The sequence below is a fragment of a genome, unplaced genomic scaffold (assembly GCF_019419815.1).
Source record: "Pyrus x bretschneideri cultivar Hongxiangsu unplaced genomic scaffold, Pyrus_bretschneideri_v1 Contig6, whole genome shotgun sequence".
Classification (NCBI taxonomy): domain Eukaryota; kingdom Viridiplantae; phylum Streptophyta; class Magnoliopsida; order Rosales; family Rosaceae; genus Pyrus; species Pyrus x bretschneideri.
In genome coordinates, this window is record NW_025999798.1 from 6,940,088 (window position 1) to 7,061,983 (window position 121,896).

The 121,896-nt window shown below is 37.6% G+C and overlaps 14 protein-coding genes, 2 long non-coding RNA genes, 5 other non-coding genes and 3 pseudogenes across 26 annotated transcripts in view; 6 read left to right on the forward strand and 18 right to left on the reverse strand.

Moving 5' to 3' along the window:
* The window catches only part of LOC103961290 (probable prefoldin subunit 3), a 3,063-nt gene extending 452 nt beyond the window's left edge, over positions 1-2,611 (reverse strand). The window contains exons 1-5 of the mRNA XM_048571457.1: positions 2,369-2,611; positions 2,095-2,152; positions 1,482-1,553; positions 393-512; positions 212-313 (exon numbers count right to left, since the gene is read on the reverse strand). Coding sequence (XP_048427414.1) covers positions 212-313; positions 393-512; positions 1,482-1,553; positions 2,095-2,152; positions 2,369-2,514 — 498 coding nt within the window. The 5' untranslated portion in view covers positions 2,515-2,611. The remainder of the gene's footprint in view (positions 1-211; positions 314-392; positions 513-1,481; positions 1,554-2,094; positions 2,153-2,368) is intronic.
* Positions 2,612-13,867: 11,256 nt separating this feature from the next.
* Positions 13,868-14,898, reverse strand: LOC103928897 (transcription factor bHLH147-like). Its single transcript, XM_009338004.3, has one exon. The coding sequence runs from the start codon at positions 14,687-14,689 to the stop codon at positions 14,033-14,035; it is 657 nt and encodes a 218-aa protein (XP_009336279.2). The 5' UTR covers positions 14,690-14,898; the 3' UTR covers positions 13,868-14,032.
* A 3,442-nt stretch (positions 14,899-18,340) lies between these two features.
* Positions 18,341-21,212, reverse strand: LOC103961293 (protein SINE3). Its single transcript, XM_009373838.3, has 4 exons — positions 21,096-21,212; positions 20,850-21,011; positions 20,139-20,585; positions 18,341-18,643 (listed from the first exon to the last, which is right to left on the reverse strand). Exons 1-3 carry the CDS (start codon positions 21,168-21,170, stop codon positions 20,142-20,144), a joined length of 681 nt encoding a protein of 226 aa, XP_009372113.2. The 5' UTR covers positions 21,171-21,212; the 3' UTR covers positions 18,341-18,643; positions 20,139-20,141.
* Positions 21,213-25,947: 4,735 nt separating this feature from the next.
* On the forward strand, positions 25,948-29,151 carry LOC103961294 (DNA replication complex GINS protein SLD5). Its single transcript, XM_009373839.3, has 6 exons — positions 25,948-26,457; positions 27,271-27,393; positions 27,601-27,677; positions 27,776-27,882; positions 28,526-28,625; positions 28,720-29,151. The coding sequence occupies exons 1-6, from the start codon at positions 26,293-26,295 to the stop codon at positions 28,832-28,834; spliced, it is 687 nt and encodes a 228-aa protein (XP_009372114.1). The 5' UTR covers positions 25,948-26,292; the 3' UTR covers positions 28,835-29,151.
* Positions 29,152-30,612: 1,461 nt separating this feature from the next.
* Positions 30,613-31,427, reverse strand: LOC103928899 (calcium-binding protein CP1-like). Its single transcript, XM_048571586.1, has one exon. It carries the CDS (start codon positions 31,369-31,371, stop codon positions 30,868-30,870), a length of 504 nt encoding a protein of 167 aa, XP_048427543.1. The 5' UTR covers positions 31,372-31,427; the 3' UTR covers positions 30,613-30,867.
* Positions 31,428-33,651: 2,224 nt separating this feature from the next.
* Positions 33,652-33,723, forward strand: LOC125471705. Its single transcript, XR_007253790.1, has one exon. It is a non-coding gene; the product is annotated as a small nucleolar RNA R66 (small nucleolar RNA).
* A 65-nt stretch (positions 33,724-33,788) lies between these two features.
* Positions 33,789-33,865, forward strand: LOC125471712. The gene has a single exon (XR_007253797.1). It is a non-coding gene; the product is annotated as a small nucleolar RNA snoR118 (small nucleolar RNA).
* A 6,589-nt stretch (positions 33,866-40,454) lies between these two features.
* LOC125471690 lies at positions 40,455-40,650 on the reverse strand. The gene has a single exon (XR_007253781.1). It is a non-coding gene; the product is annotated as a U2 spliceosomal RNA (small nuclear RNA).
* Positions 40,651-41,602: 952 nt separating this feature from the next.
* LOC125471693 lies at positions 41,603-41,798 on the reverse strand. Its single transcript, XR_007253784.1, has one exon. It is a non-coding gene; the product is annotated as a U2 spliceosomal RNA (small nuclear RNA).
* Positions 41,799-42,754: 956 nt separating this feature from the next.
* Positions 42,755-42,927, reverse strand: LOC125471697 (annotated as a pseudogene).
* Positions 42,928-44,140: 1,213 nt separating this feature from the next.
* LOC125471695 lies at positions 44,141-44,336 on the reverse strand. Its single transcript, XR_007253786.1, has one exon. It is a non-coding gene; the product is annotated as a U2 spliceosomal RNA (small nuclear RNA).
* On the forward strand, positions 44,205-45,363 carry LOC125471537. The gene is made up of 2 exons (XR_007253664.1): positions 44,205-44,670; positions 44,760-45,363. It is a non-coding gene; the product is annotated as an uncharacterized LOC125471537 (long non-coding RNA).
* A 1,546-nt stretch (positions 45,364-46,909) lies between these two features.
* LOC125471699 lies at positions 46,910-47,025 on the reverse strand (annotated as a pseudogene).
* A 1,994-nt stretch (positions 47,026-49,019) lies between these two features.
* Positions 49,020-52,880, reverse strand: LOC103928901 (probable protein phosphatase 2C 42). Of its 3 annotated transcripts, XR_007253663.1 has the most exons (5): positions 52,071-52,879; positions 51,269-51,639; positions 50,174-50,410; positions 50,010-50,080; positions 49,591-49,723 (listed from the first exon to the last, which is right to left on the reverse strand). XR_007253663.1 is itself a non-coding variant. In XM_048572052.1 (4 exons), exons 1-4 carry the CDS (start codon positions 52,405-52,407, stop codon positions 49,511-49,513), a joined length of 1,173 nt encoding a protein of 390 aa, XP_048428009.1. In that variant the 5' UTR covers positions 52,408-52,880; the 3' UTR covers positions 49,020-49,510. The 3 variants fall into 3 exon arrangements, 2 of the variants coding, with proteins under 2 accessions (XP_048428009.1, XP_009336282.1); XM_048572052.1 differs by lacking the exon at positions 50,010-50,080 and having other exon boundaries at positions 49,020-49,738; positions 52,071-52,880; XM_009338007.3 differs by lacking the exon at positions 50,010-50,080 and having other exon boundaries at positions 49,020-49,723; positions 52,071-52,866.
* A 6,323-nt stretch (positions 52,881-59,203) lies between these two features.
* LOC103928902 (GDSL esterase/lipase At4g16230-like) lies at positions 59,204-61,312 on the reverse strand. Its single transcript, XM_009338008.3, is given in 7 exon segments — positions 59,204-59,724; positions 59,960-60,215; positions 60,300-60,545; positions 60,642-60,657; positions 60,659-60,770; positions 60,854-60,942; positions 60,944-61,312. Coding segments are annotated over 7 exon segments (1,101 nt in total). The 5' UTR covers positions 61,102-61,312; the 3' UTR covers positions 59,204-59,500.
* Positions 61,313-63,347: 2,035 nt separating this feature from the next.
* On the reverse strand, positions 63,348-67,489 carry LOC103928946 (annotated as a pseudogene).
* A 2,909-nt stretch (positions 67,490-70,398) lies between these two features.
* On the reverse strand, positions 70,399-72,405 carry LOC103961298 (peroxidase 29-like). The gene is made up of 3 exons (XM_048572054.1): positions 71,779-72,405; positions 71,095-71,455; positions 70,399-70,944 (listed from the first exon to the last, which is right to left on the reverse strand). The coding sequence occupies exons 1-3, from the start codon at positions 71,992-71,994 to the stop codon at positions 70,538-70,540; spliced, it is 984 nt and encodes a 327-aa protein (XP_048428011.1). The 5' UTR covers positions 71,995-72,405; the 3' UTR covers positions 70,399-70,537.
* Positions 72,406-79,695: 7,290 nt separating this feature from the next.
* LOC103961315 (probable pectinesterase 67) lies at positions 79,696-82,494 on the forward strand. Its single transcript, XM_009373858.3, has 5 exons — positions 79,696-80,600; positions 80,720-80,882; positions 81,064-81,270; positions 81,410-81,660; positions 81,768-82,494. Exons 1-5 carry the CDS (start codon positions 80,338-80,340, stop codon positions 81,919-81,921), a joined length of 1,038 nt encoding a protein of 345 aa, XP_009372133.3. The 5' UTR covers positions 79,696-80,337; the 3' UTR covers positions 81,922-82,494.
* Positions 80,410-81,919, reverse strand: LOC125471538. Its single transcript, XR_007253665.1, has 3 exons — positions 81,778-81,919; positions 80,737-81,656; positions 80,410-80,548 (listed from the first exon to the last, which is right to left on the reverse strand). It is a non-coding gene; the product is annotated as an uncharacterized LOC125471538 (long non-coding RNA).
* Positions 82,393-83,888, reverse strand: LOC103961316 (glycine-rich cell wall structural protein-like). Of its 2 annotated transcripts, XM_048572051.1 has the most exons (2): positions 83,283-83,886; positions 82,393-83,252 (listed from the first exon to the last, which is right to left on the reverse strand). In XM_048572051.1, exons 1-2 carry the CDS (start codon positions 83,698-83,700, stop codon positions 82,522-82,524), a joined length of 1,149 nt encoding a protein of 382 aa, XP_048428008.1. In that variant the 5' UTR covers positions 83,701-83,886; the 3' UTR covers positions 82,393-82,521. The 2 variants fall into 2 exon arrangements, with proteins under 2 accessions (XP_048428008.1, XP_048428007.1); XM_048572050.1 differs by having other exon boundaries at positions 82,393-83,888.
* Positions 83,889-85,909: 2,021 nt separating this feature from the next.
* On the forward strand, positions 85,910-87,295 carry LOC103961299 (huntingtin-interacting protein K). Its single transcript, XM_009373845.3, has 2 exons — positions 85,910-86,360; positions 86,988-87,295. Exons 1-2 carry the CDS (start codon positions 86,176-86,178, stop codon positions 87,133-87,135), a joined length of 333 nt encoding a protein of 110 aa, XP_009372120.1. The 5' UTR covers positions 85,910-86,175; the 3' UTR covers positions 87,136-87,295.
* A 960-nt stretch (positions 87,296-88,255) lies between these two features.
* Positions 88,256-94,195, reverse strand: LOC103961300 (RGS domain-containing serine/threonine-protein kinase A). 2 transcript variants are annotated; one of them, XM_048572049.1, is made up of 13 exons: positions 93,215-94,194; positions 92,455-92,869; positions 91,722-92,379; positions 91,299-91,339; positions 90,715-90,783; positions 90,473-90,573; positions 90,237-90,315; positions 89,940-90,038; positions 89,756-89,824; positions 89,598-89,647; positions 89,403-89,484; positions 89,215-89,309; positions 88,256-88,775 (listed from the first exon to the last, which is right to left on the reverse strand). In XM_048572049.1, the coding sequence occupies exons 1-13, from the start codon at positions 93,664-93,666 to the stop codon at positions 88,649-88,651; spliced, it is 2,337 nt and encodes a 778-aa protein (XP_048428006.1). In that variant the 5' UTR covers positions 93,667-94,194; the 3' UTR covers positions 88,256-88,648. The 2 variants fall into 2 exon arrangements, 1 of the variants encoding a protein (XP_048428006.1); XR_007253662.1 differs by having other exon boundaries at positions 88,750-88,775; positions 89,215-89,320; positions 93,215-94,195.
* A 4,203-nt stretch (positions 94,196-98,398) lies between these two features.
* LOC103928909 (phytochrome B-like) lies at positions 98,399-105,616 on the reverse strand. 2 transcript variants are annotated; one of them, XM_009338024.3, is made up of 4 exons: positions 103,266-105,616; positions 101,442-102,249; positions 99,652-99,945; positions 98,399-99,171 (listed from the first exon to the last, which is right to left on the reverse strand). In XM_009338024.3, the coding sequence occupies exons 1-4, from the start codon at positions 105,304-105,306 to the stop codon at positions 98,952-98,954; spliced, it is 3,363 nt and encodes a 1,120-aa protein (XP_009336299.1). In that variant the 5' UTR covers positions 105,307-105,616; the 3' UTR covers positions 98,399-98,951. The 2 variants fall into 2 exon arrangements, with proteins under 2 accessions (XP_009336299.1, XP_048428004.1); XM_048572047.1 differs by having other exon boundaries at positions 99,652-99,957.
* Positions 105,617-107,164: 1,548 nt separating this feature from the next.
* On the reverse strand, positions 107,165-112,279 carry LOC103961317 (ATP-citrate synthase beta chain protein 1-like). Its single transcript, XM_018650917.2, has 17 exons — positions 112,123-112,279; positions 111,445-111,573; positions 111,244-111,346; positions 110,974-111,039; positions 110,763-110,886; positions 110,539-110,673; positions 110,206-110,266; positions 110,035-110,111; positions 109,770-109,925; positions 109,547-109,675; positions 109,303-109,435; positions 109,080-109,207; positions 108,849-108,954; positions 108,664-108,740; positions 108,494-108,564; positions 108,091-108,375; positions 107,165-107,606 (listed from the first exon to the last, which is right to left on the reverse strand). The coding sequence occupies exons 2-17, from the start codon at positions 111,542-111,544 to the stop codon at positions 107,531-107,533; spliced, it is 1,827 nt and encodes a 608-aa protein (XP_018506433.2). The 5' UTR covers positions 111,545-111,573; positions 112,123-112,279; the 3' UTR covers positions 107,165-107,530.
* Positions 112,280-121,896: the final 9,617 nt, after the last annotated feature.

Genomic DNA, 121,896 nt, shown 5'->3' on the forward strand with positions numbered 1-121,896 from the left:
ACATCTAAGCATTACAAGAAGTAATTGCTTTCATCAGCCACTACCGCTGTTATAGACTTTAGATTTTTTTCCTTCACATTTGTTCTTTTGGTAATTATAGACCTTAGACTTTAGCAAGTTTCATACTCTTTAATGCCTATAATTAAACAATGTATAGTATCCACACATAAAAAGCACAGAATCCATGAACTTATTCTTTCAAATTCAGTACCTGGGTTATTGTCACTTGATCTCTCAAGAATTGTAGATCAGCAAGAAGAACTTCTAAACTGGCTCTAGCATTGTCTAAATTCTTTTGGAGAAGAGCAGTAGCCTGCATCAAAATATTACAGAACTGATGCTAGTGTTCTAAACTCGAAAGCAATAAACAGCTAATATAAGAAGTGGCTTACCTCTTCACAAGAATACTCCAACATGACATTCGCACCCAGCCATAAACAGACTGAATCAGTATCGTCAATGCTAGCTCGTGAATATATCCCTTCAGATACCTCAAAATCTGTAATAAGTTCCTGCATCCCGAATACAGTGTGAAGAAAAAATGATCTAATTAATTGACGGGAACTTTAATAAAAAACTCCTGGTACTGTTCACTTTAACGAAAAACCACATTTTTACACTAAAAAATCAATCATGGTACTATTCACTTTACCCTTTATTTTGTCATTATCGTTAAAACTCAAAGTTTTCAAGCCCTTTTCATTAGTTTTCCTTCAATTGAAAGCTGAAATTTTGATATATGAGCAAATGGTGTGTACTCTACATTTGTGATCAATTGGCATCATCCACGGTATTCTGTAATCTGTAATTTTAGATCTAATTATCTTGTATTTCAGTAAGACTCACAGAATCTGCCATATTCAGATACTGCTTTAACTGCTGGTTACATAAAGTATGGAAATATCATTCCTCTCCTAACCCCCAGAACCCACCCACCACTCAAAACACACTCACACACAAACTCTCTAAAGCACTTTTACTAAGTCTAAACACAACTCCAATCCTAAAAGATGTAAGAAAAACCTACAAAGTTCTCAATTACATAGCATAGTTTGTAGTTAATTAAACAAGAATACCTCTTTGAAGGCCTAAAGGGACGGTACAAAATTCACAGTAAGGAAGGCAAAAATATTTAAGCCATTTAGTCCTAAACAGGAATTGCAGGGTAGATCCTCACTAAGAAAGAAAGAAATGAGAAACAAGCGGGGATGGAAGAAGATAAGTTATAGGAGATGTAAAAAAGATAAAGAATCAATCATACACCAATAATTTAATTTTTACCATCACTAAGCTCATGTATGAGAGTAAAATTCAAACCATGAATTGAGTAAAACTGCATGTGTTACAAGAAAACATGCTTCGCAAATGGGACATCACTAGGGAAAATCATGCTGCTAAACAGGTCCATCAAATACAAATAGAGATAGAACAAGTATAGTATTACACATACTGCAAAGGGTGGAGAATCACAAAAAACGAACCTCACCAGTACCCTTCTTGGCTTGCAAAGTGGCAACAACGTCTAAGCACTTCTCAATATCAGGGATCTTTGCCTAATAATCAAAATGAAGGAATCCAAAATTAATACATGGGAAAAAAAAAACATTGGAGAAACAGTATAAGTTGATATAAAACACATCAATCCGATTTTTCAGATACTGAAGTCACAGGTCAGGTACAATCATGAGTGAAGCAATACCATAACATGTATTTTTATAAACAGAACCTGAAAAATCACTACAATCATTTTCTCTCACGAGTGGGTCAAGTTAACTATAAAAACTTGGATTTTTTTTTTTTTTTTAATTTTTTTTTACGGGCAAAGTCCAATATAGCTGTAGATTTGACTCAAGGTTTAAAGGCAAACTCCAACGTGCCACTGTGCCAAGTAGCATCAAATTTCATAAGTACCGGCGAAAGCTATAAATGGGGTAAAAACTATGTCAGATGCAATGGTGTTCAGTCTGTCGACACACTGTCTAATAATCACTTGTAGTTGGGTGCTTTTCGAAACAACACACGAGCCTCGTAGACTAATCGAATAACAAAGAACACAATGCTATGATCTAAAGAAAAGGGCTTTGCCGAGAAAACCTGAAGATCTCTCTGCTGAGCTTGAAGCTTCATTTCAACCAATTTGTACTGCTGAAGTCTGCAAGCAACAATCACACAGGGAAAGAAAAAAAAAAACATTAACAAGCATCCATTTTAACAGTTTTTATTCCTTGAAGCAAAAAAGTACTGGAAAAATAGCTCTTTTCATATATTTCAATCCAAATTTAAAACGTACGAATCAAAAATCCGATCACAGAATTAAAATTACTTTAAAGGGTCAATAGATAAAGGAGTGAATCGAAATGGGCAGAACCTTTCTTGGAGAAAGGCGAGGGCAGAGTTGACGTCGAGGCCTAACTGAGTGAGATAGGTCTGCACGTCCTCTACGAACTGCGCTCCTGGTATTCCTCTCCGCTCTGTCACCGCCGCAGACGACGATGATGACGATTCCGTAGCCATTCCCTCTCTCTCTCACAATCTCAGGACAATTGCAATTTCAGACGGAGAAACAACTTGTAGTTGTGGATGCTTCCACAGTTTTGACTGAGCTGAGAAGCAGGGATGGAGGAGGTAGACCGAAAAACGACGTCACTTTTGGTTTAGAGTGTTATTGGACTGCAATCTTTGAGTCAAGTGTGGGCCGGTGGGATTAGTAAACAAAAAGTCCATAATTCAAGCTTTCAAAAGCCCGTTATTAGGGTTCAATAGATATTGGGCCAACTTGAGAGGATTTTGCATGTGGGGCTCTATCCAATCATCTTACTAATTGCGTGTTGTAGCACCCAAAAGATATTCCATTTCTAAACCCATTTGGAAAATTTCAGTTATTAAAATGACCATTTTTCAGATTCTGTTGATATGTTGATGTTGTCAATATTTGATCCATAACGAGGATTTGTCATTTCCCCTAATTTTCAAACTTCTTTTTGTGGGCAACTTTTGACTTTCCTCCGATATCAAAACTCTAAATAAAATGCATAGTCCTCAGAGCTAATCCGAATTATGAGAAAAAATGACGATAATTTATGACAAAGGAACTTTTAAAGGAGGGATTTTTTTTTTCTTTACCTTGTTCATAGTGTGTGGATGATTGACTTGAGTTTTGTCACGATAGAGGCCATTGTAGGGTGGGATAATTTATGCTAGATCGAGTGAAAGGGTAATTTTATTTTCCATGTTGCGTTGGGATACAACTCATGCCAGCTTAAAACTACCTTTGACCATTGATAATATATAGGTTAAGAGTTCCATTTCGTCAAATGTGACATAAACTTCAAGGCGAAAAAATCTACTTGAAGCGTTCCAAGTGAAGAAAAATGGAGATGAAATGCATGAGCTCCACAGGCTTAATACTACAGATTTTTGTAAAGCATCCAAGACAAGATAGATTATTCCCATCTTTTATCAAATTCAGTGAATACACACACACACACACACACACACACACACACACACATATATATATGTGGTTTGAATGAATTGGGGATAACAAGAATACGACACTAGTCTTAGAATCGTATGGTGGGTTTCGTTTATATATGTGGTCATGATAGAACAATAACATTCTTTGCTTGTGAAACTGTCTTACAATCGAGCTTTGTATCTGGATATTACTTTCTAATTTCTTCAAAGCTTGGAAGTAAGTCAAAGTTGGCTCAACCCGAAGACTACGTAACAATATCATATATATTGGTCAACGGCAGCTAGGGCACTTGGATAACGCATTAGAGGAATTTTTATGGTGTTTCAGAGTATTCAATGATTAAAAGGATTGAAGTAATATACTCTGAAGCACCATAAAATTGTTCTCGAATTTTTATGGTGTTTTGGAGTATTCAATGATTAAAACATTTGAAGTATATACTCTGAAACACCATATAATTGTTTGCACAGTATTCATTTATTGGCTATCGTTGCATGCAATGTTATGGGATTGGTTTATGCAACATAGATGCATCAAAACAAAACCTAAATTGGAAAAGAAAAAAAAAAGAAGATACTAATGATATGTATATATAGCCCTTGAAGAGTTGAGATGGTTAAATTATCTCCTCATTAAAGTCTTTTACAACGGTTTATATGAGTTTAAACTAAACAATATATTTTGTAATTTAAACAGTCAGACTCAACCCCTGTAGAGCTCAGATTCTCCAACTTACCATGCGAACTTGGTTACAATTTGTAGCAATTAATTAAACTCAAAATTTCCAGTCCAGATTTTTTTCAGCTGAAGATTAATTTAATAAGATGAGAGTTTAAAAGTGAGAAAATTTGGCATCGTTTCTTGAGCGTCCTCTCATCTCTTTGACAAGGTAGCTGCTGTGTCACTGTATCACACACTTGTTTGGTCCCCGCAAGAAGATAATGAATATAATTATCTATGTGCATGACAACTAAACCGATTAATTACGACAACATTACTCCAATTATTGTTGATGTTATGTTTGACCACAATTAGACCATGCGAAAGAAACATGCATGTTTCTTTTATCGAATTTTGAAAAGAACTCGTAAAAAAACAATTCTTTTTTACTTCTACCCATAACATGAAACTAATAAGATATCTAGTAAAATCCCAGCCGGCCAAATGACACAGAGAACTATAGCCTGTAGAGAGTACGGGCATCAGAGCCCTCGAGAGAGAAAGGGAGATACATCTCGCATGGTGAGGGAGAGAAAACGGTGTTGTTTAGCGTGATCTTATTTACAACCGCACAATTAACGTCAATGGATGAGATTAGTTGGTCTGCAGGCTCCGTACAAAAAGATCTGGAGGGGATCCTAGTCCAAAACTACAAAGATATATAGAAAATTTTCAGCAGGCCAAATGCACACACAAAGAACCAGAGACTATAGAGAGAGTATGGGCAATCATAGCCCTTGAATGAGCGGAGATCTTTTTTAGGGCTCAGATATTCGAATTAAATTATGCATTGCTATCGGCATCGATCATTTTCATCTCTCTTTTTTTCAAATAGATGTTTGGTAAGTAAAATAAAGAGCACATATCACCAACTAAATCTCGACAAAATTAAGTACAAGCCCTTCGGCCCCTAACGTGAACGAATGCTTTCAATGAAAACAGCATACCTTCTTTCTTCTAAGACAGATCAGTGAAACACACATTAAAAGGGAAATATTTTCCCCTTATACAAAATTACAGTTAAACTTTTAACCTATATATATATATATATATATATATCTTATGTGTCAAGTTTTAAATCGTTAGACTTGATATAATGGCTTAGATAGAATAAAATGCAAATAAATGCACAAAGCCTAAATATGGAGACTCGATATTTCGTACATATATATATATATATATATATATATATATATACATGCTTTAAAGTTTGAAATATTTTGGCAGAAAAATGTGACTTAATTATACATGCATATGGTACCTGCAGAAATGTCTAGCTTGGTCCCCTATCCATTTAAGTGAATCACCCACCCATCTTTCTTGTATCCGAATTCTGAAGGTAAAAAACAATTTGGCAGATCTGTGCATGCATGCATCCATTTACGAAAAGCAAATGAAATTTCCTCATCAAAACGTACGTGCTTCGCATGGCTGCTGCTGCTACTGCAAGCTAGATGAAAACCCTCATCATACTCCTTTTTATCCTTACTTTCTTTTCTTTAAAACTAAATTGCTCTGTTAGCAATTTTTCTTTGGGTTTAGTTTATTAACTATACTGTGATAATTCATAAACTAATAAAAGTCTAAAACCACACATTAGTTAGCTAATGTCGGAAGATTAATAGTACAGTGATTAATTATTAGCTTTTGAGATGTTAAGCCAAATTGGCATCTTCATGCTCAATATCGATCAAATCATAAGCCATGCATGATCAGTTTTTAGTTTCTAGCACATTGTATTAATTGAGCGGAATGCATATAAACCCTTGAAAGCTTGTGAAAAACCTTGTCACGCACTAAAGAAAAAGACTTGTCTAATCCAATCAATTAGTAACTATATATGACACAAACAATATATAAAAGGTGACCCAAATTAATATGGCTCTGCACCAGAGAAAAGAAGAGTACAGCCAGCTTCTCAACTTGGGAAGCAACTTATGTATGATATGGAAATCCCGTTATCGTGGCGTTTCGTGTCAACGTTATATATAGAAAAAATTAAATATATCTTTATATTATTATCACGAGAAACTATGATGACAATGTACATGTATTATTTAAATCTTTCTCCTCAACTTGAGCTTATTTTCAAGGTCGATATTATTAATGTGGCCAATCCTAATTGCATCTCCAATGGTATAGGCAATCAAAGTAGGCAAACTTGTATTATAAAGGTTAACGTGACATGTTGCCCACTCAATTGCTTCATGGAAAAAGTTTGTCACTCCAATAGTTTAGACAAACCAAATAGGCAAAATTATATTTATTATTTTCTTTCATCTATAATATTTAATTTTACCTCTTAGTTTTGTGACATAGAAGATTTTACTCTAAAAGGAGATGTGAGGCCCCATTGGCCTGCTCATGGTATTGTAGTTAACATTGCCTACGTACTTTGGAAGAATAGGCAAAATCTGCAATGGTTGCTGCTTGTTACACACATTTTCTCACCTCATATACAACCCTCAAGTTTTGTAGCCGTTAGATTAAACAATTAAAGTAAAATCAATAATTACGATTAACAAAGGGTGTGTACAATATAAAAAGACTGTTAAAATCACTATCCATTTGCAAACTTAATTGCCTATACCATTAGAGGTAGTTTTTGCGTATGTAGCTCATCAAAATAAATTTGTCTACTCGATTGTCGACCCTATTAGAAGTGCTCTAGTGTACAAGAAATTGCCCTCCATACTCCATATACAATAATTGGAGTTACTATTCAGGATATTTTTAGTAATTAATCATCACCCTATGGGTTTAATAAAAGGAAAATTAACGAAAAGTCCAAAAAAACTTTAGTTTTAATGAAAAATGACAAATAAAGGTATAGTGAATGGTACCAAAAAAAAGTAAAAATATAGTTTTTTGTTAAAAATGAACAGTACCAGGAGTATTTCGTTAAAGCTCTCTTTAATAAATTCATCATTTCTAGCTAGGAACGTTCTTCTCTTGTTTTATTCCTTTAATAATTCCGAAATCAATTGGCGATCCCAATAATCCAGATTGAATCCTATAAATTGAAGAAAAATATCCCTAATTCCTGGTGCATGTCACCATAAATAGGGTCTTCTCTATAAAATAAAAATGTGAGCTCAAACTGTAACAGAATCATACAATACATTAGAACAAATTATGGTATGAAACTTAAACAATGCTATGTATTTTCATTTTTCACTTGTTATTATATGCGGATCGATGTATTTAAACTTTAAGAGTCACCATAATCATCTAAAAACGAAAACAAAAAAATACAAGTGAGGAGGGAAAGGGGACATGAAACCTAACCCTTAAAGAATTCATTTGATGATCATTTTATTTTTATTTTAAATTTTGTATTAAAGTGGAGGAAGTACATCTAGAAGTAAGGAAATGTACAAGATGGAAAGAAAAAACTGTATTAAACTTATTGGTTTCACTTTCAAGATTTTTTTTCATTCATTCCTCTTTGTTTGTTTCGTTGTCTTTCGCACCACCCTTCTTCATTTTTCATTTCCAGCATATGTTTTTTCCCCAATATCTCAATGACAAAAGATAAAAATTAAAAACAAAGTAATTTATCAAATAAATCCTAAATTTTACTGTCAAAGTTCATGTTCAGAAATAGATTGATTAGAGACACATTGTCACAATTTAAACGTCTTATATATTGGAAGAAAAATTTCAAGTTTATATATAGGATGGTTGGCCATTGGCCCCCCGAGTTTCCTACCTTCAAAAACCAATGGACACTGGTTAGAGAAGTTGTCGCCATCCAGGACGACGAACCTGATTTGCTTCACTATAACCCCAGTTGGGATTATCATATGAATCAACTCTCTCTCTCTCTCTCTCTCTCTCTCTCTCTCTCTCTCTCTCTCTCTCTCTCTCTCTCTCTCTCTCTAGGTAGGTAATGCTGACCATATGGAATTGCCATCTTCTCCACGACTTTTTCTTTTTCTCTTTTACTTTATTTGTTCTTGGAGTTTAATGGACAAACCCACGACCCCTCCATGTGGTCTAAACAACTTTAATAGTCTAGACTATACGATTTTCAAACGCATGTCCTTTTCTCTTCCCTTGGCTTTTCTTGTACTCACATGGCGCAAGACCCATATTTATGAAAAGGGTAATGCGATTAAATTTGTAAATCAAATTTTGTAAACTAAATATATGAAAGTTGATGATTGAATTATTATTAATGTGTTTATTTCTTATTGGTGACACATAATTTAGTTTGCAAATTTAACCTCTCTAGCATTAATCATTGGTTGGTTGCTTACTTACATGGTCGAAGACATTTAAAGGTGATTCAATGCAATACCGATCTATGTTGTTGGTCTATGCCTTGACAGATCACATGCGACTAACGATTTTCCTCATGTGTGCCACTATATATATCTCTTCTTAGAATATCTTTGCCACAGTACCAACAATACCACTCCTCCTCCGTCTGTTGCTTCATTGAGCTGAGAATTAGATGCAATTTTCTCATTAGAACTTAATTAGGGTTGCATATTTGAAGGTAACTGCTGCTTCTGTATGACAAATAGGGTTTCGTCTTCATGATCATGTGTGAATAGCTCTCCACCGTCGATGGAACTTCAACCAATATATATAAGTATATACAAATCACAATCACATCAGAGCGATTATCGCAAACATAATGCCCTTTTGATATTTATACCACTCATACATAAATTGCTCGTCTACAAATCTAATCACTATGACACTATATATATGGTCCCGTCTCAACCTTTCGGAGAATTATGCATTGGTAATGTGAAGTGTGAAAGAAGGAAACTCTCTCACTGGTGATATATATGGTTAAACTCAATTGAAAGCAACTAAAATAACATCATTTTGAGCTTTGATTCCATATTAAAAAAAAAAGTTAGCAAAAGAATATATAAAATTAGTGGAAGATATAAACAATGTTATTTGTTTCAGTAACCTAGCTGGATGCCTGGAACAAAGATTTATATACCTAACTTGGTTTACAACGCTAGCTGGCCAAAGAACATCATATCTATCCAACTCCAAATAATAAACAAATTAATCAAGTGCGTGCAATATAGTACTGCAAATGCAACTTATTCTGTTATATCCTTTCAAAAGCAATTGACTTTACTGTTCTAAAGCAGACTCATTCAATTCACTATTTCATGGTAAAATTCAATATATATATATATATATATATATATATATATATATATAAAGCAGAAACATGCATGCTTGGGCAATACTACTGATGTAACTGCTAAGAGAAGCACATGCTTGCGACTAATGAAATGATGCTTTTGTGGAGCCGGCAACCTCCAATAGATTTATGATTAGGTTTCATGGAGTTTGGGCAAAGTAAACATGTATGGACGTTAATTTCGTGTTCTTATCTTTGAGTGGGTCGGGGCTAATTAATATGCATGCTAACAACTCCGCCATCTCTGCAAACAGATCTTTTGTTTTGTATAGTAATCGGGGAGATATAAAGATGACTGAATGAGAATCAAAGTTGAGTTTACGAGTAAATGCTTTTAACGAGTTGAGCAACAAAATCCCTTACATCTTGATCGTAAGATTAGATATGAATAGATGTGGTGCATCTTGTAAATTTTTATAAACCAGGTGTTTCCATCATTTATTTTTCTCTATCAACAGTTAAGAATGTAATTCCAAAATTACACTAATATTATAACACGTAATTTATGTATTAATAATACATACGCTAAAATACACATTATCGTCCATTCATAATATAATCCCTAAATTAGTAACACTATGATCTTCTCCATAATAGGATTACGAGACATGCTTGGTGATAATTATATGAAACCAAATATGTTCTCAAATGCATGAGTAGACATGGTTTTAGTGATAATTTTATGATACCCGCAATATTGTAACCGGTCTTTTTATTAATAACTAGCCTCTTAGTACATGCTTACGTGTATGCTAATTGATTTTTTTTTTTTTTTGTCAAATATAGTAATATTAATTTCATCAAGTAACCACCCACATCGTGGGTGCTTTGTTTGAAATTTTCAAAATGATCTAGTTTTACTATTTTACCCTTGTTAATTAAATTGTTTTGTTGTGGAATTCTTAATTAGGGAGGGGCATTTTTTGGCATTTTGAATGTTTCACCTTTTTAGTCTTCTCACTTTATATAGATACATAGATACATAGATACATAGATATAGATATACTCTAAATATAATTCTTGTCATTCATTACTACGGTCTGGTGATATTTATCTTCACTTGGAAATGAGAGGTCTTAAGTTTGAATCTCATGGATGACGAATTTGATACCAAATTAGGTTGCCCATTGTGTGGCTTAACCGAATTCCCCCTCCTCTTTAGTATAAAAAATATCGATGTATTAAAAAATATATATATAAACCTCATATCAATCATATTATAATACTTGAATTAGTAAGACTCCGATGACTTCACAAGGAATACAAAACATTGTGTTAGTGATAATCATATGAAACCAAATGTTGTCAAATGCATGAGTAGATTGGTGCATTTGGTGTGGTGGGTGGGAAAACCTTTAAACTTAACAACAAAGGCAATTTGCTGTTGAATGTCGGACTGATTACAGATGCTTCCTTAGCTCTCAATAAACACCATGATAATTTTAAGGTTATTCATCATCAATATGAAATCATACCACTCGTGGAATATATTAAGTAAGTGGAGAGAGTAATTGGGCGATGTATTATTGCTAATGGATTTATAGGGTGATATTATTGAAAATTGCACTTGCGCCCCCAAAAGGGAGAGAAGACCAATGCAATTATAAATATTTTTCTTAAGTATCTACATGTATTGAAGGTCTACATCTTTGAAGCCACTAGATCAAATCTAATGGTCCGCGATTATCAGTTTTAAGCTATTAAATCAAAAGCCAACGGTCAATTATGTAACAACCAGTGCCTCAAATATAATATAAGATCTCTTACTACTTTTAAGTCGTTGGATCAAATTCAACATCCAATTATGTAACGACACTCGGTTTCTAGGTACATCTAATTGTACGTTCCTGACATAAGATTGTTTCTTTGGAGACATGGGTTCGAACTCTGTCGACTCTCTAATCTAACATTTAATCTAACAAATCTATTATTTGACAAACAAAAATTGTACGTTCTTGACATAAGATTGTTTCTTTGGAAGATATGTGGTGTAAAACTTTTGAGTATACAAGGCTACGAATTAAATGTACTTTTTTTCGTAGATGAATATGTAATTGATATTGTCGACACTTTAACCTAACAGCAATTCAAAATTGATATTTATATGGCTACGAGTGCGCTTAAATATACTCTTTTGACAAATGAATATGTAATTGATATTATCGATACTTTAACCTAATAGCGATTCATAATTTGATATTTATCAGCTTCGAGAGATGTCGATATTAGTTTTGCTTTGACTTACGAGGTTACCGATGTATTATCAACGTTCAAAAGCCAAGACATGTCAACAACTGTCTTCAAAAGGACTAATAGGGAGAAGGGGGATTAAATAATGCACATGGCTTGCATGTGTAGTCTGGTGTTTGTATGCCAAATGAAATCAATGCCACCATGTGCTCTTTCTCCTCTGCGCTTCTCTTCTCTCTCTCTCTCTCTCTCTCTCTCTCTCTCACACACACACGCTTCGTTTTCGTTTTCAAACCCCTGAGTCTCTGAGTCGTATGCATATATTGACAGTATGAGCAATTGTTGTGGTGCATGTGGTCCTTTTTGAACGATATTATTACAAGGGAGCTAGTTATCCTGCCCCAGTCAATCCAATTCAATCATCAAAAACCCTAATCCAATCCCACTGATAGCGATGAAACATAAACACCCGTGTGTGTGTTGAAGACCCCTTCATCTCTCTCTCTGTGGAGGGACACGTGGAGAAGGATTGTGACACTGCTAGCCAGCAAAGTGAGTGATGAAAGAAGTATGATTCTCTCCCATCCGATCTTTTCGTCTCTTACTTCCCTTTTCTATCTTTGTATAAAGAAATCAACATCAGATGTTGACCTTGCTTAACCGTAACTGTAAAAATATAAGAGAATTGAAAAACAGAGTGATTTAGAGTGAAAAGAATCATACCCCGTGATAAAATGAGAGTTTTTGTCCAAAAACGTATTAACCAAAATATGTTACTCCTGTGAAGAGGGGCAGGTGAGCACAGAAGGGGGCACAGATAGAACCAGCAATCGCCCCAAATCGGGACTAGTGTGCTCTTGTCCGGTAGGGACGACAAACGCACATGCATATATATATATATATATATATGTTGTAATTTAACCCACCACCTCCTTCCCAATAATTCTATGTTGCTCCGGATCATCGCATGCCAATAAACTGTTAGATTTTAGTTTTAAAAAATTAGAATATTTAATACTCTGAAACATCATAAAAATCCCGTCATTCTTCAATTAGTCTTCTCTCATATTATTTGTATTGACACTTTCGGCAGCTTTCTTTCTTTCTACCCCCATTCTTTTTACTTATCTACCCCCTACAGTCCCACTATAGTAAGCATTTTGCTCGCTGAGAGATACGTGTATGACCAAAACCCCATACGATATTGGATTCCATTATTCATTTTCCTAACATGTTTAAATTGCCCCTTCCCTCTTCCCTTCTTCCTTCACAACATTCAAAAAGGTCTTGTCATTTCTAAGTGGTTACAATGTGTGTGTCCCCAAACTTGCAAGTGATCGGTCATGTCAAAACTAACCCAATAGCTCCATAGAGTTCTATCCTTGCTACTTAAATGTTGTTGCAGCTTTCACGTTAAAACCAATTGACAACGAGTAGATGATTACATTATAACATGATATAAAAACAGATGATAAATGTGACAAACACAACGATATAACATGCGCACGTTACCCAATAAGAACCATCCACCTGTTGGTACTGCGTGAAAGAATAATGGGTATTTAAGACACAAATGAGACATCATAGCTCACATACTTTATAATACTACAGGCATTGTCAACGTATATATAAATTTTCTACATGAGGATGCATTTTTGTGCGTCTAAATAGTGTTTATTGCAATTGCTTAAAAGAGTCTCACCACGGATTGCCAATTAAATTTGAATTGAATTCTCAAATTCTTGTACATACCGCTGAACTAAGAGAAAATTAGTTATCCTCCATATCTTCAATAAAAAGATAGTAACACAATATTTGCTCTATTTTATAGTTCAGAATTAGGCACCAGTTATTTTGTACAATTTGAAGATTAAGATTATCATTTTCACAAAATTTTAGAGCTCATTTAAAAATATTTTTAAAACGACAGAAAATAATTTTAATGAAAATATTTTTGAAACAAATTTTTAATAAAAAAAGCAAGTGAATAGTGAAAGAACACTTGAAAAGCTTAGGTGCTTCTTTCAAAATGCACTTCGGATGCTTTTGAAATCTAAAAACATTTTTTTTAAAACACTTGTAAACAAACCCTTCTTCTCTTGACAGCTACATTAAGAACAAAATTGGTACCTAAAACTAAGAGAGTGAAAATCGGGTTGTAGGATAAACCCAAATAAACACGTACCTAAATTATCCAATAATAATAATACCTATAAAAATGATTATAATTTGGTTATTCAATTGAAGATTTCTTCCATTTTTTTCGTAGTGGTGTGGGTGGAAATAGAATTACTGGAAAATGAAAAAGAGAAGAGCTAGACATTATGTTTTTAACAGGGTAAATGACAATTACTTGCACTGAGAGCCAAAAAAGAAAAAAAAAAAAAAGAGGGGAAAAAAAAAAAGAAAAAAAAAAGAAGATTGATCGACATAGGAACCCATGGCAACATGCCAGCCCCGTTCAATCAAGTGGAGCCGGAAGTTGAACCGGAGAGCAGCTGAGTGAGCCGGCTCATGGCTCGGACCTGCATCTCCAGAGCCGCGATGTAATCAGTCGCTTCTTCTAGAATCACCGGCAACGGCTGTTTCCGGCAACCGGGAACCAAACGGCCGAGAACCCGTACTTTCTTCTGCACGGCCGGCAAGCCCCTCCCTTTCAGCCGCTGAACACTGAACTTGGTCTTCCTGGGACGGGTCGACCCGGTCCCCGACGCAGCGGCGGATCTCTGCCGTTTATGCTGGCGGAACTTGATTTTAAGGCGGCTGGTGAGAATGGCGCGGCTCCAGCGGGTCTTACCCTTAGCTGCGACGGCGAGTACTCTGTCGGCAGTCTCGCGAACGGCTCGGCCGCGTGGTGGAGTAGAAGTGGAAGCGGAGGAGTTGGCGGCAGGGGCGGAGGAGTCGGGTGCGGGGTTAATGGAGACTTGGTTGAGGGCGTGGAGGAGCTTGGAGGAGTAGAGGTGCTGCTGTGCCTCGGACTTCCACTTGGTGTGGCTGTTGGCGGGTTCTTGGTGGTGGAGGTGGTCTTGTTTGGATTGGATTTTCTTCTTCTTTTTCCTTCTAGAAGGATCCCGGGCTCGTTCGGGGGTGGCTACGGCATTCGAAATCAGAGTCGACGCCATGGATTTTGATTCTCCCCTTAAATTGAGAGTGTGAGGATTCGGAATCAAACGGAGGAATTGGAATGGTATTTGAAAGGGGATTTCGGTTTTCTGTTCCAACAGAGGAATGAGAAGGAGAGAGAGAACGGAACGGAACGGAACGGAGGTGGTTGGGGGTGGAAGGGATGGAGAGAGAGAGAGAAGGTGGGGACTATTAAGAAGAGGAGGAACGGTGGGAAGAGGCTTATAAAGGAATCAGAAGACAGCACGCGTGATTTCCTAAAACGCACTCACTAGTTATTGTTGGGAAATGTCGTTTCTCAGATTTATTCTTCCTTTTTCTTTTTCCGAATACCATTTTTACTACCGATATATACTCTAATCTACCATTAAGAAGGAGGTACCACAATGCTAAAGAAGCAGCGAATTAAACAGAAAAATCTTATATATCAAGATAATCGATCACTTGCGAAATACGATAAAATGTTCTTATAACTTTTCTATTCAAAATTCATTTTCTTGCATGATATAAAGTCTAACTAACTAAAGTATTCTTATGAATTTTTTTTAACGAACTGTTTCCTCAATACCATATGGGTAATAGTGAAATAGGATTGTGTAATTATTTAATTTTACTTCTCTACATGTGAAAAGAAATATGACTAGATAGACGGTTTAAGTTAATAATAAAAAACATGATAAATGTTTGAATTTTGTATTCAAGCGCAACGAAATTTCTCTTATACATAAAAGTGCGTATCTTTATCTCAATTTGTCTACATGTGGTTTTATGAAGCTAAGTTTGATTAAACCACACATTTAGTTCCAAATCAATCATAAATGACGAGCTAATTAAGATGGAAACAAAAGAACTCAAAAACTGTAAAAATTTCGTATCAATTAGTTTTAAGTTGAATACTGTAAGTTTATCATAAACCAACAAATTTGATCTTGTTATGCATTGCTATCAACCTTGCCCCTTCTTTGCTTAGGTCCACGTTTGTTCCTTTAAACCTATTAGGCTATAAACATGCCCTAAATTTCACTGAAAGTTGTATGGCATACCTAAATGACCTCCCCTTGACAAAAGTTTTGCCATTGTCCCTTTTGTGATCAAGCCCCTTACCTAAATTTAACATCTAATCTAGAAGAATACAAGTCACACAACTATGCTAACTTGAATACTTTAATTAATTAATTATCTTCCTAATTAGTAGCTAAGCTAAGCCAACACACAAAATCCAAAACCCAAGGAACATTTAAATTCAAGAAAACGTGAGAAGTAATACCAAAAATTCAAAAAAGAATTAAGAGAAAACAAAGTTTAATTTAGTGAGAAGTAACACCTGCCAATGAAAAGGAAGGCCACCGAATAAAATAATTTAAAATTTGATTGAAGAGGAAACTTAACCCAACAAACACCATCCAATACATTAATGATACACATGATGGAAGTATAGATTAAGGATTAAAGATTGAAGATTAAGATTAAGGGGGCATATAAATGTAACAATTTTATTGGATGGGATGGTGGTGGTGTTGGCTTCCACTAATTGACCAGGTCCGGGGGTCCCACATAAAATGTTTTGTTTTCATTCCCTGCAATGATTTTTTGAATGGTGGTGATCCAGAAAAGAAATGATAAACAAAGGGGAAATCCATGTGCAATGTGGGTTGCGTTCTCTGGCACTTTTGGTATCCTTCCCAGGCCTTCGTATTTGTACCGAGAAATGCTAAAGGAGTCTCTCAAAACGAAATTATTTATGAATTTTTTGTTATTTTATAATTTAATGTTAATTTTTGTATTAATATTATACAGTATTATAAAAAAAAAACATGAAGTATCAGAGAATTTATAAAAAAAACATGCAGTTATGCTCCAACTCCAACTCCAACTCCGCATTTCCTCCCGACAGGGCTTCTTCCTTTTATTAATGTTTTTATTTTGTTAAGAAAACAAGATATTTTTCATACTATAATCGCAATTTGCGACATAATTATCGTTTTATATTCTTAAAGTAAAAGAAAACCCTCTCTTTTGTTTTTGGTTGGCTTCCATAACCCATAGAACTGTTGTAGCGCTGGTCAAATTATACATTGCTCACCGAAAATTATAATAGCATTGCTTTCCTGATCGATATTTGATATCTCAGTTTACCTCTTACAGTCAATTCCCTTAAAAACTTCGTCAAAATCACTAACATGGCATCCAAGTGAAAAAAAAATTAGAGAGTTGTGTCTTTGATTTTGACGGAATTGTTGGCAGAATTGATGCTGAATGACAAATTGAGACACAAAACATTTGGCCAAAGAAGCGTTGTGAATTTCATAGTGCAATGTGAAATTTATGCATAACTATGGGGACTAGTTAAGTTTAATGAATACCTTATACTAAGAGAATCCTCACATAAGGGTAATAAAATAGCTAATTGAACAACCATTTACTCCAAACTTTCTCTATCTAAATCCATTTTATTTTCCTCCCTTACCGTAACTTGTGGTAACTTCTAACACATGCATAACATATTTCATGAATGATACAATACAAGCATCGAAACACAACTGGACAATCCTATTTCGCTTGACTCTACTTTGATTTCATCCTATTAAATCTTAAACTCTAAAATTAAAATATAGCAAAAATGTTGAAAATAAAAAAAATAATGAATTTTCCTAATTTAACCCTATGATTCCTATCCAAGGAACATTTCATCGGGCACAAGTCGGAGGAACACCACCGTCGACATAATTCCAATGCCAGATCTAGCAACAATTATTTGGTCCAAAACCAAAAATAAACAATTTTTTTTTTAAACGACAAATAGTGCCAACAACCTGACAATGGGATAAACGAAGGCCCAGATGCGCATATCACTTATGGTTTTGGGATTAGTTTAGCTTATGTCTTAAAGTTTTGTTAATCATGAACCTAATCCTAATTCTCATCATAAATCATGGTGGGCATGTGTTATTGTATACTAAGAAACCTTAAAATATGCTTTTGAAAGTCTAAAAAAACCCACCACAAGGTGGCATTATGATGCACCAGAGGGATTGCCTCCCCTGTGACAGACACAATCAAACAATTGAGGCACAAAAAAGTGAGAGGGGATGGAAAAAGCACCGGAAAAACCCAAAAAATTAAAGATAGGTACATATGAATGTTGAAGGTTGGAAGGGTGAATAATATGGGTTCAAATCAAGGGTTCCGGAAATGAATCCTGACCAATGGTTGTGGTGGTTTGGTGTGAAGTATGATTATAAATATCTCACTAGATTATCACTAAATATCTATCTTTTTAGATCTCTAATCTCTATAGTAAATACTGTATGAACCTAGTCGGCAAAAACTTCTCTTTTTGCATCTCTCAAGATGTGGCTTATCACGTGTTGTGGGATGTAGAGAGAGAAGTAGAGGTCGTTAAAGAGTTTCTTCCCACTATCTCTACATCTCCTAGAATGTGACTGATCACATGATGAGAGATACAAATAGACAGAAGTAAAAGCCCGTTACATGTAAGTTATTCTCTTATGTAACTAAATTCTAAGGAAACAAAAGAAAACTTGTGATATGTTAATTGGACACCTACATATGCCCTACTATGTGATTAAACTAGGTTTTTGGCACTAAGATAAATTTGTTTATGGGAAGATTGAACATAACCAAACCAATGATTTCAACACAGAATCTTCATCCATGGCTCCTAGTGTTTTTCCCTCTAATTATGCTAATCACTACTTTAAACAACAACAAACTCTCCTTCCTTTGGGAATTATACCCAAATCAGAATCTTTGATTTTAAGTAGAGCTAGCTCTCTCCTTCTTGCACTGTCACTAAACTACAAATTATTTTCAAGATTTAAAAACAAGACATTTACCTGCGGACCATTCGTCGGCGCGATTTGATTGGTTCCCTCCAGCAAGTTGCTCTCACAGTAGAAGTTTATCCCGTTCCTCATCTGTTCTCCGGAGTCCTTGTTACATTAAAATAAAAGCAATTAGGCCTCTGCTGTCAATTTAGGAGGATTAAAGACAAAAGATTTAACTAGAAGGAAATCATTAATAACTAGAAGGACGACAAGCGTTTGAAAAACCAACTTATAGCTGTCGTCTAAAAATTCACCTCCCCTCCATTAATCTATTCCCTAAGATTGTTTAGTGCTGTAAATTAGAACAAATCTTTGACCCTAAGGTTTGACTGGTTTTTCTTCCCCATGTTCCAATTGAAATTCAACTTACCATCATAGTTTAGTTTTAACAGATTTTTTAAGATGGTATGATCGCATTGCTTATGTCATCACAGACCTAGCTTGGCTAATGAATGATGATTTCAACCGTTCAAGAATGTGTTCTACCAGATTCACCAAGTGGATATGTCTTTTTTTTAATCTAATATATTACTAAGATTCAGCTATAGTAAATCAGCAATCAACACATCCGCCACCTCTCTTTTTTTCCAAATATGTCTATATAGGTAGAGAGCAAACAAAACGATAAACAGCAAATTAAGCAGACAAAATGATGAGCACCATGAAACCCCAATCCTAACAGAATGACAAATTAAGCAAACTAGTTGGTGGATAAACCGGAGGGCTCAAGCAACCGGTTTTCGCATTACCAATAATTACAGAAGATGATTCAAATGTTTAGTATATTGGAATTTCATAGTTGGGGCACACATAACTGCTAGACGACGGACAGAAGTCACAGAACCATTTAACTAAAATCCTTGATCATACTCACTTGGTTAAATTTAAATCAATTAGTTATGTGTCGTCAAAAGTACGGTGTCAAAACTAGTTCTGTGTCATAAAGTATGGTACCCAAACTAGTTTTCAGAATGACTTGCCAGACAAGGAAAACCAGATGCTCATATCAGGAGTTCTTTTACTTGCATTAACCTAAACAACTTAACATTAGGGCATCAAAGTCCTCTTCAATGCATTGATAAGATTGCACAAGTGTGGAGCATGTGTACATATGGACCAAAATCTGGGCTCAACCCAGTACACAAAATTGGACATGTTAACTTATTTCTGTGGGCCAAAAGAAAAGAAAAAACAATTGTACAACAGAAGGGCTCAAGAATGTCCTTGTAAAAATGAGTAGAAAGGGTACAATCCAGTTTCTAGTAAATCTCCAATGACAAGTCACAAACTAATGAAAATTGGCATGCTGAAAGACTAAAAGTCACGAACACAAAATTACTAATATTGGAATGGGGATACTAGAATATCACATTTGGGGCTCGTTTGGTGACGAGGATTGGATAGGAGTGGACAACTATCCATACTAAAGCCATGAGCATATATGTGTACACAACTAATATTTCAGATATTGATAAAACTATCCATTGTGAACTGTGCATGCCCACAACCATGAGCACAATGCCAAGAACAAGAGGATTAAATCAGCTCAAATTGGAAGAATAAAAGCTAAACCGCTACGCCCCAAGACAAGAGGTCTTACTGCTCAAGTTGGCAGAGGTCCACGAAAAGTGTTTCGGCGTCCAGAGCCGAACACCCAGACAGCCAATGCAATGATCCAGAGCACAAAACACGCCATTGTTATGTAAATTTTTGTCGACAGAAGTTCAGTTACCCAGTCCCTCTCTGCAGGTGAAGTGTGGAGCTCCTCTAAGACAATGTCAACCAGCGCATCCAGAATCTTCTTAGATTTAGTATCCACCTCGGAATTCAAGACCTGAGTCCGCGCTTGCCTGAGAAATCTCTCCACAATGTCAGCCTCCATAGAAACAAAGTTCGAGCCATCAAATTCGCTTGATTTACCACTACTTAGAGAGACATTGCCCAGTCCATCCTTATTGACACTGGCCTCCGGAGACAGTGAGACATTGGATGGAAGCAATGTCTCTGATGGCATCGACAGAGCTGGATCCGGCACCAGCATCATACTCTGAACGATAAAATATGCAATTAAAATCCTCACAATCACAATTACACAGTCAATTTCAAACCAACAGAAATATTCAGATATTTCATTTCATTCGGACATTTTCTCAGTAACCAAACAGGCACATTAAGATCGATTCAAATCCAATCGACCTGAGCTAAGACGTATAACAAATCAAGAGAAATAAAACCGATAAATCAAAAACGAAAATCGAACTGAAATTTAAAACGAAAATTTTCAAAAAGTGGGACTGAAATTGGAGCTTACCTCGGTGAAATCCACATCAGAAATCACAGAAATCGGAGTGTAATCCACTGAAATCTTGGAACACTCAGAAATCGGAGTAGAATCCACTGAAATCTTGAAATTATCCACCGGTTCGTCTTCCGAAACTGCAGAAAAGACGGTGTTCAAGCTCTTCTTCGGAATCTGCGAGAGAAACTCGGCGAATCAGAAATGTCGATCGAAATCGAATGTTGAGGTGAGGAAACTATTAGGGTTTCGAAATCGTACCTTCTTCTTGGGAACGGGAGTCGCGAGCTTCACATGTCGGGATTGGTCCTTGAGCGGTGTTCGGTTCTCTCTCATTTTCTCTGGTTCGTTTGCTTGGCGGGAGAAAAACGAGTTTTGATTTTCCTTTCTTTTTAAACAGCGCGTTTGGGAGACGATGTTATATATGGGCCTAAAATGCAGAAGAAAGAAGAGACACAACAAAAGGTCCATAACAAAATGGCCCAATTAAACTAAAGATGGGCTTAGAAAATCTACAGGCCCACTTTCAGTTACGTTGAGGGTTATTACTTCCATTCGGTTAAGGACGTTTTAAAATATGCCTCGGTTCAATTTTTATTGTGGTTTGGGTCTTTCTCTTGGTTCAAAGAGTTCAAACCTTTTCACTCTTTCTAGTGTAGAGTAATTTAATTACAAGGCTCAAAACCTAATGGAAAGTCAAATCGCAAATCAATTTAGCGACATTGCTAAATTTTCCCTTCTTAATAAAAGTTGATTCAAATTTTGCACCAACACATCGTATCTAGTTTGTAATCATCATTAGAAAATGAACTGCGTTCAGCACTGAAGTCAATGGCAGAGCTAGGAATAACAATGGGATCATGAAAAAAAATCCCAACCAAAAGCTTCTGAATAATCAACGGCAGTATATTCTATAAGATTTAGTTTGTAAAATTACTTTCCTAATCAATCAATAATCGGAAAGAATAATATAATCTAGTTACGTAAAGTAATTATGCTTATACATCTTAATGATGTTAAGGTTGAACATTATTGTCGTTTTAACTAGCAAATTATTTGACTTTATACCTAAACTAAAAATATAATATTTCAAGTTAAATTATTTTAAATTTGGTATTTAAACCAAAAGCTTCTGTAGACTAACTTTTAAAAGTTGAGAAGTATAGTACGTTACAACAAAATAATAAAAAAAATATACGAAAAAGATTGTAACCATGAATGTGTGGTAGAAGCTTAGAAAGTGTTCGAATCTAGATCATTGGAAAAACATAAACTAGCCACTGAAGACTAAAAAGAGTAATGATATTCGTATTGTATTTTTGTACCATATTTTCATATTATCTTAGGTGACATTTGATATAGACAGCCACATCATTTAAATTAATCAGATTTTTAAATTTAGTTCATTATTTAATAAGCTAATAATTAAGAAAAATTAGTTAATTAAATGATGATTGTGGTATACAAGGAGTCTTTCTTATTTCTTTCCTTGGGTTTTGCAAATTTTTCAAATGATGTAGCTGTCCACATCAGATGCCACCTAAAATGGTATAGAAATATGGTATAAAAATATGGCATGAAAAACATTATTCGACTAAAAAAGTATCACATACGTACAGCGGTGCATAAGTTAGTAAGGCTCTCAGCTATCTTGTCTTTTTCCTTATAGACAAGATTGATCCATAACGCGTGAATCCTGAAGGCTCAAACTTTTGTGAATGCTTAACTACGCATTGCAGACTGCCGCTTATTAAATTAGCACGATTTTCATATACAAATCACAACGGCTTTTGGAGGGAGGCCCTCGCCTCTCTTCTTTTACAAATTCACAAAGCTTATTTTATGGCTTAATTGAATTAATAATTTTAATGGTGATAGAATAGTTGGAAGATAAACTATGTCGTAAAAGAATTTAGAATTTAGATTTATGTGATGAAATCTGTTATAATTTAAGTTTACAATTAAAAGTTTCGTAACTTTTCATTAATTTTTAATACATAAGGCTCACTTATAAGGCTAAAAAGATAAAGTTAGCTAAAGTCAGTCTCACATATAGACTCACAAACAATTACCAGAGAGTTTTATTTTACCCTTATACGTGTGGCTCACGTGTTAATAATTAATGGAGAATTGACGGAAATTTCAATTTTCAACCTAAATCCTATTAGACTTCATCACATGAGCTTAAATCCTTATTTTATTTTCATTGTATGGACTACCTTCCGACTATTCTATTATTATGGAGACTCATAATTCACTTAGGCCTTTTATTATTATTATTACGGGGTTAGAAGGTATAGAAACACTAACAAAGAACAAAAAAAATGTCTGGAAACTTGTAAATCGTTTTGTTACCGATTTATTCGTGGAGTCCACTTCCGCAGTGGCCAACTACGCACTTTCATCGTGCTTGACAAAGTTGAAAAAGCTTCGAACATGCTAGATGGAGCTCCTAAATATATATATATATATATTTTAAATTTTGTTATTAGCACTTAAAAGTCTTATTCTACACTCTTCATAAGTGTATTTTTCTTTCTAACTCACAAATGTATTTTTCTTTCTAACCATATAAAGTTTAGAGTGCCAGTAACAATTCCAAAAAACATTATAATATGAAAGAAAGAAAAGTAAGAGAGAAATGTGAGAGAGAAAGAAAGAGCAAGAGTGAAACGGCGGTTATTTTTATTCTTAAATTAGAGACATGCTTTGATAACATGTGTGAAGGAAAGAAAAAAAACACAATTTTTACTGCAAAATTACTTCAATGCTCATGATTTTTCTTTTCTTTCAATTATACAAAAAAATATATATTGTTTTGAACAAACGATGGTATCTACACTAAGAGGGTGGGGGAGTGAGCTAATGTCACATCCCAGACCGGTTTCGCCATACCACGATATTGTCCGCTTTGGGCCTGGCCATGCCCTCACAGTTTTGTTTCTGGGAACTCACGAGCAACTTCCCAGTAGGTCATCCATCTTGGGATTGCTCTCGCCCGAAGTCGCTTAATTTCGGAGTTCCGATGGAACCTGAAGCCAGTGAATTTCCAAAAAGTCTCGTCCTATATGGAGGTGGACATGTACATATAAGGCAAATCACCCCCTTTATCCGTTGGTCGATGTGGGATGTTACAATCCATCTCCCTTAGGGGCTCGATATCCTCGTCGACACACTCACACCACATGGCAGAGTTGCTCTGATACCATTCTATCACATCCTAGACCCACTCCGCCGTAGCATGATATTATCCGCTTTGGGCCTTGACCATGTCCTCACGGTTTTGTTTTTGGAAACTCAAGAGCAACTTCCTAGCAGGTCACCCATCCTGGGATTGCTCTTGCCTGAACTCACTTAACTTTGGAGTTCCGATAGAACCCGAAGCCAGTGAGTTCCCAAAAGACCTCGTGCTACATGGAGGTAGACATGTACATATAAGGTACATCACCCCCTCTCCATTGATCGATGTGGGATGTTACAACTAAGTCTTATAATAAGCTTGCCATAATACTGTATTTGCTTGCCACTAAATTTCGGCAAAATCATTCTTTGGCATGAAAGAGAATCCTCTCTGCTAGGAATGTACTCTTTAAGGGGATGAGGTGAGTTTTAGGAAATGGTCAAAACATTATGTTTTGGACCTAAAATTGGATTTTTCATTTCTCACTTTTCCATCTTGCCCCAGAAGATCAGAGATTAAATACCAACTGGAATCTTAAAGTTAGTTATGTTCTAAGGGGTGGAAGATGGGACAAAGATTTGATTTTGTCTCTTGATTCTACTGACGTTGCCAATAAAATTTGTAGTATTGCTTTTCCTTTACAGGAGAAGCGTGATGAGTTTAAATGGGGGCCTTCTGCTAATGGTGAGTTATTAGTCAAAATTGCTACTTGAATCCAAGGACGAAGCCACATAGAGACCAGGTTAAGCCCAGACCCATTCTGAAATTTTACGAATTGATATTTGTTGTCCGCTAGGTTTTGCGATCAAGAGCTTGTAGTGCATTGGTGAGTGTAGTTTGACAATTCTACAATCCCATGGGGTTCAAAAGTTGTCGTCAACAACCTTTGTTTTGTTTTTAAACTGAACCTTATAATTAGCTTTCTATTCACCATATAAAAATTAATTCTTTTTTTAGTCTGTTCATATATGACAAGTTCTATATAATTTAGAGTAAAATTATTTTTTGAGTTGTGACCTTAATTTTTTGTTTGAATCTTCCTTTTTTTATTAAAGCTCGTAAATAAGTTATGTTCTTATGATATAATCATTTCAATAAAATTCATAAAATTTTAAATCCCCATCGATAAATTTTTCATGCTAAAAGAAAAAAAGAAGAGACCTTAAAATTTTCTCCAATATATTACTATATTTCGTCTAATTTCTTGATACTTCTCAAACACCCCTTCTCAAAGAAGTTTCTGGCTCCACCACTGGTTGGATCCAAATCGAGGAAAGTAGAAATGCTCACGAGAAATGAGCTTGTAGCAAAAATGTGGAAACTTTCTATTCCACATAAAGTTAAACTTTTAGTTGGATTCTCATTCGTGAAAGACTACAAACTACAAAAAGATTGAGTAGATTCAATCTAAATATCTCGCCTAATTGACCTTTTTGTTATAATGAAGATGAAGATGAGTTGGGAAATATCAACGATGTGGTGATTGAATGTAACCCCAAGATGGTTAATGATGGGATTCTTGGCCGTTGCAAGATTTCTTGAAGGTTCGGAACTATTGTTAAGGACATTACATAGCTGGTAAACTCTTTTAATTATATTTAGTGGCAACAAATCTTTAGAAAAACTAATTTCCTCGCAGATGCCATTACTTCTCTTGATCATAATGTTGAAAATATTTATATTTGGGCAAACACTTTTTTTTAACTGTCTGAGTTCCAGGTGCTCTCGGAAATTCTCTTTACCTTAATAAAATTTATTTTTTAGCGAAAAAGGAGAGTTCAAATTTAAAGTGGATTTCCACGTTATTTTTTTGGGGTACACGTAAACATACAAGTGTTTGGTTCAAATCGCGAGTGGGTGTCGGTCGATCTCCCCCCCAATCCCCCTGCTTCTATAAATCGCAAACATTTCCCAACCCTTTTTCTTCATATCCATTCTCCCATATTCTCCATCAGATCATATCAGACGGGACACATCTCCAGTTTGTGCGTGAATCGAACCCCTTTTAGCCGTCCATCTGTTTGATAGATAATCCAACGGTGTTAGATTCACGCACAAAATCGTGATCAGTCTCCTCTATCAACACCTTATCTTTTTTTTTTTTTGTTTAATTTTCTGAATTAGTTTTACTTTCCAAAAGGAAAATATTAGCTTTTTGGCGCCAGTTTCGATTCACATTTCCCTCTCAATCAGTTTTTGTTTCCCTCCAGACTCAAAAGAAGAAGAGAGAATTAGCGAAGAGAGGAAGAATCCTGGAAAATTTGGGAATCGGATCGAATGGATTCGGGTTTGGACTCGGGCTTGGATTCGGGGTCAACGGAGGTCTACGAGACGGACGTGGAGCTTCTGAAGAGGGCGTGGCGGCAGGAGAAGGCCGCTCCGGAGATTCTTCAGTTCGAGAGTGCTTTGGTTCGGAGAATCGTAGAGCAGATCCAATTGATGGTAAATTTCCCTAAATCCAAAACAAACAAAACCCTAATTTCTGTTTTTTACTGTCATGCTTGACTTGGTTGAATTTGAGCTACAAAAATTTTGATATTGGAAATTAAATGAATACGGGAGAAATGTTTATTTCTTGTCGATACATACGATATTTGGGAATCGAATAGACCTCGGATTCAGATAGACACTTTTAACCAGTTGAGTTACGAGCCCGTAGTGGATATAGGAGAAATGTTAACTTAGGGGAGTATTCAATTGGAATTTTGAGGGATTTTAATTCTTTTAATGAATATAGGGGTATTCAATCAGTATTTTAAGTGATTTTCTGAAATTCAAGGTATATTCAATTAGAAATTGAAGATAATTTATTAAAATCCTTAGAAATCCGGTTGTATTTAATTAGGATTTTAATTAAGTTTATACCATTCCAGGTGTATTCAATTAGAAATTGATTTTAAAGAATTTGAGAAAGTCGAGGAATTGAAGAGAATTGGAGAGACTTGGTAGTATATTTTAAGCATCCACAAATTTCACCTCTCCCCATGAGATTTCGAGGGAATTGAATCAAAATTTTATATGGAATCTCTACAAATCAATTAAACTCCATAAAGATCCCTGGATTTATAAATCCATCGAAGTCTCTCAAATTCTCAATTGATTTTGTTCCTTTTTTTTTTTTAACTTTAATTATTCGGTAAGAGAGTGAAGAAATAATCTTACTGTTAGTTTACTGTGTTAATTCGGTTGAAGTTTGTGCTAGTAATTTGTGTTTTTGTGTTATTGCTAACCCCAATTGGATATATGATTTAACAGGAAGAAACTGTAGAGGAGTTCACTGAGAGTGGTATTGATCCGCTTACCGTATCACTCTACCAGATGGATTTGGACAGGACTCAATTCTTGTTGAGATCTTATTACCGAATTCGTTTGCAGAAGGTAGCAATCTTTTCTCCTTGTTCTTAATGTGTATGTTTGGTTTTGTTTTTTCATTGCATTTGAAATCAACTGTATGCTTCTTTGCTAGTTTTTCGGTATTAGAGAGATGACCATTCACTATGTTTCATGATGTTAGGTAGGACAGGTTTTTCAAGTCCGCGTTGGTTCTGCTTTGTGATTTGTTTCTCAAGTAACTTCGTTTTGCAGATTGAGAAATACATGTTTCACATCCGGGATAATGCCGAAAGCCGTCTCTCTGATAAGGAGAAGGTGTTTGTTGAAAGGTGAGGGCTCCAACTATCTCCTTACTTTATACTCTATTAATGGACGCACATGCTTAAGGTTTACTGTGATTTGGAGTTGACATGGTTATGCGTTGCAGATGCTGTGCTGATTTGCAGACGCATCTTGAAAGGAGCGTTCTGTTGCAGTTGCCTTCTACTTATCAGTCTGTATTCCGTCAATCAAGCGAAAAGGAGACTGACATGGGTAAACATTCACATTATCCTTTCAGATTTTCGTGATGCATCTCTGTTCTCTCTCCACCCTATATGTGCATGTGTATCTATTATGGTAACAGCTCATTTACCCAAGATCAGTTCCAAATGCTGTTAATGCTTAAAGTTTTCATTCGAATATATCTAGTTATGTGGTGGCCTTTTCGAAAATTTACCTAAGATGCTTGCATTTTCTGATATTGTTCGGCAGATCCACATAACTTGCACTATACTATTATAAATTTTGATGTGATAAATGGTCGGTATTGTTGCTTAGAAAAACTTTAAAACATTAGCACGCGGTGAGGTATCCAATGACAAGCCAGTGTATTGAACCAAGGATTTTTTTTCTACTGTTTTTTCTTTATTTGCAAACCTTTTGTGTGTTTAATAACGAAGTTTTTATCAGAAACAAATGCATTATTTTGTTTGACAAATTCTTAGCTTTCCCGCATAGACTTGGTATTTCCTCTGTTATTACTGTTTTTGATATCTTGCTTTAACTGAATTGAATTGCTTTAACTGCATATTATTTTCTACTAAACAGATTTTTTTTATATTGATCATATGGTAGGCTAGGCAGTTGTAGATTGGACTTCTGAACCCTAACAATGTTCTGTCTGTTCGAATTTCAGTGCCAAGACCGCATTTGGATACATTTGTTGTCTGCAAAACCAAGTACTATCTTGGACATATCCAGCTCGAGGACAATGCAGATGGAGAATCAGATAGCAGGCAACTCATATATTCATAAACATTTTTACTCTTATAGAAGAAACTGTTGTGTCTTGTTTTTTTCGCTTACCGGTTTCAATTCCCCTTGTGACAGTGCGAGCCAGAGACCATTGGACGAACCGTTTGAAATGGAGCCTAATGTGTTATACTTTGTACGTTATAAAGCAGTGAAGAAATTCGTAGAGGAAGGGAAGATTGATTTATACTGAGCACCATCTAGCACCTCACTGCTTGGCCGGTTTCTTCAGAAGCTAAAAAGAATATGCAAGTCATGGGAGTGAGTTTCTGAGCAACATCCCGTGCTTCTACGTAGAATGTTGAAAATGATGAAATCCTCAAATCAAAGATGATTCTGCGGTCTCTCCGCCTTACTGCTTTGCAACATTTGTTTGGAAACTATTGATGTTGCGGTGCCTTTCTTTCAAAAGAAACTATCAATGTGCAAGTTAGGGGAGCGATTTTCTCCCTAGCAAGATCTGTATGTACTCTTCGTTTATCATTGGCTAAGAATGTTCGTTGTGCGCAATTGTTATTGTTTTCGATGTTAGTGAAAGGGGTTTTGGGGGAGGGATGGAGGGACATGGTAGGGCTTGAAGTGGTACATCTATTGGTTTTTCGGAATTAGGGTTCTTTAGATTTAAGCCTTGCAACTCTTAGACTCTAAACAAAAAGCCACATTTATTATAACTTCTAAATAAAACCCATATTTTAAATATGATGTCATGTTGGATAAAAGATGTCCATCAATTTGTGTTTATTTACAAAATCATGCCACCAAATCTCTTATACGTTTCTTTTAGACATTTAATTTGTGTGAACTCCTCCAATCCAAAACCTAATTAGATCAAATATATATGGACGTATATTCTACCTTTATGTATACTAATACCATAAAAAGAAGTAGGTAAATTAATTTTGTTACAAATTTAAAAAGTAGGCACATTAATTTTCATGTAATTATACAGTAGATAAATTATTTTCATAAAATTAAACAATGAATATTGTTTTCAAAAATTAATTTTCATGGTAGGTAAATTTTTTCTTGTAATTATATAGTAGGTAAATTATTTTCAAAAAATTAAACAATAGATATTGTTGAAAATAAACACTAAATTAGGTATATTCAAATTGAAATTTATTGTCCAAATTAAAAAAAAATCCAAATTAATTCCTCCACCTAGAACCATATTTCATGGCTACAAGACCTTGCCAAATTCAATGCACGTGATCAAATAAAACAAAATTACAAGAACTTTCCATACTGGCTTAGATGGGGTATTTTAGTGATCCAAAAAATATAAAAACGGATGCACAAACTTAATTTGGTAAGTTGCTTAGTTGGATCCTAATCTTTGGGTTTTATTCGGATAAATATTATTTGATGGGCTAGAGGCTAGAAAAAAATAAGTTTGGAGGGGGAATGTGAACAAAAATGAGTTTGTGGTTTCATAAATTTAGACCATCAAATGTTACGTAGCATTGAAGTGAAAGATGTTTTTCCTAGATCAACAAAAATCACTTCCTGCTCGTAGCTGGGCTCCAATAGAAACTGGTGACACTCACAGTTGTGTATTGTGAAAGTAGGTGCAAATACTGGCTGTGGTTTTCTGGCCCGGATTACTTTCTCTGTAGTCTTTATCCGGCCCGGATTACTTTTGGTCTTGAGGAGATCAACTAAAATTATTAGAAATCATCTCTTAACTGATCAAAACCAATCACAATTTATTCGAAATTGATAAATAAATCAAATAAAATGTCGACGATATATTAATAAATTGATATCCACAGCTGATATTTGAAAAGTGATAATTTTGACCGTTCATTTTAAAACATGAAAGTTTGCGATGACAAATCGCAGTGTGCAGTATTAGAAAAAGTATTTTTTTTGGGTTTTTGTTTTAAGAGAAATAACTAATGATAAGTTACGGTTATCCTCTTTCCGATAAAATGGTATGCAGTTCATTGCCAATATGTCGCCACCAAGTTATAACCAAAGAAAAATCATCGAATATTAGTACAAAAATATATTCCAAACAAATGTAAACAAAACCGACCAAAACGAAACTGGAACCCACCCCATCAATTGTGCTCTTGTCATCACAAAGATTGAAACGACACCGTAATCCCCTCTCCCACCACTTTGCCGGAAAATACAGCGAAAAACTTGCTGGAGCTTTATTGTCCATCTATTATCGAATCGAATATTTACTAAATTATATTATCGGTACATTTGAGCCAAAAATTAAGACCTAGCAACTTGGACTTGGCCGACTTGATCAACGGCCAGGATCTTAAGCAAGCCAGCGTAAGTAACCCCTTGGTTCTCATCGCCGCCGCCCAATTTTATCATGGCCTTGATGTCTTCGTCGCAGGCGGCAAAGCCGGCGCTGCTCATGTAGCTCTTCAGATCCTCGTGGCTGAGCTTGCCGTCCCCGTCTTTGTCCATCACCTTGAACACGTCCTCCATCACTCCCGAGCTTCTCGGCCGGCGGCCGCCCGCCAAAACGCGCTCGAACTCGTCGTACTGGACGAAGCCGTCGTTGTCAGAGTCGGCCGCCGACATCATCGAACCGATGAGGTTTTCGTCAACGCCAGAGCTGGAGAAGCCGACGTAGAAGGCTCGGAGGTCGTCTTTGCTGATCTTTCCGTCGCGGTCGGCGTCCAGGACGTCGAATGCTGAACGGAAGTCCGAAGTGAGCGCCGTCGTCTCCGTCTGCGCGCTGAGAGTTCGGCCGGAGGGACACATTGCGATGCGAAAGGCGCTGTGTGATAAACGACGTCTGCGTGGAGCTTGTGGAATGCAACTTGGACCTTGTGAGCGGCATTCGGGTATTTATAGACAGAAAAGGTTGGTGCAACAATTGCGTGGTTGACAAGATTTCGAGAGTAAACAGCGAATTGCCACGTGGGTAATTCCGTGTGACTAATGCGTACAGAGTGACGTCATGAGTGTTAGGGTTTCTTTGGAATGGTGGGGGGACTGGCAGGTTTTGTTTGTTTGTTTGTTGGGAGTTTGATTGACAACACCGAGCGGTGCAGAACCAGCCGAAGACCAAGATGTCTTTATCTCCCATTTCTACGGTTAAGTTTGAACTTTGAATTATACGACATTGATATGAGATGGTGGTAATTATTGAATTAATGATGAATTAGGGTTTGATTTGATTAAGTTTAAACCTCAAATTAGTAGCATAAACTGACTTACCAAAACAAGTTTATTCCAACTTTTTCTTTCCATAAAAAACGAACAGATACTATCATCTATTATCAGTGGCGTATGGATCATCATATCAACCAAAAAAAGTTTCATTGCGCAATTTCGTCGAGCACCTAGTAGGCATCTGCCAATGCTTATCAATATATGCCGAAAGTTTATGCCAACATATGTCGACAACTACTATTATTTCTAGAGACTTATCGAAGGTGGATGCAAGATAATGTAGAGTAATGATGAAGGATGTCAAGGTTTTTCAACTAAAGTATTTCATAGAAGAAGAGAGAAAAGGAAGATAAATATGATAGAAGAAAATGGAAGAATAATGAAGAGGAGATTGTAATTTAGTTTGATTTTGGTGTTTATAGGGTCAAATACAATATACAAAACAAATATACATGGGGCTTCTGAAGTTGTTGGGGTCAATGACAACCAATGACCCCATGTTAACTCCGCCACTGTCTGTTATGACATATTAATATATTTGACTTTTATTTACTTAATAGTTAATTCCCTTGTTTTCTCCCTTGTATATACCATTGATTTTTTGTTAAATGTGATTCAAATGGAATTACAATGATGACACATTACCGCAATAGGAGAAAACAATAGTGCGTATGCACTTGTGTGCATGCTCGATTCCTACTTAACATCCTCCTCCACTCTAACAACTAACAATTTAACTTACTAACACTTTTCATTTGGGAAAAAAAATTCAAAGAGAATTACAATCTTTTAAAAGGATTACGAACCAAATCTGTATAGTCCAATTTGGCTACCGGACGAGCCTTGAGTATGTTTGTCGTCTATTATGTGTATGTAGAGGGTTTAGAAGTAAACCAACAAAACATTTGCATTTCAAACGGTATCTGATTCTCCACACTACTTGACTTGTACCATCTTATATCCTCATGAGTTGGGATTTTCCCCTTTTTTATTAATAAAAAATAAAAGGAAAACTAATGAAAAAGACTTGAAAACTTTGAGTTTTAACGACAAAGACAAAATAATAGATAAAGTAAATGGTATCAAGATTGACTTTTTAGTGTAAAAATTTGGTTTTTTTGTTAAAGTGAACAGTATCGTGAGTTTTTCGTTAAAACTCCCAAAAATAAAATGGTCGATCCCAAACTATCACATCAACGGGTGTGGCTCAATAAATTCCATAGGAATCAGAGTCCGGGTTCGAGTTCTGTAAGGTATATTTTACTAAACGTTTGGGCTTTGTTCTTCCTTTCTTTTTTTTTTTTTTTGTAGGCCCATATGTGGTCCAGGAAATATTGGGCATGCAGTTCCGGATTTGGGCTGTTTATGTTGGATCCAAGTGGGCCGAATGTAGTGGTTCATTCGTAATATCACTAACAGGAAGGGGCTTTTCTTAGTATAAATCTCGACCATTTCATCTCCCCACAACCCTAATCCTCCAAAAAAATTCCAATATTTAAACCCACAACCCTGCCTCTCTGCTCTATTTTTATTTTGATTTTATTCTTTTGGTTTTTGTGATAAAAATGGAGAGAAAGTATTGAGGTGTTTGCTATCTTGCGCCTCTTGATGAAGCCTTGGATCCCATTAATCTGGATCTTTAGGGGTTTATGTTCTTTATAAAGAACGAGGAGGTAGATTTTGCGCAGGAACGTTGAGTCACTTCGCCTTTGAACAATTGCCAGGCTCAGTGAATAACACCCTGCCAAATTCCCTTTTCATTTTTTATTTTTATTTTTTCCATCCGATTGTTTGTTTGTTTGTTTTTTGCATCTGATATTATATTAAATTGATTTGTTGAAGAATTTGGATTTGCGTAGTGGGGGCTCCGATGATGGATTAAATCTTTGAGACCTGATCATGGAATTGATGATAACTATAAGCATGGTTTCTGAGGATCCCTTGAATTTTTTTTTTTAAGAATTTTAATTTAAAAAATATATATTTATTTTGAGTGAGAAAGTATAGATGATGAAGTCAGCACTGGGCTCTGAATACATTTGATGCACAAATAATGCAGCCTGGAAGCCATTTCTGATATATTCCGACTTTTTTTGGACTGGTTTGATATTGTTGTGTTTTGAAAAAACTTATTCTGCTATGCTGTGAGAATAAACTTATTTTTTACTGCTTTATGTTTTCAACTTTTTTTTTAACCAAAAATTATGAAAATAAGTTATTTTTAAGTATTTACCAAAAATCTTTTTGAGTTCAGCTTTTTTTGACATTCACTTTTTATAAAAACATATCAGTACCAAACCAGTACTAAATCATTTTCTTAGGAGATGGGTCAGCCACTTGAAATCAACCAGCAGCAAGCACATCAGCAGATCGTTCCGTTCCATCTCCTGGGATGAGCATTTCCAATCGGAAAAAAATAAAAATAAAATTAGAATGTAGATATGACTTCACTAATTCAAGTTCCACCCTGATGGTACGACGAGGAAAGAAGCATGACTAATGAATTTGACCAACATGGAAGCATCCATCAATCTTAGTTTCTTGCAGCGAATAGCTTCGCATAGCTTTTGAAACAGCAATAGGCAATTTCTCATGGCGATGCAATGAATGTGAACCCCCAACGATCATAACTTCTTGGCCAACATGAGCCATTTTCTTCACTTGAGCGGGACAGACAACAATGAAATTACTATAGGAGGAGAAAGTGAAAGAATTATTCTTGCTTCCACATTACTCCATGTACTTTCGGCCTAGGCTTCCCCTTCCTTGTGGTCTAACACACAACACACAACAGATTACTTACACCCTAAAGTAGCATGTAACTTATTCTAGCATTAGCACTTATACAGTCTGGGAAATACCTTGCTTTGATCACCCGAGCTTATAGAGAATTGGGTTCATGTATTAGACGCCAACATTGCTTTGCCAACAGGGCGAGGTTGAACTCATGCAGTTTCCTAAAACCCATACCCCTTTCCTTTTCTCCAAGCCCATAGAAGCCCAGCTCATCGATTGGATTTTGAGCTCCTTCTCCTTCTGGCCCCACCAAAACTTGGCAACCACCGAATCGATATCGTTGCACAAATTTTCATGGAAGTAGAATACATTCATGGGATATGCAAGAATGGTTTGAGTCACAGCCTTAATTAACACCTCTTTGCCAACTTGGGATAAGAAACTTTGCTTCTAACCTTGGATTTTTGCCGTAACTCGATCCTTGATAAACGCCAAATCCTACCTATTAGATTTACCCCAAATTGTCAGCATACCCATATACAATCCAGGGTCCTCCACCATTTGCATACCCAAAACCCCACATAACTCCATCCGAGTCGCGAGCGGGGTGTTGGCCCCAAAAAATGCAAATGACTTTTGCATACTAACCTCATGTCCCAACGCTAAGCAGTAAAAGTCGAGGATCCTCACAATGTTCTGGCATTTATGTGTCGAAGCTGCAAGAATATGAAGGCATCATTGACAAAGAATATGTGGGAGAGGGTGGGGCCGTGCATACTAAGTCAAATTCCCTCCAAAAAGTCATCCTCCACCGCCCTTGTATTAGCCTAGACAAGACGTCACTCATGATGAGGAAAAGCTATAGTGAGAGAGGATCCCTTTTGTCAGAGGCCCCTTGACGGTTTAAATTTCTTCCTTAGCTGCCCATTGATAAGGACAGAAAAATCCACCATGGATACACATCCTATCACCATGTTGGCCAACCACTGGCTAAAACCCATATGGAGCATAACTGCTTCTAAAAAAAAATCCCATTCTATCCTGTCATAAGCCTTGTTCATATCAATCTTCATTGCTAATTCAAACTTCGTCTTGACTTTTCAGAGTTTTAGAAAGTGGAAGACCTTGTGTGCTGCTAGAATATTATCATGAATTCGTCTTCCCCCAACAAAGGCATTCTGGCTCGAGGATATTAGGGATGACAACCAGGGCTCCAATCGATTAGCCAAGATCTTCGAAAAGATTTTATACGAATAGTTACAGAGGTTAATCAGATGGAATTATCCCACCGGAATCGGGTTTGCAACTTTTGGACTGAAAACAATATGGGTTGAATTAAGTTTCCTTGGGCTGTCATCACCATTAGCAAAAGCATGAACCATTGCATTTACCTCCCCTTGAATAACATCCCAGTAGGAGTGGAAAAGCACCCCCTGGAAACCATTGTGGCTCGAGGCCCACAGACTACCCATCTGAAAAATGACCGCCTTGATTTCAGCCATCAATCGGGCTCGAAAAATGAGAGTTCATCTCCTCAGTGACAGATGGTTGCACACTATTCAAAACTGATCCCCACTCTCGACTGCCCAAGAGGTGAAGAGACACTTGAAATGCATATTGACCACCTCGTTAGATATCGACTGATCCCTTCTTCCAATTCCCTTACGCATCCTACATTTTCTCAATTTTATTAAAGCGGCGGCGTTGGATAGTAATTTGGTGAAAAAAGTAGGAGTTCGAATTGCCCGCTTGCAGCTATTTGATACGGGATTGTTGATGCTAGAACTTCTCGTCTTTTTCCTCCAATTTATCCATCCGAGTAGTGACACCTTTAATCTCATCCCCATTGTCTTTCCATCTACATTGCAGCTGTTCCAGATAGCGGTTAAGAGTCCCAATCTCTTGTTGCCTTTTCCTAAAACGAGATCTACTCCAGTTCAGAAGATTCCCTTTGTAAGAATTAATGCACCTTAGCCAATGGTCCACCTCACCTAGACCACCCTTGATACTCCAACAATTCTCAATCGCCACCCTGCATTCATCCTCCTAAGGCCAAAAGGCCTCGAATCTGAAAAGTTTCTTTCATTTAGGAATAGTTGGCTCCGTGCTCAAGAGTAACGGATAGTGGTCTGAGCCACGCACTATGCAATGAGATTGCCAACTTCCATTAACTAGGCCCCAATTGAGACGTTTATGCACCAGGGTATTATTCCTAGTGCCCCGTGAAGTTTGGGCCGCTAAAACATAAGTCAATCAATCTCATAGTAGACATAAACTTCTAAAGATATCTTGGTCTTGTGTGGAAATCCTCTCTACCGCCCAATTTCTCAAATTCCCATAAGAACTCATTAAGGTCCCATCCACAAAACCAAAGGTCAGCAGTGGGCTCCAGCACCCTAGTAAGCCAATCCCAAAACTCCCTCTTATCTGCCCTATAAGGAGTGTTATATATCCATGAGGCTTGAAACCAATCACAATGATCATTCTCCCGTATCATGGTATGGATCAAATTCTTAGTTATAACTTTGATATGAATTTCCACATGATCGTTCCACCAGAGGCTCAACCTACCAGTCGTTTCCACCGGTGGAATATCCCATCCATGAGTATACCCCATTCTCCTTCTCATCCCTTGTAATATATGGCTTTTCTTCTTGGTTTCAAATAAAAACACCACAGAGGGTCTATGTTTCTGTATGAGCTCGTGAATGGCTCAAACCACCATGTTCGACCCTAAACCATTATCCATAAGAGGTGCATTATGTAACATCCGACATCACCCAGGGGAGTAGATCATCTATGTCTTATATGTATATTTCCATCTCTACCTAGCATGAGGCCTTTCGGGAGCTCATTGGCTTCAGGTTTTATAGGAACTCCGAAGTTAAGCGAGTTCGTGCGAAAGCATTCCCAGGATAGGTGACCCACTGAGAAGTTCTCGTGTGAGTTCCCAGAAACAAAACCATGAGAGTGTGGTTGGGGCCCAAAGCGGACAATATCGTGCTACGGTGAAGTCGAGCCCGAGATGTGGTGGGGGCCCGGGCTAGGATATGACAATTTGGTATCAGAGCCAATCTTTGGTCGGAAGTGTGCCAACGAGGACGTCGGGCCCCTAAGGGGGGTGGATTGTAACATCCCACATCGCCTAGGGGAGTGGATCCTTTACATATTCCCATCTCTACCTAGCACAAGGCCTTTTGGGAGCTCATTGGCTTCGAGTTCTGTAGGAACTCCGAAGTTAAGCGAGTTCGCGCGATAGCATCACCAGGATGGGTGACCCACTGGGAAGTTCTCATGTGAGTTCCCAGAAACAAAACTATGAGGGCATGGTTGGGGTACAAAGCGGACAATATCGTGCTACGGTGGAGTCGAACCCGAGATGTGGTGGGGGCCTAGGCCGGGATATGACACATCATATCGATTTTGCGGCTGTTTGAGGCCAGTCGCCGCCACCACCACCCTGGAGTTATTTTCCAGCCTTTCGCTCATGACTCTCATCCTCAGCAATACTGTCAAGGTAGTTCCAGATATTGTCTTCTTCTATCACTGAGACATCTTGCAGGTCCTCCTTTACAAGGATCGCATTCTTAACTGCAGACCATTATTCTCACTGGGACATACCATCAAAATAACTCTTTTTCCTTCTTCCATGTATTATGATGTCTTCCCCAGCTTTGGCTTTTTTCTTGGGAGATTGCACTCCCAGATAAGACTTATTGTCATTGCTTTGCTTCAAACCCATCTATTCAAAGATATTGGGCTTTCCTTGGGCTATCTCCACCTTACATGGAATAGCCATATTAGAGATTACAAGACTCGGGGATAGGTCTATAAAGATCATCTGCACTATTGGGTTACTATGTTGGCCACCAGATGGAGATGACTCACATAATTGGGGTCAGTCAAGTGTAGCGGGCTCCTATCTCATACATTGTTCCACCAGGTCTTGAATGCTCACACAACCCCCCCTCCCCCTCGGGTGGGCTTGAGTATCCGACCTAATCAAATTAATGTAGCCATATCCAAATCCATCACCTCTCATAATTATATTATGAGCCTTATGTGGTAAGGTCCCACCAATTATCACCTGGAAAAAGCCGTTGTGTTCCTTACTTCTCGTGCTGCCAACAAATAGGGTTCTAGGTTCAGGGAACCTTGGTTTGTGAGTTCCGCAGAGGATGTCAAGGGATTTCTTCTCACTTGCCTACCCACCACTCGTTGCTTCGTGCACTGATTCCCCGCCCATTTGTGATGCCTCATTCTGTCACTCACGAATTGCCCCATCATTCCGGCATTCCCCGGGGACGATTAGGTTAGGCTGCCCGTTTTCATATTGCCCTTGGCTGTTTTGCTTTGGTCCATTCTCCATAGCCCGCCGCCCCTCTCTCCCCCCACGGTTGGGCAGGAATGAACACTCAATGCTGATATGCCCAATTCTCCCACATTTGTAACAAAAGTCTTGGAGCTGTTCATACCTAAATTCAATCCATTAGTCCGTATCTTTAGATCTTGGTAGCCAACAACCCGTGATGAGTGGATTTCCAATATTAACCAGTCATTGGGTCCTCCAGTTCAACGAACTCCCCCACCTCGGCTAAAAGATGCCTGACACTATTCTCAATACATGTTACTAGGCCATCTCTTCACATAGAAGTTTTGGTAAGACAGAGAAACCACTAAATTGTCATTCGCATTGACCTAGTCCCAGATGATATATATAAGCCTTTATCTAAAAGGATCTCCATTTTTGGCGGACAACAGTTGGAGACTTTTTGAAAATATTATCTAGGACTCTAGGTCAACTTTTTGAAAATATCCAAACAGATTCCCATTTTCAATGGCCTCATATTTTTCCTTTGTCACCTACGTAATAAATATGAACCTTATAAATTTTTAAGTACATTCATTTTTGTTATTGTTTATTAAGAAAATGAAGGATTCGAGCTAGAAACCACTTTTTCTACAGCTGAGAGAAAAATATTGCTAATTAAACTAAGTGTGTTAGGTTTTAACAATGCATAAACAAATCATATTTTATGAATATGATATAGTTTTTTAGTTGTATAAAGGTAAACTAAGAATGTCATATCCACGGATGGAGAAAATTGAGGAAGTAGTCTGGGATTGGGATTGTTTCTGGGATTGGGGATTTTACATTCGTTAAGGGGTATGGGATTATGGAAACAGAGTCCAAGGATACAGAGAATCATAGATTTGTTCTTAAGTTCATTGTCAAACTAAAGCAAATTAGTGAAAGTAACAGCATTTGGTTTCTGTTTGTTTTTGTAAACGATTGTTATTGACATTGCAAAAAGTTAGTCTTACTCATACATGCATACTTATAATAGCAACAACACTGAAAAAAAGTCGACCTCATGCATACTTATAAATATGGATATCCATTATTTGATTTGAGTAAATTACTTTATGTATGTACAAGCATTGACATTATACATGTATAAACAATAATGTCATTGCATACATAGAAATGTTGGCTACCCTCAAATCAAATAATGAACATACACATCTAAAATACAAGTATGTTGTATTGTATTTTATACTTATCTTGTTTCTCCCACGTTTTTTGTGCAGACGATGTGGGATATGAAACGTATACAAACTGCAAAGTGTAGATGGTATTGCCAAAAGCTAATTGGAACTTCAATTTCAGAAGTAAAAGGGGATAATATATACAAGTGACAAACTAAAATGGTTGTTCTGACATTTTTGAAACCTTGTGTGAAAATTAAAAAGTGAAGCCCCTTGGCAAATTAAAGGAAGAGAATCTTAAAGCACATACGAGCTGGCATGAGGATAGAAGGTCTAAAATAAAAATGAACAACTAAAGCATCGCTACAAAATTGGCTTCCAACAGGGACTGATTGGTATTACTTAATATAGGTTGGGCCATGAAAATTTAAAACTAGGATTTGGTGGGTTGTGCCAGGCCCGAGCAGTAGTGCAACGCTTGGACGACACTCGAGAGCTCTAATAGCAAGCTACTGTAATGAGCTCTCACCCTACAAAAATTAATTTAATATCATGTGAACCATTGGTCCACGTATCAGATATTAAACTGATAAGAACAGATACTACACTTGATCTTAGCCAAAAGGCCGAGAAAGGTATGCTTATGTCAATATTGGGCATTCGTTTTTATACGCATCTTCGTTCGTCTATTTTCTTCTGTGGTCGATGTGGGATTCTAATGCACTATTTCGAAGTACTCTTTCTGTCCTCGTACTTCAACCCAAGTTCACCTAAAGCCTCTCCGCAGCTCCCTCAAAGTATTCACAGAAAAGCAAATGCATTAAGCTAATAAGATAAAAAAAATAGAAAAAAAATTAGTGAAAGTACATAACTGAAACTACAGCTCTTGGGAAATATCCGTTAATGGATGTTTGAGATGATGGCTTTGAGCTTCTTCTGCAATGCTTCAATGCTTCAATTTCTCCTCACGACCAACACCAAGGTCTCTCCTCTCTCTCTCTCTCTCTCTCTCTCTCTAACGGTTAAGTTTTGTGCTAAAATTTCAGCCAAATTGAAGGTTACAAGCAGCAAAGGCCTTGAAGAAGTGAAGAATCTCATAAGAACTGTTGGGATTCCATAAAAAACCTCATCTCCAGCAAAATCTCTTGAAAATGGCAAATGGGTCAAGCTCATCTGCGGTGCAAGCTTCGAGGATGTGGTTGATATCAGGAACCGTTCTCCGGTTTACACTCTTGCAGGAGGTAATTAACTAAAATTTAACTGATTTTATGCTAACTAAGTGAGATTAGATAGTGGATAAAATTGATGTTAATTGCCTCACAACCGATTGGTTGCAGTTGATAGCACAGACTGCGCAGCAGATGTGTCAGTGGTGAGTGCAGTGAACGAGGGGATTGATGCAGCAGTTGGGATTTTCAGTGGAATCACAACACGGCGTCGCTTGTATCAAGGATTATCCAGAGCATCTCCTTCAGGCACTTAAGAGAGGCCGTTACTTTGGTTGGGAGCTGTCAAATTTTCCAATAAATACTTGGGTAATAGGCTACGTTTGGCTTCTAGGTTGGGCTGGAAAAGACTAAACTAGGATTTGGTGGGTTGTGCCCGGTCCGAGCAGTAGTGCAACGCTTGGACGACACACAAGAGCTCCAGTAGCAAGCTACTGTAATGAGCTCTCACCCTAAAAAAATTAATTTAATATCGTGTGAACCATTGGTCCACGTATCAGATATTAAACTGATAAGAACAGATACTACACTTGATCTTAGCCAAAAGGCCGAGAAAGGTATGGTTATGTCAATATTGGGCATTCGTTTTTATACGCATCTTCGTTCTTCGACTTTCTTCCGTGGTCGATGTGGGATTTTAACGCACTATTTCGAAGTACTCTTTTTGTCCTCGTACTTCAACCCAAGTTCACCTAAAGCCTCTCCGCAGCTCCCTCAAAGCATACACAGAAAAGCAAATGCATTAAGCTAATAAGATAAAAAAAATAGAAAAAAAATTAGTGAAAGTACATAACTGAAACTACAGTTCTTAGGAAATATCCGTTAATGGATTTTTGAGATGATGGCTTTGAGCTTCTTCTGCAATGCTTCAATGCTTCAATTTCTCCTCACGACCAACACCAAGGTCTCTCCTCTCTCTCTCTCTCTCTCTAACGGTTAAGTTTTGTGCTAAAATTTCAGCCAAATTGAAGGTTACAAGCAGCAAAGGCCTTGAAGAAGTGAAGAATCTCATAAGAACTGTTGGGATTCCATAAAAAACCTCCACTCCAGCAAAATCTCTTGAAAATGGCAAATGGGTCAAGCTCATCTGCGGCGCAAGCTTCGAGGATGTGGTTGATATCAGGAACCGTTCTCTGGTTTACACTCTTGCAGGAGGTAATTAACTAAAATTTGACTGATTTTATGCTGACTAAGTGAGATTAGATAGTGGATTAAATTGATGTTAATTGCTTCACAACCGATTGGTTGCGATTGGTTGCAGTTGATTGCATAGACTGCGCAGCAGATGTGTCAGTGGTGAGTGCAGTGAACGAGGGGATTGATGCAGCAGTTGGGATTTTCAGTGGAATCACAACACGACGTCGCTTGTATCAAGGATTATCCAGAGCTCCTCCTTCAGGCACTTAAAGAGAGGCTGTTTCTTTGGTTGCGAACTGTCAAATTTTCCAATAAATACTTGGGTAATAGGCTACGTTCGGCTTCTAGGTTGGGCTGTAAGAGACTAAACTATGATTTGGTGGGTTGTGCCTGGCCCGAGCAGTAGTGCAACGCTTAGCAAGCTATTGTAGTGAGCTTTCACTCTAAAAAAAATTAATTTAATATCATATAAATCATTAACTCACGTATCATATATTAAACTAATAAGAACATATACTACACTTGATCTTAGCCAAAAGGACAAGAAAGGTACGATTATTTCATTGTTGGGCTTCCCTTTTTCTACAAATTAACTCTCCTAATTTAATAAGCTGGCTGATGTGGGACTGTTACACTTTTTTGCAGTGTTGTTTCTAACAATTACATCTTATCACTCTCAGGCCTACAAAACCAAATCTTATCACCAAAATCCAGAGATTAAAATAAAACTTAACACTACTAGGAAACTAAGCTTTACACTAGGATCTCTACTCTTTAGGATGACTCAAGCTAAGAATACTGAACAAAGAGGGTTAAACAAACAAACTCTCTTTAACGATACTTCAATATCTTACAATGCTTGGTGAACCAAGCATGAATGCTCAACCGAGTATATAGGTAAGGGAGGAAGTCTACAGAACCTCATCTAGGACTAAGAGACATTATATTCTTTTGTCTCTTTCCTACAATAATGAAAGGGAATCTCTCTTTACAACTCATTATACTTTACTTTATTCACACTCTAGGAGGATCTTCGTCGGAATCTCTTTGTGAGGATTCTGGAAATCCTCCAATCACATTCGTTTATCGTACATCGTGCGATTAGAAATTATTGTAAATTTTTTATTTAAAATTGAATATAAATAGTACCTAACAAAAATTGACCGCATAATATACGATGACCGGATTTTTATTTAAAAAGTCGACCTCATGCATACTTATAAATATGGATATCCATTATTTGATTTGAGTAAATTACTTTATGTATGTACAAGCAATGACATTATACATGTATAAACAATAATGTCATTGCATACATAGAAATGTTGGCTTCCCTCAAATCAAATAATGAACATACACATTTAAAATACAAGTATGTTGTATTGTATTTTATACTTATCTTGTTTCTCCCACGTTTTTTGTGCAGCGGATGTGGGATATGAAACGTATACAAACAGCAAAGTGTAGACGGTATCGCCAAAAGCTAATTGGAACTTCAATTTCAGAAATAAAAGGGGATAATATATACAAGTGACAAATTAAAATGGCTGTTTTGACGTTTTTGAAACCTTGTGTGAAAATTAAAAAAATGAAGCCCCTAGGCATATTAAAGGAAGAGAATCTCAAAAGCACATACGAGCTGGCATGAGGAGAGGTCTAAAATAAAAATGGACAACTAAAGCATCGCTACAAAATTGGGTTCCAACAGGGATTGATTGGTATTGCTTAATATAGGTTGGGCCATAAAAATTTAAAACTAGGATTTGGTGGGTTGTGCCAGGCCCAAGCAGTAGTGCAACGCTTGGACGACACACAAAAGCTCCAATAGCAAGCTACTGTATTGAACCCTCACCCTAAAAAAATTAATTTAATATCGTGTGAACCATTGGTCCACGTATCAGATATTAAACTGATAAGAACAGATACTACACTTGATCTTAGCCAAAAGGCCGAGAAAGGTATGCTTATGTCAATATTGGGCATTCGTTTTTATGCACATCTTCGTTCTTATATTTTCTTCCGTGGTCGATGTGGGATTCTAATGCACTATTTCGAAGTACTCTTTCTGTCCTCGTACTTCAACCCAAGTTCACCTAAAGCCTCTCCGCAGCTCCCTCAAAGCATACACAGAAAAGCAAATGCATTAAGCTAATAAGATAAAAAAATAGAAAAAAAATTAGTGAAAGTACATAACTGAAACTACAGCTCTTGGGAAATATCCGTTAATGGATGTTTGAGATGATGGCTTTGAGCTTCTTCTGCAATGCTTCAATTTCTCCTCACCACCAACACCAAGGTCTCTTCTCTCTCTCTCTCTATCTCTCTCTCTCTCTCTCTCTCTCTCTCTCTCTCTCTAACAGTTAAGTTTTGTGCTAAAAATTTCAGCCAAATTGAAGGTTACAAGCAGCAAAGGCCTTGAAGAAGTGAAGAATCTCATAAGAACTGTTGGGATTCCATCAAAAACCTCCTCTCCAGCAAAATCTCTTGAGAATGGCAAATGGGTCAAGCTCATCTGCGGCGCAAGCTTCAAAGATGTGGTTCATATCAGGAACCTTTCTCTGGTTTACGCTCTTGCAGGAGATGATTAACTAAAATTTAACTGATTTTTTGCTGACTAAGTGAGATTAGGTATTGGATTAAATTGATGTTAATTGCTTGACAAACGATTGGTTGCAGTTGATTGCATAGACTCTGCAGCCGATGTGTCAGTGGTGAGTGCAGCGAACGAGGGGATTGATGCAGCAGTTGGGATTTTCAGTGGAATCACAGCACAGCGTCGCTTGTATCAAGGATTATCCAGAGCATCTCCCAGGCATTTAAAGTTTGGTTTAGTACTGAGGTGATTCTGAAAAAAGCTGGTATAAAAAAAAGCTAGAAGTTGTTTTTGTGTTTAATAAACATTCAGTTTCAGTTTTTTTTCACAATTTTAGGTGAAACATTATACTCTTTTTTTCACAACAATACCAAACCATCCCTAAAAAACATTATACTCTTTTGTCTCTTTCCTACAATAATGGGTGAAAATCTTTCTTTATATCTTATCACACTTTACTTTAGTCACACTCAATTCATGTCTTATTGATGCTACGTGTCGTCATCATATTCCACCACCTTCCGCATGCATTAGTTCCATCCATCGCTGGGCCAGTACTCGTCATCCACCCCTTTCGAATCATCATACCCATGCCATTGGTCTTGTTCTTCCCAGTTAAGAGTTGTAGTTGAGATCAACTCGTCCTCTTTCTGGCTGCATCTTGGAGATTGACACTTCTCCTCCATGGCTCGATTCGAACGACAGAGCTCCAAATAAGAAACTAGAGGGTAAGTGGTATCTTAGAAGTAGCTAGTTAATGCTTCTAACTCACTGGAGAGATTGCAGAAAGCTATGGTTGAAACATGCCGCATGATATCATACCATTCCAATCTGATGCAATCTAACATCTTTTGGGGTATCATTTGGTAGTAAAGTTAACAACAGGAGAGTGAAATTTGTATCCCATTCCACGTTTGGTGACATTAAAATATTTTTCGTTTTCATGATTGAGTAATTACTCGAGCCAAATTATTGGAATAACTTCTCCCATGTGAGAAATCGACACCAACTTTCGCAAAAGAACCATAAGCCTCATCTCGCTCTCTACATCCCGTGTCCCGATGCTGTATGTGACGTTAACTACCATGACTTCATTTGTCTCGCAACGTTAACTACCATGACTTCGTTTTGCGACATAGTCCCTGACCTCGTCTCTTAGGTCTGCCAAGGTATTTTGTTTTGCGTTTGCTTTAAAACACAAAGGCACAACACAAATAAATTAAATCAACTCGTGCCGCTCAGGAAATACTTAAAAAAAAAAAAAAAACAAAATAGAAACAAAGGAAGGTATTTTATAGTCATCTATTCTCCAAAGTTAATATTGGTTGTGCTCCATCAACTTATTTGATGAATTTTTTAGATAGATCACGTTGTGTTATTTCTCTAATTAGAAGAACGCCATTGCAATGCTGAAATGATCTGAAGTGAATTGCACTCCACATAGAGGTGTCAATGATCTGAAGTGATTTGTACTCTAAAATAATATTATGCATTCCACATAGAGGTGTCAAGAACGCTCTTGCTCACGTAACCAGGAGGCAAGTCAGATCATCGATCACCCACGTGTCTCCTAGTGAGGTTTGCTCTGGTTGGGAGGATGTCATTACCAATTCTGCATGCGCAAACCTTAACTTTGGGAGGAACACGAAAGCTTGCATGTTCCTGAATCCGTAACTCCGTAATCTATTCCATTCCATCACAACGCTTACAGTTTGTAGCAGCAAATAAGTTGCTTGGGTTGGGCCATCAAATTTTAAACTTTGATTTGGTGGGGTGTGCCAGGCCCAAGCAGCCAAACAACGCTTATGCGACACACAAAAATCCCAATAGCAAATTATGCGACACACAAAAATCCCAATAGCAAATTATTGTAATAAACCTTTCTTAAAAAATTAATTTAATATCATATAAACTATAAATCCCAATAGCTAATTATTGTAATAAACCTTTCTTAAAAAATTAATTTAATATCATATAAACTATTGCCCACGTATCAAATATTAAACTAATAATAATAGATACTACACCTGATCTTATCCCAAAAACCGAGAAATGTATGCTTAATTCACCGTCGGGCTTTCGTTTTTATCCCACATCTTAACTCTCCTACTTCCTCAGATGGCCGATGTGGGTTCCCCCCATAGTTTCTTGTAGCGCTGCTTCTAACTTTGCACTGTTAACTCAATTACATCTTACCACTCTCAGGCCAAAAGCAGGAATGTAACATCACATGGGATTGATCGATGAGATCCACCAGTCCTCTTTCTCGTCCTCTTCCTGGCTGCATCATCTTTGATTCTCCTCCGTGGCTCGGTTTGAACGATAGAGCTGGAAACAAGAAATTAAAGGGGGAAACCGGATCTGCGAAAGCTTTCGTTTAAGAGAATGCTGAAACAAGCCGGAACCATTTCAATCTGCTGTAGTTTAATTTGTTTAAGAAAGTTGATGTTTTGCTGAGAGCAAATTGCTCTAATCCAACTTTGTCCATGTTGGTCAAAACGCAAAGCAGGGACCATGTTTCTATTAAAATGATGGTAATAGTAAACAAATAGTATTATCAATGCAATATTTAATGTAAAAAATTACTATCTGATACAAAAATGTCATATATCACGTAACCATAAGTTATAATATAATTGGACGATCTGATAATATTCCACCCAATGATATAATAATATAATTTATATTTTAACACATAATGCAATTATACCAGTGGTATTCCACCATGACAAATATTTGCCCCTCGTGACTTTCCTCTTTGTTGTATGCATTGGCATCCCAAGGCTTCATGGATGCAAAGTACAATCAATGAACTATGTTTCACAACATAAATATCGACCCCAACTTATGCTGAAATAAACAACATATATTTATCGGATTCGCTTATTAGAGCAATTCCAGCTATTCCCAGCAGAGGTAAGAGCCGTTTAACTGCCCAAAACATAAAAAAGTTGCTTCAGCGGGCCATGGCGATTCGGGGGCTCCGTCAAGCCCGTTGTGCTGTCCAGCCAACTTTTGCCCGCCCATGAGTCCACTCATGACTCCACATGGAACGGCGTTAGTCAGTGGAGGGCAGGCCTTGCGACATACGCCAGCCGACAGAGTCCAATGGCTCTTTGCCCTGCCTGTCCTAGATTGTTGGATTTCTAAACGGTCATTTTTTTTTCCTCGAAAATCCTACTATTGTGCCACATGGAACAATCATGATTAATCTAACTGTAAAAAATTAAATAAAAAGAACAATTAAGTTTATAAAAACTCAACCATCTTCTTCATTCCCCACACTACAACTCATTATTTATTTTCACTGTTTTAAAAATCTCCGCCAAGATGTTAGGCGGTTAGCCACCGTCTCGATTAGTGCCTAGACGTTTAAAAATTAAGAAAGGCACCTAGACCTGCTTAGGCACCCTCCTAGGCCGCCTAGGCAACCGTCTAGGTTGCTACTCTTAGACAGAAAATAAATTGTAAGAGACTTATTGAATACTTAAATGAACACACATTATATGTTTGTTTCTCATGTTTTTCCCTTATATTCCAATACTTCATATTATATATATATCATTCTATTTTGTAGTTTATGATAAAATTATATATATTTTAAGTATAAACAGACATTTATTTACACGAAATATAATAGATCTACTCGCCTAAACGTTAGGCCGCAGCCCGCCGTCTGACTAGCGCCTAACGTCTTTTAGAACCTTGTTTATTTTTACTACAATCTCTTATATTTGTTTTCCACTTTCCAAGTACTTTTGTTACAAAAAATATTAGAGAGAAAGCATGTTGATCAATTGGAAAAGACGTTACACCCGAGGACGTTGCTTTGCTTGAGACTTAGGTGCTGGTAACTCATTATTCGATCACGGGAAAGAAATGAAAGTGCAACACATGTGGAAGAAGATTTTTGCACATGACACTACATAAATAGTTGAGAATCTTATCAAAAGACTGAGCGAGTAGTATTAATGAATAATCACACATGACGAGAAAATCTCATTGGAAATATAAGATAATATCGACAAGGGGAAGATAAAGCCAACAAAACATTAAAAAATTTAAAATGTGTATAAGTGAATAATAATTGTCTTTGCCCTTGCCCATACCCAACGGATGGAGTTGCCCAAAGTCAATTCAAATGTCTTGCCCTTGCCCTTTTCCAAAGGATGCAATTGCCGTTACAAGCAGTTAAAAGAGTTCCCTGGTAATGAATAGAACAAGAGGTGTAGCTGTACTATTGAAAGGAAAAAATTTATAATGACACTGCGGCTCTCGCATTCTGTTTCCGAGAGGCAACCAAACCAACAACAACATTCATTTTAGATACGACAGAAACATGGAATTATACGACTATGTAATTAAGTTACTCTTCTGACATTAAAACTTGAAAAGCCTCTTCAAAAATCAACCATCATCTCTGGATCCCGGTGGTTTGTCTAGCCAATTCATCCTGGAAATTATTTCTCCCGATAGTAGTATGATCGTTCACGCACGTATCAAAATCAGGGGCAGCAGAGACATGTTTGATTTCATAAACGTATCAGTGGTCACGGGCACTTTTTATCGATACTGGGGGCTCTTGCGCTGTGCCTCTGGATATTAGGTCATGGTTTAAGAATAAAACAATGACAGTTATATCATCGTGAAAATGCCGTCTGACCTTCTTGTCAATTTTTCGAAGATCTGAATATCGCATCTCTCTTTTCCTTGCAGCTTCTTGGAGAGCCGTCTTAACAAGCCGCTTGGCACTTCCCTGCCAACACGGGTACTAGTCAACATCAGAGATCAAGAACAGCATATAATCTCATTAAAATAGATATACACAATAAGTATCAGATACCAGAAAATGCTTAAAGCATCGGCTCAAAGCCAATGCTTCTTTTTACTTCCCTAAGGTGCAAATTAAAAGGCAAAGTATTTATCCTTACATCTATATTTCCGTCAATAGGTATTCAAAACTCAAGTCGGCACAAGCATCAATATCAGATAAAAATGTGACAGCGAGGAATAAAGATAAATATTTTCAAGAATATTGAAACCTATATGTTTCGTCTGGGCATCCATTCAAATATACTTCTTCTATTGCGATCATTCTTTAAGGACATTTGATCTACACCAAGGCAGGTAAGAAAGTATGACATGAATGTGATTGAAAATAAGAATTATTTAATATGACTAAAAACTGAAAAGGTCAGAATCTTACTGCATGTGGATGATTGTGGACAATCTCAACCGCTTTTTCATTACTCAAGTGTTCCCATAGACCATCAGAAGCAAATATAAGGAAAGAATCATTTGGATGGAGGGGATGAGAAAGAATGGTTGGTTCGGCAGACAAGATAGGCATGGTCATTGGTTCGGGAAGTCTGAATTTTGCACTAATTGGCTCCCTGTTAAACCGTGCATGTTTCATATATACGTCACCTATAGATTTAGATACCTACATCAAATAAATGCAAGGAGTTATTGCAAAACATCACTATTTAAGAATGAACAAACTTATGAAAATTTATAACAAAGCATTCATAATATAGCCCAAAAATCTCCTTCCAGAAGGATTCTAGCAAGATAACAGGCTTATGTAGATCTAACAAAATACGAAGTATTTATACATTTGAACTCCTATGATTTTCAACAATTACAAAATAAAATAGACACAGTCTTAGTGGGAAAAGGCTTTGTTGTTGTCGTTGCAATATAGATACACATCTAATAAAAAAAAATCTTGGCGCTGGGGCAAATTTTAACATGGGAACAAATCAACTACCTTTAAGTTCATTATCTCTTGCCTATCAGACAAACAACCATGATTTCAATTAGACCTTGCAACACAACCCATTTACCTCACAAAATTTGGTTGAATCAGGTAAAATCAAACTTATTGAAGATATTACGAATCAGCGAGGGTGTTATCTCAAGTTATAAACAAAGCTAGAAGCTAATGAATAAATTAGACTACTCTATCTTAGTTCAAAATGCTCATCAAAGGGCTTCCTAATCCTTCACAATTCTAAGCTTTCAGTAATTCTTATTGCTGGATCCTAAACAGGACGAGCATAAGATGCAATACAGCTCTGCAGATGCATGACAGACATAGGATAGAAATTCTCAGACTAAACACCGCATACACAAAACCTAGGAGGCTAGGACTAGGGTTCTTGCACCATTTCGACAAATATTGGCTTCAGAAACAACAGGTAGGAGAACAGAAACACTGATGACATAACTGTAGGTAGTTACAGATTAATGCACACCTAAACTAATGAGCTTTTGGATGAACAATATAAATAAAAAATACCTGGATTATCCCTTTTACTCTCCAAACTCCATGCTTTAAAACGACAATTTCAGGATCATGTGGGTGCAAATCTTTCAGCTCATGCCTAACCTCCTCGAGATTTGCATTGTGTTCAGTGGACAACTGGATCGCAGCAATTTCCCCAGTGTTACCCACTTTCTTCCCCAACACACACCGTGAATCTCCCAAGTTTGCCACAAATAGGGTCCCCTGACATATTACTCCAACCAGACAGCATGACCCGACAGTTGCTACTTGGGGTCTAGTACCCCACAGCTCCGAAACAAGGGCAGTAAACCCTTCCTCTGTTCGGAGAAAAGCATTTTGGATAGTCTCTGCTGTCACAACACCTTCAGACTCCGCTGATATTGCTGCATAAACACAATGCCTAAGATAGCCAACATAAGAGCGGCTCATTCTTCAATAGTTAAACAGGAAACCCGACCCCAAAACTGCCCAACTAAAGTAAAATAAAAACAACAGGAAACGAAAACTATGCATTACAACGAAGAACCAGGCAGTGTCCCACAATTTTTTTACTCGCTTAGCAAATTCTACGCGCAGAGATATATATTCAACTTTCCAAAGCAGTGTATGCAGAGATAATCCGTGATCCAAACTCAAAAGACCAATCAAAATCACAACTTAAACAAAAAGCTCACAGCTTTAACAAACATCACGATTAACAATTCCGATCCACAAATTAACAATCACACTTTCTCCACCAAGACGTGGCGAATTCGAAACCATGCCATTCAAATCTAAAAATCATATATATTTGAGGGGGTTGGGGATCACGAACCTTGGAAATGTCTAAATAAATTGTCGCAAACGTATCGAGCGGTCTCCGGGCCGCCATGTCCGTCGTATACGCCGACGAAGGTTCCAAAGGGTCCAGACTCGATCTGGCTCTGGTCCTCGAGCACCTGATTGGCTTGGACCACCGCCATGGAGAAATCGCCCCACGCGTACTTTCCGAAATCTCGGAACCAAAGCAAATTATCTTTGCCATCTCGTCCTCCACCGCCGCCTCCGATGTTCGCAGCGCCGACGATTCCGACAGAGCCGAGTCCCTCACCGTCGCTGCGCCCAAATGGCTTCCAGCAAAGAGAGAGCAGATTCATCAATGCCTGAAGCATCCCACATCTCTCAAAAACCCTAACCCGAAACTCAAAGACCCTTCAGGACTCCGAATTTGGGGGAAGAGGCTGAGAGGAGGGGAATCCTAGGTTTTAATGGAAATTGGGAGGGGAAGGTATAGGGGGGAAAGGGTGCGCAGGTTAAGGGTAGGGGGTGGGTTAAGAGGGGAGGCGCAGGATAGAGAAGAGTGACGGCAGGGGGGTTGTGTTCGGTGGTAGAGGAACAGGAAAGGCCTCGTTCTCGGCTGTATTGTGGGCAGAAGATGGTGTAGGGAAGCCTCTTCTTGAGTGTCACCCTTCAATGCCTCTTTCTTTCTTTTTTGTTTTTTTTTTCCCTTTTTTTTTTAATATTTTTAAATTTTAATTTGTTTTTTCCACTAAGAAATTAAGCCAATGTTTGTAAATGTTTCTTCTTTTTACTTTTAAGGCATGAGAAAGTGGACGAGATATGCATATCTTTATCCGTACAATTTTTGGTTGTATATTCGGTTTTATATTCGTTGTTTAGGTTATGTTATATACAATTTAAGTACAATTATGCATGTGGTACTACTCAAAACTATTAGAAGCATAAAATTTTATGAAGTTCTAGTTCGAATGGCTCTAAATACCCTTGAAATGGTGTTATGTTTGTAGACAAACATTATTTTCTTTTTTTTTGTCTAGAAAAATATAAGTGACGTAGATTCTACTATTTGAATCACAAACTTTCAGAAAGTACGCCTTAGTTGTTTACGTTTGGTTTAAATTTTGACATCTTGAGCACTTCTCTTTATTTGTTGCTTTCTTTTTGAACAATAGTATTTTGTTGCTTTATACTTATTCCTAAGAGGAAAGTGTTTGTTTTTTTCTTTGGAAGAGTGTGTACCTAAGCGATCTTATAGCTCAAGGCCAATTTGTCTTATTTCCACAATGTATCGCTCGCTCAGTCCAACATGTTGGATTTAAGCGCATCACAATCTCGATGCATACAACATACATGTAAATTTTAATAACGATAAATAATATTCACGCATTATCGATGATCTATGAATAATCAAATATTTGTTCTACAATCGGATTAATCTTATGTAAAATGAAGAATACCGCCACTCTAACAACTTTGCACAGCGCAAGCTTGTCTTGCTCATTTTGCAAGTGGATCGGAAGAGTGTTTCCTCTACGAATGGTCATCAATTTCCTTCGCTATCTGTACTGTGGCAAAATAGGAGACAGATAACCAATTTTAAGCTCCACCATACATAATGATCCAAAACCACAGTGCTTGCTTGGTTATTCCAAATTTCTTAGCATCGCAAGTTGCCCCGAAAACAACATAGCCAGGCGAAAACTGGGTCCGCTTCAACGACTGTTAGGGTAGCAGAGTGTCAATCCTAAACGACCGTGGTTCGACAAAGCCGTTGTGGCCGGAGATATACGTTTCGAGTGACTCGTTTGATGTAACCATAGGAGCCCCTACCTTCTAACATGCATGTTAAGATATTGCCGGAAAAATAGACATTAGCTAGCCCCGGTCTCAATTCTTGCAGAAGATTGTGTGCCTGTAGTTAATGTAATTGATTAACTAATTTTTTAGTTTGTTTCCCAGGCCACTGATCTTTTCTGCATAAATTAGTACATGGTCCAGTAAACTAGTAGTGGTTTCAAATTTATTGTGTTACGAAGTATTACATCAAACAACCTTTCTTTCAACAATTTAACAACGAAGTTTCCAACATTCCGGGATTTGATATACAATGATTCAATATGTTTGGACAACACCCTGTGACGGTTAGTAACCTATTCATGGAAGGTTGAAGGTTGTTCCATGCCTAGACTATTAAAACCCCTACGAGTATGGAAATAAATCATTCAGAAATTAAGAATTACTTTTAAACTTGGTTTCTTTGGTGGATTTCTTAGAGTGGCGAGTTGTTTATCTTTGAGTGTTCACTTGTGGTTTCTCTTTAATCTCCGTTATCCGGTGTCAAATTGGTAATCAGAGCTCTATCCGATCATGGTTGGGAGGCATGGGCGTTGTGGAGGCCGACAAGCTTGCCAGTACTCACCACATCGTGAGAGACATCTACGTGACATTGAGATGGATGACCTAAGGAGACAAGTGCAGCAACTTCAGCAGCGTCTTGAGCGCTATGAACCTCTGGAACATGATGATCCCCGTCATGAAACAAAGAATGATGGATCCGATGAAGAGGAGGAGAATCCTTTTGGTGGTGGTGATGATTGAGTCTCGGATGATGAGAATGATTGTAGACAGCGTCATCATTTTCAACAAAATTTTGATATCAAAGTTGACATTCTAGAATTTGAAGGCAAGATGCAGCCTGAAGAACTCATGGATTGGATCAATACCGTGGAAAGAATATCTGATTACAAGGATGTGGCAGAAGATCGCAAAGTGAAACTGGTGGCTATCAAATTGAAGAAACATGCTTCAATTTGGTGGGAACATCTCAAGAAGCAGAGGGCTGATGAAGGAAAAAGAAAAATTGTAACATGGGAAAAGATGAGGAGAGAATTGAAGAAGAAATTTCTACCAGAAAATTATTGACAAGATTCTTTTCTTAAGTTTCACAATTTCAAGCAAAAAGATTAGTTTGTGGAGGAGTATACAACAGAATTTGACAAACTCCGAAAGCTCTGCACCGTTGTTGAGCCAGAGGAGCAAACCATTGCTCGTTATCTTGGGGGACTTCGCTTGGAAATTAGCAATATCGTGCAACTCCATCCCTATTGGAGTTATAACAATGTCGAGAAATTGTCAAGCTTCATGGCATTCCAAAGACAATCACATCTGACATAGACAGTAAGTTTGTTGGGCATTTTTGGCGAACTCCTTGGAGAAAGCTAGGCACTACTTCACAGTTTAGTTCTTCCCATCACCCCCGAAAGGATAGGCAAATGGAAGCGGTCAACCGAAGTTTGGGAAATTTGTTAAGAAGTTTGGTGGGTAAAAATATTCGTCAATGGGATCTTGTTTTAGCTCAAGTTGAATTTGCCCACAATTGATCTACCAGTCAGACAACTGATTCTAGTCCTTTCATGACAGTTTATGGACGGAATCCAATAAGTCCTCTAGACTTAGCTCCACTACCCACAAGCTATCAATTCAGTGGAGCTGCTGAAGAACATGCCGAGTATACAAAGAAATTACATGAACAGGTGCGGGAACATATCATTAAGCAAATGAGAATTATCAAAGGCAAGCCAACAAGCACAGGAAGCCGGCTACATTCAAAGAAGGAGATTTGGTGTGGGTTCATCTTTGCAAAGAAAGGTTCCCTCGAGGCAAGAATGGGAAGCTGAAACCATGAGCTGATGGTCCTTTCAAGGTGGTCCAATGTGTCGGAGACAATGCTTACAAGATTGAACTTCCAGGAGACTATGGAGTATCAACAACCTTCAATGTTGCAGACCTTTCTCCTTATCATGGTTGCGAAGATGAAGAGAACTCAGGGACAAGTTATTGTGCAGCAGAAGCGTATGACACCGAATATGGACTTGTCTAATTATTATTGAATCTTGACTCATCTAATTATTACATGGTGCATTCATCATATTTAATTCAAAGATGGCTCATGTTCTCATTTAAGTTCATGATTAGTCTTACATTAAGTTCATGCTTAGTAACCTATTCATGGAAGGTTGAAGGTTGTTCCATGCCTAGACTATTTAAAACCCCTACTCATGTATGTAAATAAATCATTTAGAAATTAAGAATTACTTTTAAACTTGGTTTAGTGAAGAGTGTTTTTCTTCCTATCCGTAAACTCTTATCTCTTTTGTGGATTTCTTAAAATGACGAGTTGTTTATCCTTGAGTGTTCATTTGTGATTTCTCTTTAATTAATCTTCATTATCCGGTGTCGAACACTTTCAAAATGTCGATCGAAGATGTCATATATAGCGCCGATTGGCAACATAATCAATCATAGAACATCTATATCAGAGAAGTCGGGATTACCTTGAGCACCAGCACCACGCTTGCTTAAAGCAGAGGCAAGTAAGTTGGACACTAATTACTTTTAGTGCAGCTGCACAATCATGTGTAGAAAGAGGGACACCACTGCAACTGTTTAACCAGCTGAGGCAGTTTTTGTGGTAGCATTCTCACACTTGTGTTGGAGAAATCAGTCCCATACCATAGAGACTCGTTGCAAGAACGGTCACAACCACCAGCAAGGCGCTGCGCATTTCGACTAGCCTTCCCTCGGCGCATCACGACGGAATATTCAAGCGTGATTCAGCCATTGAGGAGTCGCTTGGAGACGGCTGACTAACCAATCATTGGCTCTGTGAGCCCAAGCTTTAACGCACCTAACCCTACCTGAAACGCGCAGTTGATAGCCGAGCCATGTAGCCGCAGTAGGAATGACAATCCCTTGTGAGAGAAGCGGCTGATGCTCGAGCATCCAGTCATACACTCGGTGGCCCCACCGTTGACCGGAGGACAATGCATGCAAAATGGGATGCTCCGCTGGAGATGGTTGAGTTGAAGCCCCTTGAGCAATTGCATAGAAGTACTCGACCATTGACCTAAGAAAATACTTCTCTGCAACTTTTGGCCCCATATGTTGGGTGTGCCCTCCCCTTGGCCAGTGGGGGAATTTTTCGGCGAAGATGGAATGTATGCATATTGAAAAGGGGGTTTTTTTTTTTATAACTTTAATCATTTAAGAAGATTGAAATTTAAAACAAAGTTGATGTTAGATTACATATTGATTATAATTTCTTAATTTGTCCTTAATTCAAAATAATTAATGTGCATTTTATTTAATGTCTCCCAGTAAATACTTAAATTTATTAATATACAAATTTTAATTTATTTTTTGACCAAAAAAGAGTTTTTTTTATGTATTAATTTTATTTAACATTCTTTAAATTTGAAAGACTCAATTAATGTACCTAAATGTTAGTACCAAAATGTATTATATTAAACTAATGTATTTAAATGTTAGTGTCGAAATGTATGTACCGAAATATATGCACCGAAATGTATTATATTAAATTAATGTAACTAAATTTGTGTACCAAAATATATGCACTGAAATGTATTATATTAAATTAATGTACCTAAATATTTGTATCAAAATATATGTACCAAAATGACACACCCCGACCTAGAATGTCAACTAGGACTCCGAATCGAGCTATGTTGGTTTCGCCACCTTAAATTTATTCACATTTTCCATATCACTACACTTTATGGCTTCGCCACCTTCCATGTGGCGGCCATCACAGCTCGATTCGGAGTTTTAATTGACATTCCGGGTCGGGGTGTGTCACAAAATGTGTGTACCTAAATGTATGCACTGAAATGTATTATAATGAATTTAATGTACCTAAATGAAGAAGACAAAGTACATCAAAATATATTGTATAACAAAAGTTAATTTATCTAAATGTTTACAACAAAATATATTACGATAATAAAATGAAAATGAAAATTATAATCAAATAAAATTAATACATTAAAAATTAGGAAGAAAAAGAGAAATAATTAAAAAAATCAAAATACAATTAATAAATGAGGTTATTAATGTATCAAGGGACTAAAATTAGATTTTGATCTTACTCATGGTTTTAATCTAAAAGTCATCTTTGTCAAGGATTAAAATGAAATTTTCTATATTAAAAATGTAGCAATCTAAATAAACAAACCGTGACACATCATCAAAAGTCATATATAGAAAGTAAACACTCTTAATTGCTTGATTTACGAGTTTTCTTTCCTGGTTTGGTACATTTTTCAAGTTCAAACAGATGAGTAAAAAATGATGAAGCACATCTATGTTTCAACTTACGACATTTTTCATTAGTGAAGAGAGTGGGTATTGGGGTATGCATGCAAGTCTTCCCTTGTACGTGAGTGTGATTGACAGTTTCTACCACTCGTGGCAAAGAGCTTTTAGGACGTAAGATTCACTAATGAAGGCATCATCTCTTCTACGTGGGGTACGATTGTCTGACTATGCTACGGTAGCAATGAATCCATTGCATAAAATTGATTAACATTAGGCAAGAAATGAATTGAGAAAATTAATGGATTCTGCCATGTGCCGGATGTTTGTCGCCGAAGGTGACAGAATTATTGGGAGTTTGACTCAAAATAAACACTGATGGGTCATGTGGTAATGATGGTTGGAAGAGATGGTTAGACATCGTAACTAGTAGTCATGTGCTGGATGTTTCGGGCCGAAGGTGACGAAAGTGGCAGTTAGACATCTTCAATTTACGTGGAGGTGGAGACTGGTGCAAAAGCTGTGTAGAGTGAATTCTAACACATGTTCCGGATTACTATGTTGATGATCGTGCAGCCCCTATCGATGACATCAAGCGTTTAGAATTTAGCGACTCAATTGTCATTCACTGCATCCAATCCTAGAAATTGTAATAAGGTAGCCCAATTGGCTACGTATGCCTTAAACTGGGATAGTATGGATGTATGGATGGAGAAGAGGCCACTATATGTCTCTCATTATTTATTTATTTATTTATTTATTTATTTATTACATGCGATAATAGGAAAGTGTTATTGATACTTCAAAAATCTCATTCTACATTTCTCACAAATGTATTTTTCTTTCCAAATATAGAAAGTTTGGAGTGTAGAATGAGATTTTTGGAGTGCCAATAATCATTCCCACGATAATATTATTATAATCTACACCAGGAAATTGGAGTAGATATAGTTTGAACTTGGAATAAGTTAAAAAAGAAAGTCATATTTACTAAGACAATCGACCACTTGTCTTTCATTTAACTGATTAAATTAAAAAAAAATCTGGTGTCTCAAGTCTCTAATTTTCAAACCTCCATCATGATTTTTATTTCTTCATGAATCTTGTTATTACAACAAATATAATATAATCAACAAGCTGTTCTGGGCAATAATTTAATACTCTTTCTTTTCTGTCCTTTTTTTCTTCTAGTTGCAACCATGCTTTGCAATTACTAATTTACTACCCTATAAAATAATGAGATTTATATATTATGAACCCAAAAGAAGAAGAAGAAAAATAATAATTAAATAACTATTGAAGAATTAACATCATTCCTTTGATTTGTTCTCTTGCTTTAGCCAACAGATTTAATTAAGACTGAATAAGTTGCAGAACATTGATGGGCGAAATGTCATTGGAGTTCCCATACAAGAGACGCCTTGCTATGATTAAATTAGCAGCAGCAGAAGGATGGTAGGGAACCCAGAATATGTACTTAGATCTCTCCCTGCAAACTTTGGACGGAGGGCCGCACGGAATAAGACCCCCGAAGCGCCCCGCCATATGGCAGCATGCAGAATTTTCATTCACAAAACCTGCATTTAACATAACCAAAAACATTCAGCACTGCATCACACTTCGATCTGTAAGGAAAAATTGAAAATATTCATATGGCCTTCTCATTGTCTGTTGAGAATGAATCCCACATCGATGGAAGGAGGGACCTTGCACGAGCTTATAATTGGCAATATAGGAAGTCGCTCAACCTCTTATAAGCTCGAGCAAGGTCCCTCCTCCCTTCAATGTAGAACTCATTCTCGACATTCTCACCATATGATATGTAGTTTTGAGTAATGTCATCTACAATGCGATAAACATCTGCATAAACAAATTTGGACCCCTCAAGGTTGGCGTTAAGCTCCATGAGAAGGCTCTTCAACTCGGGGTTGAACAATTGCGCTAACTGATTTGGTTTTTCGACACAGGAGTCTCCTGCATCAGGATTTGTATCCCTCTCATAAGGTATGCACCCAATTGGTCCTACATTTGTCACAAGAATCTTCCTTGCTCCCAAATTGTACAGTCTCTGCAAGGGTAACGCGTCTATTACATAAAACTGCAATGCTGAATATTCATATGTAAAAAGTAAGGGAAACGAAAGTAAATTTACTGTGAGTTGTAATCTGTTTATTGAAATCAAAATTCCCGCAAATGTTTCCGGAGGTATCAATTTTTGCTCAGGAGCTGAGATCACCGGCGTCAAGTAGTTGTTAATGAAATCGTTCGATCCCATTGTTACGGAGAAGAGAGCCTTGCTTAATAGCTCCAGAGCTGCAGGAAGGCCAATGCTGGAGATAATGTCTTGCCTGGTATTAGCAAAGAAATCTAGCTGTTCATGCATGCTTAATCGACCTCCCTATCAAATTGCACGAGGTTTACGTCACATTAAAGCATTGTATGTACAAATAAATAAAAACTCCAAATATTGAGTATAGAGCACAAGAAGCCTTACAAAAATCTTCCCTGTGATTAAGGATTCCACCTCCACCAGAAGCATAATTTACACCCTGCAGAATTTTCGCCCCGGCAGTTGTTGGAGATAAGTAAGGAGGAGTGAAACCCTTGAAGCCAAGTTTCTGACCTGTAAAGACTAAAATCAATTAAAAAGAATGAAGAACCAGGAACAAAATATATATAAAAAAAAAAAAAAAATGGAGAACTTGCCTATTATGTCAATAATTGTTCTTCCATTTGTGTATCTTCCAGTTGGCTTTCCGAAATCGATTGCATTGGGAAGATAGTTGGCCTTGGAGAAGGTAGTTGTTGTTTCCCGCATCGACCAAAGAATCCCCAAACACAAAATTAGCAGGAACCTGTTTTGCCAAGCATATTCTCCAAAAGAGCACAAAATTTGCTGAAGTTTGGAAGAAAATTCCAAGCTTAGTGACTGTTCTATTTGATAGGTCATCCATTGCAAAGAATGTGAAGAAAGATAATACAAAACTTTCACAGATTAAAAGGAGGCAACATCAGCAGCTATTCTTACATGGAAATTGAAATATATAATGTGAGGAAATATGATTAGTTGCAGGCTACTAAGGGCTGGTTTGATATTGTTGTGCTTTGGAAAAAAGTTGTTTCTGGTGTGCTGTGAAATAAAGCAGTAGAGTATTTGGTAAACTTTTTTTGTAAAAGTGTTGTTGAAAAGAAAAAAAAACAGTATTATAGTGTTTGGTAAACTTTTATGTAAAAAAAAATATGAAAAAAGCCTGTTTTTCAAAGTTGGGTTTTGCAGCTTCTTGTTTTTGGCTTTTTTTCACCCAAAACTGTGAACAAAAGCTGAAGCTGAATGTTTACCAAACACAAAAACAGCTTACAGCTTTTTTCAGAATCACCTCAGTACCAAACCAGACCTAAGTTAGAGAGTGCTTTGACCAGCTTTTAATATTAGCAAAAGGGTATCTCAAAATACCAAAATAATAACTAATTAAGTTGAAGACAAAGAAGGAAGTTGAGTTTCCACAATAAAATTAATTGATATTTCAATCTCTTTATAAGCACAAGAGTTAGTAAATTTCCAAAGTGAGGTATTTTTTCTCATCCTAACAAAAGAAGATTTATTAACCTCACTTTAAGTACATATACATGGATGATATAAGACCCTGAATCGTGATGATTAAGGATTGCGTAAGTGAAGAAGAAGAAAATTGAAATTATATTATAAAACTAATTGGAAATATGGGGAGTAGCCCAATTACTTCGTTTCCCCTAATGTGAGATTGATACTCTCAACATAAGAGTATATAGTAAAACACAAAAGTCATAAAAATATGAGGTGTCAACTTTGTTTGTAAGGAAAATGCTAGAATAAATCGTGCACACATGTATGAACGGATACACACAAGCATAAATAATAGTCATGATCAACTCTGTATGAGACTGATCCTAACACTCCTCTTGTTTGTAAATATTGATTGCCTTGCAAAATTAGCAGCCACCACCCGGGGACAATGCTGCAGGTATGCAGTTTCAACGCCAAAAGAAGTACATATTCAAGTGACTAAAGTTGCACTTGCACATATGAGGCCAAATAAAAGAAAAAAAGTGGCTAAAGTTGGAACCCAAGTGTGCAGTCCGTGCACTAGTTATTTCTTTCAACTAACAACGAACCTATCAAACCAGTAAATAGGAATATCATATGGAGGAAATTTAATGCAAATAAGAATATTTCCTTTACCTTTGGAGCAAATTTGCAGCAACTCATAGCCTAAAACAAATCTTTTACAGGAATAGTAGTTAATTAATTCGGATTCTTGTAGTGCAGTTCAGGCAATACCTATAAACCAGTCGGCATTTATAAGCTGCGTGACTGACCGGTGCCTAATAAAGGCATAAGAGTTACCGGCAACTAGGTGCATATGTCATTTTCTTTGAGGCGACAGATAGAGGGAACAGGTTGTGCACCACAACTTGGTTCGATTTATGGAACTTGCTACTCTGAGACAATCTCCAATAGGATGGGGTAATCACCCCTAATTCATGTATTTAGGCGGATTAAAATTTGGGTTTGTCTTATTTCTTGGCTAAATTCCTCTGGTTAATATGTGTTTAGGCAGATACAAATTTGAGTTCTGTCACATTATTTTATTTTTAACGTTTCACCAATTGATGTTTTCTTCGAGTGATGCTAGGCTAGAGATACCATCTACTTGTGTCATATTTTGTAAATCACATGTTGTGGTGATCGATGGTTGAATTCCTTCTTTGAATAAGAGATGGAAAGCAGGCATGTAATACAAGTGATATTAGGGTAAGGCCCTAAGGGTATCAAATCTCGTGACCTTGGGTGTAAGGGCTATCAAACCTCGAGACCCTGGGGTAAGCGTAAATATCATTTAACAAATTGAGTTACAAGCTTCTTATAGCTGAATTGATATCACCAAACAACCCAAACTAAATCTTTGACAACAACAACAAAGTTTTTTCCTACTAAGTGGGTTACTAAATCTTTGACCAAAAAAAAAAACCCAAACTAAATCTTTAACAATAAAGGTTTGATCCAACGACCCAAATTTAAAATCAACAGTAAAAACAATAATGTTGATTATGTTCCAATGAATTAAATCTATTTTCGGAGTTAATTTTTTACATTAAAGTGTTCACAAAAATAAATCAAGATAGTCTCTAAACACAAAACTAACTTAAAAAAAAAAAAGGTTAAAACAATTCATAAAACTGGGAACTCAAATTTTAGTCACTAGGGTGAGGCAAAATAACTGTTTGAGTCAAGGCCAAATTTAAATTTGTAGCCTTTACCAATGGAGAAGTCTAAGAAACCTATTCTTCATTATCTCATAATGGTACTTCAAAAGCCACATCAAATTTCATATAGGGGTTTCCAGGCCACTGGTCAAGATTGCATAAGTTGTCTTAATTTCATTGGTGACATATAAGTTAAGTCACCATCCATTATATGCCTTGCTGCAATGAGATTACCAGCCTCTGTTAAGTGGAATGGATCCCAGAATACGTACTTTGATCTGTCCGGACAAACTTTAGCTAATGGATTACAAGGATTAGTCCTCCTCGGGGCCCGGCCGTTGAGCAGCATGCAGAAATTCCATTCTCAAACCCTAAGAAACGTAACAAAGGTACTTACTTACTATTGTTACTTAGTTGTTAATTTCATGATATATTAATGAACAATGCTGCAGTTTCATGCCCTCAAAATATAATGCGAGGAATCTACGCACCGTATGATACATAATTTTCGGTGAGATCTGTTAATATCTGGTAAATATCTGCATAAACAAAGGATACCCCTTTGAGATCCTTGTTAAGCTCAACGAGCAAGCGCTTTAACTTGTCGTTGTACATCCGGGCCATCTTATTTACTACACGAGCACAAGTTCCCCCTCGAAGGAAATGTAAATCTTTCTCCCATGGGATGCACCCACCTGGTCCAGCATTACCCACAATAAACTTTCTTGCATTCAAGTTGTAGAGTGTCTGCAAGGAAAAAAGGGCCAAGTTTATGTTACCAGGGAATATTTTGTGGGAGATTGACTAAAAATGATCAGAAATCAAGTTTTAATTGTTGACTAATCAAAATCAAAGATCGACGAAATACTTTTAAAACTGACCATTTCAGTAATTGAAATTTCGAAAATATTATCATTTTGGCCAATTTCCTTAATTTTTGGTATGTGTTTTTGTTGTTGCATTCAATATTCAATAATCCAAAACTACTAGGGATTAGCCTTTTAGGATTTTACCCTGAGTCCTAATTTGAGTCGTGAAATCAATAAATCCAGAAAAGCTTTGTCTGACATAGGCTTGGGAGATGTCTCCCCAAACAATATGTCGTTAGAGCCAATTGCGATGCCATAAATTGCTCTTCTCAACAATTTCTGAGATGCAGGAATACCAATCCTCGACATGATAGCTACAGCAGTCCTCCCATGGTAACTGACTTTTGCGTCTCAAAATTGAGTCGATCCCCCTATATGCACACACAGTTTTGATTTTAAATTGAACTTGTTCGAAATAAATAGGTATGAAGGAGATCATGCGATCTTGCGGGTATATATAAAACTGATGAAGTTTGGAATTAAGACTAGCTACCTAGTACTTCATCAAATCCGAAAACCCGAGCAGATGATTAGCAGAGAAAACTTACAAAGATCTAGGTTCCGCTCTTACGTACGCCCCCCCTCACATAGAAGAAGTGGAACCCCTTCAATAGAGGAACCGTGCGGGTGGGAGGGGATTGAATCATTCATTCATCAGATACGTCTTCTTCCGTGATCCATTTCATCTCAACTCGAATTAGTTATCAAAAGGCCTACTTTACAAAAGGAACGTCGTTTCCCGGGAACCTTGCAACCTTGCGGTTCCCGGTAACCGGCCGCATCGGCCCGGTAACCTTCGTCACCGTCGGTTCCCGCAACCAAGCCTTATTATGTCTTTCTTTCTTAAGACCATCTCCAATGGTGACCTAAAACCTAAAAATATTTAGCCCAGAAAATTTAGGTTTTAGCCCAGAAACAGCTTTTCTACTCCAACCCTTTTGGCTTAAAATTTTAGCCCAGATTATCAAAGAATAAATTAAGGCTATTTTTTTTTAAATTAACTTTTTTTTAAAAAAAAAAAATTATGTAGACTATCCTAAATTAATTTTATGAACATTTTAACCTAAAAATATTTAAATTCCGATAAATTTTGAAAAATCACTAAATCAATACATGAAAATCAAGATAATCCACATAAACTTAATACCAACGACATTTAATAAACCACATAAATTTAAAAAATAAAAAAGACAATTAATAAACCACATAAACTTAAAAAATAAAAAAAAACAATTAATAAACTACATAAACTTAATACAATCGAAAACTCATAGACTACATAAACTTAATAATGATATTCACCATCTTGACTTGGTGATGGATTTGGGTGATAGTCTTGAGATGAATCATCATCTTGAAATATACTCCTTGTGGCATTCCTTCGTAAAATTTCCTTTTGCTTACCACGTAAGTATCTCTTCCTCTCTGGAGTGTATTTGTCGAGGTCCTCCATTATCAAATTAGTTTCGTACCTTTCTTGCTCCCTATCCCCTTCTTCCTTCATGGCCAAAAGCATTTGGGCCGATTCTTCTTGCCGACGGGACTGGATTTCGTTCATTATTGCCATTTCGCTAGCAAATTATGCACGTGTCGGATCTTGGGACTTCCCTTTTCTCTTTGCTTCCTTTTGCTTATCTCTACCCGGGGGCCTTGCAAAAGAAGAAGTTGGGGTCATTTGTTCGACACCTTCATTGTCGGCAAAATTCACACCTTCATTGACATCATTTGGGGGTGGGGCTTCATTATGAAATAATCTTCCACATTGTTGGTTCGCATCGGTTCCCCACCTCGGACAATCCTTGAGGATGTTCCAAGCATGATGCAACTTAAAAGCTTGATTTTTTTATGTAGTTCTTGTCTTGTAAATTGCCATTGCTTTGTCATCCTATGCAACAAATATATAAAAACAATTAGTTGCAAAATACTATTATGTACATGACAACTAAAATATCAACAAATAAACTCACAATTTTTGAGGCGGCCCTTCCACTAGCCATGTCAACCATGACTCTCTCCAAGCTTCCTTTCCACAAAGTGCACGCTTTGTTGATAATCTTCCACCGATCATAAACACCACCAATTTCCCTTCGACCGGCGTTGGAGTTTTCATGGAACTTATCAACGATTTTACCCCATAAAACCTTTCTATTTTGATTGGTGCCGATGGCACCATCTTCGCTAATCGAAATCTATGCCAAACATAAAGCAATATCTTTGTTAAAGGTCCAATTACGACCTCTAACATGCTCTTTTGCCATCTTGAAAATTCTGGAAATGAGAATAAATGGTATAAAGAAAAATTGGAAGAATTGTAGGAGAAAAGTGAGTTTTGTGTGGATGTTTAAACAAATACATAGGTATTTATAGAGTTTTTGGTTGAATTTTAAGTTAAATAATTTTTTAAAATTATTCTAGCCGTTTGATTTAAATTTGGACCGTTAGATCTTTTTTTTACCGTTATATTTAATTATATTTGATCTAAGTCGTTGGATTCAATAAATACATAAATATAAAACTAAAAAAAAAATAATAATTTTGAACCTGGACTGTTGGATTAACCAACGGCCCATTTAACATCACCATTGGATTACAAAAAGTAGCCATTAGGCTGCTGTTTGCTTTGAAACCTGAGGGAACAGCCCCACGTGGGGTTGTTGTTTGGCATAAAGTCATCGCGCGTGCAGCGTGTGCGCGCGTCCGGAAGTGGAAACTGGGCTTCACAGCCCCAGTTTCAATCTCAATTGGTAGGGCCCATTTTGGTTTGTGGCTTAAATCTGGGCTGGTATTTGACCCTCAAATGAGTTTTAGGTTTTAGGTTAATTTTAGGTCATGGGTTGGAGTAGATTTTTTTTTGGGGGGGGGGGGGAGAAAGGAAAATTTTAGGTTTTAGGTCATTGTTGGAGATGGTCTAAGGGCGGGCCAGTGGAGTGGGAAATTCCGGACGCACTGGAAGCATAATTCACACCCTGGAGAAGCATGTCTCCAACTGTAGTTGGTGCAGAAAATTTTTTAAAACCCAACTCCTGTTTTGTCATAACGAAAATAAGAACACTAACAGCAAATAACATTTTCCAGAGTTGAATTCCAAAAAGCACGTTAGCAAGGCTTATTTATGAATATTTCATTTGGATTAAACATTAGTTTTTCTATATCATTTAGATTAAACATTTGTGCCTTTTTAAAATTTGATTAAAGTATTTGACCAATAACCACCTCAAGCTAAATTACATGTCATTATTATATTTTTAAAATTAAAATAATTTTTGAATTTATCATTTCCTTATTTAGTGGAGATATTAGTAATTAAACTATATTTTCTCTTATTCCAGATATGTTTTTTCGATCATAGTTTTTTATTTTTATTTTTTTTTATTTTTTATGCAAACATTTAATATTATTTCTTTTTCCAAATGAGTTTTTTGTTTCTCTTCAAATAGTTGGTGATCAACATTAAAGCTTCGTGTAATTTTTCAATTTTTTTTTGTGAAATTATAATTTTTTTTTGCTGTTTTTTTAAGTATAGTTGTTAACGAACTAATATATTATATGTGGGTACATTTGAATTTACAAAAATCATTAATTGGTACATTTATTTGCAATTTTGGTACGTTTGATTTGATACATATTGTTAATATTGGTACATTATTTTTATTTTGGTACGTTTTATTTTGTACACATTGTGTATTGGTACGTTTATATTATTCTCAATCCTATTTTCTTTAACGTACTATAAGAAATGTCACATCCCGGCCCGGGCCCGATCCACCACCGTAGCACGATATTGTCCGCTTTGGGCCCCGACCACGCCCTCACGGTTTTGTTTCTGGGAACTCACACGAGAACTTCCCGATGGGTCACCCATCCTGGGAGTGCTCTCGCGCGCTACTCGCTTAACTTCGGAGTTCCCAGAAACAAAACCGTGAGGGCGTGGTCGGGGCCCAAAGCGGACAATATCGTGCTACGGTGGTGGATCGGGCTCGGGTTGTAGTGGGGGCCCGGGCCGGGATGTGACAAGAAAAACTTATTTTGGTATGTTTGATTTTGTGGGATTTAAAAATATTTTAAACTATTTTGAAAAGAAAATATCTTAAATCGTAGATAATTATTGCTAAATTGTAGCATTCTTGTGAAAATAAATTGAATCTAAACAATTTTTTTTTTTTTTTTACAGTTATCTCTAACGGAGAAGAGTGTAATTAAAAGGCTAGATTATAGGAATTTCGTTACAATATAATATGCATATAGCACCAAAATTATGACAAAAAAAAAGTTTAATCAAATCACTAAAAGTCATAGATGTTTGATCTAAAAAATTCAAAATTGAGGCGCTTATATCAAAAGATCCCTATATAAATCCTGCTGAAATAATCTGCAGGAAAGATAATTCACAGGTTTTTCTGTTGGCAAGATGGTTTATATTTAACTTTCTAAATCAATGAATTTCTCTTTTCTTTCAAGAGGCCGGTTGCACAAAACATGGGCTAAATGTGTGCCAAAGTCTCTAGGCACTTTTGATTTGTAGTTTTGCCTCCACAATACTTCGACCACAGGGACAGGCTGCACAGCTATAAAGCCAATTGCTGGCAATTAAGTGGCAACCTAACCAAATCCTAGTAAAGCTCAGCTAGTGCATGTGAAGCTCCTAAAGATGGATGCTTCCAATATCCGATGCCACTGGCTCAACTTGATCTTAAAGCATCACTTTCTGCTTATGGTGGCACAACTTTAATTAAGCACCAACCTAATCAGTATTTAAGAACACATGCAAGTGTTTAAAAATAGACTATGAGGCAAAACAACCCGAGTTGTGTTCACCTGTTAGGCTTGAAAATTCGTCACACGTTAGGGGTGTGTTGAAAATGAATCCACATTGATGAAAGAATGGATCAACTTCAGGTAAAAAATTATTTACACTACAATTTGTTGGAATATTTTCAACAATATTAAGTAGAAGCGGTGGGTTTGTTGTGCAAAAACGGTTGCCATGTTTATGAATACAAACTTCAGCAATTTGTTGGTAACCACCGCTTGGTTTGTATGGCAGCCACCGATAAGAATCATGAAAGAGATGTGTTTCTTGGTTACTACATTACTATTAGCTGTTATTCTAAAACATGACAACTCTTGATCATGACTTCTGTCTGAAACCAAGTGGTATTTTCGAATGGGTATACACCATCCGAAGATTACATCAAACTCTATAAACAGAGGTAGGCTGCACATATTTGAATGGTCCGGAATAATCATTCTTTCTATTCGTTAATCTCTCCTCCTCCACTTATAAAGCTCTAGAAACTAAAACCTACAGTATTATAGTTTCTAGTTAAATCTTGAGTGTTCTTGTCTATCTCCTTGAGTGTTTACAGTTTGTCTTAGGAGTGTGCAAAACTTTGACAAACAGTAGGCGTAAGGCCAGAATTCATTGTATCCACAAGGCCTATTAGCATATACCCTGTGCACAGCAATAGAGTCGGAAAGATAGCATAATTATACGCACCTTGAAGCAATCTTTCATCCTTCATCACGAACATAACCCACATGTTTACAAAATTTCTCCAACACAATGGCTAGCACATTTATAATGCATGTAATGGCAGATTATTAAAGTGGCTCCGTTAGTACTCAGTATCTGCATAATAATTTTTTTTTTTCAGACACTCGACAACTTGGATACTAGAAAGATTGTGGTCAACAGTATTGGACTCATAGGCTATTGCCCATTTGTCAAAGATGTATTTTCTGTTGCCCACGGCAAGTGTTATGATCCATTCAACCAATTAGCCAGGATGTATAACAAGAAGTTGAAGAGCCTGATCGTGGTGCTTAACAAAGATCTGGAGGGTGCAAAAATTTTTTACGTAGATACATACAAAACAACGAAAGATATCATCCAAAAATATGTGTCACCTGGTGTGTGCGCACGTGTGTGTTGTTTTTTTAATAATTAATAGCATTGTCTTTATTTTAACGTCTTAATTTAATTACCTTGATTTGTTGTGTTTAATTCATAGGTTTTGAGGATGCAACGAATGTATTGATAAATAAAACTGAAAATTTAACTTTCCCCCTCCAAACTCATTTTTTATAGCCTCTAGCCCATCATATAATATTTATCCAAATAAAACCCAATGATTAGGATTCAACTAAGCAACCTACCAAACTTCTTGATCTGAAGTTGTGAAAAACACTGAAGATTCACATTCAACATGAACTGAACAGTAATTATCCGAAATTTATGGCGAAAATGGTATGACAAACTACGAGCAACTCTTGCTCTTCAGTCTAATGCATTGCAATTCTTTCTGACAACGCCTTGATTCCCAGTTAAAACACCTGAGTTGGAGAGCTTGACAAAGGCAGAAGAAAACGCCTGAAAGAAATCATCCTGATTCGCAGCAAATCGCTCAACAGCCATAGCCGTGCGCGGGTCCATTATCATTTCAGCATCAACTCTGAGGACCCCATGGCCTCTAATTGCATTCTTGTAGTAGTGGTTGTCAAATGTAAGTGTTGTGGGGTCATTAAGAACAAAGCTTGCATTTGATGCCAAAGACCCTTGTGGACAGTTTAGCCTTAAAAACGATTCAAACCCAGGTGCCATGCCTTGTACTTGGCCACCTTCATCTGCTTGGTTTAGACGATTTAGGATGTTCAAACAGTGCGTAACTCCTAGCGTGTGCGCACCTGCAAATAATGCAACACTATGTAGTCATATGTGACGAGAGAGGTCGACACCTAGTTATAATTAACCAGTTACGCATAGGATTTTCTCCCAAATTTAACATATCGGTTTCTTAAAAGAAAGAAAAAGGTTATTTAATTTGATGGTAATACCCATGATGGCCACAGATTCTTCAACTGTCATTTCTTTTTTGGCAAATAATTGAAGCATGCCATCAACTCCAGTAGTGGCAGAAGGAAGCAAAGAATCTGCATGCTTGTAGCTTGGAGCAAAAGGGGAATCTCTCCTTCCCAAAGCAACCTTTATTTGCGGCCCTCCTGACACAACCACAGCTTCTCGAGCCGCCAATACAAGAATGTCAGCACAAGATACCTGTTGGGGACATTGTAATTCAACCATTGATTTCAGTATGTTTATCGACTCCCTCTTTCGGATGCCGAAGTTTTTCCCTGCGGCCATCTCGGATGGCACGTTGTTCGCATTCGGATCCACAAGAATTGAAGCATCACAGCCCTGTAATTACATTGTCATGCATTCTTATTGAGCAAACAACTCCACTCAGACATGCTAAGCTGAAAAATAAAATATATAAGACCATAGTTTGTTAATTTTTTTTTAAACATGCACATCAGCCCCATTTTGGGAACCAATGTCTCAAACGCTTATTTACACAATCTTTTAGCAAGGGAATCAAGCTAAATTCTTGAACCGAGGCATGGTGGTCCACAATAATGTTAAGGAGTTCAGAAACGTTAGTAAAGGCCCAGGAAGAGTCAACTCTTTTGTTTAACCGCCTAAATATGTGTCTGTATTAAATAAAATTGGAGGAAGATTACCTGAACTTGGCAATCATGGAACATGAGCCTCAGAAAAGCAGCAGGAGAAGTGGGATCAGTAAGAAAAATAGGCTGGATGGCAGCTCTAACAATGGCTTCAACTTGTGGGCATGAATTCTCATAGAAATTATAAGGAAGGCCTTGCCCTTCAACCCAAATGCCGAAAACAAAGAGATGTATTCCTACAACTATAGCTATCAGATCCATTGTGATCATGGGCTGCAGTATTATAATTAAATCCTAGATGGAACTTCACCGCTGCTGGTATTTGAAAACCCAGGACTCTGCCTGGCTCTGCCACCCGCAGTCCAGTAGGTGTACTTAAAGAGAGAGAGAGAGAGATCAATTTTTTATTTTTTATTTTTTTTAATATGTTGATGCAATTATGAACTTGTAGGACTTTTGTATTTGCTAATTACAAGTAGGTGCGAAAAGAAAAAGTATTATAGAAGGAGAAATATTTTCTTCCATCCTAATCTCTCTTTTCTTTCGTCCCTTCTTATTTGAACGGTTACGGTTTAACTATTTTAACATTTTATATTGATTTTATTATAGAGACAATAAGACAAAAAACAGTATGTGAGAGGAGAGAAGTAAAGGGAATGAGAATACGAAGGAAGAGAATCCTACTTCTTTTATAAAGTAAATGCTAGAATTCTACTTATATATAGTTTGCGACTGAATTTATTTTTTTTCTTTGATGCAAATTTCATATGATATATCTTTAGTTTTCTTCCTGTTGAAGTTTTTTTTAACGCAAAATACTTGACTCATTGGATGTAAAGAGTCATGGGTGCAAAAACTTCTCATTTTGTAATTATGACGAGTTAATTTTGCATATAGTATGGTGACCTGCTCAACAATCTTCATATAAAAGAAAAATGTTTTCTTATACACAAAATCTCAAACAATGCTCTTTACAAAACACTAAATAGTACAATCGTCATAGTAATCGGTAGAAAGCTTTATCTTTCGTGATATAGTTACTAATTCGTAGAAAATTTTACTGAAATCTCACCAACTTAACATGGAACAAGAGTTCGATTCTTTTCAATATTCAGGCTTACGGGTCGACGTACGTTTCTAAATAATAAAGGAGCAGATAAGTATGGTGGTTGACTAGAGAACAACTTTGAAGAGAGCTAAGAGAGCACATGCCCAATTCATCATATGTTTGTCAATAGCAGGTAATTAAGTTAGCAAGGAACCATGGCTCCCACAAACTTTGATTATTTTTGCTTTGTCAAAATCAAACATGCAATGCCCTTGATAGTTGATCACATATATTCATATCTACATCCCCACAATTCATTCACTGCTCCCTGCTTCTCAGAATTTCTATATATGTTGGATCAAACCAAACACAGAAACGGCACCCATAGGGTGAAATCAATGGCAGACTCTGTATAGTTTGGTCCCTCTTGGTTTCGAAAACGACTTGCAACTGCCTAAGTAATGAAACAAAGCATCATCCACATGATCACGAAAACCATATGCTTGTGTACAAAAGGCATGGTCTTAAAATTACTCACTTACATTCGTAACAGGTTTTTCAATGTACTCATAACACTCGTCACGTGTTATTATTTAACTTAAATTATAACATATATTTATGTTTTTAGTATATCTTAAAATTTAAATATATCAACACTATCGTTCACTCTTAATATATATATATAGTACGTTGAGTGGAAAGATACATCACATGACAAGTATTCTAAAACACACATACAAACTTCTCCGCATTAAGAATGCAATGAACAAAAATTGGGACACTTGTCAACTTGGGAAAGTAGAGACTGTGAAAGCGGCTGAGATTTAACCTAGCAGCACCGCTAGCTGTCAGAGTCGGCAAGAATGTCATGAGGCTGTAACTTTTACCAGTGTAGATCTTCTTCTTCTTTGATCTACTGTCACTGCTTTGGGTTTTGGGTGGTTTTTCAACCACAATTGATCAGATGAATAAACCCATTCTGCAAATGTGGTTTTTGGACCCAAAACTTGGCTCTATACCCATTTATGAAGTCTGACAAGCCATATTTTGGAGTGTTGACCCCTAAACACCACCATAATCAAATTAATGTAGACATGGCAGACCATCATTGTTCAAAACAAAGATCAAGGAAGATGGGGGCCAATCGACCCAAACAACATCACTCATCTCCGAAAAATCAACCGACGTAAATTCATGCGACTTAATAAAAATGTAAGTGAATCATAGAAAAAACATTTGAAGTGAATTTTAGAAAACCAATGTTTAATAACTGGTGCTTCTTGCATCAAATGTTTTTGGAACTCAGAAACATTTTATCAAAAATGCTTTTAATCATTTTAAAAGCATTTCCAAACAAGTTTTTTATTGTTTTTAGGCCAAATTATACTAATAGTTTTTTTTTAGGTACTCGTATTTTAAGTTTCATCCCACTAGTTTTTGTTTTTTTTCCCTTATTGTTTTATTCCGTTAGCAATAGTCCAATCTTCCAAAGGAAGCAACAGCTTCCAAATTGAGAAACACTTGAATTTTGTATGCCAAACTCTTGATGTTCAAGATTAGCTTTTGTGCTGAAGCATGTTTCAAATTATACATTTCATATTTTATTTTTCAGGATTGATAAAATGTAGTAAGAGAATTTGAAGCTCAAAAATGACTATTAAAACATAGGAGACACAAAATGGATATACGGATTAGTTTTGTTTATAACCATTATTTTTTGTTACAAGGCGCTAAAAGTCATGCATGGTAGCTCTAATTGATTTTTAAACCTTGAATCGAAAAGTTCTCAAACTTTAACATGATTAAAGCCACACTCAGTCTATCATGAGCTGGAATTCTGAAAAAAAATAAAAATAAAATAAAAAATAACATTATGAAATGATTGATGTAGCTCAGAGAAATTTGAAGAACAAGTCAAAAAGCACAAATCAGGTCAAAGAATCAAAGATTTGCAAATATGAGCTTTCGAGTTCAATTTGGGCCCATGACCCATCATTTCGAAGAGAACGGCAACACACATTAAACTCATCATTCTGTTTGTGACATATGGGTTTTTCAGCTAAATGTTGTTGTTTATAATGTTTATATTAGGGTTTTAAGGACCTTCAGGACGTTTTCGGCCAAAATGTATTGTTTACATTCAAGGATGTTTTTGGTATTTTATTATGGTTTTTTTTTTTTTTTTTTTTGGAGAACGTATTTTATTAGGGTTAAGTTACATTATAAATAGAATGTTTTGGTTTTAAGTTTGTTATCTTAGTAATTATGCAATATTAAACTTTTGAGATTTTCTCATACCTTGTGATGGATTTCAGTGTTCTTTAAGATTAACGTTGTTTGATCTTCACTCTATCACACTGCATCCATGATATTATTCACAAAATGGATGAAAGCATCAACTAATTAGTTAACGAATTGAACAATATGGAACAAAACGAAACTACAAGGATGAAAATGCAGAAGTCAATAAATTACCTAACTAGTTGAGTGAAAGTCCGGAAAAACTACCAGAACCATTATGCAAAACTGGCCTTCTTTGAATGTTTTATGCCGGACCGTCTACACACATATATATGTGGATGCAAATTTCTGTCTTCTCCTTCTTGGACAAAATTGCACCTGCAAAACAAATCACACATTTGGTCAAGGCCAAAAAGCCTCACGTGCCCACGATGAATGGGGGCTGCTTTGGCCGAAGAACCTCCGATGTCAAAGTTAGAATTTTGAGGGAAAAGTGTTTGGAGAATTATGTAAAGTTTTGCAAGAGACTTGGAAGTAGTTTTTTGAGAGAATGGAGAGCTATTTATAGGGATATGGCCGGCCCTATTAGGAGAATAGGGACCGGCCATTTGTGGTATTTTTTGGGTGTAATTTGTAGTTAATTAGTCATTAATAGATTAATTAGGTAATAAATCCATTAATTGACTAATTAACATAATTTAAAAGAAATGTTTTGGGGGTTATGGAATAATTACCTTGTGAAGAATATAGGATGAGGGTGGATGAAATACTTTTGAATTTGTTACCTATTTTGGGCACTTTTGACTTGGTTGAGGGATGTTTGCTCGCTGCTCACGCATAGGAATCCCGGTATGCCTCAAGGGTATTTTTGTCCTCTTCTATCCAAAAATCCACATGTTGCCTTGTGATTATTTTTGGCTCCACAAATGCCCCCACACCAGTTAGGTTGCTTGCAGAGAAGGGCAACAGGTGTAGAGATTTTCTTGCTTTAGGAAACTTTGGACTACTTCCTATTTTGATGTAGATTCCCTTTTTAATAGGAAATTAGATCTTTCTAGGAAAGGGAAATAAATTTCTCTTAAAGCCTATTTAAGTCCACCTTAAGTGGGTTATTAAATCAACTTTGAAGAGTGATTGATTCTACCCTACAAGAGAAAGGGAGCTTAGAGGATATTTATTCCCCCTCTTCTAGCAATCTTCTACATCTTGCTCATGCAAAGGACCGTCTTTCGTTGATTTCTTCGTTTTCTCCGTGCCGCACTGATGTAAGAAAATTTTCATTTTTCTTGTCTTCTTCGTAGATAGTGATGTCACAAGGCAGCAGTCAGGGTAGTGCGACACGTCGGCTGGTAGGGGTCAGGAGTCGGCTTGGCATGGGCCAAGGGGGTGGTTTGGTAGGGGCCATTGCTTGTGCTGCTCGGCTTGATTGAAACCAAGGATTGGCTCGGCATGGGCCGAGGAGTTGGCATGGCATGGGCAACGGTTTAGGCTGCCACGTCTGGGCTGCTTGCCAAAAATGATGAAATTGCTTGAGTTTGATTTCTCAGTTATCATAGATGGAGCTACCAATATCAGAGTTGCTGAAGATGAAGTGTCGGATGAGCGAACTGTTAAGTGTAAAAGCGGCTGCTGCCCCCTAACCATTTGTTGCCTAGTTGATCTTCAAGCATTCGAACTTTTGAGCTATATGGCCTTTTCGCATTGGAGAGCTTACCCAGATGGGTGTCGGGGATTTAATTTACCATCTTGCACTGGAGAACAATTAGTTTAACCTTTCACACTGGAGAACAATTAATTTACCCTTTCGCACTGGAGATCAATTAATTTATCTTCTCGCACTAGAGAACAAACCCATATGGGTGTCAGGGAATTGGTTTACCCTCTCGCACTGAAGAGCAATTTATCCTCTCGCACTAGAGAGCAAACCCATATGGGTGTCGGAAAATTGGTTTACCCTATCGCACTGGAGATCAATTAGTTTATCTTTTCGCGTTGGAGAGCAGACCCTTTTGGGTATCAGGGAATTAGTTTACCCTCTCACATTGGAGAGCATGGAAATCATTGTCATGAGTGCAGCTAAGGAAAGCTAGACTGCTGGGACACCCGAAATAATCCTTAGCATGCCCCTGGTTCTTGGTAGTTGGGTTGGTGTATCCTTCTGGTACTCGTCTGCCCCCGGCATGTCATTAGGCTGAGCTGCTACATTTGTCGGAATATAAGTAAGTCTTTATATCTAGCAATCTATATGGGGTAGTCTCGTCTGCTTGATCTTGTCATTGAAAGATGACTCGCTTATGTTGGTCATGTCTCAATGGAGCGCCTTCTCAATAGCTTCGTTGCGCGGGAAATTACGCATTCTCTCGGTAAAGAGCCTTTATACTTCTTCCTGAATTTGCCTTTGTTAGGGTGGCAGAGCTTTCGGCTGCCCCCGGTCGTGACCTGTTGGTCTAGGCTACTATTTCATGTGTTCGACTCGTCTATGCCATGACTGCAGTGGGTGTGGTATGTTCCTAGCAGGCGAGCAAGTAACTCGCAGGCTGCTGGTTGAACTTGAACCGAATTGAGTGACTGCTTCTCTCTGTCCTCTGTGCTGCTTACTCCGATGTGAGGTGGAGGATGCTCCTTGCGGGCCTTGCCGTGAATGAACACTTCGCCTGGAAGGCTGTTCATGTTGATTATCGGAGTGTGGCCCCAACCCTAAGTGTATGTTTGTCCATGGGCCTAACGAAGAGTGCATGCGCTAAGACGGAAGTATACGCTATCTTAGGGGTCCAGTAGGGAGTGTACTATGTTAGAACGCTCGGTTCGTGACTGGTCAAGTGGCTGCTTGCCAGGACGCTGGTGGAGAGGTTCGTCTGCCCTTGTCCTTCTTCAGGACACCTCGTTCGGAGCACGTTGGATCTCAATGCGTTGCAAGAGTTGATTCACCAAGGTTGTCAGTTGTGCAAGGGCATTCGTCATTTAGATTGGAAAAGCTTGGAAGAAATATGCCTCCTTGAGCATTGGAAGTATGGTAGGCTCTGGCCACGAGATTTGAATTGGGAAATGTTAAATCCGTAGAGAAACGAGGTGAAAATGCCCCCGGCTAGATGGTTGAGATAGTTTTGGGTCGATTTGGGCTGCTTAGAATGCCACGGGAGCAGGCTGGGCCACGGGAGTGGGCTAGGCCGCAAGAGCAAGCTAGGCCACAAGAGTGGGCTACTCGGCGTGTGATGCACGCGGGTGCAAGGCTTGGGCTCAGCTTGGCAACGCGTTAGGCGTGGAGTGACATGGCTTAGGTCATGGCCTTAGTGTCGTGAGCTGCCTTGGATGGCATGGCTCATGCCATGGTGGTGACACTATGAACCTCGCCGCGGGTAGCTATCATGGTAGCCACCGCGGTGGTTCCCGTGGTGGAAACTCGTGGCGGTGGTGCCACTCCACTTGTTGTCACATTTAGCCTCGTGGATCGCCGTGGTCCCATCTCTGGAATGTTTAAATTTTCATTTGTTGACTTTTCTAAATTTCTAGCCATCGTACTTCTCTTTTATGTTTTATCAAAGAATTTTTGCAAATAAAAAATTCTAATAATAAGAACGTACGAAAAATCTACAAATGGACAAGAAAATAGAAAACCTTGGATGCGAGAGTCTTCTACGAGTGTGGGACTCAACTCTCAATGAAAACACCAATTTGTGGATGCAAATTTCCGCCTTCTCCTTCTTGGACAAAATTGCACCTACAAAACAAATCACACATTTGGTCAAGGCCAAAAAGCCTCATGCGCCCACGATGAATTTGGGAGGGGGGTGGGGAGGGGGAGAGGGGGCTTTGGCCGAAGAACCTCTGATGCCAAAGTTAGAATTTTGAGGGAAGAGTGTTTGGAGAATTTTGTAGAGTTTTGAAAGAGACTTGGAAATAGTTATGAGAGAATGGAGAGCTATTTATAGGGATATGACCGGCCCTATTAAGAGAATAGGGACCGGCCATTTGTGGTATTTTTTGGGTGTAATTTGTAGTTAATTAGCCATTAATAGATTAATTAGGTAATAAATCCATTAATTGACTAATTAACATAATTTAAAAGAAATGTTTTGGGGGTTATGGAATAATTACCTTGTGGAGAATATAGGATGAGGGTGGATGAAATAGTTTTGAATTTGTTACCTATTTTGGGCACTTTTGACTTGGTTGAGGGATGTTTACTCGCTGCTTGCGCGTAGGAATCCCGATATGCCTCAAGGGTATTTTTATCCTCTTTTATCCAAAAATCCACGTGTTACCTTATGATTATTTTTGGCTCCACAATATATACAGACATATAAGCTTTAAGCATTTATCCAATGTTATCTTCTTTTATAAACGATCACGATAGTAGGACTGGGATACATAGATATATATATATATATATATATATGTATGTATGTATGTATGTATGTATGTATGTATTCTACTTCGATAGCAGATAAACAAAAATCAACTTAGGGTGCTTGGAGATTTGTTGACGCAATAAAATCTGATGGTGCTGTCCACACATTCATTTTTATTTTTTACGTATTCTCTCAATTTCTGAGTTATCGAATTGAATTAATTGAAGAATTTAAAAGATATAAATTAATAAAAAGTGTGTAGAATGTAAAAAGGGATAACATGAGCCCATTAACCTATCACCCAAATAAACCCCGTACGTAGTCACGCTATACTGTTCATTGTTGGACGTGCAAGCATGATCAAACATTTTGTGTACCATAAGTGTGTCCATACTATTTGTGACGCTAAAACACAAAGAAGAAAAATTTGTAGCAGAATCATACTACGTCATCATCATGATATTATACTAAGAACGCTCAAAGAATGACATAATATTAAAAATGAAAATATATTTTCTTTATTAAATTTCAAGACACGTGTATTGGAACTACACAATAAAATTTTAAACATAAACAACCCACGTCAGCATAACAAAGTTCCTCTGAAACACTCACTAGGGCTTAAACTCATATGTAACGGAGTCTATATATTCCAGCATGTGCTTGTCTCTCTCCTTATTTTAGAGTGCGCATTAACCGACTGCCTGAATTACTCGTGAAAATCAAAGAAAGTTGAGCTTTAACCAACGGAAGGCCCTCTAAAATAGATAGAATCTTGTTAGCCAATTAACTTCCAGCTTCGATTTGTCATGCACACTCAATTTTTCCAAATAACCGCACCCGTAAATGAATAAAAAATAAAATTAAAAAAAAAAAACCATTCACGTTGAGAACCTCATTGCCTCATAAAAAATTCCCCCCTAGGTGAACATTATTAATTCACCCAAACTGCAGATTGTGTTTCTCCCTAGAAACATGGCTTGGTCTTCGTCCACAACATTCATAACCTTTTCAATCATTTTTTTCACCTGCGTAACTCTCACGAATGTTGTTCATTGCTTGACAGCGCAAAAAGTCATTGATTCACCCTTATTGACTCAGAAGATTCACACGAACCGCACGCTTAAGGTTGACATCAATGGCAAGGGAGATTTCACATCTGTTCAAGCAGCCATTGATGCTGTTCCTGAAGGCAATAAGCAGTGGATCATCATCCATGTTAGGAAAGGAGTGTACAGGTAATTTAACCATCAATGATTCACTTTGTTAATTGTGAAATTAAAGCAAAATTAGCTATACATCATGAATAATTAACAAGTTTAATTATGTTATTTAAATTATATGTTTTGGCTGCCAGAGAAAAGGTCATCATACCACGTAATAAGCCCTATATCTTCATGAGAGGAAATGGGAAGGGGAGGTCAGCCATTGTTTGGTCCCAAAGCTCTTCGGACAATGTTGAATCTGCTACTTTTAGTGTCGAAGCTTCCCATTTCATTGCTTTCGGGATCAGCTTCAAGGTTCATCTTCATTCCCTTTTTTGTGTATATGTATATTTATATATTACGAAATAGGTCCTACAAAAACGTACATCAAAATGATTGTCAAAAGCATGTGTCTCCAATCCTAACCCACATATATATAAATATGACATTATTCTGTAGATCTAATAGATACATAAAATTATGCAATGTTTTGCAGAATGAGGCCCCGACCGGTGTGGCTTACACCTCCCAGAACCAGTCAGTTGCCGCATTTGTAGCTGCAGACAAAGTTGCATTCTACCATTGTGGATTTTACAGTACCCATAACACCCTCTTCGATTACAAAGGCAGACATTACTATGATAATTGCTACATCCAGGGCTCCATTGACTTCATCTTTGGACGCGGTAGATCTGTCTTCCACGTACGTAGTACTTGTACTTAATCACCTTCTTAATTAATTATGAAAACTGTTATTAGCGCTTTAAAAAGATCAGTCAGCACGTATCGAGGTGCATTGAATAAGACTAATTAATTAACCATGGATGCATCCATCAATGCAGAGCTGCGAGGTCTTTGTGATCGGAGACAAGAGGGTGTCGATCAAAGGGTCCGTGACAGCTCAAAATAGGGAGACTGAGAAGGAGAACAGTGGATTTGTTTTTAACAAGGGCAAGCTCTATGGTGTTGGTGACAGTGTGTACCTAGGTAGGGCAAAGGGTGCTTTCTCCAGAGTGATTTACGCAAACATGTACCTCTCCAAGACCGTCGTGCCACAAGGTTGGACCAACTGGAGCTATTCCGGCACAACTGAGTAAGAAACATGCACCCAAATAATTGATCAAACACACATGTTTGCATCTAAAAATATTCCGATTTAATTTATGATTTAATTTGTTGTGCATGAAATGAAATCTGCAGAAACCTATACCATGCCGAGTACAAGTGCAAAGGGCCAGGAGCAGAGGCTACAGGGCGTGCCGAATGGGCGAGACAACTCACCGAAAAAGAAGTTGCACCCTTCTTGTCTATCGACTTCATCAACGGCAAGGAATGGCTGCCGGTTTGGCTTTGAATTAATTAATGTTCATCGATCGTTAGCCGGGGGCCGAGCTTACATCAATGATGAATGCAAGAGCCGATCATATGTTTGATTAATAATTTTCTTTCCCTACAAATGTAAAACTGCATGTTGTTGTATTAATCAAACTTACATATTCAGATAATATATGTTTCTGTCCGAATCCAATCAAGGCTACAATCTGACCGACTACTGCATGTCTAGAAAAATGAAATTTCTCTCTTATGTGTTGAATTTGGATAGCATTTGTGCTTAATTATTAGGTGAATTTGGATAGAATTACTAAACCGCTTGAAAATTGTACAATGTCGGCAACTGTTCAAACTTAATTTGTTGTTTAATCATGAGAAAGTTGATCTTTCCATTAATTTTACGGATTATTTGCTTCTTGCATGCCCTTCTTCGTATTCGCTTGTGCCAAAGCTAGACATATTGAAAACAAAGTGTTTGCATGGAAGAAGTAAATAAAAGGTAATACCTATGGCACGTTACAGGTCTTCATTTATTCTCTAGTAGTAAAAGGTAATACAATTTCTATGCCTGTAATCTTACACGACTTTGCATGATAGCGTAGCATATAGCTGCAATTGGGAGTTAATATCCACCACCAATTCCTCCCCCAGCACCGCCACCAACTCCTCCTCCAACACCACCACCAACTCCTCCTCCAACACCACCACCTGCACCACCCCCAAACCCTCCACCAGCACCACCTCCGCCGCCAACTCCTCCTCCAACACCACCCCCACCGCCAACTCCTCCTCCAGCACCACCACCTCTGCCACCCCCAATGCCTCCACCAACACCTCCGCCTACACCACCTCCCCCACCTTTGCCTCCACCAGCACCTCCACCTACACCACCTCCGCCACCAACTCCTCCTCCAACACCACCACCTCTGCCACCCCCAAAGCCTCCACCAGCACCACCTCCACCGCCAACTCCTCCTCCAGCACCACCTCCGCCGCCAACTCCTCCTCCAGCACCACCACCTCTGCCACCCCCAATGCCTCCACCAGCACCTCCGCCTACACCACCTCCCCCACCCTTGCCTCCACCAGCACCTCCACCTACACCACCTCCGCCACCAACTCCTCCTCCAACACCACCACCTCTGCCACCCCCAATGCCTCCACCAGCACCTCCGCCTACACCACCTCCCCCACCTTTGCCCCCGCCAGCACCTCCGCCTACACCACCTCCCCCACCTTTGCCTCCACCAACACCACCTCCTCTTCCACCACCAACTCCGCCTCCGACACCACCTCCTTTTCCACCACCAACTCCGCCTCCAACACCACCCCCTCTTCCACCACCAACACCACCTCCCCCGCCAGCTCCGCCTCCAACACCACCTCCCCCGCCAGCTCCGCCTCCAACACCACCCCCGGATCCACCTCCTACACCGCCGCCTTTGCCACCACCAACACCACCTCCACTTCCACCACCAACTCCACCTCCAGCACCACCCCCAGATCCACCTCCTACGCCGCCACCTTTGCCACCTCCAAAGCCCCCACCTGCACCACCTCCACTTCCACCACCAACTCCACCTCCAGCACCACCCCCAACACCACCTCCAAAGCCACCACCAGCACCTCCTCCTGCACCACCTCCACGTCCAATTCCACCACCTCCGCCAGCCCCACCACCCAAACCACCTCCTAGGCCTTCTGAAACTGTTTCTTTCTCAATCTTACGACACTCAGCTATTGCTATCACCACTACAAACATCACAGCAAACAACCCAACGTACTTAGAATACTTCCCCATGTTTCCCCAAATAACAAATAACAAATAAGTTAAAGAGAGATCGACATATAGGAAGCGGGGATCGTGAACTGTTTGGTTTGATAAACTTCGGTCACGAGCATCGAATATTTATAGTGGTGCAAGCAGGCATTGGAGTACAATACTGTAGTTCAGGAAGAACACAATTACATAAATGCATGCAGTTGGATGCTTAAGTTGTGGACTAATTTCTACGAACCATGATTAATGAAATGATGCAAAATTCAAACCCCATTTGACAAATACTCATAATTAGCCGGTGCAACCATAATTTTGTACGTAGTCCCTGCCACTGTCTGTCCCTGTGGTGTCCCATCAGCTGTGCTCAACCACTAAGCCTGGTAGATTATACAAGGCATGATAGTCTAAATATACCCCTGGTACTGTATATTATATTAGGGACATATAGAGGGCTCAGTTGTAATAACACTGGAAATAGCTACCTAATAGTAAATATCCATATGATTTTGCTAGCAAAAAGAGAAGAAAATCCATGTGACTAGTTTAGTCAACTTGATTAACTGGACCACCGACAACACTTCTGTTGTGTAAAATGGGATTTGCATGGCACGTAAACATCATCTAACGATCTCAAAGGATTAGATCAATTGTCAAGTTGAATCTGGATTAGTTGAACTTTTGAAGAAATTCAGCTGTCGACTTTAAAACTCCACCTCTCACTTACAAGTGAAAATGAATATTGATGAAATTGAGGTTTCACCATAAAAACAATTGGCAATATGGGGAGTAGCCCAAGATCATATAAGCACATAGCAAACCTTGTCCCTCACCGATGTGGGACAACTCTCAACAAATATCAGTACACCATAATACTAAGTGGCTTAAAACTCCACTTATTCACAACACTTGAGGCTTCCCTTTGATAGGATTCTGTGTACTTGCGGACTCAACACGTTGAGCTGGTGATGTGGCAATGCTGATTAGGAGGAATTGGGGGTTGGCTTATCAGATGAGGTTGTTAGTTAGTTAGTTAGTCGGTGGCTTAGAGGATAAGCTACCTAGTTACTATATTAGGGAAGTTGTAAAAGGAAAGTGGTTGTTGATGTTGTGATTGATTGTAACAAGAAATGCACCATTACTGCTACATTGAGGAAGACGTAGAGCTTGGGTTGTATCACCCTTGGGTAGTGTAATCACTGATAGGTCAAGCTTAATACGGAAGCTTATGTGAAAAAAGGACGAAGCATCGATTTTGCCTAATCTAAGTTTTATTTGATCCAATTAAACTCTCAGTTGACCTAATTAAAAACTGTATTGATTTACACTTTGCACCCTAGGGTTCAGGTTTAGTAACAATTTGATCCGTATCTTTTTTATTTTGATAAAAAAATAAAAAAATAAAAAAAATAAAAAAAAAAGGCCAACCATACAATTATAAATTGGCACATATGGCCCCCTTGTTCATTTGTCTATCAAGTTGGGCCTAGTTTTAGATGTGGTTTGAAGGCTTGACTAAACAAACCGTCTATTTATTTGTATCAGTTGATTAACTATGGGCATTTTGATAATTATTTTGTTTTTAGCTTTTAGTTTTCACTTGTTTGAAAATAGAAGATTAAAATATTGTTTGATAACTACTTTTAATTTTTAATTCTTACAAAATAAAAAGTAAAAACTTGAAAGTAGTTTTCAAATTTTTTTTTTTTTTGTTTTTGAACATTGAAGGTAGCTACTAAACAAGATTTCAGTTTTCAAAAAGGTGAAAACCAAAACTAAAAGTGAAATGAGTATCAAACGGCCCCTAAATGGTCTTAGTTTATATTGATTTTTTATAGAGATAATCTTCACATAGTGATTTATAATATGACCGGTTCGAATTATAAGCACGAAGTTCTGTGAACCGGGCCAATTTTGAGAAGAAATTCCTACTCATCTTTTAGTAGTCTAAGTAAAATTATTTTATTTTTTTAATTGGAAATTAAATTGTCATTGACTCCAAAGTATATGTAATCGACCAACAACAAATATAACACTCTTTGGTTACCCTTTAGTACTACAATTCACGATATTCCTCTTTATTTGTAAGGTGAGAATTTTTAAGTTCAAATCTTTTGAATAACGAGTTTAATACCAATTTAATACACACCCTTTAGTGTAAATAAAAGGTTGATAAAAAGCAAAAAAAAAAAAAAATATCACACTCTTGGGATTATTGACTTTACACCCAATATTAGGGCTGAATAGCCATGATTGCCCAATCTAATTCTTGTTGGGCCATTATGAAATTCTAGCCCGCTATTGACATGCTCCTCAGCCCCCAATTCTCAGCCACCGCCCGTCACCACCACTTTCAAGTCTTCAATTCTCAAACGAGGGCAAAAGCTAGGGTTTTTACCAAATTCCTTCAAAAATACAGAAGGGGGTTTCAAATTTCAGTTTCTGAATCGCGAGAAGCACACGAAGAAACCGCAATCGAAATCGAAGAATCTGAAAAAAATGGAGGGAGGTGGAGAAGGAGTGGAGATGGTGGTGGACTCCAAGGACTTGCAGCAGCAGAGCAAAGCCTTCGATAAGCTCACTGACCGTGTCGAAGATCGCCAGCTCGATTCCACCCGCGTCCAGGAGGCCATGGCTTCCATCGCCGCCTCCTCCGAAGCCGACAGGAATGCTATGCGATTGAGGTCGGTATATTCCAATTTACTAAACTTGTATTTATCAAAATTTTCAATCTTGAATTAACTTATGATCGAGTTTGATTCGTATGCTATTAAAAGATTAAATTTTCTTTGTTACTCAATAGTAAGGGTTTGAAAGCAATAGGTTCTTTTTTTTTCTTTTTTTTTTTTTTTTTTGTATATACAAGCGATAATGGGGAGGGGAGAATTGAACTCGGGACCTCGAGCTGAATGCTCTTAACCAAATGAGTTACTAGCCCGTTGCGAAAATAATTGTTAGATCCACTTAAAAAGCACCAATTTGAAGAGAATAAAGGCTGAACACGACTGTCATTACACCCGACGTTAATAGTTAATAGTTGATAGGTGATGGATTATTTTTTATACTGTTCGATTCTTGAACTGTTTCTCACTAACATTAACAATTGTCGTCGTGAAATTTGTATAAAATTGTTGACTTGATTTGGGGTTTTGGATAGAACTGAAGGTGGGGGTAGCAGTAAATTTACATTTTCGATGGTGTGAATTGTAGTAACTGGATCTTATGATGTTCAACATAAGCATAAGATGAACTTGTTATTTGTTGAGACTGGCATGCCCATGTTGTAAAGCTTGCTTCGTTACAATTTACAGGGAGAAGGAATTGGCTGCAGTGAAGATCAATGCAGGCGATGTTGACATAATCGCAAATGAACTGGAGTTGGACAAGAAGGTAGCTGAGAGGACTTTGCGGGAGCACAAGGGTGATGCCGTTGCTGCCATTCGACACTTGCTTCGCTAGAAATGAATTCCAAAGTATGATAAGAATTTGGGTTTCTTTTTTGCTTCAAATTTTGCATCCTCAACGCTTTCAGATATATTCAGATATTGAATGACAATTACGTTGTTGTATTGTGAGTTGCGAAGATAAATTATTCAGAAACATGCACCTTAGTGACTCATTTCATGTTTGGCATCAGTTGAGTTAGATTTATTTCTTTTTCGGAAACAATTGGTGACGGGGGAGGCTGGGGAGGGGGAGTCGAACATAGGCCCTCGTGTACAATGCGAGGATGAATAACCAACTAAGCTACAAGGCACTTGCGACTTCAACTTTTTTACCGCTTAACAGAAATTGTTAGTCACCAAGAGGGAGCCTTTACCTTTAGACCAGTGGCAGGAGTGGCCATCCTAATCCGAAGATAAGATTCCATGACAATTATAAAGTGTGTTCATTTTCCAGCCCATATTTGTCTGTTACTATCATATTATGTGGTTGGCCTAACCCTATCTTCAAAGTAAACTTCTTTCTCGAAACCTTTTCTGCTGCGGTGGATATTATCAATTTGTTGGCACAAATTAGAGAATTCCTCTGTTGACCTGCAACATTAATACCAATGTGGTTTTGCAAAGGTAAGTCGTGCGCAGATGATTTCTGACCGTTGATGAACTGTGGGTTCCTATTCGTAAATGGTCAAATCTCTCGTTGTCCTGTGAGCAGTGCCCTGTGTAGCACTGCTCATCCACTGTTAGAGTGGCACAAAACCGATCGAACCATTTAAACCTTATAGCACTACAAAAAAAATAAAAATAAAAGTATTTTTGGACCGAATTGAACCAAATTGCACCTGGTTTGGTTTAGCCTGCATAAAAACGCTCTAACTCGAGCCGAATCTAGCCGAATGATTCAATGGTGGTTTGGTTTGGTTTTGGTTTTGGTTTTTTCATTTTGCGCTCAAATTGAATCAAAGAGCACCGTTTAACCGTTAGTTTGACCACATTTTAGTGGTACTTGTTTTTAACAAGTAACAACCATTGCAAATCACAACATCGACAAACCACCCATTGAATTTCCAACTTTATTCCGCAAAAGATCATCCCATCTAAAAATGGTAAAAAGTAAAAGTAATAGAGATAGTAAATAATGCAAAGAGAGATTGATCACTCTATTTACTCAAATGAATAGACTGACCGGCTGCCAAGTTTTTTTTTTTTTTTAACCCTCATTTTTTTACATTTTTTATAAATCACAAAAACTAGTGACATATTATCATGTGATCCAATCCAACCGACATGACTTCCTCTCGCACTGCACCCACACATTAACCATCACACAACCAAACCCATCAACAGTTTTAATACGACATGCCGTTTGTGCCATCTGACTTTCCAACTTTGTGGTTCCAATACGACATGCCGTTTGTGGGCTGTCTCTGGCTAATTTACCCTTTTTGTCACTGTTCTGCTTCAATTCATCCACACAGTTGTAGGGAAGTGAAAACACTGGTGCAGCATAAAGATCCAGCTGGGAGGGGCTACAATTCTTTCGGGGTGTTATCACCTGCGGCGGTACGCGCTGCTTGGAACTGAATAGTGTACTGTCTCTGCAGGTCTCTGAGCCTCTCCAGCAGTTCTTGAAATGTTGGCCTGGCAGCTGCATCACTGGTTTTCATTCAAGTTGGAATATCAGCACATTAGCCGTTTTACCAAAGTTTTGACTTAAAAATTTGAGGGGCCGTTTGATAACTATTTCGTTTTTAGTTTTCAGTTCAACTTGTTAAACACCATACAGCATTGAATAAACAATTAAGCTTGACCTTCTGATGACAACAAACGCATGCCAACCACCCTTTACCAATAAATGATAGAAACCCACCCACAAAAATCAGACTGAATACCTTTTGACAACAATAAAATATCTCTAATTATATGGCTAACACCTCGGCAAATCAGTGGGCCGTACTCTTGTGACCGATATCACTTTTAAACAGAGTTGATGGGAGGGGGCAAAGTGAGACGAGAACTGAGTTTCATCTTTCAGGGTGAATTTAATCCACGAATCTAATATATGAAATGAACCGAGCATGGAAAGAATTACTACCTCTGCCAGCAGCTCTCAATCAAAGAAGTCCATTGTGGGTCCACATCCTTCGGGATCTCTAACCTTTGGTCCATGAACCCTACAGCTCCAATCACCTACAAGTACCCTAAATAAATTGTTGTTCATACATACACACAGCATATTTGAAAAAGATGCGACCAAGATATTTTTCCCAAAGAAAACAATACCTGCATTGAGTTCAGATTATCCCAAGGGATCTTCTCAGTAGCAAGCTCCCACAATATCACCCCATAGCTGTATATATCAGACCTGTTTACATCCGAAGTTCCAAACATCACGAAGAGATAAATGTAGTTTAGAGAAGCCGTAGAAGGACAGAGAATATTTAAGGGAAATATTCCAGATGAACAATGGCAACATACTTCTCGTCTGAGGGTTCATTACGTAGAACTTCTGGTGCCATCCATTGAGGCTACAAATGAGAAAATTGGCATATTAAAGTGAGAACCTCACATGGTAACATTTCGACTGATTGGTTTAATATATAGTAAAGAGGATATAGTGGTGTGAGTTGAAATACCGTGCCCTTCCCAGTCTTGGTTGTGAGAAATGTTGCATGCTTAAGACGTGAAAGACCAAAATCACCAACCTGTTCAGATAACAACAAATGGGTCATTGTTTAACTTGATCAAACGGCTGTAAAAGCACAAGAAGAAAAACTCATGGAGAAGGATTTAGAAATAGAAACGTGGCGGATGACAGACCTTGACCGTCCAGTTCCTATCAACTAGGAGATTTGATGACTTCAGATCTCGATGAATGATAGGTGGGTTGAAATGATGAAGATAATTCATGCCTCGTGCCTGTGGAAAGGTAGTGAGATGCAAAATCCTAAGAGACTAAAACATTACAACAGAAAAGAAAAGAAAAGAAAAACAACATATAACAAAATTCCCAGATCATCTTGCTTCTTTCTCAAGGAGAAAGGGGGTGGGGTACTAGATCTGTAATCATATAATATATATATATATATCATTTTTGTATTGTTACTCAATACTCACTATATCCATCGCCATAAGAACACGTCGTCTCCAGTCTAGTTTTGATGTGTTCCTTTGTAATAAGCGAAACAAACTTCCACTGCATGAAAAAAATATTGATACAAGAGGCACGGTCAGCTCAGAAGTACTTTAGAATGAAAATATGCATGAAATACTAATACACTGGTTGAAATGATAAACCTGAATATAAATACTGGCAAAGATAGATATTTCAGAAAGGGAAGTTTAGAACCAACCGAGGGAGGAATTCAGTTACGATGCAGAGACGCTGAGGTGAAGTCACAGCTCCCATAAAAAGCAGAACATTTGGATGTCGAAGCCTTTTCATGAGAGACACCTTGATAAACAATACCAAATTGTGATATCAGTGTTGAACAAAAATGAATGACAATCACAAAGTTAACCATAAAGGAAAAAAGTAAAGGAATATTTTTACAGTATTTCAAACATAATCCCACAGGCTTCAAGAGAATCACACCTCTTGTCTGAAGGAAAATATCACATCTTCTGAATATTCTTGCCTGGAGAATACCTTGACAGCAACATCCTATAAGAGCAAAGATACCATTAAATCACACATGAAGAATACATGCTCAATGTACTCCTAATGCTTCCTCACATTCCATAATCTAAAGGTGATGAACATCCCACATGCATCATTGATATTACTCCTAGTTCGTGTGAATAAATAAGTCGCTCACTTATAGTTATACTGCAAAAATATAATTCAACAAAAAAAAAATTACATGTATCAGAGACTTTGAGTGGTATATATGGCATTTCATCCAATTTCATGCTTTATGCAAAATATGTAGGCATGAAAACCCTATGGTTATGAAGAAATTTGCGGAGCTTTTTTTTTTTACTTCTTGCACATTGAACTGCATTTTGTCTTTCACTAGGGTAACTGGAATTCTTTTACTATCTTTTCCCTTTTTTTATGAAAAGAAGAGTAAATGGAAATCATCACTCGACCATATCATTTTAGTTAAATCTAGAACTATTTTTTTGGGCATCCATTTAAAAGTGAAGATTAACCAAAGAAAGAGTAAAAGAACATACTGATCCATACCACAGACCATGGTATACGGTTCCGCATGATCCTGCAGAATGGAGGAAAACAGCAAATACATGTCAGGAAGAAATTCAACCAAGCAAACCATAAAATCATAAACTTGCAAGAGAAAGGAGCATAAGTTCAAGAGAACTTTTGTTTGGTCAAGATGACCAATTCTAGCTACTGAAAAAAAATGGACATTAGATGAATGTTTTGGAAATTAAAAAGTCATTTACCCATGTCATTAGTGATTCAAAGAAAACAGTAGATGATTTGGGAAAGATCATATATACCTTGGACAATTAACTTAATCACCTTTGCTCATTTGGGTGATTACAGGCATGCTTTACCAACATCAATTAAACAGTTTCCAGAATGAAGAATATCAATAATTCAGAAGCATGACGGTTCACTGGAAATATGATTACCTTGCCCAACTTGTTCTCCAATCATCAAGTCTTCCCATAGGATTTCATAGTCCAGGCTGTCAGTGTCTACATCCACCTTATTCACAGCACTGCTGCTAGCACTTCCACAGCTGCTGGCACTGCTTGTGCTGTTAACATTAAATGAGGAGGTCCAGGATCCTGTGGCCTCATTATTTGGAGTCCGGTTATTTTCATTCACCTGACTTTCTGGTTTTGAACCAAAATAATTCTTCTGATGAGCTGAATCATTCTCGTGTTCAGTATGCAACCAAGGCCAAACAAAACGAGTATTCTTAGCCTCTTGCCCTTCTCGCTCATTTCCTTTCCATGGCCATGATATCCCTTTCTTACCCATCCATGTTTCTGCTTTCGAGGATATCATCATCTGGATCGAAGGTTTTCCTTCACTCTCATCACCAGAATCTCTGTAGGGTTTTCCTGGAGACTTCTCATCAATATTGGAGAATACTCCAAAAGGAGATAGGGGCAAATCTCCTCTAGGTGTGCTAGCCCCACTTGAATTCGCATCCTCCCTATGATCAGAGAGAACACAATCTGAACCATGATCAGAATGATGGCAATCGCTCTCACCTTCGGGATCTATGTTGTTTTCTCCCACCCGAATTTTCGACTTTACTTTGTTGCTCACTTTGGATGCCTGTTTCAGGACTCTAACAATCAGGATACGCTAGTGAATAATAAATCAAAGGAACACGGAAACTATAAGACTAACCAAATTTGTTATTTTGGATGCAATGGCATTTTGTAGAGGCTGCTGAGGATCAAGGCCAAGTTTAGCCGTAACACGAGCTCTAGACCGGCTGTAGCTTGAATCTGATTCTGGGGGCTTTCCTCCTGACATTGGAATCTTAATTTCTCGAAAGGGCCGGATATCACTTGACACGCAAATAATCCCAATAAAAGTGCCATCATCATCATAGAATGGAGTATCTGTTACAACAGCCGTAAACCTCTCCCCAGCTTTGTTCTTGACAGGGAACTGCCCAGTCCAGCTCTCCCCCTTGCTGACACGATGGATTATAGTGTTTGCTACAGCATAGTCTTGAGGATCTACTAAGAGCTCAATGGGACTATGTCCAAGGGCCTCAGCCGCAGAATAACCATATAAATTTTCAGCAGTTTTGTTCCTGCAATATTCAATTTTCCCAAATGCACCAAGTTGATACCTTCTAACACTAAAACCATATTTCAAAGAGGAATTTTTATACGAAAATAATCAAATGCTGATCAATTTAGTTTCATCAACAGAAATTCAGCATCACAACCAACATATATACAGTCAATCTCAATTCAACGAACCAACAATTCACATTTGCAACCAGAGTTGAATTTATATAACCACCCAGTAATCGAATAAATACTAGAAAAATATCAAGCAATTCATGCTAGTGACAGATAAAATTTACCAATACAAAAAAGTAGACAAATGAACATCAAAATCTGCAAAACCAAGCCTTGATTGAGCTACTTACCAGTAAATTATAAGCCCATTGATATCAAATATATGCACAGATTGCCCAATTGACTGCAATATGTTCAGATACTGCCTGTCCGTAAAGTTCACAGCTGAAGGTCCGGTGCTACTGCTTCCTTCACTGCCGCCACCGCCACTGCCTCCAGTGGGAGGATCATGGCTGCGGCTCTCCCTCTGAAGCGGCGAGGAATGCCGAAATGAAGAAGACCCTCTCTTCCAAGCCGCCGCATCGTGACTTCCATTACCAGCAGCACCGCCGCCCCCAGCGACTCTCCTTCTGGGCACAGACGAGAACCTTGAGCGCTGTGGCGAGACGGAGTGGGCCCTCTGGTGCTCTGATTTGACATCCTCAGAGTGCCTGAGCTTGGTCATCTCCTTCTTGAGGTCGGCCTGACCCGCTTCCAGCACTTGGATCTTCTTCAGAAGCTCCTCCGCCGGCGGAGTATCCATGGCAGCACCAAAGCTTGAAGCTTTGCACCAAAACCCACCAACCCAGTTGAAAATCTTCAATGAAATGAAGAACCCAGTTCTGGAAATGGCAGCAAACCGACCTCAAACGGAAGAAGACTCATGGGTTCTCTCAGTTTTCTTCTACTCCAATAAAAAACTTGAAAACAATGGACACCCAGTTGAGATTATGATCTTGAAAGCTATAAGCAAGTATGGGGGTTGAAATTGATAAGACAGACTCAGAGGTATTGATTGATGAATCTCCCTCCCTCTCTCTCTCTCTCTCTCTCTCTCTCTCTCTCTCCAATAACTGCTCTTCTTTTTCCTTTGCTTGTATAATAAGTGCAGTCAATTACTAGCTGATTTGAGAGGTCAAATAACATATTAGCATTCTGCTTTTCATCTTCCTTCTTCTTCTTCACCCTCTCTCTCTCTCTCTCTCTCTCTCCCCTTCCTCTTTTAGGTTTAGCTTATTCCTTCTCTCTCTCTCTCTCCCCTCTCCCTCCCCCTCCTCTTTTAGGTTTAGCTTATTCCTTCTCCTCTCTCTCTCTCTCTCTCTCTCCCCTCTCTTGTTTTTGGGCGGTTAGCTGTTTCCTCCTATTCCCTAATTTTTTTTTTTTTTTTTTATCCCATCATCATCTGAATCTTAACAATTAAGACCAGAAGTTAATTTACATGCTAAATTCTGAAAATGATGATCCACTCGCTAAATACGGGAGTACGAACACCAACCAATCATTGTTAGATAATCCCCTTCCCATGTCCAATCGGAGATCAGCGTCCTCTGCACGCGAGCTGCTGCGTTTAGGTTTTTAACCAGGCTTTGCCTTTTCCCCTAAAAGGCCCTCCAAATTGGACTATTTCCGCTCCTCTTTTTATCCCGCCACCTTCCTCCTCCTTTTTTCGGACTCCATGCAAAAATATTGTACAAAATAAATCCCAAGTGGGCAATGTCCCTTTTCGTCCATTAACTTTCCCTTTATTTTCTGAGTTCTAATTGGTCCTCCCAAATCGGGATTAATATATTGGGATTGGATTAACTTGCGGTTAAGATTACTTCATTTGCAATTGCACATTGTTCATTGAACTGACTTATAGTTCACCTACATTCAAACGAGCTTATAATTAACTTCCCAACTTAATTATGAGCTCGTTTGAATGTGTATTTTAAAATAATTGAAAACATTTTTAGAAAAAATATTTTTGGATTTCAAAAGCACTTTAAGTACTTTTCCAGAATTTACATTCATCTTTACTAATGATTGGTTCTAAAAATATTTTCATCAAAAACACTTTCAGTCATTTCAAAAGCACATCCAAACGAGTTCTATTATGGTAACAAAATTGTGTTTTATCTATGGAAACAAACATATATAATTAAAAAAATAGACGTTAATAGGGGTTGGTTGAGTTGATAAAGATGATTATATTTGCTAGATCAATGATTAAGTTCGAATCCGCTACCAGCGACACCTCCACTTGCGGCATGTTGTAACTTTGAGATGAGGTAACCTCCCCTCCCGCCAACTTTTTTCAACCTCAAAACATGAAAGGACGGATAAGGTTAGGTTTGTGAGCTCATATGAAGTATTTGTGTTCATACGTATCACGAGAAAAGGGCAACCTTGGAGTCTAAATCTAAAAGTTGTCTAATTAATCAAGTGCAATTTTTTGCCTATTTAGGAAAACTGGATCTACCATGGAATTATATGCCGTGAATGGAGAGGGGTATCTGTTGCTTATTTGGCATCACTTTCTCTGAAGACCTTGAAAATTCATTGCATCTATGGCCCTATGGGTTGAAAGAGTGGTGAAACATAACCACTAATTGGGGTTTGACTATGTTCCTTCCTCTTTAAATTTTGCATAATCGGGTCTTGTTTACTCTTTTCTTAAATAAATAATAATGTTTTTATCACAAATGTCTTTGAAATTAACTCACTTCATTAAGATAATTTCTGAAGTTAAAAATTGATCAATGTCATCTCTAAATATGGATGTTGCAAATCAATATCGTCAATCGTTTTGAATTCCGTTGAAAATTTTGTTAGTATGTTGATGTGATACATTGTGGAGCCCTCCACTCCAATATTATAATGTCATGTGGAAAAGAGAAAGTTTTTAATCTCACAAGCTCATCTAACTTCATGCAATTTTATATAAAGTAAAAGTTGTTTTAGTCATGCAGTCTTACCAAATATTTCGTTTGGAGCTTGTGTTTATGTTACATGTGTCTTTTAATCGTACATTTTGAGCTTTACTTTCAACATTTGTGTAGACTAATGTGAGTTATTAATGTTTGTGTTAACAATCATTCACGTGCAAGCAACGTTTAATATTTGTCTTGTATTTATTCTTATTCATGTGCGTAAATAACATTTAGAATTTGTTTTGAGCTAGCGGAATTTAGGACTTTGTTCCTCCTTGCCCTTCAAACTTCCAATTTGGTTTTGACTTCCGTTATGCTTTCAATTCGTGCAAGTGGGAATTCTGTCGTGATCTTTTTATCTAAATCGCGTGCAATGTACATGGCCAACTTCTAGTGGCATATTCATAAAAAAGAAGTACTACATTCACAAATAAAATTGTTAAATAGTTGAAATTATGATAACTGAGTTATGAGAAGAAAAAAATTAAGAGGAATTGAAGCTTGCTGATTTGCAACGAGTTCAAAAACTTTTACTGTCTATAATGGACAGAGTAGTCACTTAGTACTTCGATCTAGTAATATTTCTCTTCACTTCTAAGTGAGAGGTCGTAAGTTAAGTTTGATTATTGCCAAAGGCGAATTTGAATCACAGTATTGCTAGGCCATCGTGAAACTAAGTCATCCTCCTCCCTCACATTTTTCATTTAATCTTTCTCTCTTTATAAAGAAGTCAATACAAGATGTTGACGTAAATATTGTAACCATTCAAATAGAAGTGGAGAATCCTACTAAAATATGGACAAATGAAGGGGAATTGGCACGAACTAAAAGTTTAAGAGATCTCAAAACCAAATTAAAATTAAAAAAAAAAAAACAAAGTAATTAAGACTTGTATGTAATAAGGCATTGCTCAATTATTATTTTTCCTTCCTTAAGCTATGTTTGAGTGAGAAATTTCTATGCCGCATGGAATTGAGGTCAAGTTATTAAACATTATATAATAAGGATTAAAAATACCCTTTTTAAGCATTACAAATGTCTTTGAAAGAGATTTACAAATTCCTAATTTTAATGAGTCATTTATAAATTTTCTTCACATACACTTGTAACGCTTACAAGCGACAATTCTAACCTCTCACATCTATCATTATGTACTTTATTTTTTATGATTTTACGTCAATTTCTTAGAACTTGAAAATCTCACACTTAAATCGTGCTTATATTAGTTTGATGCGGCCAACATTTGTTTCTTTATTTTTCCATTAAAAGTTTTCTTTTTTATAATAGGACACTATCAACTTTGGAAGCAAGCAAGAAGCAAGTTGCACAAAAGTTGTAGCACTAGAACTTGGTTTGCGTGCACAGCACTATCGTGGGCGTGCACGCGCACAATTTTTGGAGTGAAAGAGACAATCGGCAGCAGCAACAAAATATTCTTAATTATCTTTCCTAATTAGAGAATTACCACTATGTATTCTAGTGGTTGGGAATGAATTTCAGATCCGCATATCACAAGGCACGTTTTGGATTCGATTCTAGGCGCTGATGAATCACATCATAGTGATCAGGAGGAGGCTGAAATGCCTTTGTAAGTTTTTCCGACCACCAAAAGGATGGACTGTCGTGGTAAAACCACTAGCTGATCCATTTATAAAAGAAAAAAAAATCTTTCCTAATTAGAGGGGATAATATTATGGATGTGATATTCACACACCCCATTTTACTTCTCACACACTTTTTTAATTTTCGATCGTCGGATAGGATGAATTGAAGAAGATAAACGGACAGAAATTATCAAAAGGTGTGTGAGAAGTAAAATGAAATACGTGAATAGCACACCCCTAATATTATCATTAGCAAACAGGACAAGTGACACTTCCATTATTACCATTATTAAGCTCTTAAACTTTACCATAAAAAAAATTGACCACCCCAATCTATGCCCTCTAAAATATCACTATCTCAATAACAAAGCCAGCTCTTATAAGGCTCATGGTGACCTATCAAGTTGACTTAATTAATTAGGCATACTAACTATATCCATTTCTATAATAAATTAAGTAATGACCTACTTGGACTTCGATACCAACGCTTGCTTTATTAAGTTAAGATCTTAAATTTCAAATTTTGTCTTTTTTTTCTAGTCACATTTGGTGCCTAGGAATAGACTGGATCGAATAACCCCGAGTTCTGAAGTTTATTAAGTTACATGAATTAGATGGATTAAGAATCCGCTCTTCTGCCCCCCCCCCCCCAGCCTAAGAAGTTGGGTTTGCCAACACAACATTAGGGTCGTCCACTTCGTTATGTGTTGACCTTGGTTAGGGATTCATTTTTAGAAAAACTAATGAAAAATGCTTGAAAACTTTGAGTTTTAATGATAACGACAAAATAAAAGGTAAAGTAAATAATACTAGGTTTGACTTTTTTGTGTAAAAATATAAATTTTGTTAAAATGAACAATACCTTGGACTTTTCGTTAAAACTCCCTTCATTTTTTTAGAGACCATGTGTTTAAACCTACTATTGTGGAGGCATCGTCACCAATTCATCTTCTACCGTCTACTGGACACAACTTAGAAGTTGGCCTCGAGTTTCACCTTCAACATAACCTATGGCTAGGATCTAGATTTAATACACTCTTTGCTCGATGAACCGACAATTAACCACAGCTCCTTTGCCAGGAGAAAAAACTTACTTGCAAAAGTATCATATCTTTTACTTCTCACATTGCGTATCTGAGATCGAGAGAACGCAGAAAATGGAGACGTGAAAGCTTTTCTCCATCAGAAAATGAGAAATAACAACAAAGGGTATCGGCCATCCATCACCATCTCAAACATCAATCCACTCACCCCATTAAAGCATCAACAATATGGGGCAATTTCGACCGATGAGATGATAAGCAAGTTCCAGAATCCATCCAGCCTGAGAAGAGGGGATAATTGTGGTGCAGAGGTGAGCTGAATTGGTGTTGTCCAACGCCGGTCTTTGGTCGCTTGCTAAAGTGGGAAGAAATATGTTCTGTGTAGTACAGTAAAAAAGAATCCGGCGGCTTTGGTGGTGCCTGTGCAGTTTGTTCTTGGAATAAGGAGCATCCCCTTTTGAAACTGTAAAGTCTTGGAAGTTTGATCAGCTAGTCAATACTATTTGTAGGTCTCCGAGGCATAGGAAGCTCGAGAGTAATTAAGAAATAACATCTTTCGGACTCTCTGATATATTGGACATCACCATTCATGAGCTTTAAAATCTTTCTGCACATGCTCAGTCCTAGTCCCTCCTGAGTCATCCATTGACTGCTATGGAACATGTCTTGAACTAATTGAGGAGGAAGACCCTCACCAGGGCATACCAACCTTCACCATAAACACGGGATTAGTTGTTTAAATATCACAACGGTAAGAAGAAAAGTGACAATTTTAAGCGTTGCAATTTGTAAGTAGTGCCCAACAAGACTAGCAATTACTGTGAAGAAAGCTGGGAGAGAGAAATTGCAATTACATGAAGCATACAATCATTATGGTTAGACTACGCCAATAGAAAGTAAGAGGTTCATTAGGTACAAAACCGAACTTTGCATTACTAACTCCTATTCACGAAACCAAGTCATTCAACATACATCAAGTAAGTCACTGGCTCTGAAACCGTGATCATAACTTTCTCCTTTTAAAGCACATAGCATATATATGTTAAACCCTACGCGTTGAACATAATTTCAGCCCACAGGACACCAGGCAAAGTCAGGTTGCAAGGACAAGTTGTGTACATTACTCTGTTATCTCATCCCCATCAACATCCACAACTAATCAAATATTAATAGTGAGAAGACAAACCACCTGAATTCAGTACGAACCAGAGTGATTCCATCAGGTACTTTCTTCAAGATTGGAAGAACATGAATCTCCACCCAGCCTTCAGGAGAGGGTGCATAACGTACCATATTCAATAAGAAATCGGCCAAGATCTGCTGAATTCTCACTTGATCACCATAAACAGCCAATGTTTTGATTTCTTCAGGAATATCCCGAATCAACTGTAGATCTCTTTCTCTCATCAATAACATTACTTGGCTAACAACAGCATTTATGACACCCCCAAGTAAGAATTCTGCCTTCTCAAGCTCCAATGATCTAATTGAAAAGCTAAAAAGAAGTAAGAAACTTAATTATGTTTTTCTGTTCAATTATGAAAAAATTAAGGTGCCAGTATTTATATTAAAAAAAAAGGGTTAATCTCAGTTTACTATCCTGAAGTTTCGTGGTTTTCTACATTTGGAACATGATGTTTTTTTCATCCCAGAGTCATACCTCAAGTCTTAATTTTGGGACAGTTTCATACATCCGTTAAGTTTTCTGTTAGCTGATAACATGGTGCCCACGTGGACAATAAATGAGCGCCACATGTAAATATGGGCCCACTTCAATATTAAAAAATTAAAAAATAATACAAAAAAAACAAAAACAAAACCACCCGTCTTCTCCCCCAACCCCCTCCCTTCCTTCTTGCCTCTGTAATTTCTTCCCCATCCCCCTCTCTCTCTAAAATCCCTACAAGCCTAACCCATGTGGATATTTCTCCTCCTACCACAATTTCTTCCCCATTCCCCTCTCTTTCTAAAATTGTAAGTACAGCAAAAGCTTGTACAAACGGCTCTGTACTCGTCTCTGATGGACTATGCCTACAGCAGTTTCAGAAGCTCGTCTCTGCTCCTTCCATGGCGATCCCCATCTCCTCACCCACAAACTTCCTTCGCTTCGAAGCTCAAATTTATGGTAAGCCCTTGTCGTTCTCCCGTAATTTCTTGCTGTATTTTTGTTGTTAATTGCTTCAATTTCACAGAGACTGAAGCGTTTGGACATGGCGAAGCATCCAAGGGTGGTCAGGAGTTCTTGTAGGTTCAACGAAAATGGCTCCGTCAATGGGTTTCCGGTCATATCCAACAACCTTTTCATGCAGGAGGTAATGATTTCTCATGCCCCTTTTCATATTTTCTTTATTTGTTGGGGTTTTTTGAGTTTTATATGGGTTATAAAGCTTGAAAATTTTTGGTTTTGAATTGCAGCGGAAAGAGAGAAATGGGTAGAAATTAGGGTTTTACAAATTATAATTTGAGTGTGTTAGAGGAGATGGCAGATTGCAGGTTGCAGAGAGGCATTTTAGAGAGAGAGAGAGGGAGATGGGGAAGAAATTACAGAGGAAAGAAGGAAGGTTGGGGGAGACTGGTGGTGAAGGAAGGCTGGGGGAGAGGGTGTGGGTTGCAGACGGATGGGTTTTTTTTTTTTTTTTTTTTTTTTTTTTTATTAAAGTGGGCCCATATTGACATGGTGGTGCTCAGTTATTGTCCACGTGGGCGCCACATCATCAATTAACAGAAGTTCTAACAGAAAACTTAACGGATGTATGAAACTGTCCCAAAATTAAGACTTGAGGTATGACTCTGGGATGTGAAAGGATCAGTGGACACATAAAGAATCAACAGATACAAATAACAATTAAAGCAAGGGGAGTGATTTGTATTATGTCTCAAGATAAGAATGCAGTCCTAGCAGAAGATAATAAACAGAAGACATGTGAGAAGAATTTTGTTAAAAGAACGTAATGGCATAAGTTTATAAGAAAAACTTACCCATTGTCAATGCTATCCAGATCTACATCTTTTATAATCTTCAAAATTTGCTTCTCACAAGCAGCACCAGTCTCCAGAAACTGCCTTTGATCTTCAGTTAAGTCTGTAGGCTCCAAAAGTGAGTTAGTAAAACGTATACCGCTTAAAGGATTTTTTACTTCCTGGCAAATGTAAGCCAATTCTTTCATCTTAGATAAACATTCCTTTTCCTGTTGCCTCTGAACATTAAGAGCCTGCTGCAGTTCTGGACTAGCAATCTGCAAAAAGCAGAAAGCTCCAATAACCTGACCTTCCGTATTCACCCTCTTATTCGCTGTCAGGAGAGCTTGTACATACTTCCCATTCCGGTCAAAGAATGAAAAGGGGAATTTATCTGTGTCTAGCCCTTCGATGGCGTTGTGCAAGACAATCATGAATTTTGTCTTAGCATCTGGACCCTTGATACGACAGCAACTGCCAAAGACCTCTCCAACCAACATTTTTCCAAGGATTTCTCCGTGGCTCCACCCAGTGAGCTTTGCCATGGCAGCGTTCCATTCCGAGCAACATGTGTTATCATCTGAAGCAAATATGGGTGGGATCAAAGGATTGGGGCTATGAACAATGGCCTTGTAATCACCTTGTATTTTTATGAATTTGTCCATTACTACTTTTTGACCGGTAACGTCCTGACCAACAAAGCAAACTCCAACTATGTTATTAGCGTAATCCTTGCTAGAGCAAGCATTAACCACAACAAAAACAGGCTTGTTATCATGCTCTGGGCCAAATGTCCTCATTTTGATTTCCACATTCTTATCTTCTTCACCTGAATTGCAAAGGCTAATGTAGTAAAATATCCAACCTTTTCCAAAAATAGACTTACTTTCAGACTTAATATTAATCATTCCATTCAAATCATCCATAATGAAACAAAAATATATCAAATAAAAAGCTGTTTTGCCCCCTATCTTTCTTATCTTTGCTTTTCTTTTTTGGAAATTCAATTTCATTCAACGATACTGAAACTAAAACAACCCAAGAGGGGAAACAACTAACAATCAAAGGCACAATTTCTAAAACAAAGCAAAACCAAGGAGGCATGCAGGCCCGAACAACAAAATATACCAGGGAAACATCAGTTGGTGACAGGGAGTCTCCACTCCACAAAAATATTCAAGTTAGAATTTGATGGAGAAGGTTTGAGATTTAAGGCCAGCAACTAATAAATGTTGAATTACGTGTTTAGCCCCGTATTTTGCCATAATCAGCCATGCTGACATTAACGGTATGCACCTGTTTGTTTTAAGGTAACATTCCAAAATTCATACCTATATGGTACGTAAACACATGCTCTGCCCTTGTTGCATTGCTACTGAGCAATCACCCAATTGACCAGTTTCAAGGGAGAAAAAGTAATGACCTAAGTCTCTCTTGCAGATAGAATTGCATTATTAAGACCGAATACAAGCGATAACTACAATACATTGCTAATACAAGAAAGGCTAACATTTTTTGATCTTTCCAGTGAAGCTTAATTAATTAGAAGGTATCAAGTCATCACTATAAAACTATCTCAGTGAAGTTCATGTAGCACTTGAAGTAGCCAAGATTGCTATGACTTTATCCTGTGCCATTCAAAGATTTACTCGGAGAATTTGAAAATTTGACCTACACTCTTCATGCGTCAGTTTTATGATGACAACGTTTGGCAAGAAACTTATATTTTGATTAGCGCTGTGGTGTCACTGATGTTGAGAAAATACTGGAAAAAATGTCAATAACACCGCATAAATAAACTCCCTAATTAAACAGGAATAAAGACATTAGGTCCAAAAAGACTACCTTTTAACGCGCGGGACAGAAGTTTTTCAACAATTTCTTCAGATTCTTTGTGAACGAGATCATGAACCAAAGACTTCCCGGTAGCTTCCTCAACTGAGAGTCTGGTCAACTCTGCAACCTTTGCATTCCACCCATTTATACAGCCATTAATATCGACAGCAAATATGGGAGCAGTTGCAGTCTCTATCAACCTAACCATTTCTCTTGCTACAGAGCTGAGCTCATTGATCCCTTGGAACTCCAGATCACCAAGCTGGGTCTGCATAACAGCTTTTGAATGGTTTGTCTCTGTGTCCTTAAACGAGTCACGCAAAATAATCTGCAAAGAGTGTATTGCATCCATTTCTGCATTCTCCCATGGCAAACTCCGGCTTTTAACTACTTCCAGAAACGCCTTGAATGAAGAGCGTGGATGCATCCTCTGCCCATCATCCTTGTCCTCTGGATGATGCTTTGCTCCACCCCATTTGATCTCTTTCCCAGTGTGGGATCGAAACCAGAACAGAAAATCCCTTTTAGTACTATAAGCAGCCGCCATCCCGCAAACTGCATCACCAAGAGAGGCAGCTCCAGGGTAACCGGCATCACCCAAACTATCTGTGCTCAAACCAGTTGAATTTCCATGGACAGCCAACAACCATTCCACAATGTCCTTTATCTGGGCTTTGGTAGGCGTCACACCAAGCGGGTAGTACTTCCCTTGGTAGTAGAGTGCAGCCCCATCACACTTAACAAGGTCCATTATACTAGGACTTTGAGTGACAATGCCAGTCGGGGAGTCACGCAGAAGCATGTCACACAACAGAGTCTGCGTCCTTAAAACATGTTTCTCAGACATTTGTGAAGCCAATTGCAATTCCATATTTAACTGAAGTCCAAAGGCCTGCATTAAAAACTCACAAGCATACCGAAGCGGAAATGGAATACACCGAGCGGAGGTGTGATGGCAAACAACCAGGCCCCATAATCTCGTTGAATTCCTCCCTCCAAGAGCTTCCTCATCAGTTCCATTGATGATTACCGCCAACGCCAATGACGCAATGGACCCCATATTAGCCATGTACTGGGAATGGCAACCATGAGGAGCTCTTAGTGTGGATCCGACCAAGCACAAAGGCTGCATCAACCCTTCATCCTGAATCACATCAACCGGATTGGCGTGACAATCTACTATCATTCGAACCCGGTTCTGCCTGAACAAGAACCTTGACGCCTGTGGAATATCCGTGGCCGGGTAGTGCAGCCCAATGTACGGCTCCAGGTCAGGCCTTTTGCTCTCAGCCACAACCTCACCATGCTCATCCTCATGAAACTTATAAACCATAACCCTATCATAATCAGTAAGCTCCCTCACACTCTCCACCACAGTATCACACAAAAGCTTAATGTCGCCGCCCGGCAGCGACTGCAGCTGCGAAATCGCCCTCACCGCCAGCTTCTGCGACTGCACCGCGCCAGCAATCGACAGCGCAGGGTCCTCTGTTCTCGCAGGCTCCAAATCAATCACGACCCCAACATCAATCCTATGCAAAATTGCATAGAAGGGCTTTCCAGAAATCTTGGAGTGGATCCAAACCGGGTTCAAAAGCGTAATCTCCCGAGCGCCAAATGCCTTCTCCAGCAAAACCGCGCTCGACGGCGTGAACAGCGTACGGATGTCGGTCCCAATTGTGAGAATCTCCGGCTTCTCAAGGATAGGAACTGAATGCGGCGTTAGGTCGAGCATGTCACGGGCGTTCTCGCTGTACGCAATGACTCCAAACGTGGCTTCGTCCACAGCCATCATGCACCCGAACGGTTGGACATGGCCGCCCCTCTGAATCCTCGACAGGTACGCCGTAATCTGCTGCTCCGGAACCGAATCTTTGGTGGTTTTCATGCTCTGCGAGTAGTCGAACGACTTGCCGGACTCGCCGGACTGCTCGAACACCGCGTGCAGCCGAGCATCAACGGTGTACTGAGCAATGGCTTTGCTCATAGACTCCGTGTTGTGGTGAGCTTTGATATTGCTGGTGCCCGACGATTGACCGCCTGACGCCATTTCTGCTGACTTGGGTCCTCCCCGTTTGACTCAATTCTCACTGGGTTGGTCCTAAATTCGCTGAAAAATTATAAAAAAAAAGGGTAAATTCTATTACTCCATGAAAATTCGACGCCGATCAAAGTGAAAGCTTGTGACTTTTTTCAAAAAATGTAAGAAAGCTTGTGTATTCTGATGGCGGTCCTTAATATTTACGTGGTTTAATTCTGAGATGGGAAAAAGCAGGTTTGGCTTGATTCTTTTTTGTTTTGTTGTGTTCTCTTCTCTGTGCTGGGAGAGAGAGAAAGCGAGAGGGGAGAGAGAGAAAGAACTACGAAGAAATGAGAACGACACTTTATTTCTCTCTTCTTTTTTCTTTATTTATTTATTTTTCTTCTGAATTGTTGTTTTTTTGTTTGTGTGGATTTATCTCTAATTTTCTTCATTTTCGTTTTGCATTATTCGTGGTGAGAATAAAAATGGTGGCCATCATTCGATTGGTGGTCCTCTGCGTTTGGGAGTTTGAGCCAATGAGTCAATGACAATAATTTCCAGAAAAATTTCAAGGACTCTCTAAAATATAGAATTCTACATCAATTCTTTATTACTTTATAATTTAAAATCAATTTTTGTGTCAAAATTATAAATATGTGTAAAAAAACTGAGGTGATAGAAAACACATACAGTCCCTACTTTTAAGATAATCCATTTAAAAAAATCTCCTTCATATTTTTTTTAATTTTAATTGTAACATCTCACATCACAAGGCATGAGGATCTTGTAAGCCTTTTATGTATATTTCCATCTCTACCTAACACGAGGTCTTTTGGGAGCTTACTGGCTTCGAGTTCCGTAGGAACTCCGAAATTAAGCGAGTTTATATGAAAGCAATCCCAGGATTGATGATTCATTGGGAAGTTCTCATGTGAGTTTCAGAAACAAAAAACTCATTGGGAAGTTCTCATATGAGTTCCAGAAACAAAAAAGTGTGAGGGTGTGGTCAGAGTCCAAATTGAACAATATCGTGCTACGATAGAGTCGAACCCAGAAACAATTCCCTTTTTTTTTTTATCTCTTTTATATAAATCTTTGCATATTTTATCTCTTTTATATAAATCTTTGCATATTTTATTTTTGCCAATTAAAGTTGGGACTTAAAAATCTTCTTGCACTGACCATAAGAATCAAGTCAGGTTCTTTCCCCAAGATACTATATAAAGCAAAACTATAAACAGAAGGGAATTCAGATGTTATTTCTAATTTTAGCAATAAATGGAAGGGAATTCAGTTGTTCTTTCTAATTTTAGTAATAAAGAGACAATGCTAAAGAGATCATGTCTTAAAAGTTTATCTACACTAAAGTAAAACTATAAATGGAAGGGAATTCAGTTATCCTTTCTAATTTTAGCAATAAAGAGACAATGCTAAAGAGACCCATGTCTTAAAAGTTTATCTTTACTAAAGGAATAGCGAGTGAGTTAAGCTTCACTATGTGCTATTAATAATGTAGTTCAAATTCGCTTTTGACGAGAATCGAACATAAAACGCCTTATTTACAAGTAAAGAAAAAACCTACTATAATACATTTCATTTTTTTTTCTTTTTTTCACTCGTAATGCATCGAGTTAAATAAATCTAGAACTCCCAAAACTTATAGCGGATATGATCAAATATTCTTTCTAAATTAATCAAGAACTTATTATGTACGAACGGTTCAATGTGCGTTCAATAACTAATTTGTAGGTGTTATTGTGAGTGGACAAATTTATACCAACAACATTTAAATATCTTGTTGGTGAGAGGTATATATGGGTTAGACAGACCCAAAATTACATTTTATGACTTTATACAACGGTATTTTGAGAAAATATTTATACTGTGAGGCAACAAATTTCTATTTATTCGGTTGTTTTTTCTCGAGAGCGAACAATTGCACACATTGTTGATACATCCAATTCCCAGTTGCTCTACATTCTCCCCCAAAACCAGAAACCAAGAAATTTATACGAAAACATAAATTTGTTTAGTAAAATGATCGAGGGTTCTTCGTTTTATGAACTTTCGATACAGACTTGCAAAATGAAAGATAAAAATCAGCTCCAGCATTAGCGATACACACACACACTATTCTAACAACTGAACAATAATCGTTCCAGGCGAATCGTAGACTTTGAGAAACTTGGAAACAACAATGCTTGTCTGAAAGCAGGTAGTCCGGAATCAGAACCTGCTATCCGATGTTTTTTCACTTGGTGTAAAGAACGTCCTCCCATGGGTGGCGGTATAGGGGCTGCTTCAACCTCTTCTGGTCGAATGTGTGCCTGAAATTTGGAGCAGAGAGAAATCAGTCGGGTAAAAGTATATTCTACGGATGTACTCAGGAAAGCATCATATATACAAGCAGAAAATGATGTCTTCTCTCCCTTGTTTATCTGATCCACCATCGAACGGTGGTGAACCTCATTGTCATTAAGAACAATCAGTTGTTTTGTGTTACCCTCAATGACAAAGCCAGGTATCTAATCCTATCTTATGCCAACAGATCGGAAATTGACCATTGAATCACTAGTAAGTCCTATATGTATCAGTGACCATAAGACCGTGTCTGTTTAGAGACAACGGGAAGTCCAAAGTACATTATCCTTGCAGGTAGAGGAGATGTGTGCCTATATAGATTCAGTGTTCTGATTGTTGACATGTCGTTATCTAGAATATGATTGTACCTTAATCCGCAACAACATAAAACTAACCTATAAAATATCTGCAGAAAAGAATAAATAGAGTATAATTATAGCCAGTACTCACCCAATCAAACCAATAGAACGTGCCAGCACGAATAGCCCATTCAGATATCCAATCTCAACAATCTCATCAATCTCTGGTTTGGTGAACATTCCACTGCCAGCAAGAAGATCCAAGAACAGGGTTCCAATTGCACCATCAACGTTGAGGACCAGGTTATTTGCCTTCGAGAGTGTGTAGGTTTCAACTTGAACGGCATATTCCATGTACTTGACAGAAGGGAAATGTGTGCGTGCAAACGCTTGTAGAAGCTCTACTCTCTTATCTCTGTTGTCCCCTCTCTTGATCCTTTTGCACAGCAAAGAAACAAAAACTTCCATCAATAAGATTTCAAACGCAGCTACTAAAATGCATAAACTGAAACTCCAAGATTGTACTGTCGCATATTTTTTAAAACTCTCAATACCTGTGCCCAATCCCTGGCACACGAATGCCCTTCTTCTTCATACTTTCGACGAACTCATAAGGTGTAAGATTCTGATAAAACACAGCAAAGGGACTACTTGTTAGACTTAAAACATCATTTTAAGGTTTAAAGTTTCAATGATTAAACATGAAATGCCCAATAAAGCTCACCCTGTCATATGCATCCTTGAAATATCGAGCAGCATCATCAACGGCACCACCAAATCGTGGTCCAATTGTGAGCAAACCTGTTTCAGAAGCTCATCTTTGAGTATTCCGCAACCAAATTATCTCTGATCCTTAAACTAGAAACTTCATAACAAAGTATAGAACATTTTCTGTGGGAATATATCTACCTGCAACAAGGCAGGAAACAAGGTCCTTGCCAGCCCTAGCAGTTACTATTGAGTTGTGAGCACCAGAGACACAAGGACCATGGTCGGCACATAACATGATGCAAATCTGATATCAACGTCATACATATTAGTGAAAGAGCTACAATACGCAAATGTGCTTCTAGGACGACCACATTAAACTGGAGGGGTAAAAAGTACAAGTAAGCAGCTTTATAGTAATGAGGAACCTACCTCAATAAATTTAGTACAGTAACTGGGAAGGCTACGCTTGAACCACAAAAGAGAGATAACGTCACCGACACCATAACCCTGCTCAACAATGGAAGACATAGGTACACCAGCATAGCATGGTTCCTCACCTGCATAGTAGATAAAAAGTAGAAGTCAATGATACTGATGTCTTCTGCCAAACTCATCAATAATATGCAGGAACATTGTAGGGTTTAGTATATACCTCTGTCATCAGAGATTGTGGATATGATATGAGTGGGAGCACGAACTTTTCCGCTCTTAATCGCAGAGTTGAGATCTTCAGGTATTTGTGGAGGCTTGAATTCCTTGACTGGTGCAATCTTGCCTTCTTCAACCTGCACAAATAACCGAAACATGTAATGTTAGTCTGCCACAGATCCTCATGGAATTCCATAACTAAGTCAAGCAATCTTTGAGGAGTTTATCTCAAGGCGTGCTGTAATTACCAGTTTTTCAAATGTTTCCTTGATAGCAATTTCCAAAGCTTCATATGAAGTGGGAACAACAGCACCAGCATCCCTCAGGGCTTGATTCTTTGCTTGTGCAGACTCCATCTCACCACCACTTTTTGCGCCCTGATTTACATAATGTCAAGGAAGAATTAGAATCTTTTGCCCACTTACTGTCTTCGGAAGATATTATTCAAGGGCAACTGAGATGAGAACTTACAGCATGACCAAATTGTACTTCGGATTTGAAAAGCCTTGCACAAGTCCCACTAACCCAGGCAACCACTGGTTTGGTAACTTTGCCCTGTTTCAAAGCTTCAACTAGAGAATACTCGTCTCTCCCACCAAGTTCCCCAAGTACAACAATAAGTTTGACCTGCATTCGATCAGAAAACCAGATTCCGAATTTCAGCATACTGATGACTTCCTACAATATCCTAATCGTGGGCAGTCCCTTCAAAAAAAGAAATGAAAGCATAATGTACCTGGGGGATATTGTTAAACCGCAGAACATGGTCAGAAAGAGTTGACCCTGGGAACACATCACCTCCAATAGCAATACCTGAAGAGTTTCAAGACATACCAAAATTGTATTAAAACCTTGTTCAAATATTGTCAGCTATTAAAACAAAATTAAACAGAGCAAATATGGATACCTTCAAAAAGCCCATCTGTTACACGAGCTACAGTATTGTATAACTCATTAGACATCCCACCCTGCAATATTACAAAAATTCTTTTGTAAGAATTCTAGAACACAAATATGACTTTCTTGACAAGGCACACCACATTGCGGTTTGAATAACTATGCGGTAACTCATGGCACATCAAATAACTAGAACTACTCTCGATGGTTTCTAAAACATAAGGGCACAGGACAGAAATGAATGAACTCAATTCCAATACACTAAACGTTTAAGGTGTATATCATGAAAGTCTTATGAATAACCAAATTATCTGAAGTTCAAGATATTGGATTAGCTACATACAGATTTGGAGACAAAACCAACAGATCCAGGCCTGTATAGCTTGCAGTGAATAATGTTATCAATTGTTCCAGCAGTGTCACCAATCTTAAAAGCTCCAGCTTGAATTCCTCCAACAGTAGCTGGGCCAATGACAACCTGCAAAAGATACGGTAATTAAAGTTAGTATCGCCAGTTCATTTTCCCAGGTTAGTGAAATTAAGATGACTTTGCATCAATCGTGTAACCTTGTTGTTTGCCCGTGCATATGCGATCAATTGCTTAGTGTCCGACTCAGGTACACCTTCAGCAATGATTGCCACAACTCTAATGGTTGGTTGCTTCAGAGCAGCCATGGAAGAAGCGGCAGCACTGCAGATATATCAACATACATTCATCGTTAGGTACAACCATAGAAGTTTCGCACTCCAAAACACTACTCATAGAATAATCACTAACCTTCTGTATGAAGCAAAGTTGATAAAGACATCAGCAGTAGGATGTGCAGCGCATGATGCTTCAATGCTGCAACAGTTATCAACCCAAAGGTCAGACAATCTCGAAACAACAGATAAAGAATGGTAATCTGACTAATAACATGATTTGAATATATTGGATATGGAAAATTAAGATGAACCATGCATACATGCATATGCATAACTATAAAAAAGGTGGCTTGCAGCCACAAAAGACGAAATCTAGGAAGAGGATGAGAGAATGGCGACTTACCTTGAGTGCACTGGTATGGCGATTTCCTCTTGACCGAAAAATAGCTTCTGGAATCCCTCAGAACCGGGGTTAATGATTCCAGCAACTGATGGTGTCTCCCTCCCTATTACAAACCTCAGTTATTACATTTACATCTTTTTCAAAAACTAAAAACTATAAGTAAGATCAAGTTCGAAGTCAAAGTTAGGAAATGATACACACCGCAAAGGAAGTCAAAATCAAGCATGCGCTGGATTGGGAGCTGTTTGTAGTTGTAGAACAGCGCCTGAGTGGTGTGCGAAAAAAGTTGTCCCGTGGCCATGGTTTTCGGGTCAAGACAACCTCCGGCTTCTGATCACGGAATAAAAAACCAAAACATCAACTACTAATTCATGGTGATCACATATCAATTACATGATCCAAACAAAATTCACAGCTCTTGTTTCGACAATTACGGTTTTGGATCAGCAGAACAATTACAGGTAAGCAGATCAAATCAAATGGTGAAGTTAGGTAGATACACTAGTCGATTTCTGTTAGGAAAACACACCTAATGCCAAATAGATATGCAAATATGGTTACGAAACAGATCTCTACGCAATGTACCAACCAAACCGCTACCACACAAAACCCAACAATCCAATTATCCAAGAAAAGCGAAGCAGAAGCAGATGTTAATCCCCCAGGAACAATCCTAACCATAGTTATACACAACAAATCAAGCAAAACAAACAAACAAAAAAGGATAAAAAAAACCGGGGGAATTTGAAGCCCGGACAAGAAATGGGATCCCGGAAACGGAGCCAAACAGCGGATCTCTCCTAATCCGGGGTGGTTAGTCCACCGGAAATCCGAAGTAAATCCAGAGTAAGAAAAATATAGAGAGAAATTGGAGCTTACCTGATTGTGAGAGTGGAATCTGGGATTTGGGCCGAAATGCAGATGCTGGGATTTAGGAAGGATTGGATAGAAGGAGAGATTATATAGAGAGAGACAGAGAGAAGGGGGAGAGGAGAGAGAGGGGGGAGGGCCGGAGATGGAGAGGGGAAGGAGGGCGGGATAAGCTGATCACGTGGCGCAGGGTAGTTAGCTCACTGAGTGCGACTTTTTTTTTTTTTTTTTTTTTTTATATTAATATTTGTTGGCGCTGTACAAAATTTACTACTCTTTTTTATTGATTTATTATTGTACGCGACAGGTGTGGTGAGTTAGAGAGAGAGTGGAAGAGAGAGAAAGAGAGAGGTGGGCGGAGGGGTGGCTGGTTGGGTGGTAGGTGGATACAGGGGACCAAGAAGGGGGAGAGGAAGGTTGGCTTGACCATTAATTTTATTTAATTTGATTAGATAAATGACATGATTGTGGGATGATTATTATTTTTAAATAATTATTATGAAGGTGAGGGAAATGGTTCGAAGTTATTACGGTAAGTTAGAAAGAATCGAAACAAGTTGTGTGAATTTAATGAAATGATTCTAATTCCTAACTTTTCCTATGCTAAACATATGTAGAAGGATGATGGTAATTATTAATTAGACATAGTTGTTGGTACTCTCCAATACATATATGATTCGTATATAATGATAGGGCATACCTTTATAAAGGAGACAAATGTACCAATTTTATGTATTCAAATAGTTTTATTGAATATATATAATTAGGAAAGTACGGAGTTCATTTTTTTTTTAGTACAACGATATATTTTACACTAAGATGGGAGGAGAGTTCAACTAATCCACACAATAGACAACCTAATTTGGTATCGAATTCGCCAATGTAATGTACCGCCTTCCTTGTCTTTTAAGTTCGTATTCCAATATTCCTCATCGTAGATTAGTATAGTTTATAATAAAATATTACACCATAAATCAGTCATAATTCTAGCATTATATTGCCTATTATATTATGTATAATGTATCAATAGATATCTCAGGCGAAGCCACGACAGTTTACCTTTTTAGGGGAGGGGTGGGTTGGAAAGACTCACATAGACATTTTAGCCTTTTCCTAATCACCATCGTATTATTTACTAGCGCTAGAAATCAAACACATAACCAACCATGTGAAATACGAGCGTGAAATTCGTCTAAATCATTAAACCATCCCGTGGTGGTTTGGGGTTTGTTTATTTTTGTTAAATACAAAAATATTATACATTAAATATGAATTTGAGAAAAATTGCACAATAAATAAGTCACAATTATTAAGTATAAACTACCTATTACTGCCCTCCTAATAGGTCTGTATAGTATTATATCGGGGCATTTTGATCTAGATACTTGGTTTTTGAATTTAGACTAAACATCTAAAACTTTTAGAGATTTGATCAAACTGCTTTTTTACAATTTTAATTAATTTTGAATTACACAAATCGTTATCATAATTAACTTACTAATTAAATTCAATGTGTAAAAAATTTCTAAAATCTTGCAAAAAAAAATATATTGTAATTTATGTCCCACTAATTCAATATATTAAAGAAAATTCTATAATGACAAAAAAATAATAATAATAAATAATACCGTTTGTTAAAAAAAAAAAAAAAAGTTGAATTATGGGTGAAAGTAAATGATGATATATTGAAAGTACCAATGTAATCCAAATGCTATTACATGTCTATTTTTCAAGTTATACCTTATAGATCATTTTTGCAAAATATTAGCCAAATTGGAAATATTTAAGACATCTAATTGGATTCAAATAAATGAACGAATACTTTGTTATATAAAAAACAATGAAATTTGATATTGATAATTAAATATGCAAATGATTTTGGATTGATTTGAATTTTTGCAAGGATGATCTATGAATCGAGACTAACAAAATAGATAGTTTGGATCGTTTAAATTCGATGTAGAGTGGGCCCCACACCTAATCCCTATTTTTTTTTTTTCAAAAAATGGGGATCCTTTTGCATAAAGGGCCTGTATATATGTAACATCCAACATCGCCCAGAGGAGTGGATCCTCTAAGCCTTATATGTATATTCTCATCTCTACCTAGCACGTGGCCTTTTGGGAGCTCACTAGCTTCGAGTTCCATCGGAACTCCGAAGTTAAGCGAGTAACTCACGAGAGCAATCTCATGATGGTTGACCCACTAGGAAGTTCTTATGTGAGTTCCTAAAAACAAAACTGTGAAGGCATGGTAAGGGCCCAAAGCGGACAATATTGTGCTACGGTGGAGTCGAGCCTGTGATGTGGTGAGGGCCCGGACGGGGATGTGACAATATATATATATATATATATATATATATATATATATGTATGTATGTATATATATATGTGTGTGTGTGTGTGTGTGTGTGTGTGTGTTAACATAGTGTCCTAATAATTTGGTACATTGTTAGTATGTTACATAATCCAAATTTGTGTACAAATTAGTATTTTGATATGTTATTAATTTTTTGCTTAGATACGTACCAAGCTACTGGTATGCTTATATTATCATAATTTGGTATGTAAAATTTAACACCAAATTATGTGTAACCCTGAAACTTATCGATATGTTTCAAGCCAATATGGGCACATTTCAATTTAGTAAGCATACATTTTAATTCGATATGAATAAGTTTTAATTTGGCATAGGTAATTTGAAAATAAATTCTATTGTACATGTCAATGTTTATTTTTAAAGAACGATTGTACATTTCAATTTAATCGTACTTGAATTTTTAGAGACGAATATAAAGAATGAGGAATAACCATCAACGACAATAGTAAAACTAATGAAGAAAAATGTTACAAACAATTTTTGTATAAAACAAGGTTACAAATATTATATTCCATAAATTGATGAAGGGATGACATTCCATAAAAATTGTCACATCCCGGCCCGGGCCCCAACCACATCTTGGACTCAACTCCACTGTAGCACGATATTGTCCGCTTTAGGCCCTGACCACACCCTCACAGTTTTGTTTTTGGGAACTCACACAAGAACTTCCCAGTGGGTCACCCATCATGGGAATGCTCTCGCGCGATACTCGCTTCGAAGTTCTTACGGAACCTGAAGCCAGTGAGCTCCCAAAAGGCCTCGTTCTAGGTAGGGATGAGAATATACATATAAGGCTTATAGGATTCACTTCCTTGGGCGATGTGAGATGTTACAATTCACCCCCCTTAAGGGCCCGACGTCCTCGTCAACACACTTCCGCCCAGGGATTGGCTCTGATACCAAATTATCACATTCCGGTCCAAGCCCTGACCACATCCTGGGCTCGACTCCACCGTAGCACGATATTTTCTGTTTTGGGTCTCAACCACATCCTCATAGTTTTGTTTCTGGGAACTCAGACGAGAACTTCCCAGTGGGTCACCCATCATGGGAATACTCTCGCACGTTACTCGCTTAACTTCAAAGTTCCTACGGAACCCAAAGCCAGTGAGCTCCCAAAAAGCCTCGTGCTAGGTAGAGATGAGAATATACATATAAGGCTTACATGATCCACTTCCCTAGACGACGTGGTGAAGGGAAAATATGAGATTTATGTGGGATTTCTAGTGACTAGCATGCATATACAATTCAAAATTTATATACGAAAGCAACGGAAGCATGTCATACATTTTATCAAAGCTATAGTCATGCAAATCCCCTTCAAGATGCATAGGTTTATATAAGATGCATCAAAAACAATTTATTGAAGAACAAAGTTTAGGAGTAGTTTTGTACCTCTTGATCTAGATCTAAGACCAAGGATTGACCACCTCCAAGCTCTTTGCTCCTTGAACTCCTTGAGCCTAGCCTCCCTCCTTGCCTCCTCCACTTTGTTGAGAATGAGTGCTCCTAGGTCCTCTTCAAGTTTCCAAAGATATGAAAACCTCTAAAGATCCTCACCCACTTTGTAATGAGAAAGATGAAGGAATTAACCAAAGAGTGATAAGATGATTAGCTAATAATCCCTTTGGTGGCCGGCCTTTGAAGAAGTTTAGAGAGAATGAATATGTTTTCTTTTGTGTATTCTCAATCACCTAACACACTATGTCTTGTTTTGTTCCTTTTATTTCTTAAAGAAACAAGTCAACAATTGACTCACTCTCTCTCTCTCCCTTCTCATTTGGCCGGCCTATTGTGTTTAATTTGGGCTTTGGGCTTTTAATTATTTCAAGTCATCCAATGCTTGAATAAAAGCCCAATGGGTTTTGGCCCAATGGGCCCGATTAAACCCGAACGTTTCTTTAAGCCCAAAACGATCTTTATCGCTTTTATGATTTCTTTAGACTTTCTAAATTAATCAAAACACTTAATTAATCCAATTAATTATTTCCTTCATCCATTAGTTACTCACTACAAGAGTGTATCGGTGAACAATCTTTTAGGTTCTAATTAGCAAGGCAGTGAGGTGATTGGCACCAATCCAATTGATTATCCAATCACTTAGTGATTTAAAACTTACTTTTAATTCACCTTCCTTTTAATGACTACATTTAATCATCTAGAAGAACTCACAAGCCATGAGTGACATCTAATCATATATCATGGCTACCCAAGCTAATGTAGAAGTTATTCGGAGAACCTATTCAGTTGGAATTACAATGTAATTCGATCCTTCTCTAAAACAATACTCTCAATCACATTACTAGGGTATGGATTTATAATGTCAAACCCCTAATGTGATTATTCCTTCTTATATGATTCATTTGAGACGTATAGGAACGCTTTCCTTTATTACGCTCGATACTTCGGCCGAAGATTCCCGAATCATATCTTAGAGTATTCATCCTCTCTTATCGAAGATTAGAGATTCCTTGTTGCGCATTCACTTGCCTTCATGGCTAAGTGGCTTAACCCCAACGATGCCTTGGACACTCTCGAATGGAATGACTTTAACATAATCAAAGATTAAGTACTTAACCACAAGACAACGAGATGCCTCAGGTCAAAGGATTACTTACATTATTCCAACCATTAGAGTTACTTGCTTGACATGTGAGTAGACCTCCATGCAAGTACTCTCGTTCGATTGTGTTCAGTGAACTCATTCCCTTAATGAGCACCTACATGCTTGTCTTAGTGTCGCTACACGAATGGGATGAGACTTTCCATCCTTCCAATTGAAGCGGACATAGTATGTACCAGTCTATGGATTGTCAGTATCCCTCCGACAATCCTTATGACCAGGAACCTTTTTGGACATAATGGTTATGAGAAGAAGGTCTCTGTAACCTAACATCATTAGGTTACTTCTTCCATCGATCCATTGTCCATGGATTCACTATTTAGGACATATTTCGTTCATTGAGATAGTCCCAATTAGTATCTTTGCCTTCCGATGTATAAGAGTCATATATACATCAATTCATTGTCCTGAAAGGTTTCTTCCAAAGATTGACTTTCAGGGCATATTTCCAACAATCTCCCACTTGCACTAAAGTCAATCACTAGTGTATCTTATACATCCAACAATTTCCCTCTCTTATGCTCGTAGGTTAACTTGGTTATGTATTTAATCACCTTTTAATTTTAAAAGGGATTTACTTATCAAATGTTTCTAAAACATTTTGATGATGTCTCTTTCTTGTGTTCGAATACTTTGATGAGACCTTGATTCCATGGCTTGAGCTATCGCCCCATTACGTCGTAGTATCCTACTAACGACCTTATGGTTTGGATTCAATCATTGGTTCTAAAAGAACCCCTTCCATTCAAAACACCTTTTGAAGCAGTTTCTAAAACAATATATCGATATATATATATTTCGTTTGTATACTTTATACAAACTTTGCTCCAACCTTGAGACCATTGTAGTACGATACTAACAATACATTCATATGATTAGTACTTCATCCATTATGAAGTTCCATTTGTTAAAATGGGTTATTTTCACTTTGGTTCGTAACCTAAGTGAATGCACGCTTCCAAAGTCCCACTTTGATGTTCCTTTCTTAAAGGCAATAATACTCTATCAGTTGCTTTGGTTCTGATCCTGGGATATAGTAATATCTTAAAGTGATAACCCATGATCTTTCACTTTTGGATATCTACTCACAAGTCCATACATGTGTCCCTTTTGTGATTTTATGACACATATGAAAAAGATTTTCTATCATATAAGGAAATTTTATGATTTGAACCATGAGGTGACGAATTTGAATTGTCTTGTTGTTAAACTATATGTTGTGACTCATTTTGAAACTATTCCCTTTTTGTTTCATCAACTTGTCCATATGCTTTGTTATTAGCTTGTTCTCGTAAAAGAGAATGATGGACAACTTCCAACATATAACTATTTTATGCTAGGTTGACGAAACCAACATTCAAAGACTATTCTTTAGAATGTTACACAACATAGATTTTTAACGTTTTGAAGAGCTTGAGTCTTTTAACAATTAAAATTTTAAACTCTTAATAATAGTCAAATACTATTATTATTTAGACAACTATAAACCAATCATATTCAAGTTTATATCCATTTTAACACCTCCCACTATTTCTTATGACTTTAATGAGAAATGATTTCATACATTCAAAAATGTATAAACGTGGAATGTACGAGTAGAGGACATTGTGTAGTAGCTTTAAAACCTTTCAAGCTCATCTGTTTCAACCTTCATTAAGTTGATGTCTTGTTATTAAGTGATTAAAATCTTTAAACCTTTTATAGATTTAGACACTTCTTTCTTGGTTTTAATCACTAACACACTTAACATTTTAAAACAATTTTAAGAATGCCCAATTAGTTGTTCAAAACTACTAATTGAATCAAGAGTGACCTTGATTATTATGTTTTAAGTGATAACCCTAGAAAACGTTTTTTTTTTTTTTATTACTTATATCATTATAATGTGATATAAATCTTGTATCTCAACTAGGATACAACAAGACAATATTCAATTCATAACACTACTTTAAGGAAATTATATATTAGAAGGCATTCATCACATTACATTAATATGATAACACAAACATTCACAATGTTTAACTTAAAAGAAATTAGCTCTAAACATTTAGAGACTTATTTAAGTACCTTCAAACATTTAGGCATTAATAGTGGTCTTCCATCATATGAAGCCACATAATAAGTTCTTAACATAATAAGAAAGTTTAAAGACAATCTTTAAATGCCTAAACAAACTTCCCAAGTAGTAAGCAAAATCATGGTGACCGAACCCTTCTTCACTCTTTTATTTGCTTGTTCCTCTTCTACTTAGTTCCTCCACCTATATACAATTATACAAGTGATTAGCTCTTTATATCAAATATAAATATTTAGAAGATCTAACAATTAGAATTGAAGATGAGAACATAAACCATACCTTGTGGCTTGTCCTTAAGAGTTGCAAGGTAAAACCTGCAATTCCTCCTCCAATGCCCCTCCTTTCCACAGTGGTGGCAAGTCCCCTTGGGCTCCATTTCCTTTTTCTTTTTCTTCACTCCTCCTTTCAATTTAGGAGTGGGAGACTTTATCTCCTTCCCCTTTCCTTTGCCATACGGCTTAGGATTGGAAGAGGATGGCTTGTTGTAGGCTACTGCAACAGTCCCTACAACGTTCTCTTTCATAGTCTTCTCAGCAGTTACTAACATGTTTAGTAACTCAGAGAGAGTACTATCTATTTTATTCATATTGTAGTTCATTACGAACTGCGAAAATGAATCAGGAAGAGAAGCCAATATAAAGTCCTGGGCCAATTCCCCGTCAAGTGGAGTACCTAGGTTCTCCAGTTGTTCTATGAATCCTATCATCTTCAGTACATGTTGATGCACTGGAGCCCCTTTGACCATCTTGGTCTTCACAAGTTCACAAACAGTGTTAAAGCGACGGTTGCGCGTCCCTTCACCATATAACTCCGTAAGATGGAGTATTATGGAAAATGCACTGTCCATGCCCTCGTGCTGTCTCTGTAGCTCCTCATTCATGGAGGCCAACAGATAGCACTTGGCTTGTGTATCATCCTCAACGTGCTTGTCATACTTAGCACGTTCATCCTCTGTGGCCTCAGGGCCAAGAGGTATGTCAGGTGGAGCTTTGTCTAGTACGTAAACAATCTTCTCCAATGTTAGGAGAATCTTGACATTACGATACCATGATGGGAAATTGTGCCCCTCTAGGCAATGTTTGTCGAGTATTTTCGCGAATGTGCTTCCAACCATATCTAAATACATAAACAATAAAATAAATTAGTTTGATTGTTGATTAAGTCACACGATTCGGGTCTTTAAACCGAATGACACCACCCACCATTTTTGGCAAATTCCATATCCCTCAAGATGGAATCCGGGAGATTTCAAAGAAAGCTCCTAGCAGGTTATAGGAGGCTCACTATTACCAAGCCCACCTCACGATGATACGATGTTGGCTAGCAACAATAATAATGAGAGGGTACAATTACCCATTTACAACTTTTGTAATTACCCATCTAGTTTGGCCTCTAGAGAATGTTGCCTCACGATGATACGATGTTGGCATTATTGCACTTAGTTAAGTTATTCCCACCATGCTTAGTTCATGTAGGGGTTCAAGAATAACCTCACGATGATACGATGTTGTCTATCCTCGTTGCCTACACTTACCTCATCATATGTTCATGGACTCCTCCTGAGTGTAAGCATGCACTTTGTACTCCCCCATGATAGGGTGAAGCCGGTGTACAAGTCACAAACGATTGGAGCCCACCACGGTGGAAGGCCTACGAAGAAATGTTCAAAACATCTCTCGTTTATCAACTTAATATTCGTTTGTTGAGGGATTTTAAGGTCTCATCAATTTTATTTATTTAAACATATTCAAATAAATTGTCCTATTACAACTACTAGTCCAAAGTTAATGAATTTAGTAGCATATGATATCCCCACTATTCGTTTTCATAAAACAAATCAATATCAAAACATTTTTCAAAATATTGGAGATATATATAACTACTAATTGAAATCATTATAGTTTAGTAGCGTATGATACTCCCACTATTTGTTTTGAGAAAAACAAATCAATATCAAAAACGAATTTTTCAAATATTGGAAGTAACTACTACTACTACGGGTTTTGCAATCCTTTGAAATTGGACTTTATAGTTATCTTAGGCTCTTGGATGACCATGGACTTATTGGGTTATTGCAACAACGAGCCAACATTGTTGAATAAGATCTCGGGGAGGTTGTGTCAATTTAATTACGTGCTTTTCAATCCAATTAAAACATTTTCATTGAGCCATTAGAAATGAAAGACAATCATTCATTGCTTATTAGGGCGTTGGACCCATTTAATCTTGAATCTCATGTCAAAACCCTCTTTTAGTTATGTCTCCTTACCAATAGTTAAAGAAACTCTAGTCTAGCACTAGAGGGAATCAACTAACTAAAAGAGATTAAGAAGTAATAAGAATTACAAACCGATTTGTACAAATTCCTACAAATTACATATACTAAGAGGGAGAGATAGATTAATGTCGAAACGTGACAAGGTCCAATTGAAACAGTAATTAAAACACATTCCCAAGGTTCAAACAATTTGATTTTAGCGCCTTATCTCATAGCTCAATTATCGTTTAAGGCATAAGTCCATAGTCACCCATTTACTAATTACTCAATCATATTAAATAATCAAATGGAATGCAACATATAAACAATTAGATTTAGTGCATATGGGCATAATTCAATGATGAGTTTAAACATTAAACAAAATTAAAATCAAACATTTCAATTTTTAAATAGTAGGGGTCTAAATGCAAATATGAAAAAGTT

Excerpts from the sequence above, each read along its gene's own strand:
- LOC103928901 (XM_048572052.1), bottom strand. The coding sequence starts at position 52,407 with ATGCTTCAGGCATTGATGAATCTGCTCTCTCTTTGCTGGAAGCCATTT. Across the intron at positions 50,411-51,268 it reads GAGTAAAAGGGATAATCCAG|GTATCTAAATCTATAGGTGA; the intron begins GTATTTTTTATT and ends TATTTGATGTAG. Across the intron at positions 49,739-50,173 it reads TCCACAATCATCCACATGCA|TACCCGTGTTGGCAGGGAAG; the intron begins GTAAGATTCTGA and ends GATGTTGACTAG.
- LOC103961298 (XM_048572054.1), bottom strand. The coding sequence starts at position 71,994 with ATGATCACAATGGATCTGATAGCTATAGTTGTAGGAATACATCTCTTT. Across the intron at positions 71,456-71,778 it reads TCCATGATTGCCAAGTTCAG|GGCTGTGATGCTTCAATTCT; the intron begins GTAATCTTCCTC and ends ATGTAATTACAG. Across the intron at positions 70,945-71,094 it reads AGAATCTGTGGCCATCATGG|GTGCGCACACGCTAGGAGTT; the intron begins GTATTACCATCA and ends CATTATTTGCAG.
- LOC103961299 (XM_009373845.3), top strand. The coding sequence starts at position 86,176 with ATGGAGGGAGGTGGAGAAGGAGTGGAGATGGTGGTGGACTCCAAGGAC. Across the intron at positions 86,361-86,987 it reads AGGAATGCTATGCGATTGAG|GGAGAAGGAATTGGCTGCAG; the intron begins GTCGGTATATTC and ends TACAATTTACAG.
- LOC103961293 (XM_009373838.3), bottom strand. The coding sequence starts at position 21,170 with ATGAGAGAGAACCGAACACCGCTCAAGGACCAATCCCGACATGTGAAG. Across the intron at positions 21,012-21,095 it reads CTCCCGTTCCCAAGAAGAAG|ATTCCGAAGAAGAGCTTGAA; the intron begins GTACGATTTCGA and ends TTTCTCTCGCAG. Across the intron at positions 20,586-20,849 it reads CTGATGTGGATTTCACCGAG|AGTATGATGCTGGTGCCGGA; the intron begins GTAAGCTCCAAT and ends TTTATCGTTCAG.
- LOC103961300 (XM_048572049.1), bottom strand. The coding sequence starts at position 93,666 with ATGGATACTCCGCCGGCGGAGGAGCTTCTGAAGAAGATCCAAGTGCTG. Across the intron at positions 90,316-90,472 it reads GTAACTGAATTCCTCCCTCG|TGGAAGTTTGTTTCGCTTAT; the intron begins GTTGGTTCTAAA and ends TTTTTCATGCAG. Across the intron at positions 89,648-89,755 it reads CCAAGACTGGGAAGGGCACG|CCTCAATGGATGGCACCAGA; the intron begins GTATTTCAACTC and ends TCTCATTTGTAG.
- LOC103961315 (XM_009373858.3), top strand. The coding sequence starts at position 80,338 with ATGGCTTGGTCTTCGTCCACAACATTCATAACCTTTTCAATCATTTTT. Across the intron at positions 80,601-80,719 it reads GTTAGGAAAGGAGTGTACAG|AGAAAAGGTCATCATACCAC; the intron begins GTAATTTAACCA and ends TTTGGCTGCCAG. Across the intron at positions 81,271-81,409 it reads GCGGTAGATCTGTCTTCCAC|AGCTGCGAGGTCTTTGTGAT; the intron begins GTACGTAGTACT and ends CCATCAATGCAG.
- LOC103961294 (XM_009373839.3), top strand. The coding sequence starts at position 26,293 with ATGGATTCGGGTTTGGACTCGGGCTTGGATTCGGGGTCAACGGAGGTC. Across the intron at positions 27,394-27,600 it reads ACCGAATTCGTTTGCAGAAG|ATTGAGAAATACATGTTTCA; the intron begins GTAGCAATCTTT and ends TTCGTTTTGCAG. Across the intron at positions 27,883-28,525 it reads CGAAAAGGAGACTGACATGG|TGCCAAGACCGCATTTGGAT; the intron begins GTAAACATTCAC and ends TTCGAATTTCAG.
- LOC103961316 (XM_048572050.1), bottom strand. The coding sequence starts at position 83,700 with ATGGGGAAGTATTCTAAGTACGTTGGGTTGTTTGCTGTGATGTTTGTA.
- LOC103928897 (XM_009338004.3), bottom strand. The coding sequence starts at position 14,689 with ATGGCGTCGACTCTGATTTCGAATGCCGTAGCCACCCCCGAACGAGCC.
- LOC103928899 (XM_048571586.1), bottom strand. The coding sequence starts at position 31,371 with ATGTGTCCCTCCGGCCGAACTCTCAGCGCGCAGACGGAGACGACGGCG.
- LOC103928909 (XM_048572047.1), bottom strand. The coding sequence starts at position 105,306 with ATGGCGTCAGGCGGTCAATCGTCGGGCACCAGCAATATCAAAGCTCAC. Across the intron at positions 102,250-103,265 it reads TCTGTCCCGCGCGTTAAAAG|GTGAAGAAGATAAGAATGTG; the intron begins GTAGTCTTTTTG and ends TTTGCAATTCAG. Across the intron at positions 99,172-99,651 it reads CTGGTTCGTACTGAATTCAG|GTTGGTATGCCCTGGTGAGG; the intron begins GTGGTTTGTCTT and ends TTTATGGTGAAG.
- LOC103961317 (XM_018650917.2), bottom strand. The coding sequence starts at position 111,544 with ATGGCCACGGGACAACTTTTTTCGCACACCACTCAGGCGCTGTTCTAC. Across the intron at positions 111,040-111,243 it reads GCCATACCAGTGCACTCAAG|CATTGAAGCATCATGCGCTG; the intron begins GTAAGTCGCCAT and ends TAACTGTTGCAG. Across the intron at positions 110,267-110,538 it reads TTGGTTTTGTCTCCAAATCT|GGTGGGATGTCTAATGAGTT; the intron begins GTATGTAGCTAA and ends GTAATATTGCAG.